General features: G+C 39.2%; 4 protein-coding genes across 8 annotated transcripts; 2 read left to right on the top strand and 2 right to left on the bottom strand.

The window, feature by feature from the left end:
* The first annotated feature begins 25,574 nt into the window (after nt 1-25,574).
* Nucleotides 25,575-94,121, top strand: SNX25 (sorting nexin 25). Of its 2 annotated transcripts, XM_062493576.1 has the most exons (18): nt 25,575-25,635; nt 34,049-34,265; nt 46,693-46,865; nt 47,720-47,906; nt 53,632-53,702; nt 63,316-63,497; nt 70,177-70,308; nt 72,078-72,369; nt 76,546-76,694; nt 78,977-79,108; nt 83,841-83,981; nt 84,535-84,648; nt 85,182-85,346; nt 88,638-88,755; nt 89,972-90,038; nt 91,185-91,366; nt 92,950-93,050; nt 93,849-94,121. In XM_062493576.1, the coding sequence occupies exons 1-18, from the start codon at nt 25,614-25,616 to the stop codon at nt 93,921-93,923; spliced, it is 2,520 nt and encodes an 839-aa protein (XP_062349560.1). In that variant the 5' UTR covers nt 25,575-25,613; the 3' UTR covers nt 93,924-94,121. The 2 variants fall into 2 exon arrangements, with proteins under 2 accessions (XP_062349560.1, XP_062349562.1); XM_062493578.1 differs by lacking the exon at nt 85,182-85,346.
* A 1,871-nt stretch (nt 94,122-95,992) lies between these two features.
* Nucleotides 95,993-110,806, bottom strand: LRP2BP (LRP2 binding protein). 2 transcript variants are annotated; one of them, XM_062493573.1, is made up of 8 exons: nt 106,477-106,848; nt 106,148-106,252; nt 104,134-104,247; nt 102,468-102,610; nt 102,285-102,390; nt 101,600-101,823; nt 97,831-97,996; nt 95,993-96,058 (listed from the first exon to the last, which is right to left on the bottom strand). In XM_062493573.1, exons 1-8 carry the CDS (start codon nt 106,846-106,848, stop codon nt 95,993-95,995), a joined length of 1,296 nt encoding a protein of 431 aa, XP_062349557.1. The 2 variants fall into 2 exon arrangements, with proteins under 2 accessions (XP_062349557.1, XP_062349558.1); XM_062493574.1 differs by lacking the exons at nt 106,148-106,252; nt 106,477-106,848 and adding an exon at nt 110,763-110,806 and having other exon boundaries at nt 104,134-104,272.
* ANKRD37 (ankyrin repeat domain 37) lies at nt 109,643-112,014 on the top strand. Its single transcript, XM_062493575.1, has 5 exons — nt 109,643-109,669; nt 109,991-110,143; nt 110,841-110,932; nt 111,393-111,622; nt 111,901-112,014. The coding sequence occupies exons 1-5, from the start codon at nt 109,643-109,645 to the stop codon at nt 111,912-111,914; spliced, it is 516 nt and encodes a 171-aa protein (XP_062349559.1). The 3' UTR covers nt 111,915-112,014.
* On the bottom strand, nt 111,621-126,797 carry UFSP2 (UFM1 specific peptidase 2). 3 transcript variants are annotated; one of them, XM_062493570.1, is made up of 12 exons: nt 126,756-126,797; nt 124,529-124,607; nt 122,594-122,774; nt 122,445-122,511; nt 121,957-122,114; nt 120,968-121,160; nt 119,766-119,912; nt 119,139-119,303; nt 117,725-117,849; nt 116,057-116,133; nt 114,245-114,369; nt 111,621-112,764 (listed from the first exon to the last, which is right to left on the bottom strand). In XM_062493570.1, the coding sequence occupies exons 1-12, from the start codon at nt 126,795-126,797 to the stop codon at nt 112,678-112,680; spliced, it is 1,446 nt and encodes a 481-aa protein (XP_062349554.1). In that variant the 3' UTR covers nt 111,621-112,677. The 3 variants fall into 3 exon arrangements, with proteins under 3 accessions (XP_062349554.1, XP_062349555.1, XP_062349556.1); XM_062493571.1 differs by having other exon boundaries at nt 121,957-122,111; XM_062493572.1 differs by lacking the exon at nt 126,756-126,797 and adding an exon at nt 126,685-126,713.
* Nucleotides 126,798-130,079: the final 3,282 nt, after the last annotated feature.

The following is a 130,079-nucleotide window of genomic DNA, read 5'->3' as shown; positions in this document are numbered from 1 at the left end:
ACAAGGCCCTAACAACTTCAGCCTTCATCTTAATGGGAAACAAATGTACCATGTCTCTCACTGACAATCATCCACAAACTAAAGATTAATTAATTCTGTCATTTACATTAAAAACAAACAAAAAATAAAAGAGATGGTATTCTTGGATCTAATTCCACTCCTGCATCAAGTGCATCTGCAATAGAGCTAGAACTTAACAGAACAATTCAACAAAGAGGAGGTAATTTTGCTGATAAAGCATGCCTAAATCAATAAATTGGCTCTGTTCAAAATTTCACACCCGTTTATATACAACACAGAGTGTAACTTGACTTCTGGGAGAAATAAAGAGTTCTGCTATGATGCCTGTTTTTAAAACACAGAGTCAACAAGTGATACTGTGAAATCCCAAAAAACCTGTCATTACAGTCAAATACTTACCATTAATTGCTAATTTTAGTGACCGCTGCATTTATTTACAAAAAAACACATTTTTTGTGGCTTTCTGCCATAAAGCCCCCTAACACAAGCATGATCAACTCCAAAGAACAGGCTGGCCATTAATTATTTGCCAGATCTTTTTTTACTGTAATATTTCTTCTCCCCATGTAATTCTCTACCTCTCACCCCATTTTTCTTGCAACTGTAATAACCACTCATTACGACTGCCAAGTGCACCTTTCTGTCTTTGTCTCTTCCTCACTGCAGCTCTTCTTAGTTTAGGAAGAACTAGTTTGTACCACTTTTTAATCCCTTCAATCTTGACCATTTAAGATCAGAAAGCAGCGGCCAAGCAGCCAAGGTGAACGTACAGTCTGACTGTCAGGGCTTTAGAGACCTACACTTTCCCATCAGAAGGTTGACACACAGAGTCTGACTCCCTAGTGAGACCACATCCACATTATCCCCAGCTGGACATGGCAAGAAAAAAGACCATGCAAGCTCCTGCACAGGTCAACCACTGCCAGCTGCTGCACTACCCAAAAAACAAGCAGCATTTTGACATCCTCCTCCCTGTCAAGAAACAGCTCAAGACCCTAATCACACTAAGCTTATTGAGTGTTTCTCCCATGCCAGCTGCAAACCTCCCTCCCATGCTAACTGCATACTACAGCACCACCTGAAATATTTCTGTAGGCAATGCCTAAAAGCAGGCCATTAGGCATGACTGCAATTGGAAGCATCTTCTAAAGAGGTAGGATGGTACCTAAGTCATGTAATGAGGATACAGACTTAGATGTGGGACTGTGTTTCAACATATCTTGCCTTTTGAAAACACTTTTGAATGTCAGAAACTAACACTTATGAAGTACATTAAGCACCCAGTGAAAGATTTCAGGTGTTTTAAACTTGGTTAAACCCTGAAGTTGTCCACTACATCTTTCACTTTTTTAAAATGCACACCATCTGCAACTTGTGCATCCAAGAGTACTGAAATAAATCATAGAAGAAAAAAAAATCAACATTCAGGTACAAGCAGTTATCAAACTTCTTTTCTTTTAAGCATTCTACTTTCATAATCAAGGAAGAAGATGATTTATATAGAGAGGACAATTGGGGCTTCTTTCCTTATCTTGCAGAATCATAAAAATTCTTAGCATGAAGACTATCATGCTCTAAGGAAAGCTGTTTTTTCCCCTATCTGATATCTAGATTCATAGCATGTAGGACACTACATTCTGAGTTTGCATCCTCTGAAGGGCCTAAATGCTTTCATGACATCCTAAGATTCTGGTATTTAATAGAAGGGGAAAACAAGAACTTTACACATCCTAGGGGCTGAATGAGAAATGTTTGATATTACTGTGTACATCCTGTACATCACCACAAAGGCCATAATACACTCAAGATGAGTCAATAGTACGTTTGCAGCAACAAGAAAGAACAGACATCACCCTAGGATGTATTAAAAAACATGTAAAGTATCAGAGGCAATATAATATTGTATTTAGCTCCGACAGGGCACCTTCTGTTTAAGGGCTTAAAGTGTTTTATGTTGAAAATGTTTTCAATAAAGACTTTTATTACCAATGCTACATGCTCTTTATGGGCACTCCAAAATCATCTGATTCTACATTCTCATTATTTCCCCTCTGGGGATCCTGCCTCCCCTAAACCCGCTGACTGTCAAATTGCCTCTTGTACAGTGAATTTGGGAGAGGCTGAAAATGCTAAAGGAACTGTACCTAGCTCCTTCTCCATCCCTTCCCAACTTTTGGCTGAAGCATAAAACAACCCAGCAAACAAACAAAAAAGACAAATTCAAAAACATCTAGAAGAGAGCAATAAAAATGTTAGGATGAGAGAAGTTCTACTTTTGGGGGTTTGTTAGTTTAAAAGAGGGGAAACATGAGAAAACATGAATCTTAAAACCTGTGTGACAAACCACACATATTCATCCCTTTTTACCTCCTCTTAAAGCTTTCATATTTTTACTAAGAATTAAGAAAAACAAAGCATGCAAAGGAAGAAATATAGCTCTTAGGAAATTACTTCCCTTAAGTGAAACCCCCAACAAATGAAACAACCAGTCTCTTTAGCAGATACTCCGATTTTCCAAGCTCAGAGCACAATACCTGCTACAGCTGATCTGCATCCTTGGTTCTCCCTGCTGGACACAATGGAAGGATTTTCCCCTGTATGTTCTAAGATACAGTTTATTAACTCCAAAACCTCTGACAGATTAGCCCTCAGAACAGCAGTTCTGTCTCAAACAGGTCGGCTCACTGGAGATGCTTCAAAGTACTCTTGAGTCTTTTAAAAAGAGTTGCAACAGAAAGCCCTGAGTCTCACAGCTATTTCAAGTAAAAATTCAGTTCAGCCAATGGGAACTAGAAAATCCTGGAACACAGACAATTGCCATCGTGGTTAGAGCAAATGAAAGCACATGACCACAAAGGGTCCCAGACAGTTGCTGGGAAAAGGCTTTCAAGTTAATGTACAAAGCAGGGAGGAGAGAGAACAAGCAACAAGCAGAAATGGGGAGTGGGGGGGTGAAGAGAAGGAGAAAAGAAAAAATATTTCCTCTTGAGCCAAAAATAAGCCATTCACCTACTGTGAAAAGCTACAATACATTATGCTGAGAAGTGTGTATCTGTAGTTCCAGGACTTCACTCATAGAAACATACTAAATATTTGTTCTTCAGGCTCATCAGCAAAGATCACCTTGTGACCTCTTGAGCAGAAAGGCTGGGTCAGAGAATACTGAGGTTAAATGATGGAGTGATGGGAGTGATGATGGCCATCAGTTCTGTCTAAACAGACCATGGCTACCCACTCATTGCTGAGAATCCCAAGAAAATGATTCGAAAATCCTCGAAACCCAGGAAAAAAATAAACAGCTTACAAATACAATAAAAAATAAAGACAACAAATCATATGTTGGCTGATAAAAGTAACAGCATCTTCCGGAGGGCCTTCCATTTCTACAAGCATAAGTGACAGCACCCACACTGAAGTCTCATGGGGCTGCTGCCATACAATTTCTCACTACCTGAAAGAGTCCCAACTCCAGCTACCTCAAAGACTAAAAGGCAGCAAGCTGCTAGGGGAAAACTGGTCAGTGGTATTGATCTTTCCCAAAAGTGACCCATAGCCACAGTCCTTTGATAATACAGAACAGGTACAAAAAGCCCAGAAAAGGACAGACTCTATTGCTATCAATGGTGAAGAGGAAAGTAAAGGTCCAGCTTTGTTTCCCCATTCCTTCTATACTGCTACATATCTTTGAAGAGCATTTCTGTCTAATATCAAGATTTAAATTTGGGGGCAACATGTATTCAACCAGGATATCCACAACTGAAGGGGGAGAATCTGGCACAGCAGTTCATTCAAGAAAAAGGAAAACAACTGCACTTATTATAGCAAAGCTTCAGCACATCTGCCATGTAAAGGCTTGAGTTACATTTGCCTGTCCTGAAAAAGATGGCAGGACCATAAAGAAATCAAGTACACCACTTCACAAACTACTGATGGAGTCCAGCAGCAGATAAATTACAGCATATTTCTGAATATCAGGCCATCTCTACCAAGTGGCAGAACACATGAACTGCGTCTCACAGTAGAAATGCCCACTGAACTACAAGTGTTTTCATGCTTCTAACATTACAAGTTTAGTTTGCTTAGTGACCTGACTAGACAAATTGGTGTGTCACCAGCATTTCCTTTAACTGCTTGCATAGATGTGCTTCAATACACATCAAATAGATCTGAGTTTCTGGAATAATTCCCTTCATAAGGCACTCCACCGCAAGATGTGCTTATTATCACAGTTCAAAATACACGCGTACAGTTTTACAGATGTAACAATTACGTTCTCCATAACCACTGACAATAAGATGCAATTCTTAAATTTTCAGTGAATATATTTCTGTATAAGAGGAACAAGCACTGCCTGGTACAGATGAGCAGGAGAAAGCATAGAAATTCAGTCACTAAATCAGTAAACGCAGAGCAGATTCAAAAAATATCACTTAGGAAGAGTCTAAATATATTTCTCTTTCCTCAGAATGTGTGTAAGGGGCAAAAAAGGTAAAAGCCTCTTGAGATAATCTTTTGCATTATATTTTTGTGACTTGTTCCTTTCTTCAGATGAGAAAATATCAAGTATAGAAAAGCAGGTAAGATGTTGAAACAGAGGGCTCTATTAAATTCAATATAGTATCAGTTTTCTGGAGTTCCAGTGTTTTTTATTACAATGAAACACTTAAAGAATAACAAATACTCATTACCGAATTGTGACTTAAAAGATCAGTTGAATTTGTTGGATGGAAAATTATTCGCCAAGGAACACAGATCATGTTTTAGACCATTACCATCACCAGTCTTGGTCTAGCATAACATCAGGAAGCAAAGAATGAAACAGCTCTGGTTGTAAAACAGCAAGGTAACAGTCTGCCTATCTCCCATGAATTTAGGGAGTACCTAGGATCCATCTCACTTTCAGATTCTTACATCTAAGCTTCAGGTGTAATATTATGCCATCTGAAAGGGCAGACTTTAAAAAGCAGATGATCCTGTCACCTATGCCACAGATGACCATATGCCACCCATCTTACAAAATTGGAATTTTATGAGTTCCTGGGTTGAGCCTTTCAAGGCACTGGTCAATTGCATTCAAAACTTCAATGGGCTTAGCAGTTCTGATGGCCCTCTGAGCCCATGTAGGTCTTACAAAGAAACACAGGGCCCTCTGAATGCCTTTCTAAACACAGGCAAACACAAAACCAGAACAAAAATCCCAGCAGGTCATAACAGCTTTAAGTTCCAAGAAAAGAAATAGAATGTCCCCAAACTATTTGCCCTTTACTCTGGTTTCTATTCCAAACCATTAAAGTATTATCTTGGTTTAGAAAACCAAAACATGTGCACTACAGAATAAAAACAAAGCTGGAAGAAGAGCTGGAAGAGCTTGAAGCATTCCAGAAGCAGAGTCAAAAGTTCTGACAACTATATTTTTAAATGCTAATTATTTCACAAATCCATCCTTAAGCTTACTTATTTTTTAGCAATGACAACTACATTTTAGCATTCAAATAACTCCACTGAAGAATTAAACTTAGTGGAACTTTTTTCTCTCTCCACTGACAATTCCAGCAATCACTTTCTATTAAAAAAAAACCAAAACAATACACTATTTTTTCAAAGAAGCAAAAAAGTATACAATGCATTCTATGCACTGTATTGAGCACCTCACTACAGACAAAAGCAGAGATACAAAAATAAATTTAGCACTGCTATTTGTATTACATTCATTCCATCCCACATGGTTGTCCTGGTGTTTTTATGAATGCTGCATGGAAATTTTAACAATACAATTTTAAAATATGTCCATGTCCAAATGCAAACACTAGATTTTTAAAATTTCTGTTACATAATAAGAATATAAAAGTGCAAGTATTTGCATACTATAATTAAACTGGTTTGCAAAAAACCGTTTGGAAAGGGAGAACTTTAGCAGGCATGAGGATTATATGACTTTAAATTAAGATGTACTATAAACCATGCTGAACTAATTTTAAAATGCTTGGAAAACTCCCCAAAAAAACCCAATGTTTGACAAAGACAACACATATTGCATTTTGTTGTAGCATCTCACTAAGTCTCTTTCAAATTAATTCAGTACTCTGCACTACTGCAGGAGCCCAGGTTTCAGAACTACCTTATTTGTGATTTCCACTCTCATCCAGAGGGGCCAAGAGATTTGGTGGTTAGTTATTTTTCCAAATTACAGCCCCACTTTGGGAGCCATTACTGCAGAACACAGCCCTGTGCTGAACAGGGGGAGTTACACGCGTGTCCAGAGGAGTGTGTGGAAACGTGACTCTTGCGATGATTAACACGCTCGAGGCAAGCTGTTTGCAATAATCATTCCAGCTGACTTATTCCCACTAATTAAGCCCAACCAAAACATCTCTCTAAACTCTACTTGGCATCACTGCAACGTGTCTCTCGAAGTCCGGTAACTTTAAGGTTAGCACACGCGACGCCGTAACTCTTTCCCAAAGCTGACCGCTACGGCGACATCGAGGGCCGGTGTCTCAGAACCGAGTCTCCCACCTCTCCTCCGATCTCCCCGAGGAGCCAAGCGGGCAGGCAAGGCATTGATGTGTGGCGGAACACAGCTCTCAGGGCGGCGTGACCGAACTGGCAGCTCAACGCCAGCCCCGCGAAGGCAGCGCGCTCGGGGGACACCTACGTGCGCGCCGCTCAGGCAGGGGCGCGAGTGGGAAGACAGTTAGTTAAAACAAAATTATTTTTTAAAATTATGTAATAGTTTCAAATAAGGCATACGTACACACGAACAAAACGTGTCTCCCACCTTGTTTAGGGAAAAAAAATACCGCAGACGGGGGAGGAACATGCCCGTCTTCCCCAACAGCCCCGCAGGCACCTCCCGTGGCGGGGAGGCACCGCAGGCCCCACCACCCGGCCGGCACCCGGGAGAAGCAGGAGCAGCGGCCGCTGCCGCGTTCCCCTTGGGCCCCCCCTTCTCCCGGCTTTGTTGTGGCAACCGCGCAGGCAGCCGAGCGGATACTCACAGGCACGGGAGGAGAGAGAGCGAGGAGAGCACCGGGGAGGCGGGAGCTGCGCAGCGTTGAGGCCGCTCCCTCGCTGCCGCCCCGCTCCTGCGCAGCCCCGGCCGGCCCCGCGCGCCGCCCGGCGGGGAGAGGCGGCGCCTCAGCGGGGCGGGAGGGGAGCCGGGCGCCGGGACCTCCCGTGGGAGGGGCCCCTCAGACACGGGCTCTCCTCAGAATCGCAGAAACAAGGAGGTTGGTTGGAAGAGACCTCTGAAATTAATCGACTCCAACCTCTGACCGAACACCACCGTATCAGAACAGACCACGGCACTAAGTGCCACGTTCAGCCTTTCCTCAAACACCTCCAGGGACCGTGGCTCCACCGCCTCCCTGAGCAGCCTGTTCCAATATCTGATCACCTTTTCTGTGAAGAAATTCCGCCTAAATCCAGCATAAACGTACCCCGGTGCTGCTTAAGGCCGTGTCCTTTAATCCTGTCACTGGTTGCCTGGGAGAAGAGGCTGATCCCCACCTTCTACAGACTCCTTTCAGGTAGTTGTAGAGAGTGATAAAGTCTCCCCTGAGCCTTCTGTTCTTCAGGCCAAACAGCCCCTGCTCCCTCTGCTCTTCCTCTTACGATCTGTGCCCCAGACCTTTCACCAGCTTCATTTCCCTTCCTTGAACTTGCTCCAGTGTTTCAATGGCCTGAATTGAGAGGTCCAGAACGGGACATAATTCTCAGGTAGTGGCCTTACCAGTGCCAAATACAGGGGAACAATCACTTTCCTAGTCCTGCTGGCCAGCTATTTCTGATATAGACATCTGTCCCCTCATGCCCTTCTTTGTTCTGTGGGAATGGGGCAGAGAGCTGGGACTCTTACTAAGGTCATGAGGCCCCAAGACGAGGTGATCATGCCCTAAGCTGGGGTGATGGTCCCCAGATTGCAGGGATGTTGCTCCAGGCAGAGGTGATGGAGCTGTGTGCTCAGGTAATTGCGCTTCAAGCTGAGGCAATGGGGTTCTGGATTGAGACAATGGTATGCTCGGTGGAAGCAATGGGCCCCAAGGTGGTAGTGCTCCTAACTTAAATCATGGCCTCCAGGGTGAGATGCAGTGGGGCCCCAAGCTGAAGAAATAGTGCCCCTAGTTGAGGTGATTGCCCCTAGATTTTGATCATGGGGTTCCAGGGTGAGGGTACAGAATCACAGGCTGAGGCTATGGTGCCCCAGGTTAAAGCAATGAGGCTCCATGCTGAGGTGATAGTTTTCCATGTTGGGGTAACAGCGCCCCGTATCAAGTTGATGGTGCTCCAGACTGTGGTGTTGGTGCCTCAGACTGGGATGATGCTATTACTGGTTGGTGTGCTGGCAGCCCATAAGGACTGGAGGGTGACCCAGGCTGAGGGGACTGTGAACCACCTTAAGGTGATGGTGCCCCATATTAAAGCAACAGGACCAGAGGTAGATGTGATGGGCCCCTACATTATAGTGACATGGTTACAGCACTGGGTGATGTATCCTGAGGAAATGGGAAGTTCCTGACTACAGATATGCAAAATACAATACCACTGTCTTAAAATGTAGCATCCAATTTCCATTTATTTTGCTCCAGGATTCCTATGATTGCTTCTAACAGTGTTAGTTATCCAGGTTTACCTGGTTTATCACTAGGTTAACAAGTTCACAGGAACTTCTGGGTTTTATGCTCTGAACCTTAGAAATTTGTATAAACTCCTAGTATGACTCTTAACTGCAATGCAGCACCACAGCAGTTAAAGAAAGCATGTAATTAATTCAAAGTTTTAAGTATGCTAAAAATATAAACTATGTATGCACTATACAGACATTTTTTTGGCCTAAAATGTACTCTTTTTTTTATTGTTTTTATTGAGAAGTGGCAACTTGTTTTAATCCTTTTAAAGCCATGGGATCTGAGCTGGAAAGACTGACAAAACAGAAACGAAATGTGAAAAAGCCTACAGGAAAATTAATCATTTTAATCTTACCTAAACATTTGAAGGTGCAAATTCATTGAAGAGTAAAGTTTGCATTATTGTGAACGTGCAAGTTGAACAATTGTCACTAAAAGCAGCTGCAAAATTATTCAAATCAGTGGGTTTTTTCAACAGGGTGTTACAAAGATAAATGATACTTCTAGCTCAAAGGAAAATAGCGAAGATGCTGAATCCTTCCCCAAATCAGACATAATTTATAATTTAAAACAAGTAATTGTCTTAACTCTGTAGGAAAGATATTTGCTGTAATGCTTGGGTAAGTCAGAATTTGAATCTCTTTTCTCATAAACTAGTTCCATGACTGAGTAAATAGTTACAGAAAGAGCCTATATTAATCACCAGATCAGAAAATTGACCTCATTGAAGTCCTTTTGTTTTGTACAGAAAAGTAATTTTTAAAGTACAAAAGGGGAAGTTCAAATAACACGGAGGTAAACTTGAAAATTGCTATTAACTTCAGTGGAGATAGGATGTCATCTAAAATATTAGGAATTGTACCTTAAGTTGAAAAGTCATAAAAACTTACTAAGAGCTAAAAGAAAAATAATCAGATCTTCTTCTTGCTCTATGGATACACATTTGAGTTGATTTAGACAGATCTAATTCAGGGTGTGATGTGGAAATCCCAGCTAAAATAGGTGGGATTACTCAATCAGACAAGAAGTGGTTTTGTGTATAAGTACTGCATGACTAAATTGTTATTGAAGGAAGGTTTGGTTTTTCTATCTTCCTCTCCACTTCAGAGAATTAATACCGTAAGAAAATACTCCCTGTTTATACAGGACTAACAACATTACATTCTCTGCTTCAGGTTAATTTAAAAATTCAATTCCCTTAAGTAGTTTTGACAGAAGCCCAGGCAGTTTCCTGAATGCATTTGCAGTAGAAGGTCTCTGTCTGGTGTCTTGTGTAGATCTTAATAAAGATCCCAGAGTAGATCTTGAACTCAGTCCAAAGTCCTGTATATTCTGAAACCTTTGATGAGTAAAGTGTGTGCTGGGAGATGGATATTTGCTTTCTATTTTCTACCTGATGAGAACAAAATAACTTTATAAGAAATCTTCTGGCATGTTGGGCCTTATCCAAAAGCTTTCAAGACTCTGCAAGAATCTCTGCTGGTTTTAATGGTCATATGTATTGAAAAAACCCTGATCCCAAAGCCCTTCAATGAATCATCAGGATGTTTTACCACATAGTAATTCACATGGGAAAGGACTGCCATTGCAATAGTATTTTCACTATTACGATAAGATGATTTTTACCTTTAATTACATTAGATATGTTACTTATATAATCAATTTTGGATACTCTGTGAATGGTCTGAACTAGCATTTAAGAGGATTTTGTGCAATTTAATGTCCACTAAATGCAACAAACTGTAATAGAATTATATATTTTATCTCACTGAGGACTAAGTTACTGTAAAGACTTTGGATTGGATTAAGGATCATGTCTCCTTTGATAAGTGACCAACAGGGTATCTAAAATCACTTCATAAGCACTTTTTGTGATTTTGAGAGGAAATACATTGTTATGCAAACATGTAATACCTCAGGCAGTTGCATATGGACACCATATCACCAAACACTGTGAGTTAGGTTAGAAACAACTTAGAAAATATTGTGATGGAATAAAATACTTGTTGTAGCTCAGAATCCTGACTAGCTCCATGTTGTTCTGTGCTTGTTTCCATTACAGTTCTCCACTGTGAGCTGACAAGCAATTCCCTATTACAAGTGCTGTTCCAGGGCTCTAACAGACCTTTGGACACCTGCACTATTCATGCTCAGTGTCCTGGCTTGCTTAGCATTGCAGAAGCTCAGGGAGGTGTGGTGTTTGGTTTTATGGCTCTCTTGCACCCTAGAAGTTATAAGGAAATGGAAGTATTCACAGGATCAGAGCATCCGTATTCGTTTCTCTTCTTCATCTGGCTAGTACAGCTCATTTGACAGAAGTAACTTCTTTACAGAGCATGAATAAATAAATCGCTACTCCCACCTCTGCAACAATAACTGTGTTTAAGAAGTAAAATTCAGGGTTTTTTTTTCCTTTTTCTTTTTTTACACCTCAACTGACAGAGCACTGGTGATCTTACCAGCTGCTTATCAGTACACTTCTACCTCTAAACACTTCTATAGAGTTTACAGGTATCTGTTCCTAAAATGAAGCCCATGAGTAAATGCTTGTAAATCTGCTTTTGCATAGTGTGGCTTCTGTAAGGAAAACATTGCTGTTTATTCCTACTCTTGTTGCAAAATGTGGAATATGTAAAAAATCTCTTGAGAAAGGATGCTTTTCTATTTGATCTTTGTATACTTTCAAGACTAATCAAGAAGAAGGGAGATGTAATCCTTGAAACAGGTAGCGGATAAAAAACAAGCTCTAAGTGATGTCCACATGTTAGAAAAACAAATTACCTGTTGGTGGAATTGCATTGTTAATGTTTAGGGCTTGACATGCTTCAGGGACCTCAGACCTAGGGGGAGGTTAACAAAGCTTGGGGAAAAGGATGTACCACTGACAGTGGACACAAAGAACGAAGAATTTATGGGACACTGACATTTGGCAGAACTCCCAAAATAAGGAACAAACCAATAAACCCAACTAGGTAATTGTGCTGAAATCAGTTCCAACTCGATAAAAGGTAGTTCCAGCAGAGGGAGATTGCAACCACTGACTCAAGGACCACCAACACAAGAAATCCGCCAAATCAAAAGAAGGCTTAGCATGCAGACTGTTTTGCATGGGAAACGAGAGAATCATTAACCAATAGAGGGTAAAATACTAATTAAAAAGAGAACTAAGGAACTTGTAGACAATAAACACTATTTTGTTTGCTAAAATGTATACATAGTAAAAAGTTTTCATATTCGGTATGCTTGATTTGTGGAATACCACTGAGCACTCAGGCTTGCACAACTCTGACATAAGTAGTCAATGTCTCTCTTGAGTATGTAATTATTGGCTTGTTGCACACTGGGTAATGAAGCTGAGTTTTGCAGACTACACTCTGAAAAGGTCAAGGCCTCGCGGTTTAGCTGTGCTCGGCAGCTGCTATGAACTCACGAATTTGGTGGAGCTGCAGTTGTGTTGCACCTATGGCAAGATGAAAATGTGTCCCAAGCACAGCTGAAATATGGCAAGCCTTGTGCCCTTCCAGGAATTTGTTCTCAGATCTACCACAAACAGATATAAGGTACACACCAGAAGGAGTGTAGTGACAGGAGGGCTGGCAGACTTCTGTTGGGGTGGTGAGGCCGTGCTTTATCAGAATTACTATTGTACCATTTTCATCACTGTTCTATCAACTTTTTATTTCTGAAGTCCAGTTATTTATGGCTTCCTTTGGACCGGAGGGGAGCAGGCAGATGGGTGCATACCGCCCACACTCAGGAGGGTGTCCGGATCTCTGAGATGCCCATCTACGCCAAGACTTTTGTCATAAGCTCTGGCTAGGGCCTCAACGACCCGGTCTGATCATGCCTAGCCACCGCCCCCCGTGCTACAGCCCCTCGGCGGAGAGGCGTTCCGTAGCTTTCCGCTAACCCGAGCTCCGCACTGCAGCCGGCGGGGATTCTCCTCGCTTCGTCCCAGCGTACCCGTTTCCTGGTCTGTGCGTGGGGACGCCTTCAACCCCGCCACGGCAGAGCCCCCCGGCACATAACGCGGTACAAGCCCGCCCGGCCGGGCCGGGCCGGGCCCTACCGCGGGGCGGTGCGGCGCGGCGGGCGCACATGCCCCGGGCCCGCCCGCCCGGCAGGCACAGGCACCGCCCCCGCCTCCGCGCCCTCCCCGGCCGGACACCGAGCGGCGCGGCGGGGCCTCCCCGGCTGCTGCCACGGCGCTCGGCTCCCGCCGCCCAGCGCGGGGCAGCGCTGCCGCCACAAAGCGGCCCGGCCGCCGCGCACCCTCCTGCCGCTGGGCATGAGCTCCGGCTCCCCCGGCGGCCGCAGCGGTGCCAGTGGCGGCGGCGGGCGGCGGAGGAGGAGGCGGCGGCGGCGGAGGAGGAGAGGGGGGGCCCCGGGAGCGGCGACCTTCGCAGGGGGCTGCCGCGGCGGGAGATGCGCTTGCTCCCAGCGGCGCCAGGAGCAGCATGTTCCCCGGTGCCGACAGCGCTAGCAGCACGGCCGGGCAGCCCGAGCCGGCGGGGGCCTCCGCCCCCGGCCCGCTGGGCTCTCACGGCCCCGGCGGCGAGGCGCGCCGCCGCAGCGCCCCGGCGGCCGCCGCTGTGGTCGGCGGCGGCGAGGAGGAGGCGGCGGAAGACGAGGAGGACGAGGATCCCGGCTCATCCCGCTTCGTGCTGGCTGCGGGACTGGGGCTTCTGGCCGTGTCCGTCGTCCACCTGGGGCAAGAACGGGCCGAGGCAGGGGGCGGCGGGCCGCCGTGCCTGGCGCTGCTGCTGCTCCGCCTCGCCCTCTACGCGGGCTGCGCCGCCGTTGCCGCCGCGCTGGGCACCCTGATCGTCCTGATGTGCCGCGGCCGCCGCCGCCTGCCGCCGCCGGAGTTCGCGGCCGTCGCTCCGGTCCGGCCGGTCGCGGGGGTGAGTAGCGGGAGGGGAGGGGAGCGGAGCGGGCGGTGGCCGCGGCGCGCCCTCCCTGCGGGCGGCGGGGCGGAGGTGGCGCGGCCCTCGCTCAGCCGTGGAACGCCGCGCCACCCGAACTCGGTGTCCTGCCGTCTTACCGCGGCCGCGGGAGCCTGCCCGCACTCTGCCGCTCGACGGAGCTTTAAATGACAGAAGTTGTGTTGGGGGGTAGCAGGCGCACCGGAAAAATCAACGCTTTGCTTCGAGAGAGACTTCAGAGTTGCGGGAGTTCTCGCACGGTTGTTCGCTGCGTTCGCGTTCGCTCCACGGTGGCTGTATCTCAAATCCTTTTCTGCGCCTTCCGTTGAAATGTCACTGGTGAAGAAGAGAGACTTGGTTGAAGAGGCAGCTTAGTGTTGCTTTAATGCGTTCTCTGAAGTTGGACAGTTTCAGATAGTGTTGCCGTAGTGCCATTTTGTACTCCAGCTGTTGTTGCAGAGCTCTGTGCAAAAGGGGAACAATTTCGTTTTCTGTACATATTCCAAAATGTACTAGTTCACGAGCTCTTTGTAGCTCACAGCTTAGTGTTTTTCGGGTTCTTCTGAACGGGACTGATAGCATGAGGCATTTGGAAACTTTCCTCCCATTCACAGCCCTATTCCCCATCATCCAGTGATTGGCAGCTGATCCTAGATGAGCCGGAATAACTACTGCTGAGAATAGAGAATCTGCCCACCTTCCTGCTTTGCTATGGGTCACAGGGATGTGGTGTTTAATATTACAGCTGGCGACTCCAGCCATGTGCCCTTGGCCCCTCACGGTAAGTTGTAGGTGTGTTAGCACGTGAACTGCTGCAGCAATAAATGGACTGTACTGTGTAAGTGCTATTTCCCCTCAGTAGTGTCAGGATACCTGAGAGAATGCTGAAAAGGGAATTTGTGTCACCTGAGTGTGCAGCCTAGCTGTTCTGGTAACCCAGTTTGTTGCATTTAGTACACATACGCTTCTTGGTGGCAGTAAGTAACGCTGTCACGTGTTTCTGGGGCTGCAGTCGATGCAGCTGAGTTTGCAGAGTGCAGAGGGTGCTGGCAGGGCAGAGAACCTGTCACAAATCACTTCCTGATACAGTTGTCTTTCTGTCTTTTCAATCAAATTGCTAAGAACCTGTAGTAATGGTTTATTCCTAGAGAGAGAAGAAGCTTGTGTTTGGGAGCAACATGCTTTTCCTGGTCTGCACTTCATGGAGGCTAGCAGAGTATTGTTGTCAGTAGGGATCTTTTGGCCAGGGGTTGTTGAATTCGGTGAATAATACAACTTGCAAAGGTGCATTCAGGATCTATGCGTGGCTCTGTGTGATATTTGTTTTGTCTTATTGGTAGAATTTTTTTGAATATCCTCTTTGCTTTGAACACTCAACATCATACTCAGGTTTCTGAAGGAAGTGAATAAATAGTATGTTATGAGCGTTAAGGTGGGAAGTAAGAAGATGTAATGCACGAAGTGATAAGCAGAAGGTGGGTACAGCTAGGGAGTGTTCCGCTGTTTTTTGTCATAGGAGTGCTAGGTAACAAATGTATGTTAGGTGCATAAGCACCTTCTAGTAAAGGACTATATGCTTTTGATTTTAGTCATACAACTATATTACTCCAAACAGAAAAAATATGTAAATGGATCAATTGATCATCAAAACAACAACTGTTGCTTTCAGATTTACAAGAATAAATGTTCCAGTGTTTATGTGATAGCTCCATAATAGCTTTATGCCATAGCTCCAGAGTGGCATTTAGGTACTTGTATATTTATCTGAACATCCGGGTGCGTTAACTTACTTTTATGTAGTACCAGAAAGATATATATAAAATTAGCAATCAAAATCTCCCTGCTGCTGCAACGAGGAGCAACTTTCAGATTTGTGAAGCAGCTGAGCCACAAAAATCAATTTAATTTGGGAAGCCAAAATTTGAAGGAAAAAAAAATTGCTTTCTTTGTCTCCTTTGTGAAAAATGTAAGCCTACTGACCAGCAGTGAAACTAGAACTGTCCAGAGACAATTAATCACTTCTGTTACTGTACATCTGTGCTTTCTTGTTGTGGTGTGTTACTGTGCATTTCTCTTGAAGATGTTCTCCTGTTGTGTCCATCCACTGGATTTGTATATATAAGTAGTGCACCCCTGCTGTTGTATTGTGTGGTCTAATTTGTAGTGTTCACATTTATGGTAGCTCTATGGGATGTCTTTGTTGTTTCAGCAGGGAATTGAAATTTAGTATTTCAAATTCACTGGTAAGGAAGCAATACTTGCTAAAACCCCTTTCCCAGGATTGTTTTGTAACCCTCTCCCTGACTCCATTAGAATTTTTCTTTCCTCCCTCTTTGCACTGTTCCCAAGAGTTTACTTACATGAAAGGGATGTCCAAAAAAGGAATGAGGTATTTTACCCTTTCTATTTAGAAGATGTAATTCCAGGCATCTTAATTGGGTTTCTCATGCTTTCAATTTATAGTTTTGTTGATTTATTTCTGGTACAAAATGGCTTCAGGACTGCAAAGCTTTTTGAATAATTCTTCTGAACATGATTTTGTCTATTTGACTTTCTAAATGGGGCTCCAGCAACATTTAAGTGAAGAAAATGGAATTGTCTAGATAGGCTCAGTGTATAGAAGTGTAGGCCATTCACTAAAGTTTCCTGCTTTGGTCTTTTCATTCTGTGTCCTTTTGCATTTTGCAGTTTTTTTTATCATTCAGATGTTACTCTTGTGTTTTTCTTAGAACTTTATGATACTTTTGTCTTTTCTGGGAGCCAGTAGTAGGATGAGAGTAAAGCTGTAATTTTTTCAGCCTTGTTTTTTCTTTTCTTTAAGAATAAGGAACTGCTACCTGTTCGCCTGATAATTAGGAAAAAACTTAAGGTAGAAACCTTATTATGACTGGCATCTATCTCTTCATGTGCTTTATGTACGCAATTTAGACAATTCACTTTTCATTCTGTGTGGTTTTTCACATTGGGCTTAACATATGAGGTAACAGTAGGTATTCAGGAATAAGTATTTACTGTAGTGGTAGTCAGATTCAGCTCTTGGAAAGTTAGTGGGAGTACTCTTGACCAACTTCAAAGGAAGTTGGATGGAGTCCCTCATGCTGTGGTGAATAAAGGGAGTTTTTTGTATGTTCTCAATTCAGCAACCACTTAGTATGTGAGAGTTCAGTGCTGTTGATTTTCATGGACCTGTTCATGCAAGTGAGGAATATGAGTGAGGAAGTGCAGTGTTGCAGGTTTGGGTTTCAGAAGAGCAAGGTGCATATCTTTTTTTTTTCATTTTGCTTGAACTTACAGCTAGAGAAACCATCTTCTCAAACGTAAAGATGTCCCCTTTTTGTGTAACTCCTTTGGGAGTTGAAAGATGAAGACTTCCTCCTGAAGTCAGGTATCTCAGTAAGAACAATCGAAATCTGCTGGGAACTGCAAAGCAAGCTGTGTGATTTATATCCCCATGATAAATTGTGCTTTCAATGTTGTTCTTCTGTAGGTGACAGCTCTTATCACAAAAGCTGTGTGGGCAGTCTCCTGACTTCCACATGAAGATCTGTGTTTCATTGGAAGAGAGGTGTACAAGCAACTCATAATGCCTTGCATTACTTATTAGTTTAAGTACTTGCAGGTGCTGATAATATTGGTGAATAGTTTCTTTTGATACTGAAGTAATAGGAGTTGAATAAGTCCTTGAAATTGTACATTACTGTCAGGTATTTTCCCACACTTTGCAGGAGCTGTTTTAGGACAAGATTATTTGTGATGGAGGAGAACTGCAAAATGCAAGACAGCAAAAGAGCCTGATGACCCAGTTGTACTTCATTGAGAATGTCTGTTTTAAAGGGGATTTTCACTTCTCACGTATCAGTGGACTTGCTCATAGCAAAGAGCACCCTGGGTTAGGACACGTGTAATCCTTTAAAATTTGAGTTAGCTCTCGAAACTCCTTTACATTGTGTGGTTGTAGAGGGAGATGGCTTTGACTCATGTGAAGAGCCATGTTAAGCAAGTTAGTGGGAAGGGGAAGGAAAACACTTTTTCCCACGTTTGTGAGTTGTTTTTTCTGCCAAAAAACCCTGGCAGAGATGGGGTTTTCTTTTCAGCATAATGTTTTGACTCTGATTCAAAGCAAAAACTCTGAGTGATAGAGAATTGGGTTATCAACTTCATTTAAATAATGCAAAAAACAATTATTAGTTTATTAGATTTAAGTGCTGCATTTTAAATTCAGATTAAGTGAATGATACTCTGTAGAGAGAAGGATCTACCTACTCTGTCTGCAGCACAACAGAAGGATAATAATGTGCTTTTTTCACAAATGAAAAGGGTACACGGATTCTAGTGTCCCATTTTATTTTCCTGCAATTAACAGTTGTCAATTCTTTTTAGTATTTCTTTAAAACTGATCTCCTGACATATTTGGTCACTGTTGTTTACTACAGTTTGATAGCTCTCAATTTTAAGTGTTAGTTTGCTCTTGCTTTATGGCCTGAAATCCAGATCACACTGCATGTGATCATGTTTTATGTTCCTAAAGGCTTGTTCCATCCTTGGATGTAGATTTCTGTGAATTTGCCATTAGTGGAGAGGGCATGGGTAAAGTTTTTTTCATTGTATCAAGTCGTTGTTGAAATGTCCCGATCCTGGAACATAGTGCTGCTTTTTATCCAAGCTGTAGGAGGAGGCATAGTGAAATGGAAGTGGTCCCAGTGTTTCAAATGGGATGGCAGCTTAACCGAGGTTGGTTGTCTGTCACGGTATCCAAGTGCTCTGCCCTTTGTGAAGAACATAAGGGAAGCAGAGAGAAAAGACACAGAGTTTCATTTTACTTCACTGTTGTACTTTTGCCGTGAAATGAAGCTTGTGAAGGTAAGCTTGTAGGAGCCCCAGCAGCTGTGGGAAGTGGAAGGTTTGCCATCTGTGGGCATGAATTTCAAGTGGGATACAGAAGAGTTCTTGAGGTAATAAGTAGTTTGGAGGAACTGTGAAGGAGAGGATAAGTTTCCTAACTCCTTCCAATTTTTATCTTTATGCCTTAGTAAGACTTTAAAAGTATTCATGTGTTTTTCTAAACATAAAGCCAAGCATGTTCTATAGTTTGTCCCATCCTCTGGCTGCACACGGGATATTTAGAGCTCTAATGTTGCAGGATTTTTTAAAAGAAATAGCAGTCTCTAGTTGTGGCACTTGTGTCACGCTTTAGACTATCTTGGGAAGGCAAGCAGATATTCTGTTCTACTGCCAGTCTTTTAATTGATGGGTTGTTTTTGGATTGAAGGGAGAAGATATGTTTAGTGCAATTTTAATGCACTAAGAGCTCAGAGTCTCATAAGTTTCTTCTTCATTCTGTCTCATTTATAGGCAGGTCAACCATGAGCCTTTGATGATCTGGTTGAGTTTACTGCTAGGAAAGTCCTGGAATTAAAATAATGAAAGTATATTTTATCAGTTTCTTTCAATTCCATGAATATTTAAAAATGTTAAGGGAATGTTGCATGAATTGCAAGTATTCTGTTATAGTTCAGCAGAGGCCTGTGGTTTGGACATTTCTGGTACAGTTTATTTTTAGGGATCTGTGGAACACCTGTTATAATTTGGGATTTATAAACTTTTTCAAAATTGGAGCTTTGTTAGGATTGCATATGTTGATTACATGCAGGTATAACTTTGAAGTGATAACTTTATTATTACAGGAGACTGACCTCAGGAAATTTTTTTTTCAGACTGTCTCTCACTTCTTTGTCCCTTAACTCCTTAGCAATGAGCAGACTTAGTTTTCCACACAGTTCTCATCATGTATATTTAGAGATTTCTTGTCTAGTCATGCAGTCCTTCCTGATTCTTTTCATTGGATCCTGTGTTGTTGTCAGCTCTGCATTTTATTGTGCTTGACATTTAGTTTTCTCAGCTTTGTGTTAGATTGACATCTCATATTTTGTTGTGAATTGGGCTGTTTTTACCTCTGTAGGGACCACTTCTCACACAAACAGTGTTTTATGATTGAAGACATAGCTAGGGAGTTCATTTCTCCTGAAAACCAAGCTCTGCTAAGTCACTTAAGATGGGTGCTGGGCTCATAGAGATCTTACTCTCCAAGTCTCTTGCAGGGAAATCCTAAAGGTGGCTATAAAACCTCCATAGTAAGGTCAAGAGTGAAGACATCCTACATTCAAGGTATGCTTTGACATTGAAAACAGCATAGACATGTATCAGAAACATTCTGAAAATAAAATCACATAAAGTTCTCTTGTTTTGCCATGTCTCGATTTCTTGCAAAGGAGAGCAGCAGAATTTACCCAAGGAGAGTTACATAGAATACTGTATCCTTTCCCAAGCTGTTGCTTCAAGTGGTTCAAAAGATAAAGAAATTATGTAGTCATGAGGGGAACAGATTTGTGTTGTCTCTGGGAGGTTTTTTTTTTTTTTTTGTGACCAGTCATTCTATACCATTTTTTCCCCTATTAAATATGCACAGTGAAACAGAACAAGTTAATGGTAATAAAATGAATGATGATGGTTCATTTGGCATGTTTTATATTACTCTTGAAAAGACAGAACTCCCTATAACGTGTGTATGGTGAAAAGTCATGTGCAGGGAGGGAGTAGCAACAGACCTCACAGGAGTTTGTCTCTGGTTCCTAAGTTGACACCCTGCAGCTCAAGCATGATTTTGTGCTGTTTTTTTCTGGCTTGCCAGCAATTTAGTTTTCATGCCATATGGCTCCTTTGGCCTTGAAGTATAGACTGTAGATTCTTCTTGTCTCTTTTTACAGAGGAGGAGAGTGGAAATGTTCAGTAAACTGGGGCTGTGCCTGTACCTTGAGAATTCATTTAAGATTTTGTTTTGATGGCAATATTAAAAATTCCAGCACAGGATAATGCTGTCTTTCTTGCTGAGCAGCCATTTGAATGCAAACTTACCAATTACTTATTGGCTTTACTGATGAGAATGAAAGTAATACCTGAGAAATGTTTCATTTTCTTACTCTTGTCTGCCTGGTGTTCTATGAAATCTCAAGTGAAGAAAGTTCTTCCCTGATTATAAAGTTTTTACACTGCTACACTTTTACCAGTTTTAAACATGGTGCAATTAAGATGGAAGATCACCATATGATAAACAGAGTTTACACATTCCAGGAGCTACTGTATTAGTAGAAATAATGGGATGATATAATAAAATAATTATTGAGATAATGATGCTTAAGATAATAGGATTAAAATGCTTTAAGTATGTTGACTTTTAAATTGGCAATTATGGTATCCCTTAATGCTGAATGTCACACACACATACTTGCCTTGTAATCTTAGAGGACTGTAAGTATAAATTTAAAAATATTAACTCACGTGAATAAAAAATTATTTTTGCATCATTAGTTGAAATAATGTTTGGATAAGAACATCTATATGAAGTAATATGTGGATAAGAGCACATCTATCCACATCTGTTAAATATTAATTTATGGAGAGTTCAGTGAGATATTGTTTGAGGCAGTGACTCTTTATTATCAAGGTCCAGTCTGATGTTAAAATATGTTTTATAAAGATAAGAGGAAAGTTAATAGGGTGACAGTGGGAGGAACAAGTAACTATGAGTAATTGGTTGATTCGTGTATGCTGAATTAGATTCAGTCTTTGCCTTTTAGCTCAGTGATTAAATTGTCTCATCCACAATGCCCATTTATATTGTGGCATCTGTCATGATCTCTGTTCTAGTTTTGTTATAATTGAATTAATATAATAGGAGTAACTGTAAATTTTTCTCTGCTTCTGGCCTTAATTCCATGGCAGAGCAAGGCTGCATGTGGTGTGCCTGTAGCAAGGGCCTGGCTTTCTGCTGCCGTATTTAAAAAAATGCATTTGATGCCAAGCGTTGCAAGTGAATTTCTTGATAGTGGTAGCTACTCCCATGTTCTCTGTACTTTGTTATTTGTTGAGTGTTCTTGCTGAAATACTTTCTTAATTTTTATTGTTTAATATTTATTGCTGTCTTCAGAGCTAGCTTAAAATTACTTATACAGTTTAAACCAATAAATGACATTTACTTAATTTTTTTATCTGTAGGAGACTGAACCTAAGAAAAAAATTCAGGTTCAATGTCAGGTTTTTTAAAATTTTTCTTGGCCCATTCAGACTGTTGCTTTCTTCATCTTAAGTAGTTTTCAAAAGTACCAAACAATGAGTGTTGATCAGAAGTCTACAGGAAATGCACACATCCTTTTTTCCCTGCCTGTAAGCAAAGTTAAAACTGAGGAAAACTTGAACTGTTCCAGGAAACAGCCCTCCCTGTTTGTTAGCAACCTCATTCTCAGCATGTACTTTCAAAATGTGCTCCACCCCTACCCATTCAAGTCCTTTTGTTAAGTTTTATCTATGTCATTATTTACCAATAAAATCTACAGACTGGAACCCAATTGTCTTGACACCAATTAAAAAAAATATTATTGAGGGCTGTGATAGTGCAAGTCAGGACTTAGAGGAACATGCCAGGTTTTAATCAGCATAAAAGAGCATCTAAACTAGAACTTTGACTGTGTTAGATCCCTTTACAAATGTCTTTGGCTCAGCCAGGGTTATGCCAACTATTTCACGAAACCTAGCACCATTTTTCTTTCAGCGAATGACATGATGAAAATTGTGAAAACATTCAAATCTAGATTTTCTAGAGGAACCTGTTTTCTACATATGCCGTCCATCTGACTTGAGTCAGGGGTGGGAAGAAAGTCTTTCAGTGAAATATGCTGTATTTTTCATTCTCTTAGCTGTTAGAGTTGAGCTCAGACTGTGAATTTTCTGAAATCCTTCTGTTACTGTTGTTTTTAAGGTGTTGGTTGCCATGTGTCATCTAACTTAGGGGTGCCTGCTTTTTTAACTAATTCATCATTATTATTTTCACAGAAACAGTACTTCTTGAGAGCAAACCTAAACTAGCAAGACTTAAGTCTTGATTCTGCTAAGTGCAAGTTGATAACATGGGAAGAAAAAAGAAGTTTGATCAGCTGTTTTAGACAAGGCACCTTGAGATCTGATATGCTATCAATCATGAAATTAACAGCTCTCTGATGGGTCATCAAGAATGATGAATAGTTCAGGAATATCTGGAGGGCATCTAGTTGGAAGTCTTGCTCAGAGTGAGGAAGATTGAGAGGTGGAGGCTCCACAGCCTGTCAGCACCCCTATTATGATACTTGAGCAGCCTCATGATTAAAATAGTTTTGCCTTGTGATGGGAGTTTCCTGTGTTGCAATGTTTCCCAATGTCCTGTGCATCTGCAAGACTCTGGCTCCCTTTTCTCTATATCCTGCCATTCAGTGGTTGGAGACAGCTGTAAGGTCTCCCTGAAGTTTTTTTTTTTTTTTCCTTAAACCTGAACTAACCCAACGAGTATCATTGGTTAATGGTTGAACTCAATGATCTTAGAGGTATTTTCCAGCCTAGACAATTCTATGATCATTCCTATACACTTATACGCTATAAATATTTCTGTTTATTCAAATGTTAGATTATCATCTGTTCTTGAAAATTTGTTTTTTAATGAAGTTGAAACCTTGTTCTAAACCAAGGTGATTTCTTTTGCTCTTTGTTTTTCTCTTCCATGGTTCATAGTTGTATGCAATATCTGTATGCATATGGAAGAGTTCTCAGAATGTCCAGTACACTGTGCATCTTCCTTTGCCCTTCAGTAATGACATTCATGCAGCAGAATCACTATTGCTAGTGATGGTATTAATTTTTACCTTTTACATTATTTCTTATCACGTCTTGAACAACTATTTTTTTTTTTTTATGAATAGATGGTGCCTTTTAGAAGTTAAGTGTACCAGCTGTAGAGGATACTGTCAGTGGAATGTGTTCTTGCAAGATGAAATGTGAGTTGGTATCTGGTGCTCAAGAGGCAGCGTTTTGCTGAGGCAGCAGTAATCTGCCTTGTTCTTAAAATGGGTGTTCAAGTTTGAAGCGTAAAATTATCAGTTCCTGCTTTTTGGAATTGCATGGATTGGATCATAATGTGGTGACATGGAGTAAGCTACCTGCCTTCCTGCAACTATACATCTCCTCTGAACGTTGCTAATATTGCTTGCTTTCTTTTTATTTTATTTATTATTTTTTTAACTTGTTTAAACTAATTTTGAAAGGACTAATTCGGTGAGCACTGCATTGGAGCACCTACTGATGCTTTAGGCCGTAAAGAAAGCTTCCTGCAGTGTATGTGATGCAACTGTTGATGCCAAAGTTAGCTTGAGGTCACTGACCTCCATGCAGGTAGAACTCAGTTCAGCAGAAGGATTAGCCTTGTAGGATACCCAAGCTGGCGGGAATGTTAAGGAAAATGGAGTGTGTTGAGCGTGGAGCTTGAGTGAGGTTTGTGGGCTCATTTTTAGGAGCTCTTTCTTCACTGAAAGACCCAAGTGAGTTTGTTTAATTGGGATTTCTGAATCCCTTTCTCTAAAATACTTGGTGTTTAATGTCTCTGTGAGTCCTCTCTTTTTAATTTTTTAAATCATGCAGTTTCCTGCTGCAAGTAAAGCAGAAAAGTCCTGACTGGCATTAACACAGCTTTGTGTTGAGGAAGTGTGATAACACTAGCAGCCAGAAATGATGCATTGGAGCCTTACAAATAATGTTAAGTGTTCTTACAAAGAGAAAAATACTTTCTTCTGCTGTTTAGCTGGGTATGGCTGAAGCTTTTACCAGTGTTCAGGTCAAAAAGGGGCTTGGAAATCTATAGTGGTTCATTAAATACTCTGTTCTTATACCTCATTAACTATAGTCTTGATAGTGAGGGTGCACTGCAAATGGAGGCAAATGTGCTGAAGTCTTGCTGCTCCTGCCTTGGTAGTGTTGTGAAGGAGGGAAGAAATCAGCTGAAAGACCACAATCAGGGTCTCAGAATAGTGACTGGAAATAGTCTAAGGAGTGTTGCTGCATTCATCCAAAAGGTGGAACAAATCTGCTGTGGGCAGGGGGCACTCAAGGCCTGGGAACACTTTGCTGTGTTAGGTGTGAGCGAGCCTGAAAAGCTTTATTATGCTGTTAAAAGTAGTGCATAGATTCCTTTATCTAGGTCCTATTAGTGGAACTTTGTTAGAGTCTACATGCATGTATCTAAAGTAGATCAAAAACATTAGACCAAAAGACAGAGTATCAGCCTGAAAATTAGCTGAAATAATGATATATTACCTTTAAGAACATTAAACAGTGTTTTTACTTTGTACTGCTTTCCTGTTCTCTGTGTGGTGAATATTGGAGGAATGGGGATGTTTCTGAAGTGCTTTCTCCTTACAAAGGAGGGTGAACTCCAACCTGATTGACAGTGGGAACAATTTCTATTTCTGTTTTGAATTATAATCCTTTCTATATAAATACATCATAAGTCACTGCTCTTTGTCTATACCCTGAAAAATATTTCTCCATATGCCCACCTGTTTGGACACTATGAGAGTGAATACTCCAATAAAGACAAATATTTGTATTGGACAGCAGCTTAAAATGCAGAGGGCCAGAAGTATCTTTGAAGAAACAAGCCCAAAAGAATGTGAACTGAAATTACTGTAGGAGACCCAAAGGCTTCTCTTTTGTTTTAAAAGTAGTTTACAAGGCTAAATTAAGTCCATTGTCACAGTAGGCTACAAAAATATTTTATTTGCTGTGAAAATATTGAATAAAAGAGTTCCAGTTGTTTTGTTACATGCATGTCCTTTTCTTAGTGCACTGTCTTGCAGATGAATACAGCTCCTTTCTACCAAAAAAACTTCTCCGAAGATAATTTTGCAAGTTGTACAATGTACAAGTGTTAATACATGCTTAATGAGCAATGTATAATAACCTCATAGGCAATTGACACTGCTCTGTTTTAACCATATGAGGTGACAATATTTTTATAAAGGCTAAATGGTACAGTACTATTTCTTTGAATTCCAGTTTTATTTCTTCTGTAAATTTTGGTTTATTTCTTCCCCTTATGACATATATTCTGTTTGAATTTCAGAGTATTTGGTCTGGAAGCTCTCATGATTCAATCCAATCAAGGAGAGTGATTATTTCTCACAATATGGATAAAGCGCTGAAAGAAGGTGAGTCTCAGGTGCATTAGAGTCTAAATATCTCTTGTCCTTTTAGCAAACTGTTAACTACACAATATTCCAAGACTTTAAAATACGACCCTGGTTTTTTTCCATTATATAAAATACAATAGCAAGGTCTTAATCTTCTCAAGAAATCCACTGCAGTAAGTGAAGTGATGTTGTTTTTGCTATTCAGCTGATGCCTTGTGTCCTGGTTTGAAAGACAGGTGTTTGCTAAGGAAAGCAGAAGCTTCCCTTTGGACTGAAAAATGTGATCCTTCCGATTATTATGATTTTGAAATGAAGGGAGCTCTCAGGCAAAGATATGGGGGTAGGAATAACAGTTCTTTACTAGTATATCTAACAAGACAAACAGGACAACAACAGCTATGAAATTACCCACAAACAGGACAGTAACTCAGTCCCAGTGTTTTTTGGCTGCAGGCACCTTTTCCTTGAGCTGCAGTTCCCGGTGCTGGGGGCGGGTGGGTCCCGCAGAGCTGCAGGAGGGCTGGGGGTGATGGCAGAGCTGTCCCAGGGGGAGAGAGAGAGATGGAGAGAGAGCCCTCTGCTCACGGTGTGGGTCCCAGTGCTCAGCAGAGTGCTGGATGGTGGCAGGTTACAGTGAGAAGGCAGCAGGGCAGGGTCTGACAGCAGTGAGGATGGCTCCCAGCGCTGGGATGGCAGGGATGGGTCAGAGGCGGCGATCGTCCTTCTCATCCGAACTCCACGGGGAAAATGGGCCGAGCCAGAGCCTTCTGCTTCCTCTTCTGGATGTTTGAATCTCGCGGGGTTTCCCTCTTCTCTCTCCTCCCCCTTGTCACCAGGGCCCAGTCAACAGGTATCTTAGCATGACAATGGGGAAAATTCCACAGAGGGAAAAGGGAAAGAACCAATCCCCAACACCTTGTCATTGTAGTGTCTGTTTTTTTACAGAAGTACATTGAAATACAGTCCTTAATACTTATGCACAAAGCAACGGGGTAACGCTTAAAATATTCTTACTGGGTTTTCCTGAATTGAGAAATCCTGCGTACTCTTGCATACAGTCTTCCCATTTAGTACAATTCTTGCCATTCAAACTGAATCCAAATCAACATTTGTATTTCTGGCCAATACAGTCTATCAGCCTTTTGTAAATATTTTACCTAATTTTGAATAGTCTTTTCCTTTAAGATTTCTTTGCAGTACATTTTCCTATCTTTTTCATAAATGGAGAGTATCTTTGAAAAATATAATTATTTTAAATGGATTGGTTGTCTAATGACAACTTGATATGTATTATGTTTTTTAAGTTATTTTTATGAATAGCTATTAGTAGGATATGTAGCAAAATTATAAAATTAGTACGCTACCAGCCTATGTCATCGAGTTGGATGCATGAGGCCATCCTTACTCAGGAAGGCTGAAAGAAAGCTACTAATACTTAGGTGATTCATTTTTCAGAGTTAAGTACGTTATGCTGTGACAGCTCATGCCTTTCTGCTATTTTTTTTCAGAGTAGCTTTTACCCTCCATTCTCATGCTGAATGTTGGAGAGCAAACTTGTCAGATTTTGTTTTATTTCTTCCAGGCCTAAGTGATGAAGCCAACTTCTCTGTTTTGCAGCTTGACAAAGATGAAACTGTACTTCTTTGCTCTAACTATACGAAGTGTTTTGGGTTTGAAAGGTGCCTGAGTAATTTTAAGTTTGGGTTACTGAATGCAATCAGTTTGAAATACTGAATGCAATCCCAAAAGCAATAGTTTATTTTTTATTAGCAGAAAATGATCAGTTTCTATGAAAACAGACAGGACTTCTTACCTGTGATATTTCTGAAATTTGTAGTTGTCTTGGTATGAATGGTGGTATGTTTGTTGTTGTTGTTCCCCCCCCCAAGTTTGGTGTTAAATAAAACTATTACTGGTGGTATAAAAAATACCATCTGTATTTGTGTTTCTAATCTTGCACTGATTAGGATTAAAGTATTTATAAATCCCAGGAATTTTTGACAACTTTTTGCTGTCTAGACGTAATGTGCTACTCAACAAAATGCTTTAGAAAGCCTTATTCATTTAGCTGTGAGACATTCAGTTGTAATGAGGTTTTAATCTTGGGGACCAGTTTGGACTCTGAGTGCCTCTTGAGGTTTTGGGGAGTGTGATTTTATTTTTTTTTTAACAGCTTTTATTCTCTTTACATTACTTTGGAGATGCATTGATAATGTCATCTGATTTCAGAAATGCTGTTGCTGGGTATGAAGAGACAGCCCTTTGATTAATTCTGATTTCTTTAGCTGTTTTTCATCATTGTGTAATTAAGTTTGCAAGGGCTTTACTGTTAGTTGCTAGCTACCTTGCAGCCCTCCAGAACTGCCTGTTGTCTGTTAGTCATGCCATGCTTTTGCTGGTGTTATAGTCGGTCTGTGTGGACTTTGCTCTCTGAGTTTAGTGTGGTTCACCTGAGGTTCTGTCGCTTCAAGCTGCCACTTGCTTTACTGCATTTTTCCTGATATTCCCATCATAGTATGTTAATGTAGTTGGAAAGCTAGATAGTGGTTGTATCCTTAGGTTAAATGAAGGAATCATCCATGTTTCTGTTTCAACCATCAGTCTTATTTCAATAACTATTAGATGTTTAGATAGTTTTCCTGTGATGGTCACTGGCTGATAATAGTTGTTTGTGCTTCTTGTCTTGCTGCAGCCCATGTAATAAAATTGTTGGGAATCATTCTTTCACAATGTGCCTCACACTAAACACCACCAAGAAGGAACCTCTGTATGTGTTGCTTTACAGCTCCACCCTGAATGTCTTTGTTATTTTCCATTAAGAGCAGAGTAGTGCAACAGGTTGGTGCTTTGGAGCGCTGCTTCATTATTAATTATAGGATACTAGTCTTAGCTGTAGATACAAGGTGGGGGAAAGCTGTGGATTAGTCCTGCCACAGTGTGTTGTGTTTCATGAAATGTAAGTGTTCAAAATGAGAACAAGTGTAAGGTTGCAAAGAGATTTTCCTTGTTGAATGTGGCAGAAGTAAAAGGCCTTTAGTTGTCAACCCTGTCTCCTTTTCAGCTGGTAGTACTTGAGTAACTTAACACTGAAATATGTTTTTCCAGTACTTTTCATGCTTTCTCTTGAGAGATTGATTTGATTTTTGTTTGGCCTTCATTTATCTTACAGAAAGAGAAGATAAACCACTTCTACAGGTACCCTTTAATGCTACCTGTTGCTTGTCTGAATTCCATTCACACAGTAGTGTGGTAAGATGAGAGAGGCTGTGCCCAGTCACACTTGTGCTGCTTTGCACATCGTGTACTGCTTGGGGGGAGGCTGCAGCTGTCAGGAAATGGATCTGCTGTGGGGGTAGCTGACCTCCCAGCAACTGAATTTCATTTTCCATTTTTATTGCTCCAAATCCTGTGGTCTTTTTGTTGTTTTTCGCAGTGAGTCTTTGTCTCTACACTTTTAGTAGTGCCAAGAAGAATGGTCTTCATATCACTTGGCTGCTTTACTGGGTCATTTATGAGTAAGTAAAACAGTACAGACCCATAGCTCAAATCCTGGCAGAGCTCTAGTGGTGAAATTGTTCTGCTAAGAAAATTCACCTGTTTCTTAGATCTTAAAATATTTCCTGCCAGCAAGCCATTTCTTCTTTCGGAGTGCGTTATCTTCCTTCAGCCCTGCCTTGAGGGGATCTCTTAGAAAATATTTTGGGTATTTAATTAGGTTCTTTCTATGGGTTAGATCTGTGTTGATCCATTAGGATCTAACTGTGTTAGGGATATAAGGTTGTACTTCCCTTTACAGGAAGATTGAGAAAAACTCTGTCTCATTTCTCAACTTAAAATGTGCATGTTGACATTTAGAAAAAGAATTGGTAGTAACTCCTGCTGCTCTCTATTTGAAAAGCTGCATTTCCTAGATATTTTTAACACATTTTTTTCTCTGTTGTTTATATATTTTCACGGGGCTTTTTTTCTGCATTAAAAAAGACAAAAATGTCAGGAAAATTTTAATAAAAATCAACCAAAGATTGGGGAATTGGAAGACTGTCAGGGATTGCTTTTGCACAGGGCTGATCCATCCATGCACAATGATAGCATCTAGCCTGCTAAACCTGGCAGTTTCATAGGATTTGAATATAAAAATAAACCAAGAAATGCTAGTGATTTTCCAAACACAAACTTTAGAAGAGCACTGTAAATCTGTAAACCACTATTGCTAGTTCACAGTTGCTGAAATGTTGGCATTTACACATCATTTTGTCTAAATTAGACTTTTACAGCATGGTCTAAGTAAAGATGTAGTGGCCATCAGAAACTTCAGTAAGGCTAATATTAAGCATAAAACCTCATCCCCTTAACTTGTATAGCTAAAACATAATGAAATCTAAAATACAGTAAGTGACTAATGGCCTTTATCTCTTTCAGTTTAAATGTTAATGTTTTGGAAATTATAAACTGAATATTCAGAGCATTTATTAGTAATTTTATTAGTAATTGTAAACCCACCTTTAATGTAGGGGTTTTAATTTTTTTTTTCAGGTTTTTGTTGTAATTGTTTTATGTTGTTTGGGTTTTTTTGGTCTGAATTGGCTTTTGGCAGGGAGAAAAGGTAGTGGCTGTAAGAAGTAAATAAGCATTTAGCATTTACTTCTCCAGAACAATACTTTTGACAGGTACTTAGCCATGGCATGGTATGTCATTTTTTAAATTAATTTTTTTATTGAAAGTATTTTTCTAAAAGTATAGCTTATTGTAATCCTATCATGCATGTTGGATCTAGTGCTGTAGTAGCACAGAATTCTGGTAATGATTCTTGGTTTTTTGATGGTGGTTTCCTCCTGCAGGATCCTAACACAATTCACATTACTCTTGTTTTTCTCGTTTACAGCTTGCAATGCTTGTAGCTCTAGAATAACTCAAGGCAGTGTTGTAGCTATACCTGTTCTTCATTTGTTCATACAGTCACAGGGGAGTTTTGGATTTGACTATAAATTAATGTAGTGCTTGTGGCTTCCCCAGGGTTTTCAGGAAAGGACAGTTACTTCATGTTGAAACTTGGAAGTCTGTCTGCATTTGTATAGAATATTTATGCTTTGTTTTTTAATATATTTTATGTTATGTTTTTTAAAAAGAGTACGCATTTAATCCTTGTTCTTCAGATTGTTTTTATTTTTAATGAAGTTGGATAAGGAATCTTAGCAGTATAAAAGCTGTGTTGTGTGAAGCTCTGAAAATTGCAGATTAGAAGCCAGTCTGACCTGCAGACCCTGGTGGTGCCACTGAGCCTCTGGATGAATGAATGTGGAAAAAGGGATAGCAGTTACTGTAGGACATGTGTAGGATTGAAGGAAGGGTGTCCTCACTGAACCTCCACATAAGCTTCTGGCTCTCTACTCCCAAAACTCTGCTAGTTTATAATGTTTAAAAAGAGTAGTTGAACAAGTTCAACTTCAGTTTCACATGGGAATGACATTTAATCACATTCTAGTAGCTTGGGATTTGGATCTTCTGAACTAATTTAGAAAACCCAGTATAAATTTCTATAGTTTTGCCCCACACTCGTTGTGGTCATTGCATTTGATCAGATGAAATCTGTTTTATGTTTGAACTGAAGGAGTTAGTGGTAATATGGTTCTGTCCTGAATGTGTTCTGCTGCTTTTTTTATTCCTTCCTTGTCTTCTGACTGTTGTTTTCAATGTTTTAGGGAAAATGTAGTATAAAAGTAATGAGAATAGATGCATGAGCAGATTTCTCCTCTGAAGGGAGCAAGCTGCTCTCTATAAAATTGTTACACTTGTTTTCTGTATTTCTTTAGCGTGCTGAAAATGCACCAGCTGAATCAATGGACATGAAACTCAAGCAGCTGGTGCACACCGTGGCCTGGATGACACAAGACAGTGCCTTACCCAGTCTTAAACTGGCTGCTGTTAGTGTCTGTGGCTGGTGTCCTTTTAAAACTTTATTTGTTTGAAAGCTGTCTCACTGCTCACTTGGACATACATCCTGGGCTCTAAAAAACCCTGAATATTATAGAGAACAGCAGTGTTGTGATGCAGGAAGGGCAACAAGGTTCAGAAGTGGCAAGGAAACCACAGAAGATATGCAAAAGTAAGAGCTGTAAAACATACGTGCAGGAAAATGGGGTTTAAAGTAGTGTAATCCTTTTAAGGTATTGAAAGTATGTAACTGGCAGAGTTAAATTATTTTGTAATTGCATGGTTGATTTTTTGGCGATGATTGATGATCTTTTGTCTCTAGCTTGATATTGCCAATAGTTTTTGTGGTTCTTTCACATTGAATGTGACAGAATCCATGAGTAGGTAAAAGGAATCAAAAAGAATGTATTATGTAGTGTGCTGAAAACTGAGCTCATTTTGGAGCAGAGTTGCTTAAAAATAGTTGTAAATTAACAATTGTTAGGAATAAATTTTCACTGAAATACAATATATCCTTAAGGGATCGGGATGCACATTCTGCTCTTGTCCTCTTGCTTTGTAGAGTTCTGTTGAATAGACTTCTGTAGGAGCCACCACTCCATACCATGGCTTGTCTTCTTGGGCAAAAGATGCTGAAGAAATAGCTACTTTGCACCCTTGCAAAAGATAGAGAGGGTGTCTGTAAGAAAATCTAAAAGTCACTACCTGCTAGTGATGCTGATTAAAAAAATACCACAATGCAGTGCAAGTGTGCAAGTGCACTTGAGAAGTTACTGGTCTCTTATGGATTAGATTAAAAGGAAGAATCTGTGCAGCGTTTCAGACCTTGCAACAGAAGAGAGTAACTAAGCTGTAAGAAAAAGGTGGCTGCAGAAGGACATGGGGACAGCTGTGGAAAAGTAGATTACTGAAATGCTTATAGTTGGAAGACTTGAGATAAATAATAAATCTTCAGACTTTAAAATGCTGTTACCTGTGTTCTGTGGCGTCTTGATTATTGCTCTGCTTGCTTATCAGAAGACTGCTACTTTTTATAACTGTTTTTATCACTCTGTAGTATTTGTAGGTGAGAGTTTTCAGTGAAATATTTAATCTGTTTTAGAAAAGTATTTTTGAAGTTCTTCTCTTACTGTATGGCTCTGAATACTTTTTTCTCTCCTGGATTAGGAAAAAAATGTCTTCAAGCCTATTATGTATTTGTTTACAGAACTGTGGAATTTTTTTCTGAATTATTAATTTAAAATCCTTGAAATTACTTTTTTGTCAAAAGGCTTTTAACTGTGTATTTCAGCATACTCATTGAAATGACTCAGTTTCCTTGTTTATAAACTTGAGGAAGCTAGTTTCTGAAGCATCTGACTAGAAATGTTCATCAATTTCAGCCATTTCTCTGGAAATCTTTTTGTCAAGGTTATGTTGGTTGAGGTTTGGTAGTTTTGCCTGAAAAGGGCAGGTGAAAATATTTAAGTTTTTGTCCTGTTAATATGCTATTAAGTACAGTGTTGCCAGTGCCAGGGAGATTTTCATAATTGACCAAACAACTTCTATCAAAGTCGAAGGTGAGAAATTGTGGCGTCTTATGATTACTTTGCATCATGGGCTTACACTGGAAGATGAGATGGACTTTTGATATGAAAGTTTGAAACCAGCTTGTTTAGTGAAGAAGGTGGTCAAATTACCAGGCACGTGACTTTATTTCCCCCTTTTTATTATCCCCCTGGTGGATGCAAATTGACTCTTACAACCCCAGCTTGTTGCAATGGCTAAATAGTTCATGTGTTCTCCCTGAACACCACCTTCTCCCTCTTAGACCTCCAGGCACATTTGCTGGAATGAAACATCAGTAAAACTCGTGACCCACAAATGTCAAAGAGCAAAGTCAGAATGGTAGAAGACAGCGTTGCTGTGGGATTTGCAATTGCAGTAGTATTGGTTGTTGCCTGTCAGTATGATTTGGAATCCTTCATCAGTTTGGAAGTTCATGTGGTCTCACTAATCCACTTGTTCTCTCCTAGCTCTTCTGTACAGCCTGTAATATACTTTCTGTGGTGGTGTTCTGTGTTGTATATTACTTTGGAAATCCAGAAAATCTTGCCACCTTCCATATTTAGCCATGACTTTGGAGTGGAGGCCATTCAGTTCCAATGTAGAGAAAGCTAGCTTCAGACTGCAACATTTTTGGTGCAGTCAGATTATATGGTAGTTCATATAACCAAAGCCACTGCTGAGAGACAGGTATTAGTCTGGGGTTTGTGTGTAGCTGGTAACCTGATTGTCTGAGCAAATCCACTTAAAGGCTTTGCTTTGCAAAGTGACCTGCAGTAACCTGTCAGGTGCAGGTTGCTGTAACCTTGCCAACCTGACTTTCTTTGGCAAGAGTAGATGGTGAAGCATATTACCTATACAGTTTTTGAGAAGGGTGGAGGATTACATTTTCCTGTCTTGGTGTGCCTTGTCCTTTTTCAGTTTTTGCAGTTTATTGTTTTGTTTCTCCTTTCAGTGTTTGACTACAGCTATAGAGATTACATCCTGTCCTGGTATGGGCAACTCAGCAGAGATGAGGGGCAGCTGTACCAGCTACTCTCTGAAGACTTTTGGGAGATTGCCAAGCAGCTGCGACAGAGGCTGAGTCACATTGATGTAGTTAAAGTTGTCTGCAACGATGTAGTGAAAGCTTTGCTCTCACACTTCTGTGACCTTAAAGGAGCCAATGCCAGGTAAAAACAAAATTGCATTTTGTTGGAATTTTCTGCTTCTCTCTTTACTTACAGATGTGCTAAATCAAAGTGATGAAGGCTCTGTATAATGTTTTTTTAGGAAACTGATAAAATAGTTCAAACTTATTACCAGTTTTAGAGATTAAGCACGCTTCAGTAGATCTGTAAGGAAACACTTGGACTCCTTTTTCTAAGAGTTTGAATTCACTACTCTTTCCAGTGTAATCCATGAATCCTTTGTTCACAGTAGGAGGTGGGCTGTGTGAGCACTTCCTGCGAACAGTGAACATGCAAGGGAAAGAAGGGCCACTGTCAGTGCAATCAACAGACAAGATGATAGTTATTTGCACCTTTCCCAGAATAGCACCAGCAGTAATTCCATTCAGTTTTCCATTTCTTCTAGCCCTGGGAGGCAAAGCCTTGTGATTTCTGTAGGTGTCCTGCCTGCAGTACAAGATTTTTCTAGTGGAAAAATTGCTGGCTGTATTTCCTTTCTCTGCTTAAGTTATCTTGCTAGTTTTGTGGATTTTCGCTTTGTCCACCTGAAAAAATCAGCTTTCCCCTGGACACTACAGTTTCACCCAAATTATATTGCAAATGGGGTTTCTTAGCCTATGCAGTTCCCAGATCTGAATGCACAATCTGTCTAATTGTGCATGGAATTTGGTCTTTTTTTTTTTTTGTATCTGCACTTACCTGCATTTTGGTTATTCTAATTGGAATACGCTTTGGTCATTCAGATTTAGACTGTACATGTTATTCTCTGAAGTTGTTTTTACCTACTGTTAGATCTGTGTATTTTTGGCACCCCTTCAGACAAAAAAGAACAATTGTGTTCTGTCAGTGATCAATCTGTTACCATTGACACTTCTGTATTAGAAGACATGGTTAATGTTCTTAGCTAATTTTTTTACGGAAGTTAATGCATGGAAAAAGAAAAGACACTAAAGAATGCTTGCATTCAAGAAAGCAAGAAATTAAGGTGCACATATTTTGCAGTAGATCTTGTGGTGGGTCCTAGGTGCTACTTTCTTCTATCTCTGCAATGAGGTGGAAATCTCTTGGTCAGATAAAAGTTCTAAATGTGCTCCTTGATTTTCAAGTATCATGCTTGCATTTGTTTCTTTATCAGAATAAAGTGCTTGCTTTTGGGAAGAATTTGATTTGAACAGTTAAAAGAATGAGGAAGTGGTTTTTTTATTTTATTTTTATTAGATTTTATTTTTTTAAAATCTGAATGCTTTTCTGTTTGAAGCTGGGGATGTAGGACCTAGAATTGCAGAATTATTAAGTATTAATGCTGACTGTTGGTGAGGTTTCTTTTCTGCTGAGAATTATGACCGCTTCATCTGGTCTTTGTTGGATTGTTTTTTCTACTGTGTAGAACTAAAATAAATTATTTTGGTTGTTTTCTGGTTAACTTCTTCACTTGGCAGTAGTAAATGCACTTTAACCCTGGATAAGACAGGCTGCATTAATATGGGAATGAAAGAAGTCCTATCAAGAATTAGTGTGATAGCAGGTTAGAAACCCAACATCTCTAACTGAATGCTTTACAGAGGCTGGAACTGTTTTTTGCAGACTGAAAGGCTGTGAATACACAAGGAGAAAGGTCTGGATTTAATGTACTTGACAGATCAGCAACATGATGCAAGTTGTAAAGCACTAGAATATCCTCATGCTGGTCATCCAAACTTGCTCAAAAAGTCCAGGGAGCTGTATGGAATTGCACAGGACTCACCATTTCTTAGCAGGTGGAGAGAGAGCTTAAATGCTATGTACAGGCTATTGCAAAGTAAGCAAAATAGTGACATTGTGCTTATATGCTACAGATGGAATTTGTATTGCTGAGTGACATGAGCGTGCAGATAATGACCCTGAAAGCACAGCAAATATTTTGATAGTGTTTTGTATTTAAGACAATTTGTAGTTTTAACAAGAAATGGAGTCTTTTACAAATTGCCTGCTGCTATGGAGTTTACTGAGCTACGAGTTTTACCTGCTGACATTTTAAGCTATAGACTGAGAACTAAAAAGTAATGTCACTTCTAGCTTTGAAGCCTTTAATTATTTTCTATACTGTTGTCCTGGTTTTCAACTGGGATAGAGTTATTTTTCTTCCTAGTAGCTGATATGGTGCTGTACTATGGATTTAGGTTGAGAATAACGTTGATAACACTGATGTTCTAGTTGTTACTAAGCAGTGTTATGTGGAGTCAAGGACTTTAGCTTCTCATAGTGCCCTGCCATTCAGTAGCCTGAGGGGGTGGGCAACACAAGAAGCTGGGTGGTAACATAGCCAGGACAGCAGACCCCTGCTGGCTAAAGGGATATTCCATATCATATGGTGTCATATTCAGTATATAAATTAGGCAAAAAGCTGTCTGGAGATGCTGGCTGGGCATCAGCCAGCAGATGTTGAGCATTTGCGTTGCGCATAACTTATTTTATATATTCTAATTATATTATTATTAGTATTAGTATTTTCTCTACCTTTTCTATTCTATTACACTCTTTGTCTCAAGTCATAGAGTGGCTTGAGTTCCAAGAGACCTTAAAGGTCATTAGTTCCAAATCCCTGCTGTGGGAAGGGTCATCTTTCATTAGACCAGATTGTTCAATACCCCGTTCATCTTGGCCTCAAATGGTTCCAGGGATGGGTCATCCACAGTTTGTCTGGGAAACACATTCCAGTGCCTTACTACTCACACTGGGAAGAATTTTTTCCTAATATCTGTTCTAAACCTACTCTTAGATTGAAGCCATTGCCCCTTGTCCTGTCACTACAGGCTCTTGTAAACGGTCTCTCTTCACCTTTCTTTTCAGCTCCCTTCAGCTACCTGAAGGCTGCAATTAGGTCACCCCAAAGTCAGGAATTTTACCTTTTTTTCTTATTCTCTCCCTCATCCCACTGTGGGAGGGTGAGGGAGTGAATGAAAATCTGTGTTGTGTTCAGCTGTCTACTGGGTTGAATCACAGCTGAACTGCCACAGTTCAAACACAAAAAATTCTTCTTCCTAAGGTAGGGAACGCAGATCTTCTCAATCTGCTTTTCTTTCTGTTAATGTTTTAAAGATGGTAATAAATGTAAATTGACCTTCACATTTCCCTCTGTATCTCATAATGAATCCAGTTAGTTTTGGATGGTAAATATAGTGGAACAGAGGCTGTAATTAGAGAGAGGTATCTTTTCTGTTGTGATACCTACTGGAGTCCTCCATCATTTCCACCACTGAGTTTTTACTGCAGCATGATGACAAAGGGCATTTTGTCTATTGCGTGGCAGCTTATGAAGTTTGAAATACCTCTTATGCTGTCTCTGGAGGGAGTGCCACCTGAGCCACTTTGTCTTGGTTTTCCTATATGATAACAGATAATCCACTAATGTAGCAGAAAGGAATAATCCATGACCAGGAGGACAGTTGTCTTGGTTTTTCAAAGTGAAGTTCATGTATTTTGTGACTAGGTGCATGTTGGACACACAGATTTCTTTACTTTTTTGCTTTCACTGACTAACTTCAGTCTGTGGTTAATCAGGATGTCTGAGGGGATGAAAATAGGCTGAGATGCTTCAGAATGAGGAAGGGTGCTATGGTCCTTTGTTTTGCTCCTGCTTTCCCTCTGGCTTATTTTAACCATTTCAAAAATCCACTTCATAATTAACAGCTCAAGGTAAGTAACTAGCAGAGGCCAGAAATGAAGAAAAGTGCTGGGAGACCTTGTCTTCCTTCAAAGCATGGGTCAAGGCCAGATTGGGATGGGACTGTGAGGAACCTGGTCTAGTGGAATGTGTCCCTGCCCATGGCATGGGGTTGGAACTAGATAATCTTTAAGCCTTCTCCCAGCCCAAACCTATCTTTGATTCTTTGATAAGAGGGGAGGCCACTTTCATGGTGACTGGTTGGTGACAGGGCATTGGCAGAAAGGAACCTTGTAGTGATAGGTCTTTTTCCCATATCTTTATTTTATCCCCTGGCGTTCTTTAACAACAGCTGTCTTTCCTGTGCATGGCACACACATCAGCTGAGCAAAATAAGGGTAGAGACCCTCTAGCCATGGGCAGAACTGTCTGGAGTGACACAGAACAATACAAACTGTAGGCAAGACAGCTCCCAAATTTTTCATCTTACATGTGTAATTGGGGTGTACTTTGAGGTTTAGTTGGGGTTCAAAGGAAACTTTCACTTTTCAGTGAGAAAATTTGTGGCATTTTGTATAATTTAGATAGGAAACCATTTAATTTCTAGTATTAACTTGGTGTATATAAATGGAATATGATGATTTCCTCTGTCCAGCATTAGCTAGTTTATGAATTTGAGATATGGAGGAAAAGTCAGACCTGAATTTATTTTTAGAAGCCACTGCTCTTTCCCCATATGTGCAGGATCAGGAGTGCATTTGTAACAGGATTAGCCAAGTGCATCCTGCAGGGGTAAAGAGGTTAATATCCAGCCATTTATGTTTCATAGCACCTTTTATTCCTTCATTCCTTCATATCTTATTAAAGAGTCTTTCTTTGGTTACTTGAACTAGAATATAAGCAAGCTGAATACTGGCAATACCATTCTATGTGATCAAGGATGGACTGTGAGCTGAGTAAGGTCATGTATATGATGGAAATGGTCATGTTGGTACGTGGGTGCAGTGTTTTCTCTGGTGGCAGTGTACTTTTGGGGGGCTGGAATTATCTGATCCCAGGAATGCAGTTTACCTCTGGTAGCATGATATGTTTGTTGAAAGCTGGAAGCAGATATTCTTCTGGATGAAATGCTCAGTCAGTACTGGAAGGACTTAAGCAAGATGCAGACAAGTAGTGTCTTTCTGTGAAGCTGTCCACATGAAAGGAAAAGGGAGTTCCCTTGCCCTTTCTTTGGGCTAAGAATAAGTGCTCTAAATATTTACAGAATTATTAACATTTTTATAAACAAAACACTATTTTTTTGCTGAGTGCAGCTTAGGCAAAAAAAGATTTGCCTGCATTAGACAAGTAGGTATCATGGTTTAACCTCAGCCAGCAATGTCCCCACACAAACCACTCGCTCATTGCCCCACCAGTGTGCTCAGAGAGATCTGGAAAAGTAAGTGCAGGAGCTTGTGTGTTAAAAGTGAGAAAACCTGTCAGTTGAGATAAAGAAAATTTAATGGGTAAAGGAAAAGCTGCACACAGAGCAAACCAAGTAATTCGTTCACCACTTCCCATGGGCAGACAGGTGTTCAGCCATCTCCAGGAGGGCAGGGCCCTATCACATGTAAGAGTGGCTTGGGAAGACAAACACCATCACTCCAAACATCCCTCCCTTCCTTCTCCTTCCTCCAACTTTACATACTGAGCATGATGCCACATGGCCTGGAACATCCCTTTAGTTAGCTGAAATCACCTGTCCTGGCTGTCTCTTTCCAATTCTTTGTGCATCCCCAGCAGGGGTGGTTCAAGAAGCAGAAAAGGACCTTGATGCTGTCCAAGTGCTGCTCAACAATAACAAAACCATCTCTATATTACCTGTTTTCAGCACAAGTCCAAAACATTGCCCCGTACCAGCCATTGGGAAGAATATAACCCCAGAAAAAAACAGCAGAGTAGGCATGTGGGATTGGAAGATAGTTAATCCTGACAACCAGTGCTTTTTTTGAACAAACCCCAGCAAAAGAGGTCAACTGACAGCAGTTTTATTTTTATTATTAGCAGTGTTTTAATTTTTAATTTAATTTTTTTTTTCTTATACCTTTTGGTTTTGAGTGTTTTCTGTCTTTAACCTACAACTGGTGCATCTTTGACCCCAGAGACAGAGGAAGAATTGGTTTCTGCAAACCAGAATGAGTATGTGGTACTGCAGGCTGCTTCTGGCCAGTTGTCTGCTACACAGCATCTGTTGGGATATGCTGGAATGTTTTTATGTGTGTTTGTGCCCAAACTTGCAGTGTAAATTATGACTGAGCAAAATGAATGCCTGGGGTCTGCAGGCAGCTACCAGTGCTGACTCAGAGCCTATAGTTAAGAGCTCAATGCTCTAGGAAAGTGTGGTTGTAGGGAAATCACTGCTCGAGTGATCAGTATGGTACATTGTTTGGGGATTAAAGTTTGTATCATACATGTTTTGATAATGTTCTTTTTTGTTTTCTGTGTATTACTGACAGGGCATGGAGAGAAAATAACATAATTTTCTTGACCCAGATGAATACCTTGGCATGTATAGGGTATATAACTTAATTATTTTTGTGATTATGGTGTGTATTGTGAAAAGATAGTAAAAATTGAAGGTGATGCCACCACAAACTGATCAAGAAAAGACTAATACAAATGGAGCTTTCATACCTGAGTTTTAACTTGGTTAATTCTATAAATACATCTGAGTTGTCTGGATAGCAATTAAACACCTCCCACAGGTCTTGTTTTTCTTTTATAGTTCCATTTTCAAGAAACCAGAAATACTAAGAGCTGGTTATCATAGTTAGCCTCTGGAAAGGTGCATTCAAAGGGATTAGTATGAAGCTATAGAGATTTGTTGCAATGGGGACAGCTATATATGAAAGTGCTGAGAGCAAATTAGTAATGAAAAACAAAGGCCTGAACATGTTATTAAATTCAGTTGACCAGGTCTAAAGCTGAGCATTTGTTTTCAAGCTTCAGTGTGGGAAGTTTGGGTTTCCTGTTAATGGTTGAGTATAACCTTGACACCATACTAAGTCTTAGACATCCTGGTGCTGATGTGGTCATACCACAGTTTGTAAGCCATCCATAAGTTCTTTGCCTCTGTAACTAATATGACATGTCAAATGCTTTTTCTTGAAAGAGGTAACTGTGGTATGTATAAATGACAGGTTTTATGCACCATAAACATTAGTTGAAATGATTTATAAAACTTACTGATTTATCTTGAGAAAATAGCAGCTGTGGAAATTTTGTGTCTGGCTTTGTCCACTGTTTCTATTTTTGTTGTGCTTTCTGAGGTTTGTGGTTTGGTCTTCCATTGGTTTGTTTGGTTTTATTTTTTTTAGTAGATACTTTTTTCTATGATACTCGTTATACTGGCTTGTAAAGATCTAAACTTTTGTTTCTTTTATGTCTTAGAAAACACAAATAGATCAAGCAGATTTTATTGTGCTGCATTGTCAAGAAACTTACAGCTCTGAGGGTGATATAGGTGAAGAGATGCAGCCTGCTTGTGGTTCTGGTAGTTCTCAGAGTTGGTTTAATGAAAATGCATGCTGGATGTTGAATATACTGATGCCACTTATTTAGATTTGCAGTCTAAATAGATGTGCACTTCAGCTCAGAATTGTACTGATTGAGACTTAAATAGAGCTCTGCAAGGCTGTCTCTTTAAAGACTAAATAAGGAAATATCAAAGTTGAAGGTATCTATCCATCTATCTATCTATCCCTTAAGCAATTTCCTGTAGAGGAATTGTTAATTTTTTACATACTTTTTTTTTTTTTTTGGTCGTTGTTGGTTGACTGCTTTTTGGAGTCATGGGGGGTTTTAGGTTTATTTTTTTACAGGGGAGGATATGTGCGTGTCAGTTTTACTTACTGCCTAATTTCAAAGCAAACTGACTTATGTTCATCAAAGATGCTTTGTTTTAGTTGCTTACATCCAACCACAGTCTTAATACTGCAAGTATTAATACTCCTGAGTCTTTATATTAGTTATTAATATATAAAAATATACCTAATTATAACATAATTACAATATTATAATATATTATAATTAGAACTACAATGATATAATTATTATATATATTAATATATATTAATTAATTTATTAATTTTATTAATACCAAGTCTTAATACTCCTGAGTCTTTATGATACAGATGGTTGCCAGATGGTCCATGTCAAAAATATGGATACCTGGAGTAGATTCTCAGGAAACAAAGATTTCCACGAGGTTGCTGTGTTGGGAAACCAGGAAGCCCAAGTTATAGTCCAGTATTATGAAATGGCCATAGGTCCTGCATTCCTGAGAAACAAAGTATTGTTGTTAGAAAGGTGTTGATATTGGCTCAGAGTTGCTTACTTATAGTATGGGAAGGAAATGATGATATTTCTATAACCCTGGTAATGTTTTAACTGCTTCTCTTCAAGAATACTGCAGCAAATCTGGTCTTTTGCTTTCCTTTATAAAGTGCTGGATGAACTGTAGGCTTGCAGCAGTAAGGGGTAAAGTCTTAACATTGATGATACTCAGTGGGATACATAGGCAGCTAATGCACAAAGTGGCCTCTGAGCAGAGGGTAGTTACAGTAGGTGTCAGTTTGTTCCCAAAGAAAAGTACAGCTTGCAACAGACCTGGCACAAAGGAATTCACTTTGGCAGATCCTATCTATGGATCTATATTTGTACTCTGCTGCTTAATCTTCCAGTACTTTGAGGGGCAGCTGAAAGAAATCAGTTTCCTTTCTGACACTTTATAAAAGTATTGGATAGTATTAAAAATTCAGAGAAGGCTTTTCATAAAATTACAGGAAAGGAATTTGGGCAAGGTTAAGGCTGGCTTTGTAGCTCGCTGGGGAGAGAAGAGGGATATGATCTGTAAGAATACTGCATGGAGCATATGTTCTATCATAGACCATATGTTTTAAATCACTGAAGTCACCTGCATCTTGACAGACTACTATTGTCACTATTACTTCAGTCTTAATTGTTCAAGAAGACACAAATGAGTTAAGTTGCCACTTGCTGTTATTCGAATATTGTCTAAAGGAGATTAATTGAGCCTAGTTTGCAGAGCTTGTTTCATGCCTGTTTTGGAACTATTTGCTAGAGTGCCACATTTATATTAGTTCACTGCACACAGTTGTGCTCAGAATTTATGGCTAATTGACTGGGCTTTTAAAGCTCTCTAAAAATATCTGCACACAGTTTTAGTTCAGTTTTCTGTGATTACTGAGGGACTGTTTGTTTGGAAAATCCAGCCGCACGGTGCTAACAATACATGTTCAGAATTAGATAGGTAAAGAACTGATGTCTATGTGACTACTTCAGTTATTTAATAGTGCTTAATATCTTTATGGACACTGGGAAGATGCGGCAGCACTCTGCTTTGGGTACATGTATGTGGATTGCACTTAAATTTCTGCTTTTCCTGTTGCTCTCTGCAAAATGAACAGTGCCGCATTCTCACAGAATTGAAGATCTAGGTTTTATATCAAGCCTGAAGAATATGCCTGATTAGGACATCTTAGCTCTGCTCCAAGGTAGTAAACAGATATGGTTTGGTAGCTGAGCAGTGGTGTTAATACTTTTGTAATTGCTCACTGCTCTTTTTTAATGTGTATCAGTAAAGGGGAAGCCTGGGTTAAAAGGGCTGCTATTTACTGGCCAGATATTTTGCTGATACACAATAAATAATAATAAAAAATTAAGTAAAAAAAGAGCCCTGCAAGCACATCAGTAGTAATATTGAGACAAGCAGAATTGTAATGCTTCCTGCATATATGCAAAGGAGGATATAAACCAGTATGTTTTGTCTTCTGTTTTATCACTGTCATATTGATTTATTCTGTAGCTGTTAAGCTTCCCCCCAAGCTTCCTCTCCTGCTTTCAGTCTTCCCTTTATTTCTCTTGCCCAACAGTGATGAATACTGCAGGATTTGTTGACAGAACTGTTTGGCACTGACAGGCAAGGCTTGTTTAGAGTTGAATTTCCTGAAGACTTTGTTTTTCTCCATTATTTTTGTAAATATCTTCCCTTTTGCTTTTTAGATCACATGTAGATATAGTTTGTCTAGCAAAACCTGTTCTAGAGAGTCATATCTTCTTAGGTAATGAAGATAACTACAGGAAAAAAAGATTTTCTTGGACGGCCTGTGAACTGGAGAGTAGGCAACTCTGCTCCCCCCTTGCATTCCTGTAGGCAGGAACACATTAGACAAATTAGAAGGGTAAGAACCAAATATTTACCTATGTGCTTGTTTATTCTGTTTCATTTTCCATTTGTGTTCTCCTGACTGTGTGTCAGAAAAGTCCTGGCATAGGTCCAGCTTGGCAAAGCTATATGTGTTGGCACTTGACTGAGAATAAATTCCTACAACAGGGAGACAGACTTCTCTTGCATGGGTGATAATATAGATATAGTTAGTGCTCCAGTGTATTTGCAGTCCCAGAGAGACTGGCATTCCTCAGGAGACTGGTAGTTATTGAAGACAAAGAAGGCTAATCTCAGTTCAGTGAAATTTTCTGTACATTGTGGGTCTGTTTTGTGCTTTTCACATGCTATGAAAGTATATCTTGATCTAATCACTTTGCCAAATGTCCCAGAAATAAGGTGTCCAAAAAAGATGGGGTTTGTTCACAGCCCAAAAGCAGTCATCATTTGTTTTTAGTTCTAACTCTGTATCATGGCTGTTAATACACAGGAATAATTTCTAGTGATAATTCCTGTACTTGGCACTGGTGAGGTTGTATCTTGGATCCTGGGTTTAGCTTTGGGCCCTTCACTGAAAGAAAGGCATGGAGGTGCCTGGAGCATGTCCAGAGGAGGGTAACAAAGCTGGGCAAGGGTCTGGAGGATGAGCCTTATGAGGAGTGGCCAAGGGAGGTGGGGGTGTTTAGTCTGGGGACGAGGAGGCTCAGGGGAAACCTTATTGGTCTCTGCAACTGCCTGAAAGTAGGCTGTAGCCAGGTGGGGATATGTGTCCTTTCCCAGGTAACAAGCAACAGGATAAGAGGAAATGGCCTCAAGCTGTGCCAAGGGAGGCTTACATTATTAGGAAATATTTCTTCACTGAAAGGATGGGCAAGCATTGGAACAGGCTGTCCAGGGAAGTGGTGAAATTACTGTTCTGAGAAGTGTTAAAAATACATGTAGATGTGTCTTTTAAGGGCTTGGTTTAGTGGTGGACTTGATCTAAAAGGGCCTTTTCAACCTTAATCATTCTATGTTCACTGTGAGTCATCCTGTTTGCCAGCATTTTGCATACAATTCTGGCTGTGTTTCTAAGTGGATAACTTTGGGTGCACCAACCTGTCTAGAAGACTTTACTTCCACAATAAGAGGTGGCTGTATGTAAATGACCCAGAACTTTCTGTGAGTAAGCTGCTTAGGACATGTCTGGGTTTGGATAAATAATGAACGCTTTTAAGGGAGAACATGACAGGGAATGTTTGATGTTGTGTTGAAGAGGCTTCAGGACATGTCTGGAGTATGCAAGAGTAGTAGAAATGCACTGAGGAAAATAGCTATGTATTCAGCTGCCCCTGAGGAAAGATCCTACCAGAACAAGATAAACAGCTTTCTGAGCTCAGTCAGCATCACCTGGACTGGTTGATGATGAAGATTGCACATCATCTTCATAAACCACTACTCCTCAGAAAAGAGTATTTGTATCCAAGATATTCCAAGGGACTTACTTTGAAATTTGTCTTACCTAGAACAATTGAAACAACTTTCATGATCTGTGTTTGTAAACAAAACATTTGATTTGTGATTGAGTTATAGGCATTAGTCAAATCAAATCCAAATGTCATCTTCACATTGTTTTTTCTGAAAATTAATTGTAAATCTCATTTTAGTCTCCTTAAGACAAATTATTGTATTAGTAGAACAAAATCAGAGTTATTGTTACTATTCCAATATATTTTCATCCTCCTGAACTGACTAGCAAAAGTTAGTCGTTTTACAATATCACCTGTCACTATTGGCCCTATAGTGATGTCTAACTGAAAACATTTGGTTTGACTGTATACAATTCTTGGTTGTTTTTCAGAGGCAGTGGGCTTAGGGTAGCTCTGTAAGTAACAGTCAGCTGACTAGGATAGCAGCTTAGCCAGGATGGCAGCCTCCAGCTCTGGGAAGAAAGCAGATGTTATGGAAAATAGGAGGAGGTATTCATATGAGACATGACAGATAGAAGCCTTTGTAGCACCTTAGAGCCTTCTACTGATGACCAGTCTTGGCTGCCTTTGTAAATGACAGTGGTGCCTCTCAGAAGACACTGTGTCTGTCTGTCTGGAGCCACTGGTTTGGTCACCTTGTTGTTAAACTGGATTGGAGCACATCAGGCATGTGGCCATAAATGAACTGTTAGGGTACCTTGTCTCTGCTTCTGCAGCTGTTTTTGTATAAAGAAAAGGTACAGCTGTGACCTGCACTAAGGAGTTCAGTCAAACATGTTCTGAGAAGTCCAGAAAACCATTGGCACCTGCAAGAAGATAAACTAGATACGATTGGGCACAGAATCCAGGTGAGGGAGATTTGCTCCCTGTTTCTTTCAGAGCTGTCATCCAAAAACTTCTTTGTGAGGAGTCTGCAAACAACACAGTGTGCATCATGGGCTTACTCACCCAGCAGCATGTGCTGTGTGTGTTGAGCACAGCACCCACCCTGTGCTCATACTGCAGCCTTTTATCAGTTAGCAACTGGTGATCATAGATGACTTTTGATACAAGTGGTGTGTAAGTTCTCTTTTTTTATTTTTATCCCTCTAGGCAGGAAGATCCACCAAGACCTTTTTTGTTGCACTCCTGCTTAAAGAGTGCTGAAGAAGAAGTAAGATTTCTGCAAAAATGTTCTCACGTTTTGGTGTATTGTCTCCTACCCTCGAAGGATGTCCAGTCTGTCAGCTTGCGCATAGTCCTTGCAGAAATACTTGCAACAAAAGGTAGATCAAAGATAAGAGATGATTAAGCGTTTGTACATGTACAATATTAGCAATTACAACATTTATGATGTATAAGTCTTTGTTCTGCTTTTTCATTCTGAAATTTAATTTACGTGACAGCCAGTAAGATACTATATTCACAAAATCAAGCATAAACTTATGTAACTCTCATGATTTGATGCCGGGCTGTTTATCACATTTCAGGATAAAATACAGTTTGTCCTTTCTCATTCCCTGTTTTTTTCACAGAGGAATACTTAACACAACTTTCTGCTATTTATTTATAGTGACTATATGAATAATTCTGGCCTTTCATATTTCATTCGGATGAATAAACACATCCTTAAATCTGTGGATCCTATAACTAAATCATTATATGCAATATATTTTTTTACACTTGGATTTATCCAGTGTGTTTTTTAAATTGAGGGATTTCTATTTTGCTTTTATCAGCTACACTTTATAAATAAAGTACGCATTTTTAATGTCACTATCCAATTCAGAAATTATGGAGTCCCAAGTATATTACACAGTTCAATTTACTTCGATTTATACTGGCTATAATGTCATAGCCTTCAGAGCACACAGCATAAGGAACGAAAACACTTGGAATTTTCCAAATAGAGCTCAGCTTTGTCAATGTACATCAATTTCTGTAACAGAGCAACCAGTTTTATCAAGAGAGTATGTGCAATCTCAAATGTACTATGTTGTCCAGAAGACTGGTTTTGGATTTTTTTGATGTTTTATAAACTTGGATATTTATTTTTGCCTTTTATCTGCAGTTTTCATTTGCACGACAGCAGTTATTCTTCAACATAAGGATTTTGTTTTAAAATATTTTTCCTCTCCAGTACTGAAACCAGTGGTGGAACTGCTGAGTGATCCAGATTACATTAACCGAATGCTACTCAGCCAGCTGGAGTACAGAGAACAGATGAATGAGCATCAGAAGAAAGACTACACATATGCTCCTTCTTATGAGGAGTTCATCAAGCTCATTAACAGCAGCTCTGATGTTGAGTTCCTGAAACAACTGAGGTATTTAATGTTTCACTGTAGCTCATTCAAAACTAAACATGCTTCTTTTCCAGGCCATTACTAGCATTTGAATGAATTGTGATTTTTGTTTTTAAATTTAATTTTACATTTCTTTTTGTTCAGTGAAGCAGAGATAGTAAGGATGATAAGCTACAACATTTGTTAGAACTCTAATGTAATCAGCATTTTAGCTCAGTGGCAGAAAACACAAAAAATCTGCTTAGTAGTATACTGGAGATGATTGTACTCTTGGAGGGGATAAATGCTTGAAATATATGAAAGGCTTACTGAACTCTTCTTTGCAACTTGCCTCTGTGGAGTTAGATGAAATAGGTTGAATTTCTATTAGTGCAGATGGTTTTCTCCTCATTACCTTCATGAATTATGACTGGCCATGGTGGTCTGGTGACTGTGAACTATAGTGACCTTAGGGATACTGAGCATTCAGAACAGCTTGCTGTGATTCTGTGGCATGGAAAGAAGGGGTTTGAGTTCCAGCACACTTGGGCACTGGATGAGAGGTTTTCCTGGACTATTGCAGGGAGGTGTTTCCCAATTGTATCCTTCTTGACTGTGAACTCTTTGGAGTTTGTTAAAGAAAGAAAAAATATCACTGAGCTCCTACATATCATGAGTTTGTTTGATGTTCCTGTTTTCTAATGCAAATAGCACCTGCTCACTTTCATACTAGTTCCACTCCTTGTCTCATCTCTTTCTCCTTATATCACTTCTCTTAATATATTACCTGCATCTCAAGCCTGCTTGCCCAAGACCCATTCTTGCCTTATCTTTACAGCTGTTTCTCCTCTGATTTATGTGAAAGGATAAGAAACAACTGAATGGGAAGCAGGGAGCAGAGATACTGTTGTTGTAGAACCTCCTTAGATGTCCTTGAGTTGGTTCTGTTGAATAGAGCAAAGCTTTGGAGGACCCCTGAAACCATTTCTGGAGTGTTTGTCCTAAGCTCTTACCACCAGTCAGAACTGGTAATTTTTCCTCTTCTCAACTCCCCTCTGTTGCTGCTGCAGGCCAGCTTTTTCACTTCTCTGAAGCAGCATCTGAAATACACGTGCATATTGATTACATTTGGTGAATTCTGTGTCATCTCTTGTGACCCTGAATTTCTGTTAGGCTTGGCCTTATCAGACTTAAGAGGTGGCTTACTGGGATGGAGTATGCAGGCTGCGTAAATAACATCATACTTTCTCTTGTTCTTTTTGATTCTGAAACCACTTGCATTGCTGGAATAGGAAAATACATTTAGGTAATGGTGAAATGATTCTGTTGCTTGGCTACTTATTGTTCATCTGCTGTAAAATTTGCTCTTTACTCTGGGACAGCGTGCCTTTCCTGAGAGCAGAAATTAGTCTCTATTAGACTCTGCCTAAAACCTAATTGACATATTTATTAGCATAATCATGCTAATGGATCTGTTTGTTTCAGAAGAAACCCAACTCTTATGTTGTTGTTGTTGTTCAAGCACATTAATGCTCAGTGTGTTCTCTTTTTAGCTGATAGGTCACTTTAAATTGCATTCTTTAATACCAGAGAGCAGATCTGCTTTATGAAATAATGTGGTTTTGGCTGCACCTAGGTTTGTCCTTTCTAGTTCATGAAGTCCAATTGCCATCATCTTGAAATGTGTTCCTCTACACACTACAAAATGTTGATCAGTGTGAGCTGATCAGTGTTTTACTGGAAAATGTCTGAGAAAATGTATCTTATTGTTAAAAAGAAATAGTAATTGATTTTGGAGTCAGTGTTCTTCCTTACTCTGTTTGTACAGAGCCAGTCTTTGAGATAGTGGTTACAGAACATTTCCTGTGGAAGAAGGCATTCCAATTTTTTGTGCTCCAGCACTGTGGGAGCACCTAGAGAGAGATGGACCAACCTGCAGCCATCTCAAATTTGTGCAGTCTATTTGGCAAAGCTTTCATGATTAACCAGTGAAAGCTTGCAGATTTGCATTAAGAAAACTAAACAGTAGTCCTTATCTGGATTGAAAAAAACAAAGAAATGGGTGGTACTTAGCTGTAATTCACAAGAGTGAACCACAGGGGAAATCTATAAAGAAAGAGTTAAATAGGAAGAAACAAATAAGCTGTTGTGTGCTTATTCCTGAGAAGCACAGTAAGAGTCTGTTGGAGTAATGGGAGTGGGGAAAATGCTTCCAATTCTCTTACAACAAATAAATTGCTAGCATGTTTTACTTAAACAGAGTTTCCCAGTTAGATGCTATCCTGAGTAATTATGCTCACCAAGAATTCCTTTTCTTGGTTTTATTTAGAAATAATTTTTCAGTGTTCTAAGCCAGTACATGGCATTCGTGAAATCTAAGCCTCCTCTTGTTACTGGTAATGTTGCCACATAACATCTTGGTAAAGAATACATAAAAGCTGTACCAATTCTTGGTCTATGCTTAACTTTGAGGGAAATTTAACCAAAGGCACTACAGTTGCTGAGAACTCGTGATTTTGTAGTAAACATTCCTGTCATGCTTATCTTTGCGGATTGATTATTATCTATTCAATAAAATAAAGATAAAATACCTTGCTAAGTTCAAGAGACCATGAGACACTGATAAACATTTCCTCAGACTCTTGACTGAGCACAGTCAAGAGGGCATGGAGTCCTGGCTGCAACTTGATGTATGCACGTGACAGTACAGGAGGGAGGGCTGATAGGGCATCCTTCCAGACTGATTCCATTAACAGAAATTTGCTAGAAATTTGCGTGTGATTATAGCCAGATATTCATGGTGGGGAAGGTAGGGAAGACCTCTGGCTGGTTCAGTGGAAACCTGGGGGGTGAAAGGTGTGTGTTGCTCTCATCCAGGAAGTCAGAAAAGAGAGGGAGGCTATGTAGGTCTTCTTGTAAGCAAGTGTAAAGCTCTCTGCTGTGCAAATAGCTCTCCCTGAAAGGATAATAATGGTACTAGGATTTTCTAAATCTTATTGCTCTCCTACCTTTGAAGCACTACCTTAAGAAGAAATATTGATTTTCTGCATTGCTTTTATGGATTTTATTTTTGGAATGTATCTAAGTGATGCAGTAACTACTTAATATTAACTTCAGAGAACTTCAGGACTCATAGTTTATTTGTATCTGTAGTGAACCTCTAACATTTAGTCATTTAATCTCTTGGAACATAACTATTGTTTCTGTGGAAATACCTTTACATTTTTGTAGGGAAACTGGGGACCTGTTATTTTAATAAAAAGAATTTTTCTGACTTCTGGGGAGCTGTTTCAGGGTGGGTTTTTTTAAAATTTGTATTCCTATCATACTTTTACAAGCTGAAAAGTTGAATTTGTTGGGATGAATGCAGTGAGAAAAGCCAGCAAAGCTTTCACAGAAAGGACCATTGTATGGTTATACATAAGTGTCCTTCAAACTCACTCTTTCTTTAATGTTTCATTTCTTTGATGCTTCTTGTGAAGGTTGTCAGACTTTTATTCTTGTTTTACCAAGTTTTCGCAGAGTGTTGTCTCTGTCTTTCAAGAAGAAAAAGTTAAACAGTGAAATTTTGCCTTCATTTCCCCTCAGACTGAAGTTAGCATGGATTAATTGGAATTCTGCTATAAATAAGGAAGAAAAGATGAATTTTCGCATCAGATGTGAAACATTTACTTTGTCAGAAGAAGACTAAAGACTAGAGATAAGACATGCTGAGTTAAAAACATAGTTGAGAGCAAATGGTGATAAGGAAATAAGCTGGTGGATAGTTTTTATTCTGCTCTCAGGATCAGCACTGTATTTATTCTGATATGTATTATTATAGCAGCAAAAAGTCACAAAATTCATGGTAAGAAAGACTATTACTACTGGCTCTATATTATCTTTTGCCTAAGAAATGAAAGAAGTGCATGAATATAACAGGGAACAGGGAAGAAGGAAGTAATGTGCATTTAAGACCATGAAGGGTCCAGTTTATCAAGTACACTCACTTCTTTGAAGTTAAATTAATACATGACATTTAAAATGTCCTTGATGTTTACTCACCAACACCACAGAATATCTAGCAGCTGGGACATTTGGAACAGAGTTACAGGAAAAAAGGGTCATGGTCTGGCAGTGTAGCTAGGGGGTGTTTCTGTGGTGCAGTGTTGTATGGCAGTCCCACTGAACAATTGCAGCAAGAGCCTGGTGCTTGGGAGGAGCAGAATAAATAGTATCTTTGAGCATGTAACTCCAAGCATCTCCCATACTTAAAAGTAATAAAAGAACAGGAAAAAAAGAGGTGCTGTGTTAAATATTGGTAATGAAAGCATGTGAAACTGTGGATGTGAGCAAATGGGAGTAAATCTGTAAGGAAAAAAGTTGCAAGATAAGTGGGAACTACCTTCTGTGTGCAGTTGGCACATGTACCTTGATTGATAAATGCATGATTTCACAGTTAGCCTACAACACCTGGGTGAGGTGAATGAGTGTCATTTCAATGCATTTACATAATCACATAATCAATGCATCAAAAGTCCAAGTGAGCTGCTCTGAATAATTTGGGAAGTCTTTGAGTGGGACTTCCTACACACCACGCCGCCACCCTTACTATGGGGCTGTTGTTCCTCTGATGGACTGGGCAAGAGCTGTGGTGGTGGGTGGAAACAATCAAAATACAGTAATGGCAAAGGGAAGTAGTGTTATGAAAATTACAGGCTTTCAAACAGGTTTTTGCATTTCAATTTGATAATTGAAGAATTTGCTGCAAAAAAAAAAAGTCTGAAAATGTTGTCGTGAGTGTCTGCTGTGTGTATTAAACTGTGTGAATGAAGAGTCAGACAATCAAAATCCTTTAAGAGTTATAGGAGGCAAGATAAATGGGGGGGAATTGAGTGATGTTGGTGAAAAAAGTTTGCGTGAAAGAAGGGAAATATGTTTTAAGAGTCATATGTTGTTTCTTAAATGGAGAATAAACAGTCACAGAAATAGCAGCCTTTCTGTGAGGCTTCAGCTTTCATCTGAGAGTTAACTTGATAGATAGCAAATTTACTGGAATACTTGCTTTCTTACCAGTATTAATAGCTACCAAAATAAGTGCCTTGAAAGGAATTTGAGTGTTATGACCAGAGCTTTGACATTTATGAAAGACTTAACTGACAGTTATTTTCTTTGCTGAGTGCATAGTATTTGTTAGTTACATAATGAGTTTTGCTTGAAATCCAGTTTTCTAGCTGCATTAACTTCTGCTATTGTGTAGTATAGTTTTAGGTCATAAGCATGTTTTAATTATTCCTGGAGTATAGTACTTTGATGTTTTACATATTTTAGTGTAATTGTTTCTTGTACGCATTTATATATGCTATATGTATGTATTGAGTGGATTAGCTGGAAGAACCTTACAGACAGCTGTTTTCTTTTAAACTGAACTACCATCCTGGTTTCCTACAGAAAACTTATATTTCATGTTTAGAATATGACTTTATATTGTGTTTACTGAATATTACCTGTTTGTGCAGTGCCATCAATTGAGAGAAGAGGGCAGTGTTACTGTTAGTTGAATGTTTCCTTTTTGTTTCAAGATAATGTTTTCCCTGCTCAGTGTGCACACTGCTCCTTAGGTTGCAGGTATACTGCACAATTAATCTGTTTCCAGGTGAGGAGAAAGTAGAAGTATTTTGATTTTTATTAATTCTTAAGTATACTGACATTGTAAAAAAATAATACCATGTTTTTTTTTCTTCTCCTCCCTCTCTTCACCCTTATTCCCTACTGTTTTTAAAATTAGGTATCAAATTGTAGTGGAAATAGTTCAGGCAACCACAATCAGCAATATTCCCCAAGTGAAGAGACAAAAAGGTAAGATTACATTTTTAAGTCACATCTGTTGTTTTCATTTTGTAAAGCTGTTTGAACTCCCACCATACGTATGCAATCAGTGTGTGGGGATTTTTTAGACAGATTTTAGGAATGTTATGCCTTTAGTATTTTGGTTCTGTTTCATATATCTGAATCTTCCAGAAGCTCACATGGTATGATTATCTCCCCACCCTATCTTCATCTAAGCTGATGGATCATGAGAAATGTATCATATCTATGGTGCATTTGTTTTCAGAACTTGCTGCAACTGGGATTTCTGACATTACAAATTCATATGCTGAGAATCACATTTCCCCTCTTTTTCATACAATCAGTTCTTCAAAATCTGTCTGTTCTCTTTCTGAAACCGAGAAGGAATGATACAGCATAATTTGTCAGTCTGACTTTATTTTGACTCTTTAATGTGTTATGTTTTTGAGTTGCAATAAAGAGTGCTCTTAAATCTTTCTGCAATGACTTGGCAATTGCTGCCTTTTTAAAAGCAGTGCACATTACAGTTGTCCTTACATTTATTACATATACTGCTTTTTATGGTTCTCAAAATATGTAGAAACTGAGGTATCTTCAGGAGGCGATCTTAATGGCAAAATTAAGGTAGTTGGTTAGGCCATTATACTTTAGTTGTATCAATGCATAATAAAAAGTCAACAAATAGTAAAATTAATTTCTTTATAAATAAATTTAAAAGATGTTAGGTTCTCATGTAATCTCTATATCTCTCTAGGTTAAAAAACATAAAATCCTTTTCTAGTTCCTTGTACCAGAAAGGAAGACTTTAAAAAGTAATGAAAAATGCAGAAACAGAAAATGAACACGATGTGGGGGTGGGGAAATTTTTGGCAATCTGAAGAGCTTGAGGTCTGTGCTCAAGTTTTGGAAAGTATAAGGCTGTCAACACCAATAATGCTTTTTTTTTATACTCTAAAATAGAGCTAAATGTCCATTCCAGCAGGGTATCTTGCCTGTATGAAACCAAGATAAAAGGAAAGTAGGCACTCGTTTTTATTCAAGTGTACATTATACAAATAGATACTAATATTTTTCAAATAAAAGCAAATTGAATGGAAAGCCATTTTCATAAAGTACTAAAATGAGAACAGGGAATTTAACTCTGAGAACACTATGAAAAATCAAATCTTGCTAAGCCTGTATTTCCATTTGTGCTACCAGTGGTCTTTTTGAGACAAAAATTGATTTGGGGAATATTTTTTATACAGTTTAGGTTCCTACATTTATTAATTATTATTTTTAATTATTTTAATTATTAATTTTAATTTTTAATATTTATATAACTATATTTTATTAATATTTAATATTTTAATATGCAATTTTAATATTTTAAAAATATTATTTATTTATTAATTAAGTATCCTCTATTTTGCTTCAGTTTATCTGCTTAAATATCTACTGCTCTAAGTCCTAAACAGGTGTGGTTTTTTTAAGCTGCAATTGTCTGGTACTGCAGAACAGATACAAAAATATTATAGAGCTGGTGGTATGTGGTAAAGTTGATTCCGCATTTTTATGGGCTCTTGATTTCTACCTGTGCTAAAGAATCCCTAAACAAAACTAACAGAAATTTCACTAGCTGGTGCACTGAAGTTTTGTATTATGATGTGGACTTTTAGTTTTGTTGTACTCCTATGGTCGTAACCTTGTATATCATTTAAGAGTTGATTACCACTGCTGTCTCTGTTAACCATTGGGACTAGTGGGGCTAACCTTTGGTTTATTAAATAGCCAGTGGTTATTTATGCACATTGTCTGAGGAAGGTGATGTATTTTTGCTTGACACATGTGAAACCGTATGCCAGCAGAGGCACGCAAATACAATCTTTTTATAGTTCACACAAATTTAGGGTAGATTTTTAATTTTAGTTATTCCATTCAGATTTTCATCTACCAAAAATTTTCAGGCTCTGTGTATGTACAATAAACTCTTAAGAGGGCTGTCAAAACTGTAGAGGGGTAAAATCTGGTTCTGAAGACTGTTTTGTGATTTATTTTTTCTAAAGGAGATGGAGGCATTTTACCTATTGTGATAATGAATCTAATTGTTCTTGAATTTTAAAAATAAATTAATTAGGGGAAAGTTAGAGGAAAAACTGTGGTACCCTCCTCAAAACAAACAAAAGCCAACAAAAAACTCAGCATAAAGATTGTTAAAGTCTTGCAGAACAGACTACCATGTTACTTAGCATCACAGTTTGATGTTTCCTTTTCTGGATGCTACAGTGTAATGCTACCCCTGGATTTAATGGTGAGGAACTAAATGTAAGCTTTATGGAAAATGAAAGTGTGTCTGCACAGTCTCATTCTGTAGCTCCTAGGGGCTATGGTTACCTGACCTTTCTACTATTTTATTTGTTGATACCCAAGTATGCATTTAATGTTGGTGCCCAGTAAGGTAGGAGAGGAAGGCTTGTTGCTCAGTAAGGACAGGGTTCTTTACAGTTTTTAACTAGTGCTGGTGCCACCTATTGGCAAAATATTTAGCTGTTAGGACGCTCTAATAAAATCAGAAAGTACTTCAAAGTGTTTCTAAACATCATTGTATTAAATCCTCTGTTGTTAAAACATGGCACGTTATAGGGTTTTTTCTTTCACTTAAATCTTCTGGCATATGATCATAAGAGAGCAAATGAAGACATACAAAAGCATCTGATTCATGTTAAGCAGTAAGTTTTGCATTTGACTCCCTGACAAGGAGACATTGTAGTCAAAGGTCTAAAATGTTGAGACACAAAGCAATGTGAGAGGTTTGCAGTATGATGCCGGTTGCGAGGGGATGATCAAATTTCTTTGGTCAGGAGAATTGCTTTTGGCCTTTGCTGAAGTTGATTAAGAAACATAACACAGCATTATTGTTTCCAGAGGCACAGCTAGTTTATTTTGGAGCAGTACAGGCCACTGTAAATAGAAGCTGTTACCTTGCATACTGACACTGCACTACTTCCCTCATTTACACTGGCACAAAAGCACAGAATCTGGTGTGTAGATGTATCTGCCTTGCTTCACTTCTCCAAAAGTGTCTTCATGTGTATCTTCTTCCAAAATGGTCATGATCACTCAAGCAGTGGCTGTAGGAGGCAGCCTGGTTTTGGTGGTAGTTTTGTTGTTGTTGGTTTTTTTTTTTTGTTGTTGTTGTTTAATTTTTGTTTGGTTTTTCTTCCTGTTGGTATTTTCAGATGGTACCCTTCCATACAGTCACATGCGCTGTGGTTAAAAGATTCACATCCTCCTAAACCTTTAGCTGTAAACAACTCTCCTCATCTTACTTTTATACAGGTTCATTCTAAATACTGAACCAATTAAAATTTAAGCTAGAATTTAAGTATTTTAGTTGTTGGTTTTTTTTTTTTTTTGTTTTTTTTTTTTTTTGCACCTAGCTTACCTGCTAAAGATTTTGAAGGACTCTAAATGCTTATCTGAAAATGTTTACTGCATTTGATATATTAAAGCAGTTTGTAAGAGGACAAATATCTGGATTGGGCATTATAGCATGAATGACAGATGATATGCAAGTTTCTAGAAGCAAGAGTAAATCTTAATTTTTGTAAAGAAAAGGTTTCAAAAACACCAACTGGGAAATAGCAACAAAAGTAAGTTGTTATCATAACTTGATATCTGCTGTAACGTGCATGGGAAGCTGCTTAAATACACTGATTCTAATTTGAACAGACACATTTTTGTTTCTTCTTATACTGATACTGCATTACAGGATCCTACCAGAATGTTAGCAAGGTTCTCTTTTACTAGCTGTTTTTTTAAACAAACCCAAAATATGCATGCACCTTGTCTTAGGGCAACACAGAGCAAATCTCTCAAGAGATATTTTTTTTTTTACAGGATTTTTTGTAAAGGGATTTGTTTGATTTGCCTTTTAATTTTCTATGCCCTCTACCTTACACATGACTTCACAGCCTGACTGGAAACCACCCTTGGATGACTGGATGGGGTTGTTTTTCAGACACCAGAGTGTAATTGACCCCAGGGCATCCCTGTTGAGAAAACTGCTCGTTTTCAAGCAGGGGTTGTGAGACGGATCGAATAAGCAGCCATTTCTGTGTGGAGAGATGTGCTGCGTTGCAGCAGCAGATTTCTCCTGCTGAGCCTTCCCACTGTCTAGATATTTGCTTTTATAAGCAAAGCTGAAAAGTGGCACAGAAACAGAACTGTCTGTGGGGCAGGCCTCAGGTGCCATGGTTCTGAAAGAGGCTTGAATGTTCAGCTGCAAAAAGGGCCTTTGACAAAAAAAAAAACCTGGGGCTGTGGGCTAGCTTAGTTATGTGGGTTGTGACGTGTGGGTTTTGCTAAGATGGTAATTTAAAGTGAAGTATAATGGATACTTGTGTGTTCCAGCAGGTTACAGAAGCCATGTAACTTAATTATGTCAAAACTGTATTATGATTCCTCCCCAGCCTTCATCCTCCACACAGGAATAAACATTCATATGCAATTATTTTTGCACAGTTTTCTGGCAAGGCTTAAAGAGCTGACATTATGCCTGCACGTCATGCTCAAGCAGTAAGTGTGGAGGGAATCCATTTATTTATACATTTGTTTTTATTTGTGATTTTCAAATCAGCTTTGTAGAGGAAACTTTTCTTTGTGCTCCTGAGACCCTTTGTGTCTGCTGGTGATGGTAATGCATCTTGTTCTCCTATGGTTTGGAGAGATGCTGATCAGTGGAAGAGGGAGGGAAGAGGCTGACTGATCAGCTGTGACCGAAGGGGGATGCAAGCACCTGCAGACAGAGGCTACCTGTGGTGGATGTTATTTTACTGTGTAGTGCATACTGACTCCCAGGCTCAGTTACTCAGGTAACTAAGTTACCTTACTGCCACTTGACTTTTTATTTTTCTCAGCTGTGGCTATGAGTAGGAGGCTGTGTTGTACTATGCATTGCTAATGATCAGCACCTAACTTGTCCATGGTCTCCCTGTAAGTCCCTTTTCCCACATCTGTTTGTAGCAGTGTTTTGGATTTAACACTGTTTTTACTTAATCTCTTGTCAGACTACAGGAGAGCTGGTTTTCCCTTTCCTTGGACCTTGGGCAGTAGAAGGGGAGTGTGTGCAGTTCTTAAAGGTTCTCATGCTCTCATAGAATTTAATAAATGCTTTTCCAGGCCTGCATAATCTTTAAAACTTGTAATTCAAGGTTTCTAAAATTTGGAGGAGGTCTGTAAAGACTTGTAAGTCATATGTAAAGTTCTAGTTACTACTTACACAAAAATGCTAAATCAGTGTTCACTACTTCAATACTAAGCATGGCATTTATGATGCCCTGTATGTGCTTAACCTCCTGGGTCTTGGAAAAAATCTTGCAAAAAAGTTTGTGATGGGCAGCATGTGTGTTGCTCCTTTGGTGACAGTTTGGGCTGGTCAGTGCTGTTGTACAGACAGCCAGGTGTCATGGATCTGTAGTTACTGAAGCTACAGAGGAACAAGAACTTGTATTTGCTGTTTTATTCATGCTTTTGCCATATATAACTGCAGGTAAAATGAGAAATCTCTGCTTTCTGCTGGTACTGAAAAGTGAGGGAAACAGATCATGCAGGTATAAAATACAATTTAAGTTTCTGCTTTAAGCAAATTTAAATTGTTTTTGTGTATCTTTCAGTGTGTTTAAGGGTAATAATGTGACATTTTTTGGCATGACAATTTGGAAGGCCCCATATTCTGACTTAAAAATGGATGATGTGAATATGTGCTTCAGTTAAATGTATTTAATAGATAAAAGCCTGCTCAAGTAGCAGAGCCACCATGGGGGGAAAGACAAAGGAGAGCAAATTAGGTGTGAGAAATTACTTTTCAGAAATTGTTTTGGTGGGCTCTAAGATAAGCTTCTGGGGTAGTAATTCTAGCTTAGCTCATATCAGGATAGTTATGAGTGATTTAGAAGATGTGGAAGCTTTATCAGAAATTACTGCAGATGTGCAAAAATGCATAGAATAAAATTTGCACAGGTAGCATAGCTTTGATTACTTGGTAAGTTTTAGCTCATTTGAACCATTTTTTAATGTTGTTTGGTGCAAATTGAATTATCTGCAACCGTGGATTGATGAGCAGAGTTTGAAATTCTGCTTTTGGTACTAATTGCTTTTAGTTGCCTTTGGGAGAGGTGCACAGTACCCTTTTGGGATTTGAAGTTCCTCCATGGCAGTGCTTGTCCTGTCAAAATTTCCCCAGATAAGGAGAATTATTTTGGAGGAAGTTAGTAAAAGAGACTTTGCTCCTTTGGAGATGGAGGCTCTGCTTGATTGCTGCTGGTAAACATGTATGCAGCTTGTGGGGAGAAAATCCCAAAGTAGCATATTTCTTGTGTTGCTGATGAGGAATGACTTCTGTTTTTAATAATATTTCTTTAGAAAAATACCCAAACTGCAAAGTTGTTACAAGTTAAAGAAAAATACTGTTCAAATGATGCTTTTTCCCCTCTTGCATTGTGGTGAAACGGTGCCTTAGTAGCATAAATCTACTTCTGTTCCATTTATTGAAGCTTGTTGGAGGGTGTGAGAATACATGCAGGCCTTTCCTTTTGTGCCTTTCTGATTTTGTTGGGTTTATGCAGTGATACCTGAATGTAATGAGCATCATCTTTCCTGATACTCAGAAATGGGAAAAATTACTCTGAATTCTGTCTCAGTATTTTGGTGATTGTGGAATCAGACAAGAATAGATTAAAAAGAGATGTCTTTATAAATTGAAATATCATTTTGATAGTGCTTAATAAGACAAAAGCAGAACAGTTTAGATCTGAAAATCTCGAAAATTGCAAAAGCAGATTAGGGTTTGGAGAAAACCAATGATCCAGCTAACCTTCGCAATTTGAGCTGAAAATGCTCCTCCTGATTTCTGCTGTCTTTATCTTTCATAATTTGGAAGAGGGGAGTGATGCTGTGTTAGTGTTAGTCCACACTTCCATGCTGACTTTCCTGCACAGTAGCACGTTAGCCACATTCTGTGCTGCTCTGCTTTTCATCAGCCTCTTGTTTATTTGTGAAGGACGTCAATGCCAGGCTTTCATGGTGACTAGTCCTGTTTGTCCATGGAGCAGAAACAGGCTGACAGCGTAATCTTTGTAATAACTGCCCTGAGTGATGCTTGGGTGGAGTGGCTCCTTTCGGGTATGAAGAGCTGAGGTAAATGTTTTTGAAGGATCTCTGTTAAGATGGGAAATGATCACTGGAAATGGTAGGCTCATTAATCTCTCCTGGAGGCTTGCTGCAGTTACAGGATGATAAGATTTCAAGTAAAGTAAACATGTGTGCTTTGAAAAAGACTTCTAGAATGCCTTGTTTCCATTGAGAAGGGTACTTTTCTTTTAAGAAGGCTGAATGATCATTGCATTGTTCTGTTTGTGGGTTTTCACAAGTGTGGGATTTCAAGTATGCATTTTGAGCCCAAAGCATTTAAACTATTGAAAGAATTGATAACTTCTGAAAAATCATCTTAGAGTCAGGTGCAGCAGGGAAAAGGTTGGGGTTCAATCTTGACTTTAAACTTCTGTTCCTGTATTTGTAATAGCTGTAAATGTTTTGATTTGGAGGAGAGCATTGTTTTGTCCTTAAGGTATTTTCCTTTTCTCTCATTAATACTGGTACCTCTGTTTAGGGAATTGAAACACTAAATTAAATGCTCTGTTAACTTCCCTGTGGAGATAACATGCCAGGAAAACAGATGGCTTTTTTTTTTTTTTTCTTGGGAGTAAAATAATTTTATCATTTGCTTCAGTGAGTATCATTTCTTTAGTTCACTATTATGTGGCAGTTCAGATGCAAATGATACTCATCCTTTAAAATACTAAGAGCATTTGTATCAGGAGGCATCCCTACCAATATAAATCAAGTGAGATTAAAAGTATGGGCAAAGATAATGGCCGAATATCTGGGTTCAGCTATGTGTAGAACTTCAGGGAGTTTCATATACCTTGAGTTGTCCTTCAGTATGTGAAAGACAAAACTTAGAGTTGCATGCAATACTTACATGTGGCTTTGAGGGGGAAATAGAAGGGTAAAAACAGCTGTAAAAGGAGAAGATGCCATAACGTATTAGAAACTTGTTAAAAACAGGGATTTCAAATAATTTGAGAGATTTCCTTTTTGCTGTATGTGCATTCACAAACTTAACCATGTAGTTGTTTCTTAACAGCAGCAGTGAAAATCGAATGCCGTTTTTATCAACATGATTTTGCTATTTAATATTTTGAAAACGTAGTAGAATAGATCTTTACTGTTTGTCCCTCAGCAATCAGATAATCCAGAGCCACGTAAAAGCCAAGTACTTTGCTGCTGAGTAGTGGCTGCAGCCCAAAGAAGCATGAGCAAGAGGAAAATAAAATCAGTGTATAAATGTGAGTCAGTTGCATCCTGCAGATATTAAACATTATTTCCACACAGTAGGGTTTTATATCTGCTTTATCTGCTGCTTCTTTTTTTAGACCCTGGTAATTAGCTGAAGAGGATGGAATGTAGACTACACCAACATTGCACTGGCTGTTACTAAGTCTTATTCAGCTGACGGTCATCTTCACATTACTTTTTAAGAGTACTGTGCAGTCTTGGCAGGGCATTATAAGATTTTTTTTTTGTTTTTCTTAGTCATCTGACCATTTTGAGTGAACTTTGGTCAGTTGTCTGGAGGGGATATGCTGTTCACATCAGGCACAAGAAGTTTGGTTTGCAATTGAGATGTGTGGGAATGTGTCATGCTGGGCTGAGGTGAAGAGAACCCAGTCCCTTGTGACTCCAGGCAATCAGTGCTGTGTTCAGTAAGGTAAATAGGCCATCAGCTCCATGTGTTATCATGTGCCATGGCTGTTAGTAATTTCCTTAATGCCATCTGATAAATGTACATCCTCTAGAAATCTTTGGCTGTGTCTTTCAACAAACTATAAAAAGAGAGCTAGAGGGGTCAGGTTTTGCTATCCTTTGAACAAGGCTTTTTTTTTTTCCTCAACTTTTTTGTGCAAACCCTTGTGTTATCATTGTAGAATGTTTCAAAATCATCATTCTGTTTCAAGTACAAACTTGCTAGTATCTGTACTGATGAGCATAGTTGTTTCATGAATGACAGATGCTTTGATCAGACAGATCACAGAAGCAGTGATACAATATTTTCATGTCCTAAACTACTGTCTCTGATTTGCTTTTCACAGAAGCAGTGGTAACATTGATGTTTTCCTGTTGCAAAATACTGTGTTTGATTTGCCTTTCATAGAGGCAGTGATATTTTCCTGTTGTAAAATATTGTCTCTGATTTGCCTTTCACAAAGGCAGTGGCACAATGATGCTTTCCTGTTGTAAAATATTGTCTCTGATTTGCCTTTCACAAAGGCAGTGGCACAATGATGCTTTCCTGTTGTAAAATATTGTCTCTGATTTGCCTTTCACAAAGGCAGTGGCACAATGATGCTTTCCTGTTGTAAAATATTGTCTCTGATTTGCCTTTCACAAAGGCAGTGGCACAATGATGCTTTCCTGTTGTAAAATATTGTCTCTGATTTGCCTTTCACAAAGGCAGTGGCACAATGATGCTTTCCTGTTGTAAAATACTGTCTCTGATTTGCTTTATTGTTAGATTCAAAAGGAAAAGAAACTGCAGCAATGAAAGCTGACCTACTAAGGGCTCGCAATGTGAAGAGGTATATTAATCAGCTGACAGTGGCAAAGAAGCAATGTGAGAAGAGAATAAGGCTCCTGGGAGGGCCTGCTTATGATCAGCAGGAAGATGGCATTTCTGATGAAGGCGATGGCCCTCCAAGTCAGAAGGTATAAATTGCATTGTCTGAAGGCCTTTCTAAATGTGTTACCACTGGATCGTGTTACCTCACTGTGGTCAATCCCTCCCTTCCCCAAGAGTCAAGTATAAATTAATTGGTGCATGGTTTCATGGTTTTTTTACCTTGGGAAAAGATTACTGAAGCACTTGGAAAGACCCATTGATTGCTCAGCTTGGAATATTGCACAGGGTGAAAACTTCATTAAGGGTTGTATGGCTTGTAAGCACGTGTGATTTTTCAGACATACCACCTGTAGGGAGTTAATAAGGACATGATAGCAGCTTTTGTGAAAGTAGCAACTTGCTTTCAAGTAAAAGACTGCCGGTGTATGTTTTTGGCCCTCATTATATTTAATTTAGGAAATAAGTGTGGATTTTGAAAATACTGAATTATTCAAAAGTAAACACTTGTGAAAGACAATTGACAAAACTCAGGGCAATTGTGCAGAAAAACTCTGATAAAGCTGCTGTGACTGAATGCTGGTTTTCAATACCACTGTAGCCTGGAATTAGAAGTAATTATTGTTGTGTTGGCCAGCATCTACAAAAATAAAATGACTACTTAGCCTTGCAAATCTTTAAAAAATTTAGTGACTTCTTTTGTAATCTACTCTATTCCCTTTGGGCAAAGCACAGTAGCTGATGTATTCAAATGTGAAAAGATAGATTTTACGTTTTTCATGTAGGTATGAGATAGCTTATCTCTTCATGTAGGGATCTTTAATTTTCATTTATCCTTATAATAATTGTAACCTAGTATCGTGTTAGAAAAAGTAGAATAATGTAGAAATAATTCCTTCTTGTATTTTGTTTTTCTTGAGTAAGATCTGAAACACAATGGTTCCCTACTCCCCACTAGTCCTTCAAACATGATTTCAGATGGTGTATCATAGATTGTGCCAAGAAGGTCCTGTTGTTCTCTTTCCTGAAGCTGGGTGTAGCAAGCGGTGTCAAGGAGAAAAAGAGAGACGGGAGCATGTGGCACCACAGCATGAGCCAGTGATGCCACTTTTGATGCCTGCTGAGACATTATGAACTTTTCTGGATAGATACAAGGGGACATAAGATTGTCCAAGAATGGAGTCTGTAGTGAAGATGCACTGTGTAGGGGCATGGATTGGTCAGGAATAGAAATAAAATATAATATTATAATTGAAATAAAATTAATTCTTGAAGCTGATGTTGCATATTTCATAAACCAATGTTTTTTTTTTTTTAGTGAGAGCTGCTGACCTGGGGTTATATCCTGCAAATATGCCAATGAGCAGCTCAATATTAAGTTAATGGTACTTTTAATAGCAATAATGACTTTTTGCACAGGCATTTGTTGTGGTGATGGTGTAAACAGTGGCATCTGAGGCAGTTTTGCTTCTGAGCTCTTGATGTTACTGTGATGAAGCCCTAGAACTCCTCTAAAGTCATGTCAGTGTGAAAAATAGGAAAACTGTTTCTCCCTTCTCTTGTCCCTGATTCTGCATTGCCAGGAAAGAAGCTGTGGGAGGCTGTTTGAGAGATGGAGGCCATGCTGTCCCCTTTTGAGCACAGAAAAACGCCCAAGGCTTGGCTGAGGAAGCAGTCTTTCTTCACTGTTGCTTCTTTCCATCCTCTTCTGGCACTGTGGTAGCTGCAGTCTGGGTTCTCATTTTAAGGCAGTTGGTGTTATTTTGGATGTTGGCCCGTCCTATTTGGGCAGTGTTGACTGGATGCTCAGGCTCTTTTCAAAGCAAAAGAGAAAGGCATTGTTTGGGATTTAGTAGATGAGACACATTAGTAGGTTGCAGCTGGTGGCCCTTAGACTCCTTGGAGTATAGTTGTGACAGCTTTTCTGTTAAGGTAGCATCTAAACTGCAGAGCTAGCTTTTGTAGAAGAAACTGCATTTTTGCCTTCCTTTCTTCAACTTCCATGAAATGGGTCAGAAATGGGCATTTACTAATGGTGTTTTGAATAAATATTTTATCTGAGTGTAGTGAGAAGCTTGAATACATTATTAACTTTGGGAAATTTTTGGTAGTAGTTGAACAAGGAGTTGACTAGTGAATTAAACTTGTATTTTGATTTCACTTATCCATCATATAGAAAGCTTTTTCTTGACTGCAGTAGTAGGGAAGTAATGGCATTGCAGGTAAAAAGTCTTATGTATGTTCTAATTATGGGCTTATATATGGAGATGGATTATTTGGAGCTGTCAGTGTTCTGTTTGATTAGGCAGTCTTGTGATGCATTTGATTTTGTACCTGTTTCACTCACCTAATTTTCCTAAATCCAGGTTCACTAGGGAAATCCTAAATATGTGAATTATAATCAAATACTTATAAACAAACAGACAAACTACAGTTGCTCTCTGAATCTGAATTCTGTCGTTATCTCTGGTCCTTATTTAAACTCTGCCCAAGTTGTTAGGTTTGTTTTTGGAGAAAATGCAGTCTGAGTAAGTGTAATATATAAAGCATCTCTTTATAGTCAGTGCTGTTTTAGTCCTTTTCCTTAGAAACTGTGCCTGCACAGTGCTGCAGTAATTAGTTGAATTCTTGTCTGTGAATTCATTCACTATGAATATTCAGTGAATGATTTTTTTCCTTTGTTGTGCTGGGCACAACTACCACACCATCTTGTCTGTGAGATTTGACATAGTCACAGCATCTTCTTAGTGGAGCTGTTTTGTGGATTGTGGTTTCTAGGAGGGGGTCTGCGGATCTGACCCTTAACTAGCTGTGAAATAGCAAGAAAACCATCCGAGTGTATTTTGAAGTGGAACAAGCTCATGTTCATAATCCATCTAATAAGGACCAAGATGAAACTCCTGCAGAAGATCTTACTTCCACTGCATCTGTGGATAGATGTTGATTTGACTGGTGACTTACCAGATTTTCACAGTGGTTTCTGAGCTTCAGACTGTAAGATTATGTAATGTCAGAATACATTATGGTACAGAATCTGGGAATATTAAGAAACAAGCTACACTGTTGTCACCCTATTACTAGGAGATGGGTTTTCTTATGACAGAAGTATGTTTGTGAACATGTGAGTCTCAAGGAAGAGACTTTTACATTACTGTATGTACAGCAAAATACTCAGGTACCCTATGTGGTCAGTATATACTTCCCAATACTTAAATAATTATTGCATTTTGTTCACATTACTGTGACAGAGACAGTCTTCTGATGACTTGCCTCTTTTTAAAGCATAACAAGATAAATGCATGCTTTAATTTTAGTCAATATATGGAAAACTTTAGTTAAGGTTTTTTTTTAAATGTATCTTGGAAAAAGATATTTATCAGTATTGATTTTTACATTCCACTTATTCCCAGCTTCTACAAATTAAAAAAAAAAAAAAAATCCAAAGCAGCAACTGGAAGTTTGGCGGGTCTGATTGTATGCTGTTTTCCCAGCAGAAAACTTCCTCTCATGACATAAATGCTGTTCATCCCAACCATCTACAGTGCTATTACCAGCTTTATTTGGAATATTCATTATAGGTCAATGTGGTTGTAGTGAATGGGAATCTGGTGTGTTGCAGAGAAATACTGTACAGTGCATCTAATCTGTGCCTGGTGCCTATGCAGACCTAAATTACCTAGTTGTTCTATGTTCCTGTCCAGAGAGAGGCTGTGACTATCTTTAGGGATTTAACAAGACCAAGTCTGTCCTCTGTAGGGTCAGGGGCAAGTCTCTTCTGTGGGCACATGCTAGGGATGCTGGTTGAAGCACCCCACTTAAGAAAATAAATAGAAAAATCTAACTCTTTCCTAGTCGTAGGCAGAGCCTGTGACTAGCTGTGATATAAGTTACATTCCTGTTGAAGCAGGGAATTGATATGGCAACACTAAAGCTTCTGGTTTTTCCAAACCCGGAAGCTGCTCTTGAGTTAACGGGATTTGAAGGGTTGCTCTGGAGGCTCATAATTCTAAGATTATATCTGCTAACTGGATATTAGATTTGAGGGTGTACACATGCCCTAATGCCTGTGTATGTGCCAACATAGCTTAGTGTTTTGTGCTCTAATCCATGGTGATACTGAATCATAAAATGATCTTTTGCTGAGGATTACAAATTACTGCAGAACTACTTCTTTAAATCATAAAAAGAAGGAAGATCGACAGAATAGTTCAATGCCAAAAAGGACTGTTGTGGTTTCACCCCAGACACCAGCCAAGCCCCACACAGCCAGTTGCTCAGTCCCCTACCAGCAGGACTGGGGAGAGGATCAGAAGGGTAAAAGCCAGAAAAGTCATGGGTTGAGATAAAGACAGTTTAATCAGGGAAGCAAAAGCCATACACACAAAGATAAAGCTAAACAGGGAGTGAATTCACTGCATCCCATGGGCAGGCAGGTGTTCAGCCATCCCCAGGAGAGCAGGGCCCCATCACACCCAACAGTGACTTGAGAGGACAAAGCCATCACTCCAAACGTCCCCTGCTTTACATACTGAGCATGATGCTGTACGGTCTGGAATATCCCTTTGGTCAGCTGGGGTCACCTGTCCTGGCTGTGTCTCCTCCCAGTCTCCCATACAACCCCAGTCTGCTCTCCAGTGGCAGTACCAAAAGCAGAAAAGGCCTTGGCATCTTGCAAAAACAAAAGCATCTCTATGTTACCAGGCTTGTGTTTAGCATAAATCTAAAACATAGCCCCTGCCAGCCTCTTACAAAAGTTAACTCTACCACGGAGAAAACCAGCACACATGCATTTTATGATTTTTCACCTCAAAACTTAAACCATCTTTTGTCTATCATTTGTTGGCATTGCAGCTGAAGTATGTTTTTAGTATAGCACTGGTAACATATTTAATAAAAAAATTCCAGGATAGTCCAGATTTAAAGGAAAAAAATGAAGAAAATGTTTAGGAGGTCTCATTTCTGCAAGAGAATAAGCTTTTCTGCCTGTTAATTTATTTGTTTTAGTTTGCAAGGTGTCTGTTAGGAGATTTTATTGAACACTGTTGCTAGGCACCAGTGCTTTGATTACTATGGGGCACTGCTGCAATGGGCCCTTTGTTAGGTGGGAGAGATGGCTGCACTTGCTTTGCTCCCTGCAGCAGCACTTAGCCCCAGTTACTTCTGAGAGGGGTTTGTTTGTTACCCTCCTTGCTGGCAGCTGGAGTGGGTGTATCTTGGATAATAGGAACGTAAAGAGCAAGGTGACCTCTTGTACAAGAAGTGACAGCATGTGCACACAGTTGTGATTTACTAACTCTGCTATTATGTACAGAGCTGACAGTCCCTGAGATGGGGAGAACATCTGTTCAAGTGGCTGGAAGACTCTCTTACACTTGTTTTTCATATCATTGTCCTTGGTAACGTGATTGAATGGAAAATACGATGATGCACAGTAATGAGGCTAAATCACAGGCTGGCCTATAAATTGCCATGTCTGTGTTGATATTTTTGACATCCTGATCCCCATTTCTGTATTAAGCTTAGCTTGAAAAAGGTACTCTATGCTTTTCAGTGAGGTTTACGGAGTGAGCTTTGAAAGGCAGATGTTCATATATCTAAATAGTTTTAAAGCTAAGAGCAAAGTCATATCCAGAAGATATTGGTATGGTAAAGGATAAAGAGAAGAATGGCGCATGACGGTCACAGGGCAACTTTAAAGATGTAAATGAGTATTTCAAAGCAGACAAATATAATTTACTTAAACACTGCCCAAAATTTGAGGGAGCTGTTTCAGACAAAGCATAGAAAACTGCAGTAGTTAAAGAACCGTGTTTAGCTTGGTTTGTGAAGGCACTGATTTTGTGCCAGTAATTGTGTATGTGTCCATGTAGGTGGTTTCCTCACATGTAGCTTGAGACAAGGAAACTAATTTTTCTACATGTAATTTGGTTGTAGAGTTTCACAGGTACTAGGTTTAGAAAAAAACATGTGGTCTTCCCAGAGAGGGAGGTATTCTGATGCTGACTAGAATTGTATTATTATTCTTAATTTGTTTTCAGGTGTTTGTCTCAAAGAAAAGGCCTGGATTCACAAAAACAGTAGAGGATAAGGAAGTATTAATGACTTTTTAATGCAACTTCATAATGGCTGCAGCATCTGCATGGGTACAGGAAGTCTGTGTTTAATTTCCTTTACTGCTTGATGTACACCCTCCTCATTTAGGAAAAGTTCTGACCATCATATCACAGAACATACTCATTCCTGACTGCATTTCTGATAGATGTTTTTCAATAACAGAAGGAACTGGCCACTAAAATGCCCTAGCAGCCAAGGTATTCCATCTTTCTCTGTGTCTCTGGGAATAACTGAGATGCATCTCAAAGCTCTGTGGGCTGTGATGTAGAAACTGCTAGTGTTTGAAACAAGTAAAGAACAGATAATTTAGCTTTCAGCTTGGCTCCTCTGCTTTGCAGGAACATTGGAAGTTAAATTTTTGACAGTAGCATTTCATGAGTTACATGAAATGCCATCTTAGTCCTTTGAAATGTATCCTGATCGGAAAGTGGAGGTATTTACTATCTGATAGAAGCACAGATGAATTTATCTTCTAAGTACTTAAAGCACCTTTTTTTTTTTTTTTAAATGAAGCAAAAGTATTACTGTAGGAGGTCTGTGTAGTTGAATCTAGGACACATTTGTGGGATGCATAGTGAAATTATTTTCCTTGTAAGGAAAGGACTTAGAATTAGGCATTTTTCCAGTTTTTATTCTTAGTTTTCCCTTCTTCAGATTCTTCAGTTTGAAGAAATTTTGGCCAACCCTTCATACCGAGAGCACTTCCGGATCTACATGGAGAGGATGGACAAGATGGCTTTGATCAGCCTTTGGGAGTCTGTGGAGAATCTGAAGAATGCTAACAAGGTGGAAGGAATTGCAAGCCTAGATGGCTTCGTACACTGATGACGCTGTTTGTTGTGATCTTGATGTTAGAAAATGCCTTTATGTTTTTAAAATGCCAGTAGCATAGGATGGGTTCTAAGGAATTTGTTGGTTTTTTTAACTGCTTCATGTCAGTATTTGAGGATAACATTGCAATTAAAATTTGTGGGCTGTTTTGATGGTCATTTATTGTTGGTTAGTGTAACAACATCTATTAAAATGAATACTTTATATGCAAAAGGAATACAATTATTTCCCTCCTCCACCAGAGAAAAAACATGCAGTAAAACATGCAGGCTTTAGTTGTATCAGTTCATGTGAAACCTAGAAGCACTTTCCAGTTGGATAGTCTGTACATATGCTTCTCATTTTGCCAATTACAGGTAGCCCATTCAATCCAAGACAATGAAATTGTGTGAATATATGTTCTAAAAATCTTTTTGGAGGAGAGGTGTTGCTTTGAAAGACCTTTCCCTAATTTGTAGCAGCTAAGTTTTTTTCCGGGAATGCCACACTACTGACAGAGAGAAGAGACAATGTTACATTGTAATTTTGGCTAATATACCTTAGGAATTAGAACTGTGAAACAAAGATTGGGAATATCACTTAAAATTGCAACAAGTACGCTGAAGCAATGGTGCAGAGGAGAAATTTGTACAGGGCAGATTTGCTGTTTGTGACCAAGGTAGTGGATTTTTGGGGGAAGCAATTACAACTTCAGGATTCACATTAGCATGAAATACAGATTTCATTATTGATTGCCAGTTAGTTTTTGTTCACTGTAATTTTATTGCTCTTATTCCAGTCAGTTGGAAAATATAAAGCATCCTATAATCAGAGAGAGAAGCTGTAGAGTATGAGTAGTGAACCATTAATACAACCTGAAGAAATGACTGCCAATCAACTCAAGCTAGAGAGTTGATTAAAACAGTTTGTCAGGCACTCTGAAGAGAGTTCAGTAAATCAGTTTTGACTTACAAACTGCTCATGATTTGAGAAGGTACTATAAATCATTTTGACCTCTCAGCTGTGATTTTTCTCTTCCTGTTCAAAACAAGATGTATGTACATATGGATATATCTGCCACTACAGAGGCATCTTACAAAAAGGTAGTGTCCTGTAGTCATGTGGCTGTGGTATTGTCAGATGAGACAGGTAAGAACATTGTGCCATACTGAGGGAGTGGATAAACCCTTTTTAATTAAGTCCAGTTTAGGGAGATGGTAAAAATACCCAGCCTCCTGTACTAGTAAATCTCTCTTCAGTTGTGCCTTTTTCCTCATTTCCTTTTTTTTTTCTTCCTTTTTCCCCACAAATTAATTATAATCATGTACAAAGTGAATTCATTCTATTCAGCAGAAGACATGAGAGCTGATACAGCTGAGCATTACCATCTGAATTTAAAATGGTGACCACACTGTTGCTCTAGCACTTTTCTTCCTTTTAATGCCAGCTTTTGGAACATAGATGTAAAAGGGTGGGTGTGGAAGCTCTGGCAGTTTTAGGGCACAGCTGTTTCTTCTCTTAACAAATATTCATACTTAACTTGCAAAATGGATTGCTTAGCAGAGGTGCACAGGCAGGCAGCATGCTTGATCTCAGTAAGAGGTTCACAGATGTCTTCTCATACATTTGGATAGGAAATTAGCTTGATAATCCTTCAAATTGTGCACCTGGGTCCTGAGTCATCTTGATATTTTCAATATATTTTAATTATTCTTTTCTATCTCCCCCTCTCTCTTGCTTCCTAGGCTGAAATACCTCAACTGGTGAGTGAAATTTACCAGAATTTTTTTGTGGAAAGCAGAGAAATACCTGTGGAAAAATCCCTTTATAAGGAAATACAGCAAAGTCTTGTGGGAAATAAAGGCATTGAAGTATTCTACAGAATACAGGCAGATGTTTATGAAACTCTAAAGGACAGATACTACCCCTCATTCATTGTCAGTGATTTATATGAGAGATCAGTCAAGAAGGAAGAAGAAAGAAGTTCTGCTCAGCTAACTCCTGAGGACAAAGATGAAGTGGTGAGTCACACACACAGTTTCTTTCACTGCTATTTATAGTGATCTGAGAGACTGTCCTGAGAAAGGCATGCAGCATCTTTTATCCTTGAGCTTTGGACTACTCTTCTTTATTTTCCTAATTTATTTATAAATACCATCATTCTTGTAGTTTCATCTGGTAAAACTTGTTTGTTTACATGTGCTTTGAAATAAAATGGTACAAAATGACAGACTACTTAAATTTTAACTTAGTTGAAGTTGATATTTCAGATTCTGAAGCTTTCTGTATTTCATGTCTTTCGTTATGCTCCTTAAAAACAGAGAATGCAAAACATACTTTGTATAAGCTCAGCTGCTCTGCTTCTGAGTGAAAAAGTTCTCACTGAAACTTCAGTAGGTTTCTGCCCAGACATTGTCCCTGTATCCCGTTCATTTCCTAGGTACTAAATAGGTATTAAAAGTTGCACAAAAGAGAAGAAAAAGCAGAGTAAAATATAATCTTAGTGGTTTTTTATTGATTGATTGAATAAATTAATAGGCCATGTTGGAAGATAAATCTAGTACATGAACTGTAGGTAATAAAACGGAGCATTGAAAATGTCATAAGCAATAAGCCAATGGCAACTCTTCTTGGGGCAGGTTTTTTTCCCTGGCTTGTCTAAATCTGTCATGTCAGGGGAACTTCTGTTGTGTTTATACAAGAGCATTTTGACAAGAGCATGTCTCAGACTATTGAGTGCCTCTTTCAGTCAGGCTGCTGCTTCAGATCAGCGTGGATGTCTTCATTGCTTGTGAACTTGCTTAGAACTCAGTGAAATGTAACAGTTTGTCTAAAACCAAATCTAAGTAAGCAAATAAGCAGAACCCAGAAGTGCTGATCTACATTATGCTATTTTGAAATAATTTTTCCAGAACCTAAGGTTTTTGTATTTATTGCTTAAATGATTTCAATTTCTGTAGGTGAGTTGTTCTAGTCTTTGTAGTTTGCATAGCAGCAAATCTGCAGAGATGAATAGTTATAAGCAAATTACTTGCAATATGTGTTTTAGAGCTTGATGAGCCTTTTCAGTGTTTGTTTTTCTCTGTATTCTTTTCCTTGATAAAATATTCAAGATGTGTTTTCTAGCTTTCTCACTGCTAACTCAGCTCTGTGTTGACAGTAGTATGTACTTCAAAGACCTTGTGTCTTTGTGCTTGCAGTCATTGAGACTTTGCACAATGGCTCTTAACAGTTTTGTCCAGAGCATCCTGAAGCATTAAATGTTGTGCTTTCTAATTTCTTCGTATGCTTTATTCAAATCTAACACAGATAATGATTTCTCTAAGAAAACTGACACAACCCTTTAGGGCTAGCTGTACTCTGTCTGATAATACCTACTGTAGCTGCCAAAAAGTTGGATTTTTGACATCAGCATCATCTGTCCTTCCTCTGAGTCCTTGGATATGTATGGGCCAGATAGGAAGTCTGTGTCAGCTGTGAAACCTTAAAGATTAATATAATGCCAAGTCTGCTTATAACAAAGTAGTTTGTTTTGGGTTTTATTTTTCGCTTTTAACAACAAATAAAGTATGAAGTTGTATATCCTGCTTGAGTATGTCTTAAATAGAGCAGTTCTAATGGTGCTGTGTCATGCTTCAGGGTCTTTGAGATGAAAACAAATTATAAGAGCCTTTCTGGAGGTTCCCATGTTCTTTCAAATTCTGGTGAAAATGCAGTACTGGCTAAGAAGTGTGTGGGGTTTTTCCTCCCCATATATCTGAAATGGCAACTTAGAAATTTGATGTTTCTGGAGGGGTACCTATTGTTAGCAAATACAGATTAGTTTTGGTTTAGTTTGAGTTTTGGGTCTCTGTCCTTCCTTACTTCTTGGTCACTGTGGGCATCACCTGTGTTAATTTTCTGTAAATTTTACTGCTATAGCTGAATAGATAAAAAGCCATTTAGTGCGCTCATGGAGACAAGGACAAAAGGTTGTGTCCTGATTAAATGTGAGAAAATCAAGTCACAAAATGGGAATCTGGAAAGGGCCAGACTGTTGATTCTGCTGCAAATGGAATTACTTTTTTGTTCTTCCCTGTCTGTTACCACTTTCTATTTCTGGGACAAAACTCCACAAACCACCACAAACCTCCAAGTATTTCTACTTGGACAAACATCACAGGTGGAAGTACAGAAGCAGGCAGTGCTTGCATCCAGCACTTTGAGGAGAGGATCTGGTGATGGCATTGGTGCTGCATGTGTCAGATCACTAAAATTAGACTGACATCTGTGTTCTGTGTCACTCACAGAAATGGAAGTCATTATCAGTTTACCAGTCAGGGGAAGACAGTGCAACCTATTATGATGTCAGCTTTGAGTGAACTGGTTGTTTATTTGTTAAATTTGGTATTTTGAATACAAGTTACTTGATCTTGTAATTCAGCAGTGGTTTTTGTTTTAAGTGTCTGAAAAGTTAATGACAGAGAAATCATGTAGCCTACCTCTGGGAGCACAGCCTCACTGATTTGTAATTAATTGTAATTCTTTGATTGCTAGCACTGAACTTCATGTGAAAAGTCTTTTAATTCTTCTGTGTTGAAAATAACATTTTTGATTCTTTCTTTAAATCCATGCTCCACAACAAGTGTAAGGTTTGGGCTTTTTTTATGGTTCTTTACATTAGCATTTTAAATTACACTCATTATTGTTAATTACTATTATTTGTTATTGTAGTGCCAGAACACAACGTTCTGAGCTGAGGTCTGTACGCCTGCTTGGACGCAAGTTTGTGACCCTAGGAGTTTATAGTCCATGCAGAATAGACAGAAGAAAGGACAGGGCATAGAGCTAATGGTTTTTTACTCAGCCACATAGCAGGCAAATGCAGAGCTGGAGAAGGCCATGGATTTCTTAGCCTAGAACTCCTGACTTGTGCATTATGTTTGAGGGTTATGCTAGAGGAGATCAGTTATTGTTGGTACTAGTCTATCTTTTCAGACTATTTAAAATAAGATATAAGATACTATGGAATTTCCAATAGGATTGTCTTCTCTAAAACTCACAGAATTTATAAGAGTATGAGAATTCGTTCTGTTAGTCTTTTCTTTGTGATATAAAGATGCAGTTTACTTAGTTGGAATATCATTAAATAACCTGAAACCCCTGATCATGAGAATAGACTCAGCTTCCCACAGATAAATTTAGATATACAAACAGACCTCAAAGATCTTTGAACATGGCAGCAGTAAAAGCTGAGTGCTGTTTGCTAGATCTCAAGGTCTTCATGTCTATTTGGGGAAGTACAGTAAGAAGGGGGAAGCTGAGCTATATGTCAGAAGATGTTAAGGAGAATGTCACTGAAAGGTGTGAAGTTTTCTATTTTTTTGCATGCCTGTACTACATGAGATGGAAAAAGCTCCTGGTTTATCTGAATGAATATATGTAAGTGATTTATGAATTTAGGGTAAGGCATATGTGCTTTAAACACATTTTTTATTAACACTTCTAAAAACAGCAGCAAAATCTGTGTAGAAAGCTAAAGGACTTGGTTTAGATTGTTCTGCAGGATGACAAATATATTTTGCGAAGGTTTGTGGGAGGCAGATTTTGTTTGTTAGAAATATGGGGTTGGGTTTGTTTTTTTTTTTTTTTTTTTTTTGTTCCCCGCTACCCCATCCTCATTATCTTTGAGCTCAGTGCTAAGTATTTGCTTTTCTCTCTGGCTCTGAATATTGATCATGACTACTAAGCTGTTTTTGCTTTTAAAACAAACTTTATGTCTCATTTACACTAAAGCCTTAACTTGAAGGTCGTTTTTACACAGTTGCCATGAGTTGTCAGAGAACTGTTGTGGAAATGGTAATGAGGCTTTGTCTGTTGGGGCTCTTGGTTTTGGTTTGTTTTTTTTTATAACAGGCTAACAGTTCATGTTAGATCTGATGGTTGGAATATGTTATACCTACATTTTCATCTATATCAAGAATTATTTTTATACGTAAAAAACTTACAGAGCTAACCCACCTCCTGCCCCATCCCTGGCTGTGTTCAAGGCCAGGCTGGATTGAGCTCTGACCAATCTGGTCTAGTTAGTGTCCATGTCAATGGCAGTGAGATAGGAACTGTGTGATCCTTAAGGTCCCTTCCAGCTGAAACCATTCTATCATTCTGTGAATAGCTGTCTCTTTTCTCATATTAATGTAGTGATTACACCCATCCTCTATTCCTAGAGCCAAGGTTGTGAAGAAACTACTGAAGAATGCAGCACAAGAATTAATGAACAGGCCAGTTATGCTGTAAATAAACTTCGCCAGCTAAATGACAAGCTTGAGTATAAGAAACAGGCTCTAAATTCCATTTGTAATTCCCCAAAACCCGACAAAAAGGTATGTACCTGTAAGGTCTTCGGTTCTTATTTGACTTTTGTTTTGGTACATTTGTGTAATGTCCTTTTGTCACATTTTGGATGGGTCAGATGGTTATTTCAGTCAACTTGCTAAATAGAAGGTGGAATCGGAACTTAGTTTTAATTGGTTCTTTTTTCCCATATGTAAAAGCTGTTGTAACCAAAACTGTGAACGCGACATATATTGCTTTGTTGGTAATGGAATAGCGACCACTGTCCCGTGTTCTTGCTGCTTTGACGGTGGCAAGAAGTGTTTCTTCCTTGTGGCCCTGCCGTGCCCCGTGTGTGGTGCCGGCCGCGCTGCCCGGGGGGGATGCGCTGCTCAGCTCCTGTGCCCTCTGCTGGCTCAGGGGCTCAGCACAACCCCCTCGAGCTAAGGGATAAAAAAACCCCCAAACCTTTAGGAGAGACTGATTCATTTACTGGGAGCTGGAAGACAGCACACTGTCATCAAAGGAAAAATTCTGAGGGATGTGAGACTTTAAATCACTGGACTAGGGCAAACAAAAAAAATCCTTTTCTCTTTGCAAAGTGAAACAGGTAAGCAATCTGAGAATATACTCAGGAGAAGCAAGTGACTTGCACATGACTTGGGCCAACTTAATTGTGTTGATATTACGGCCTGTTGTGCCTACCTTGTCAGGTGAAATGGGATTTGGTTGCAGGTGGTGCATGGTGGGTAAGGTGAACAGGTAGCCAAGGTGTTTTCCTAAAATCCTGCTGCTAGGGATGACAAAAATGTTGTACTTGGATATTAGTCATTGCTCAGAACCTGGCTTCTTTATACATTTTTCCTCCACTCAGGGTGAGTGCTAAGATGCTTGGCTGAATAGGAGGTGACACCCCACTCATTCTCTGCTGCCCCAGCTCAGGGCATAGCTACCTCCAGGAGAAAGATGTGGGCACTAGAGTTTGAGGTCACTCTGGGTAGCTTCATTCCCTCTGTCCCTTCCACATCTTTCTTCTGCCAGAGGCTATTACAGACAACTGAAAATGTTTGCAGCTGTTCTGGGGTGTTCCCCTTTAAACTTAAGCCCTTCTATGATTCTGTATAACTAAACCTTTATATAGTGTTCCATTCCCATGAATGTTCTATGTTCCCTTTGCATTCTTGAAACTGTAATAGCTATATTCTTTTTATGCTTGGGCTCTTGGGAAGGTGGGGATTGTACCCCTACTGAAGTAGTGGGTTTTTCCTTGTGTGTTTTTGTTTCTAGAATATTCTTTGTCTTGGAAAATAGATATATCTCTGAAACAGAATACTAAAATGGATCCAGTATTGCTGTAAAGTCTCAGTGTAGGGTTTGTAAATGTAACAGCTGTTTACTTATGTTAAAATCTTACCAGTTGTTCTGTATTTATTGTATGTTCCTGGATACTGCTGGAGTCAATGTAAGGTGATTTAGAGAAGCCTCAGCATTAATAACAAAGTAAAATACAAAATTATTCTGAAGGTGAGGTATTTGCTAGAAAATTGTTATATAGCTGTCGCATAGATAATATTTTACATCTGACATGAGGCAGAAGTTCTGAACAAGACAGAATTCCTGTTGCTCTGTAGAATGTACCACTTTTGGTGTAAATGATAGAACTGGTAAATTTGGCTAAGTGGTATATCATATTTAAAAATGAAAAAGTGTCATCTGCTTCCACCATGTTTCTAATGTCACATCTTATGTGTGTTTCCACCTTCCCTTGTCATTCTGGCAGGATGTTTGGCTACTTTTTGTGCTTTCCACATTGAAATCCACATTTTCAAATCCTTGCCTTCTCAAAACTAAAATTAAATAAGTGATAATTTTCTGACTGATTTCTAACATAGGTAAATTCCTAGAAATGAAATCTATTCCCAGTCACATGATGTGTACCTGAAAATCATAAAGATGCCTTCAGTGAGGTATTTCTGGCATTATTGGCAATTTCAAATTCTTATAAAACATACTGTGTGTAATACATAATCCTATCTCAAGTGTCTTTTAAGCTGGTGGTGTGATAATAGTTGTATTTCTAACTTTGTTTTTATTTTAGTGTGAGGGTTGACCTTTAAGATTGCTGTGTACTCAAGAAGTTTGAGGCATCCTCGATTTGTTCACTTTATTTTGTTAGTGTTTTTGTTTTGTTTTGTTTTTAAATCCACATGAATTGTTCTCCCTCTGCTTTTGTTCCTTTTCTTCTTTGGGAACAGTGTCCCTAAAGACATAAAGCTTGTGTGCTGCACAAGCTTTTTCCTACCAATTGTAATGAATAAACTTTTCTCTGAAGATTGTTTCTAAGCTGAAGGATGAAATTACTCTGATGGAGAGAGAGCACAGTGACCTTCAGCTGCACATTGCAAGAACAGACTGGTGGTGTGAGAATCTTGGCATGTGGAAAGCCTTCATTGTCTCAGGAGAGGTAGGGGATTTTTTTTTCTGGCTTTTTATCTTCTGAATATATTTAAACTTGCATGAAAAGCAGAAGAAAAATGTGTAGATACTTTCCTTATGCCTGTTTATACTTAAAATTTACTTGTGGGGGAAAGGACCCTAACCTCTTTGGAATGCTTCTGTTTCCCCAGTGACTACTGTGATGCATACACACAGTTTCTATTCCTCAGATACTGTTGTAATGGAGTTATAAAAATTACCTGCATGTACATAAACAAGTTTTGGCAGTGGGTAAAGTAATTTGCTATCTTAGGGGCACCACTTTTCATGAGAACTGTCTCTTCCTATATTACCATGCTATTGCACTTGGGTGCAGCTGAGTCTCTGCTATGTCTCAAAGATGCAATGTTTATACTTTTTGGGTTTTGTATTATTTTATTTAATGGCTGTGCAGTTTCAAGGGGCTTGAATGCCTGGAAAGAAAGTGCTTTATGTCTCTAAGTTGAAGAAGTTGTTATTTTTTTTACTTTTGTTTTGGTCTTGTTCTGCTGTTCCATTTGGGCATAGGCAGATAATTGTAGAATGAATGTAAAAAATTTTAATGAAAACAAAGTATTACCATCTTCTGGCTCTCTATTAACACTTACCATGAGAGGAAGTCAGTGAATGCCTATTATGTAGTAAGTGTAGGCTGGCATACATAAGTAATCTTCTTGACAGTATCACTATGAAGAACTAAAGATTAGTTGGGTCTCTACTGGCTTGCCTTTGTATGCCATTAAGAAAATGGTCCTAAAATGAATATAAAGAGTTTTTTTGAGGTTATAACTCTTTGTTGGAGGAAAAAAGTGCGTGCTGTAGAGTTTATTTGGTTGTGTCTTAAGCTCTTGCAAGCCAGTGATAGGTCTGTCAACAGTTAAAGTCATTGTAAAAGAACGAATAAATCCAACAGGTCAAAAAAATGTCAAACACCGGTTTTAAAACCAAATTCTCCCTGTGGAAACATTTGGATTTGCTTTTGTTTTAATGCTGTTTGCGGGTGACACTACTGAGTACTGAAAAATTCTTAAGTTGTCTTCTTAAGAGTTATTTGTAGCTTTTGAAGTCTGGTCTTAAAATCTGATAAACTCTGGGTGCAGAAAAACTGCAGAATGGCAGCTTTACATGTATACATATTCATATACTTATACATATACATATGTATATGTAAACCATATGCAACTGTCCAGCATCTCATTACCAGAGAAGAAGGTGGTTTGACTAAATTGGAGGGAGGTTGGAACAGGCTTCTAATTGATTGCTGCCTTAAGTATAATTTATGAGTAGTACTGGATTAGATAATTAAATATAGGCTTGCATTACTTGTGCTGTTTGCAGCTCCATGCTTCAAAAGGGTAGGCTGGAGAAAACATGGGTGTTGTAGGTATCTGTGTTAATGAATTGCTTGAGAATATTCTAACTGCAGTTGATGATTTCAGGTGATAGTCTTTCTATCTGCAAAATATATTGTTGCAAGTCTCAGAATATAGCTCAGTGATTTTAGAGAGAGAACCTTGACCCTATTGTTTAGCAGAAAACCTTTGTAAAAGTAAATTTTTCTATACATTTTGAGCTGAAAGTGTAATAGCCGATCATTGACCTTTTAAACTGATCTACTAAATCAGTTAACAGAGAAAGCACAAAAAAATAATCACTTAAGTCTTGGAGAAAAACATGTCCAAACCCTTATTTGTAATCTCTTAGCTTGAATCTTTCAGTCTTTATAGTTTTGAGTCATTTAAATATACTGTGTGTGTGGCCTATATATATTTTAAAAATCAGTGTAAATAATATAATCTCTAGGTGTCTTTTGGTAGCTCATATTTCTGATAAAACTTACTTTGGAGACTCTGTTTTGGCTGACTGGTAGATGCTGAAAAATACAGTACCTGCAGAATGAGGGGACCTATGATAACTTGTGTAATTTTGTGAGTCTCTTCCCCATTACAGGTGTATAACTTAGAGCTAAATAACCTAACTTGATCTGCTTACTTTAATGCTTTTGACCTTGTATCAGTTAATATTGTAACAGACATTCTGTCTCCCTTGTCCAACAAAAGACTATTTCAGAGCATTAACATCTTTTTAAAAATTTGCTGCTTTCATAATAAATTGATCTGAATAAGGTGAAAAAATTCATTATTTTTGTTGTTACCATACTACACACCTGGACAAAAGGTGTCTGAAAAGCTGCTCAGTGGATAAGAACTTGGGGCTGCTGGTTTGCAGCTGTCTGAACATGAGCCAGGAGTGTGCCCAGGTGGTCAAGGGGGCCAAATGCATCCTGGCCTGTATCAGAAATAGTGTGGCCAGCAGGAACAGGGAAGTGATTTTCCCCCTGTACTCAACATTGTACAGGCAGCACCTGAAAATGGGGCTAGAAAAGGGTTAGGGAGGTTGGGGGAAAGCTGGACTATTTTTTGGGTAAGAGTATTAGAAGTGCAGTTTCACGGTGTGGCATGCAAGGTTTGTGTTCAGCAGGAACTCTGGGCTTCAGTTCTGACCTTGGAGCACCTTTTGGCTGGAAACAGTAGATATGCTGGTGGCTTGTCAGATGTGCAGCTCATCCTGAATGGGCAGCAGGTCTGTCGGGGTAAATGCAGCCCTTGACTACATAGGAGAGGAGTTTCCCACTCAAGATGAGGAAGTGTTACAGTTGCTTTGCAGGTGCTAGGCTGTGTCCCTTGAGAAGACTGGATTTAAATGAGGGACTTCACCCATTAGAAGTGGTTCTGAAAGCACTTTCATTTGCTTAACTTAGCAAAGGGAGAATCAGAGGAACAGGGTTCTCTATTTTGAATTCATTCATGATAGCAGTTGTGTGAGATGGTGTCTGCTAACAGCAAAGGACCACATCTTCTGGTTTAGAAGACCTCCTAACATTCAATTTTTCTGTTTTCCAGTTACTTAATTTAGAAAAACAAATTCACAAGTACCTAAGTTGATAAAAAACTTTGCATTCCTAAGAGGATCCTGAACATCGTCAGTATTTTTATGAGGGTATTTGGGGGTACTTGAAGAAAAGATTTAATGTGTCTAGATCTAGTAATTGGAATTTAGATGTTTCTGCACATGGACCCTAACTTGAAGCAGGAGTACTAAGTCCTCCCGTTTTGAGAATGCACTTTCAGAGGGATTACTCTCTCTACAGTTCAGATGACCCTACACAAGCAAATCCCTGCTCTGGGAACAAATTTGGCATGGAAAAATCACAGGCATGACTCAAATCAGCAGCTTCAGCACTGATCTCCCAGTACTGAAAAATGACAGCCAGGAGGTGTTTGTGAGTCACCTACAAACACAGATCCAGTCTAGCTCAGGGTAGACAGGGCAGGGACTGTCCCAGATGATCCCAGTAGTTCTGCACCACGTCTCTCTGACCTGCATCTTGGAAGGCTGTTCAAGCATCTATTTCTGCAGTAGTCTGGCAGGAGATAGGCACTTCTCCAAATAGCAGCACAGAGAACCAGGCACATTTGCAGGCATTCAGGCTGGTGCTTTGTATTCTGTCTGAGTGCTGCTGCAGGTTTTTGACAGAGATTTGTGAAATCTGGGCATCAGACTTGGCTTCCCAGTAGTCCTTGTGCAGCTTTATGATGAATGAATCAGGAATATTATCAATGTACAGCTCTGAATAGCTTAAAAATATGAAGGTACATTTCAGCCACATGGCTTTTACAGTGGTGATGTCGTTGGTTGTCAAAATTATTTATCAGTAGCATTGTGTTGTCAGATCTCTACAGGCTTCTCAGAAAAGGTGTCATAATTAGATTAGCTAAATAGTCTTTTTAAAAAAGCTTTAAAGTTATAACTTCACTCAAAAAGACTGAGAGTGGTATTTCATAATTACTTATTTGCATGTATATAAAGACAAGCATTCTAGAATGAAATGTTTTATGTATTTCCCTTATTTGTCTTTTATAATCAATTCGGGTGTCTCCTCAAAATAAATAAACAGAAATTTGCTACCAATAGGACATAAGGATGAAATTCTTATGTCAATTCTTTTATCAAATTAAGAAATAGTGTGGTTACACTGCTGCCATTGTCTCAAGAAAAATTGTTTAATTTTGCTGTAGTTCTCCCATTTGCACAATGTTGTTAGTTGCTTCTTCCTCTGGCTGAGGATTATCATTGGATTCATTAGTATTTTTGTCAAGTTGTGAGTCCCTCAGAAATAGTGCACGGATACCACAAACTGTGCAAGGAGAACAGCTCAAGTGAGCAGAGAAATCACTCCCTAACAGCACCAGCTGTTGCAGGATGCAGCTGCAGAGCTGCTGTGCCTGGTGTGTGGGTGAGCCTCAGCAGAAGCACTGGGAAGGGAGGGTGGAAATAAAGGGAGAGCACTGAGGTAAATGCAGATAGGAGAGATGGAGTATTGATGAGCAATCACGAAGCTACATGGTAGGTACCTAAAAAATTGAAATAATACGCTCAGCTGTTTGAAGAAGACATGTCAGGGGGCTTGACTGCTGGTGGACAGCATTGCAAAACTGTATGTAAGGTATAATGGTGAGGTGGAGGACTGATTCAGGACTGGCACAGCATTTTGGGTGAAGGTTAGTTCATTAAGGGAATTGCTCCATATGTAGCTTGCAGATCTCAAGAGAAGCGTGGGACCGATGACTTGAGTTTGCAGTCCAGTCATCTGGCAGCTCAAATGTTCCACTGTTTACTTTCAAAAGAGATTACCTTATCTGTTTTTCTTCCCCCACAAGGTTTTAGAAGAGAATGGAGAACAAGTGCCCTGTTACTCTGTCATGGTGAGTTTACAAGAAGTTGGTGGAGCTGAAACTAAGAACTGGACTGTTCCCAGGAAGCTCAATGAGTTTCAGAACCTACACCGCAAACTCAGTGAGGTACGAATCCTGGCTACCAGAGGGGCAAGATACAAACTGCCAAAATTTGTCAGGATTTAATGCTGCTGATTTGAATGCCAGCTTTTTGGGTTTTAGCCCTTTAGAGCAAGATTTCTATCTGCATATTTCTGGTTTCTGACAGATGCTTATAAAACTTGTTTATAATTGATTTTTCCCCTTAATAATGTCTTACCTGACTAACCCCATTTCAAAATGGTATATGCTCTGCACTGTCATACAAGGGCCTGCTCCAAGAATGAGGTTATGTCTGGCTTCTAGATAAGTATTAGAAATGACAGCTTTTGGGGAGAGAGAAGGTTGGGGTTTTTTTTCACAGCTCTTTAGCCTTTCTGTCTGATAAGGAATAGATAATGTTGCTGTAAAGGGGAAAGGGTTTAGATGTGTCAGCCTTGCAGTGGGAAAAGGAAGATAATTTCTTGAGAGGGGTTTGGAAGAGAGATGAGAGTAAAAAGGAGTCTCTTCATTCCTATTCTGAGCCACCTGTCTTTTTCTTTGCATACATCTTAATTGGGCTCTCCTTTCTCCTACACAGTGTTTTCCATCATTAAAGAAAGTTCAGTTGCCTTCTCTCAGCAAACTGCCCTTCAAATCCATAGACCAGAAATTCATGGAGAAATCCAAGAACCAGCTTAATAACTTTCTGCAGGTAAGAAAATAAAGACAAAACCAACAGATATCTGAAAAGGAGAATTGAGAAGCTGGTGACTCTCTATTGCCTAGAGTGTAGAACAAATAGGTCAAATGTAATCTTTGACACTGTAAATGTCAAAGTTATCCAGAATGCCTGAAGTTGAGATGAGTTTGACTGATAGTAACCATTCCTCTAGTAGTAAGTTAATGTAAACTTTGATTAATTAAGGAATCATAAATAATGAATCCTTTAATTGCCACTAAATTCAGCTTTAATTCAGCTAAAACTCTTCACAACAAGTTCCTTAAAAATGAGAAATCATTACAAAACAAAGTTGTAAGATTAAAAGCTTTATTCTTATTAGTTCCAGTACTTTAGAAATATCTTCTTAAAGTATCTTTGTGAGATAGGGATTTTTTTTCTCACACGTCCTCTGAGCTGTGACTTAATAAGTTTTATTGGATGCCTCAACACCTCTTATTCCTTAACAAGAAATATTTAATTGACATGTTGTTGTGTTGTGATGTGTCATTATTTTTATTTCATAGAAATTACTCTCTGATGAAAGACTCTGCCAGAGTGAAGCACTTTATGCCTTCTTGAGCCCCTCCCCAGAGCACCTCAAAGTTATTGATGTGCAAGGAAAGAAGTCATCATTCTCACTTTCCTCATTTCTAGAACGACTTCCTGGTGATTTGTTTTCTCATCAGGAGGTAAGTGTAGAAAATTAATCTTCCCAAACTTAATTACTGATCCTAAATAAGCAGGGAGAGTCATTAGTGTTTGAATGGCAGGCAATATTTCCAAAGGTCATTTGTAATTTACTGTAAGTGAACACAGGATCAGAAGAGCTGCCTATGAATTTAAAATATGTTTATTAATAAAATAGGTTTTCTGCCTTTTGGTACATGCATATTGGCAAATGTGGAAGCCATTGCAAATAAACAAATTGCAATTCATGTGGGATTGTTTATTTTTTATAGCAGAATTTCCCACTTTTTGAGTTCTGGACATGCATATTTCAGAGGGGTTTTTGCAGGTAAAAATAATTATCACTTGGAAATGTTCTCTTGGCAAGAACAACTGTGTATCCTTAATTTCAGGACAGCTTCTGAAGCAGAGCTAGTTTCAACAAAAAACTGTTGGCAAATAGTACAGGCTTGCCGAGGGCATTTGCAAATGCAGGCAGGAGCCTATGTGGGCAAACCAGTTGGAGAATTTTTTATTAAGCCATAAAAACCCATTGTTTATCAAAATGCAATGAATAATAAATTAGTGGCTAAAATAGCTCATTGACTAAATTGACCATAATTCTGTGGCACTCTATTCTGTGTTGTTTGTGTTCAGATAATGCAACATTCAGGGAGCTGTTTCTATTCCCCGTTGTAGTTACATGTTCTACAGAATTCATATGAAACAGTTAATTTCTTACATGCTGTAGTTATCTGGAGTGGATGGGTCTTATGCAGGATAATTTGAATTTGGGGTGCATGTACAGTTCTAGCCTTTTAATTGGGAGAAAGGTGGTCTTGCATCTCAGAAATAAGAAAATCCTAATATATCTTTCAAAATTATACTGTGTTTTCATCTAGATGCTAAATGCATGTGCCTCATTTCAGAGTGATAAATATAAAGCAAGTTTGAGAAACTAGTTTTCCACTTTGATAGAAGTACTGGAATTCTAAAATCTGAAGTGCTTTCACTAAAATGACTGTTAGGTCAAAGTAGCATAAAAGCATTGAAGTGTGAAGCTATTGGTATTTTGCTATTTAATTGAAAAACATCCTCAAGATAAAACTAGATACTGCGTTTTGGGAGTGTGTAGGAGGAAATAGTTAGGAAATAGAGGAGAAGGAAAGAATTTTTAATACGCGTATGTGAGAGAACAAATAAAGCAGAAATTATACAACTGTTACTGAAAAACCAAAGGAAATAGAGCAAAAAAAGCCCACAGAGTGTGACAACAGAGGAGTTGGAAAGTAACTTTTTACTGAGTTTAAATTCCATACTATTACTTGTGGCTCTAGGAGCTTAGTTTTGGCTAGAATGTGTTATGGCACGTGCTGTGCAAATGCAGACAAAGACCGTCCTGCTTCACATTTCTCTTCCCTCTCTTCTTCTTTCTTTCCTTAAGCTTACACATAAGAGAAGACAACAGAACACAGATGGTGGGAACTGTTAGACTGTGTGAATGAGTGTCAAACAACTGTCCTAAAGTGAAAATAATAAAAAAATGGAGGGAGACAGCTTGTGAGGTAGTCTGGGATTAGCTCTGCTGTTTCCTGGACTCCCATGTCTTTTAGTAAGGACTTTGGATCAGCTCAGTCTTGTCCCATTGATAGCATCTTGGATACTGTCCTAAAGCAGTTAAACTGCTTTCATTTACTCATTTAGTACAAGGTCATAAATGCAATCAGTTGTGTTAAACCACAAGTAAAGCTGGTGTAATTGTACATTTTGTAACTGAGAATTCCTGGTTTAGTTTGTATTTTGGACTTCGTAGTAGAGAATTCTCTCATTCAGCTCTCTTTGCCTTTATATCTCATCTCACATTTTTCAAATATATGTCAGAGCAATAATATTACTTCTTGAGTGTTGTTTTCAGCATTAGATACTGCATCAATTTCTTTATATATACAACCCCTTGGACAGGGTTAGCTTTAGAAAGTGTTTCTTAGCTCTCTGGACCAAAAACCAAATCAGAGCAAAAATGCAGTTGATACCATTTAGAAAGATGGGCTTTTAGACTTAGAAATTTACTGGACAGAGAATGCACTGTAGTGTAAGAATTTACAGTTCTTGTTGCGTTTTCTAAATGAAATGACAGGAGATTCATTGAATAGCAGAAAAATAAACCAACATTAGATGATCAAATGATGAGGACGAAAGGAAGAGATGATTGATATCTCTGAAAACCCGGCTGAAGAAGAAAATTTGCTTATCCTTCTGACCATTACTGATCCAAAGACTGGGGCATTGCACCAACCTCAGCGGAGGTTGGGTCTGCCTCTCATTAGCTTTGCTCAAAGCATAGGTGGGTAGAAGATCCAGGAAAGCAAACAGATGTGTTGGCTGCCATGAGTAATGATAGGTGGTGTTGTCCTGATCCTGAAGCAGTCTTCATGACAGTGAGAAACAACCTGCTGTCTGCCCTTCAGTCTTGAATAGATGGTACTGCCAGAACTGAGGTAGTTCAACCCAGTCATCTTCTGGGAGTCAATTTGAATAACTCTTCTCTGTCTGGTGCCCTGAGCTTGGGTATCCCCAGGCTCAGGTCACTAAGTATCACAATATTGTGTTTCTTCCTGGGACTTTTTTTTTCATTAGTGGTGCTTGTCTTGGCAGTGGCCAGTTCCCTTTCCACTGCTAGGTTTGGTTCCCAGCTTACTTCAAGGATAACTTGTTAGTGCCTGATCCCACTGACTGGCTTCAGCTGTGAAGGCACCATCTGTTCTCCTGGGGAACCAGCTACCTGCTTCTCCATGTGCAATAACCAGACTTCCCCCTCTTCTTCCCAGCTGTTTGCCTTGCAAACAGCTCCAGCTGGCTAGCTCCCCTCCTGAATGTTTTTTTATGTGTTATATCAGAGAAGGCTTTGCAATCTCCTGCTTACAGCTCTCATCTGTTTCCTAGCAGTACAAGACTCCCACATCACCTGCTTTTCTTTTACCCAGTTGTTGTTGATGGACTAGTATAGGCAATAGATTCTGAAAATCTGGGCAGCATTGAGGTGCTTACTGGGGCAAGGCTGTAAGCAGAAGATTCTGATGACAATTCCAGCAGTGCAGCGTCTTCATCACTTTAGTCCAATGGGAAGTTCTCAAACTCCCTAGTGAGGTTCCTGTTTGCCCGATTCTGCCAGCAGCAGTTTTTGGCTCTAACGCTGTTTTTTTGAGAGGACTGGCTGTGCTCCTTCCTCAGAGTATGGCAGTAACTAAATCCATTCTGGATTTAAGAAGGCTGGGGAGCTGCAGTACAGACCCATGTTGTCCCTCTCTTCCTAGGAGGAAACGGAAGAGGACAGTGACCTGTCTGACTACGGAGAGGAGGTGGATGGGAAGAAGGAGTCTCTTGCTGAACCGTGTTTCATGCTGATTGGAGAGATTTTTGAACTGCGAGGAAGTAAGATGTAAACCTGCTCAGTTGCTAATGGAATGTCTTGGCTCTGTAGGGCACTTTGTAGTTCAGGTTTTTGTGCTGTTCCAGTAAATAGAAACATTCTTGCAATCTGTAGCGCCAGTTTGGAACCAAGCTATTCTTCAGTAGTTTGTAACTTTGGAGCTTTCATTCAAAAGTGAAATTACAGTATGAAATGACATTAAAAATGTAACTGGTAGAGGAGAGCATTTGCACTTAATATTTTTTAAATTTTCATGAAAAAGTTAGGAAAAAAAAGAAAAAAGGACAGTAGTATGCTTTTTGTAAACAGGTTGTTCGCCGTTAGATTGTAGGAATTTTTGAGGAAGGAAAGATGGCTTTATTATAGAACATGTCTCTGACAAAGAAATATAATTTTAATATCTATTTTAAGTGAATTATACATGCATTTTAGTTCTGCAATTTATATGATGAAAATCTAGAATGATTAAAATTTTCATCTATATTATGAAAATGCTAGAATTATGGTATATTTGAATACTAGATTTCTCCCCCCACCTGCCCCTTTACTTAACTGAATGATGGTAATAAAGAAAACTGTTTTTGTTTCTATTTGAATGTGCATGTTCTATAAAATTATTTGCAGGATAACTACTGCAAAATATGGCACCCACCTTCCAAAAATGGCAGATGTATCTTCCAAACATAGACTTTATTGTGATGGTGAACAGTATGAAAGAAAGATTAACCCGTAATTACTTGGAAATACTCACTTTTGTTTCCTTTATTTGTAATGGAAAGCTGATTCTTGATTTGAGTGAAAATGTTTTGAGAATTTTAGTTGTGCTGCTGTGTTTACTTTATACTGATAGGTATGAAAAGGGTGGGAAGTTTGAGGACATTTGACTTTTTGCAGTAGAAAAAGGATTTTTGAGTAGTTGTATTGCTCAAACTTGAAATATTCTTACATATAAAAATTTACAGTATAACGTAGAATGTGTGTTATATGTATGCTTATATAATCTGCAAGACTTAAAAACCATACAGCAAACAATACAAGAACATAATCAAGAAAAATCAAACCCCTGTATACTTAATGGAATCTTAGGGTTATAACAATGTATTTACTATATGGGTAGGTTGTTTGGGTTTGGTTTGGTGGGAGATAGGGGGAAGGTTTTGCACATGATCATGGGTTCTGTGTAATGTCATTATTTTTTATAATTTTTCATTTTTTTAGTGTTCAAGTGGGTCAGAAAGACATTAATTGCACTAGTACAAGTCACTTTTGGAAGAACTATCAACAAGTAAGTAGCTGTTGTTTTAACAGAACCTTCATCATCATTCTATGAAAAAAAGGATGATAGCAGAACTGTTAAAAAATAATCTGGGCATCCTATTAGATATTATAATCTGCATTTGTTTTCCACAGCTCAATTTACAACTATGTTATGTTTATTAGAGAAAACACAGATGTGTGAATTATCTTGACACTGCCAGGTGAGGCCTGCCTGAGGCTATGAGCGTGCCTGTCTGTAAACACCTTCATGTGCAAAGCTGTATCCCTAGTCAGAAACAAATTTTAGAAGCATTCTACTAGCATAGTAGGCTGTTCCTCGTCCAGTCAGTGACTAAATCTGCACATGCCAGCGTGGCTTTTAAAGCCTTGTATGTATACATTGCATAGCAGTAAATTGGACTGGTCTCAGATAGTGTCCACTCACTGAGTTTTAAATTGATTGGTTCATTTGTTCATATCCTGCTGACAATTGGAAAATGCCTGAACGAGGACAGAGAGGGAGAGAATGGGTGACCATAGCTGGCATGCAAAGCTCCTATTTAGCTTTTTACATGTAGGTTGACTTTATATTTATTGATTTTAAGGCATTTGACTGTATGGCAGCAGTACCAAACTGGAGCCTGCTCTCTACCTTAAGGCTCCTTGTGCTGAAGGCTACAGTGAGTGGTGCAGCCACAGGAGGAGGCTGCTATCTCTGTAATCCCTTCAGTGAAGTGCTTTGGTATCTGTGAAGGAACTTACTGTGCTTCTATCAAAACTGTCTATTTTTTTCCTAGCAGGCAACTAGTTTGGAGTTTGCTACAATTGGTTAACTAATTTTCCTGACTTTTTCTGGTGGAGCCTTTGTAGTGCCCATCCTTGAAATGTAGTTTTGATACGTACTTCAGTGTAGTACTTGTAATTTGTATGTTTGTGGATTACACTGAAAAGCAGCCTTCTCCAGATCGAAGTCAGGTAACTGGAGTGACCTAGATCCTAGAACACCCAGAGCTGAATATGACCTGCTGTGATTCCAATGAAATCAACTCAGGTATATTGGCAAAATTACATGAAAAAGAATATTTATTCCACTACTTTGAGGAGTAAAAAGAATAAATTTGGAAAAAACATGAAAAACTCACTCTGATGGGCTCCCTTCTACACTTTTTTACAGGCAAATTCGTGACACTGTACACTGGATGTTCAGTGAACCCATGCTTGTTTACTACATTGGTGTGTTTCGAGATGCTTTTTGGCCAAATGGAAAGTTAGCTCCACCACCAAGAGCCAAGAGTGATGAACAAAAGCAGGAGACAAAACAGAGAGCACAGCAAAAACTACTTGAAAACATTCCAGGTGAGATAACTTTGATTCTGCTTAATCACAGCTTTAGTAACTAGTAAGGAAACTGATTAATCAAATTATTTTCTTGTAGAGTTCTAAAGTATGGCTATTTGCATAAATAAGGATGATTTTGGTCTTAGTCTTTGCCTCTCCTACCTGTCTGGCAAAAGGCATGGATCCAGCTATTATTGGTGAATGCAAAATCAAAATAGGTGTATTTCCGTGCATAACATTCAAGTAACCTCAGTCAGTTCTGTGTCTGCTGGTTCTCTGTGGGCAAATACATGGCTCTGCTACTTGGAATTAATTGCCAAATAGGGAGAATAGCACCACCCCAATTTCTTCCTCTTACATTTTGAAGTTGGAGACAGAGGGATCCACTCAGCTGTCAGTGTTGCGTTGTCTATTTCTGATTAGAGGTGTCAGGGTACTGAATGTGAAAGTGACCTGCAGCCTGGGCAGAATATCCCAGATGGAGTGGTTTGGTTTTTTTTTTGGGTTTTTTTTTTTTTTAGTACTATGCCTACCCTTATCTCCCAAGCCTGGGCAGCTGCCTTTTCAGCAAACATGTTTTTGGGGCACCATTCTGAGATGCTGCATTCTGTCCCACTCACAGGACAGGAAATCCAGTTACATATTCCTGACTCCTCAGGGATCATGTAAACCCAAAGGCCCCTAACTGCAAAGAATCAAAATCATTGCCTTTAGCACTTGGAAATGCACTTAAACATAGCTTGAATGCTTTTTCTCTGCTCCATCTGAAGAGAATAAGCTATTTTATGGCTTTGCTTAGTTACCTCATGTACCCCCGTGCATTAGGTAGCTTAATCAACTTTTACTGCGAAAAAGGAGTAGGTATGCATGCAAAACATTTGTCATTTCATGTGTAAACAACCCTCCATTTACTGCCTGTGTTACATACTCATCTACTTAATTTAAACAGCCTTCCATAGCTGGTTTGTATTACCATTTGATTTTCTGTTTGTTTCTGAGCTTGGAGCCATATGTCAGGACATAGCTGAATGCTCCTTAGATTAATGATGGAGCACTGAATCACTATTCTCTAATTTAATCCAAAGTGTAAATAATTGACTTTAACTGCCTTCTTGTGGGAAATATTGTGTGAAGATTGAGAGGCAATTCAAGTGCTAGATTTGTTTTAAATGTTGTAGAAATTGCATCTTTGTGGCTGAAGGTGTATTTAAGTGAATGGTTTAATGATGTGTGAGATGAGACTTAACGAGGTGAACTGCTTGAAAAGGCATTTGTATCATATTAGAACACTTAAAATGTTCTGAGATGCACACACTATTATCTGTTGGGTAACTTGAGATTAAGGGTATCTTTTCAAGATGTGTTTTAAAAAGGTTGGTGAGTAGGGACTGTGTGTATCTTGTAGCCAAGGGCCAATGAGGTGCAGTGGCTTTGCTTCCCCTCCTTTATGGGTCTTTCTGGTTGATCTAGATGATCTTGAAGGTCTCTTCCAACCTTGATGATTGTGATTTTGGGTAGTAGAATGATGATTCTGTGATTCTGGCTGGAGGTTTTGCCTAGAATGAGTGAAACAATATAAACTGAAGTAATGTTTGTTGCAGATACTCTGCAGAATCTTGTTGGACAACAAAATGCCCGTCATGGTGTAGTGAAAGTGTTCAATGCATTGCAAGAGAGGAAGGCTAATAAGCATCTACTTTATGTGAGTAACCAGAAAAGTAGCTTTTAAACTTTATAATCCAAGTTAGTTACCAAGCTCTACTCACTTAATATTAAAGCCTAGGGGATGTGTTTTTGCAGAGATTCATGTACTGTTAAGGTAAGTCAGATGCTCTAGGTTTGATCACTTGACTAAGTTTGAATAACGAAAGACTGTTTAACAGCAGCATTATTTTTGTCTAAAAGAGATCCTCTACCACATCCAATGTACCTGACTTCGTAAGGTACAAACTAATTTCTTCATACATACACATATAAAATACATATATATAAAATATACACACCTTGGAAAATTCTAAAAAAGGAGAGCTGTAGGACAGGCTCATAGTTTGGACTTGACAGCCCTCCAAAAGTTCCACTCCTCAAGTGTTGGGACTAGTTGGAATACACAGCTGGATGTAAGTATTACACCTTCACAGTCAGTCTCTTCTGGCACATTCCAGACAGCAGCCTGTCACACAGTGCTGCCCCTGCAGTGGAGAGAAGGTGCAGGCCCTGGCACTTGCTTACGACGCTATGGAGTCTTTGATAGAACAGCATCAGTTCATAGTGGGTGGGAAATCCCCATCTGAATGGAGCTGCCCTTAACACTTGACATTTCCCATGTTATCTGTAGGGCATGTGCTAACTTCTGGATGAAAGAAAAGTAGCTGCATGAATGATGAATGTCATCGAACATATGTGCTTCTGTTATTTGTGATTATTCTGCCTTTCTGTCATTTTTATATAATCTCTCATTTGGTTGGCACCTGCATCATTCTAAATCTTTTCTGTTTTTCAGATTTTGCTGGAACTGCTGCTAACTGAACTGTGTCCTGAGCTGAGAGCTCATTTAGAGCAGCTTAATGCCACTTAGATTTGAATCTGCACAATTGGACCACTAGAGAAATGTCTATGTTCAAGAATAGACATGAAACTTATTTTCCTCTTTTCCATAGAGGGCTGAGGACTATTATTATTTTTAGCATTTTTCTTTCCTCTTGAGTTTTTTGTGAAGTAAACAGACTTGAAAAGATCTGATGCTGTCGTAGGGTAGACAAAAAAAAATGCTGTATAGCTGCCAATTTTTATTTAAATTGTTCTATTTGATTACTCTGTTTCAAACAGATTGAAAAATAAATGTTCATAAAGGCTGAAAGAAAGCAGAAGTTATTTTAAACATTTATGGGAAGAAATTTTGCTTATAGTGGTAAAATAATGAATGTTGTACAGTTCTAATCTCCTCACAGAGGATCTGAGCATTCCTTTTTTTTCTTGTGTATTGAAAAAGCCTTGTCGTGCAATACTACATGTAAAGCTATTGTGAAAATTTTATCAGTTTTGGTTTTACCAAAGATTTCCTGTAGTTTGAAGCATTTGTAAGCAATAAATATCACAACTGGATTACAGCACTTCGTAATGAGGCTGTACTGACAATGGATCAATGAGTTTGACAGCACTAGTTTCATAAGAAATATCTACATTGCTTTGAAGTCTGTGTCAAAATTATGTATTGTAACTGGTATGTCCTAACAGAATGCCTGTGCTAAATGTTAGTTCAGAGATTAGTGCTTATGAATTGCTTCTATGAATGACCAAGTAGACATTTAATTAAACCACTCTGAAAACCTCCCTGATATTATTCAGGGCTGTTTTATTCAAATGCCCCAATTTCAAATAACCTTCAAATCTTTCGCTTATTTTATACAAGGGAAGAAAACTGTCTTCAGTGGTTGGCTTTTTTTTTTTAATTTATGTAAAAACATGTAAATATGATGTTAATGCACATCTAAATAATTAAACATCATCAAAAATCCCTAGCTGACACTCATTACTGTCTTTTCAACTCAGTACAGTTGTGCTCTTTGAAAAACTACTTGCAGTTATGACTGGCTGTATTGTAAGGTACATACAGTCTGTATGATCTATCTAAATCAACATTTTTAGTAACATCTAGCCTCCTGTTCCAACAGTTTTGGAAAAGTTTTCAAGTCATGGCACAGCCCTAAGAAGCAAAGCAAATTCTGTACTTACAAAGCTTCATAAGTAAACAGGCATTTAGAAATGTGCATGCTTATCATAGCAATTAGTAAGTTTTTCTAGTGGTTAATCAAAGTATCTTTTGGTAAAAGGTCCAGATTGACATTGCTCAGACGTACACACTGCTAGCCAGATTTCCAACTATTTCTAATACAGAGGCAGTGTGAATGCAGAGTGAAGGACTGAGGATAACAGGCCTTGTCCTGAGGATTCACATCGAATATTTCCACAGAAATGTTTGGGGCTTTCCCCCCACGGTTCTGTAAGTAGCATTTATTGGTTTTAGAAGCTGGTATGGTTTGAATTGTAAAGCTTGGTGTTCTACTGGTCAGTTTCCAACTTTGAGTCTCTGCAATCCAAAAGTAAAATGTATCTTTTTAAAATTTACTCTTTTAATTAACTCATAAGTAAATCTAGATGCTTTAGAAAGTATGTGGAAGAAAATAAAAGCAACACTAACAAATTGAGCTTTAAAAATGCCCATGGCCTGTGAGTGGGCTGTATGTGAAAATGAGACAAGTTTGGGTTCAAGCTTTTCAGAATATTAAAATTTAACAATTACACATGCAAAAAGGAAACAACCATCTTTATTTGGTTTTGTTATGATTCATGTGCTGTTAGCAATATGACATGAAGAAAATACACCTCTCCCAGTGAATTGTCCTTAATAAACCTTAAAACCTTCAACACAATTTAAAAAAAAATCTGTCTTGGCTTCATCTGAGTTAAAGAGAATGTGAGCTTTTGACTTTATTTTAGATAAAATTAATCAGTTAATTGCTTTAAATAATAATTTCTAGAAAGCTGAAAAGCAAGCAGTAAATGATGAAGTCTATAATTGCTGGAGATTAATGATGGTTTATTGTAGGAAATATATTTATATACCAGTCGCAGTTAAAAGAAACACTAAATTCTCCCAAGATTAGCTGCCACTTCAAGGTGAGAAGAAACAGCAGGATCCAGATGGCATGCCTATAAAAAGAAAAAAATACCAGAGTTCTGGTTTATAGCTACAATAAAATTGTACATTATCAATATGATATTAGTAAGTCAAAAAAACTAAGTCAACTATTGAAGCATTAACATATTTGGATTTGAATCCTTTTTCTGATGCCACATAATAAAAAAGTATTTAAATTAGCATACTGGAGTATACTGTTAGTCTTGGGTTTTTTGAATTCTGTCTGTTGGCATGGCATATGCATCACCACAGTCGGAAAAATAAATTGCTTACAGAATGGATGAGTTTCACTCACATCCATCCTGTATTTCAGGACCCTTATGGATGCCTATATTCTCTTTCTTATCTCTTACATAACTAACTTGGTGTAAGAATGCTAGGCCAAAACCAGAGCTGAGCAGTCAATTAAAACAAACATGACTAAGTAAGTGTAATTGTACCCTTAACATGAGACTTTTCCAAGTTAAAAAAAAACAAAAACCTGGACACCCCCACAACTCTTTTGAAGTTACTGTTTCAGGGAGCTTCCTTATTTATGTTGCTTCTCTAAATCAATAGCAAAAGAGACACATGACATCAGTCATAGGAACTATTTCCTTATAGCAAGTCATTAGTGAGGTTCCTAGATCAGTCTCAGGTGTACAGCAAGTGAATAATGAGTGAAAGTCATAGTCTTCTTCCAGCTGGGGCAGTTTTACTACACTTTAGAAGACAGTGGGAAGTGCTACACTCCTACAAAGCCATGTAGCAATTTAATCCTGATGGACCTCTTCAATGCCTTATCTAGGAACAGTGGCTACAATGGTCATAATACCTTAGCTTATGTTCCTTTCCTGATCTCCTCCTCATCCTATCCTCTGTAACATTTTTCACATTGGGAGAACAAAATATTTAAGATGTCTGTATTCAGATCACCTGCTCTGCTAAGCCTTTTTCCATCAGTGACTTCCCTGAGGAAAGAGCCATAAAAATTGTTTGATAATTTATCATTTACATAACTCAATTCATTTAGATTGCACCAAGATGGACACCAAAGTATTCTACTTGCAGAAACAAATGGTCACTACATGCACAGAAACCATAGAGTCTCTGAAGCACAGATGCCAACTTGAAACTTTGCCTTCAGCTGGTAGAATTACCTTGCCTTGATGCCTTTAGGCATCACTGGTATTACTCAACAGATTAATCTTCTAGAGGCCATTATTGGTATTGTTCCTCAAGCTTATTTCTCATCAATCTTACTCAAAATTTAGAACTTTCAAAAAAATGTAACTGGTTATTTTTTTCCCTTGTGTATATTGAACAGAAAAACAGTAGATCCTCAGCTATCATGGAGAAGGTAAATATAAAAATAAGCATAAGAACCAGTTATGGCCAGTTTAAGTATTGTTAATAAAGGTTGTGATTGTTACAGAATCTAAAGTATATGGAAATTCTGATTTTTCAGTTGTGAGAGAATGACAAAGCAAATTAATTTGAGATAAAGTTACTCAAATTGTTTAGCTAATTTGCCTTGCAAGTTACTAAGGTCTTTGCTGTGGTGATTGCCATGGATTGTTGTTGGTTATACTGCTTGCTTAAGCAAGTGGGCAGATAGCATCCTTTCAAGGCTATTTTTAGTAGCTTTCAGTACACTTCTGTCACTCCACATTTTCTTGCAAATATTTTTTTTAACATAGTGTTGGAGTCCTTAATGAAACAGTAAGTTTAGACTAGACTCAGATTCAAGGTAGCACTCCATTTCAGGAGATATAAACTAGTCTGTAAGACTTCCTCAACTTACTTTAGAATAGTACTTCTCAGCAGCACGCTGGTTTTTCTTTACGCCTCGGCCAAGCTGGAGGCATCTAGCCAAGTAGAAAGCAGCAATAGCAGCCCCCTGGGCTACATATGTTGGATGACAATCAGTTATCTTGGCTAGCATGTTGATGTCATCATTTTCTGTAGCCCTGTTGTGGAATTTAGAGCATGATGTTAGATAATGCTATTTCAAGCAATAATTAAAGTTGACCATATATGACAATGCCTCCTTTCCGTTTACATTGTTATCCAAAATAAGCTGAAATTTACATGTATTCAGCATCTTATAGGATTCTTCTATTTTGTATTTTATTTTAAGTTAGCCTTACTTGAATATTGTCATATTAAACAGCAAAAAAGTATACAACTTTTGAAGTCACTTTCAGTATAGTTATACTAATTATAAAAGGCAACATATTTTATGCTGATTGTTCCCATTAAATTATTTTATGGAAATTTTATGTGGAAAGAAAGCAAAGCTCGTATTTCATGTAGTATTTCATGTAGCTCTTACTTCATCTTATTTTCACTACATGAGCAATCTCATGTAGTGGAAAATGTCCCTGCCCACAGCACGGGGACTGGAACTAAATGATCTTTAAAGAGCCAGCCCAAACCGTTCTGTGTTTCCATGATTCTAACATTTCCAGTCCTTACAAGGATATTGGCAAATCATACTAATCAGAAAATTCTGGACATATTGGGAGCCCCTGGTTATAAAACTGTGTCAGGAAAACCACTTACTGCTGTCTCAGCTCAGTTATTTTCTTTCTTCTGCATGCTTGCTTGTCACTGTAGTTTCAGCATGTTTTTATTAAGAACCATTTTAAGAATCAGAGGGACAGAATGATTCTATAGTTACCTAGTTATCCTAGTTATCTAGTTATAGTTATCCAAGCTATAGTTATCTAGTATAATCGCTATAATATCAGAAAATGCTACACCTAAGTGGGCAGTGATTCTTTTCTCTTGTGTTGAAACAGACACCCCCAAGCCCCATATCCTTTCCAGGTACTAAACAGTAATTATATGCTTCTTTACACATCATTTTAGCTGTGTCAGAGTCACAGACTTGACAGAAGAAGGAAAAGTGCAAGTAATTTAAATTTCTAGGTACTTCCTATAAATCAGTGTTTATGAAACATTGTTTTCAACGACCCTCTTGCACTTCAGTGCCTGCTAGATCACTTGGATGTGTTGAGAATGATGTTCTTCCACCTAATTTGGTCCCATTAACAAGTGCAGTAACGCAACTGTTCTTATTTAGCAAGAACTTTCAAATAAAACAACAGTAACATATTATCTCTTGTTATTCCTGATACATAGCATTTTTTCCTTCCTTTTCAAAAGATAATCTACAGAATGCTGATGCAAGTAATAATATCCAGTCAAGTCAGGCAAAAATTCTATTTCAGCACAGCTGACTTCAAGACCATACCAAAGCAATTGGTAAGTACAACTGTATGGGATACCTAAATTATTTGAAGTATCAGTAGGTAATGTAGACATTAGGCAAGCTTATACTGTACATGCTCACATAATGTTTTATGTTTGTATAAAATGTAACAAATGTAGTTGCTGTGAACATAGAAGGAAAAAAATTAGCAGAAAAGGTATTGGTGCTTGATACTACCAGCTGAACTGCTGAGATTTTTGCCTCAAGGCTTCAGTTCTAATTAAGTTGAACTGTCTCAAGTATGGCTGCAGTATTTTATTTCAGAAATGGTCACCTCTGACAGTACTGTGGTATTTCATTGCAATTTTCTGCAATCACAATTGCAGCTGATGAAGTCTGGACAAGCTACCATGCAGCATTGACTGGAGGGGATTCGTTCCAAGTGAGACAGGCTAGAGCAGACTGAACAGCTATCGCTCTATTGACAGTGGAAAAGAAAGAAAAGCAGAAGTTCAGAGAGAAACAGTTTGCTCTACTCTTTCTCAGCATGGCATAGAGCAAACAGCATCCATAGCTGAACTACTGAATTAGCAGAGCTTCTGCTATGCAGTGGCATATAGTGCATGAAGTGCAGCACCTGTGAGATGGTAAACTGTGACATGTTTACTGCTGTGCAGCAGCAGCCATGTACACATATCCCAAAAAGCACGAATGTTATTGTGTGCCATTTGTGCAAACAGTTGATCTATCTGCATCTTATTTCCAGCAAATCAGTAATCTGATTGACAGATTGAACTTTCAGCAGTACACTGGTAAACTCTGGATGTTTGTCACAGAAATGTGCTGTTTATCAGCCATAGAACATTGTGCCAACAGTGCTCTTGTCCTAATTGACTAGTTTAAGATACAGAAGTGGACCTGAAGTGGTTGCACTTGTGCCATATTGCAACAACTGGGGAACAAGCCAGGCCAACCAGAGCAGCAAGTAATGTTCCTTAGCTGCTTCCCAGGAAGAGGACCAGAAGACAACCACCCCAAGTGTGTGTGCACAGTGCACACAGCCTGGGACCAAACAGGAGGAGCTGGAGCTCTGCACCCACTCAAAGTCACGCAGTCACAGGAATAACTGAAGCATGGTGGAACAACTCATATGACAGGGAGGCTTGTGATGAATGGATTGGCTGTTTTGTAATGATAGAAAAACAGGAGGAGTCATGCTCTGAGTTAAAAAGAACCCTGAATGTGGAGAAGTTAACTATGGCAATTCTGGAAGCCTTACTTGAATGCCTCTAGGCCAAGATCAGACAATACTTGGGTCACTTAAGTAAGCTTTGGGTAACAGACTCTGGATCTTGAACTACCCAGGCATTAGACGCAAGAAGAATACAGCAACTCCCAGGACATCCATGAAGTTCCAGGAACAGAGCAGTGGAGTACTGCTGCCTCAACCAAATGTTAGATGTGCCAATCAGGAATGAGAACTGCTTGATTTGCTACTTGCAGACAAAGTAAAACTGCTTTGTAGGACCTCAGTGAGTGATAGCCCTGGGTACAGTGATCACAATATTGAGGATCTGGGATCCTGCTGAGCACTCTGAGGATTAGTACTAACACAAAGATTTTAGATTTCAGAATAGTAAACTTCAGCTCACAGATCAGTTGGGAGGGTTTCCATAGGAAACGTCCATGGAGAACAAAGGAGCTAGTGAGTGCTGGGAATTTTTCATGAATGCTCTCCTGGAAGCACAACAAACTGTTTGTTCATCCCCTTTAAAGGTAAGGAAAGTAGGTGGAGCAAGAGAACCCCTTGGCTTAACTCTTAAGCCTGAGCCTGCTCAAAACCAAGGGAGAAGCATACCAAAGATGGAAAAGCAGGTAAAGGGAAGTGGTGGATTCACTGGCCTTGTACACTTATATGTTTCAGCTGGGCAGGGTGCTGGGCCATTGTGTCTGGACTGTGCTTTTGCCAAGAAAGGTTGCACCAGATGGTCACTAAGATCCCTACCAACCTGGGGCTTCTTTGACACTATGACTGTAAGGATTAAAGGGAACTGTGAAGGCAGAAGCCTAGAGGAAATAGTGGACAAGGAAGGCAGGATTGCATGTGGGCATCTGCTTTGGATTCTAGTTCAAGGCTGTTTTGCTATATAGGATTAGAAGGAAAAGTTCAATGATACTGAGTAATTGAGAACCTCACAGTATTAATTTCATCATTGGCTATTCTGTTGTTAAAGGTGTTTTGCAATTCATTATCTCAAATATTTCTTGAGTTCAAAAGACAAGATCATCTTATTAATGATTTAAATCTGTTTTATGTGGTCTTGCATGAAGTATCCTAACAAAAAACAAAAGTTACCTTTTGGCTAGTGCAGCAGCTTTTGAGTAAAATTTTCTAGTGTAGTAATATTCCACAAGATGGCCTTGAGCATACATGTTTCCAAGTTCTGCTGCTTTTCTCAAACACTCCAAAGCAGCTTTATTGTTTTGGTATGTACCTTGTCCATAGAGATACATAATGCCAAGTACTCCCTGTGATTCCAGACTTCCATTGTCACATGCTTCTGAATGCCAGAAAAAGGCCTAAACAAGAGGCACAAAGTTGGAGTATATAACCACTTAGCTGATTTTCTTGTATACTGTTTCCATAAAAGCTTTTACACCAACCATCCTGTAAGAAGTGCTTAAACACAGAAGAAAGAAGAATGCTTCTAAGGCTTTTAAACCTGCTTCATTTACTGTTAGAACTGTCAATCAGTGTTACCTGCTTGAATTATGAAGGTTACCAAAGCTGGCAAAACTTTAATCCATTCTATCATTCTTTCTGATACTCTCACTAAAAAAAAATTAAAATCTTAGCTAGCAGTGTCAGGAGAGACAAAATGAGGAATTCTGGCCATCTGCTCACACAGGCTTAAATGGATGATAATGTCTAACTACTCAAAATACAACTTTCAGAGTGAAATATACCACTATACTATTTCTCTAAAATAAAAAACTATTCATGACTAATTTCTATTTCAAAAGGTACAAGAGGGCTTTACCTTATCCAGATCTTTTAGAATTGGCATAGAATAAAGCATTCCTAAAGTACTCTGGGCCTTTATACTTGCTTTTGGATTTCCATTGTCTGCCGCAGTAAGCCACAACCTAAGAAAATGGGGACAACAAAGTTTAAGAAACACACAATCTTATAATTTTTCAGGAAAATCACAGACTGCCCTTACCTTTCAGCCTCTTCAGTTGAATGTTTAATACCACATCCTTCATAATAAGCCCTGCCAAGATTGTACGCTGCTGCAAACTTCAAGTGTTTTGCTTCTGGGGAATCAGAGTTGCGTATTTTATTCATGTATTCCACTCCCCTTTCCTAAAATTGAGCCATTTAAGTTATTATGTTCAGACTGTGAAGAGGATGAAATATATAACCTGAGAACTAACTTCTGCAAGACAGGTAATGTTTTCCCTTTGGAAGAAAGGCTGAGGCATACTGGCAAGACAGCTTGGCCAACAGTACCATACCAAAGCAGAACTCATCTTTGGTTACTAGACAGCCTCTAAATTTTTGACCTCAGCATATTTTTAGTGTGAAACGTTTCCTCATAAATGTGCATCTGATAATAAAATTACTCACTCCACTGACATGTTTCCCAAAAATATTATTGTGCTTATGTAAATAAATGTCCTACACTTGTAACATTTTCAATTTCAGAATTCTGAGAACATTTTAGTATTGCATAATGTATCTGAAATCATAAAACAGCCTTAACAAGAAGGCAAAGTGATACACAGTGCACTTTCAAGTCCCTGAATTTAAAATACCTTAGACTCATAAAAGACAAGAACTGATAATGTTAAATAAGCAGATGGAGAACATTGTATATGAGCAACTGGACTTCAGAAGTACTTTAGAAATAAGATTTTACAGTTAGGATTTAGCATGGACACCCTGTTTAAATACACTAGAAATGGTCCTTTATAAAAGATTTTGCTTTTATTCAACTTTCATATTGTAATACACAAGAGAGAAACTTGGTTAAAATGTTTATTTGCAAGTAAACAAATGTGGTAATTATGCAGGCATACAGAAAAAAATAATCCACCTCTAAACCCCAATCAGAATACTTTCAGTTCTGCTGACAATGCTGTAAGCACCAGACAGGAGTCCCATTTGTTAATATACTCTTTGGTTCATTTTTCTTGGACCTTATGTCTTATAATCTACCCTTTTATTCCTAATATTTGTATTCTTTTCTCATGCCACTTTTTAAGATCATCTTCACCAACAAATTAACTTTCCTTACTGTAGCAAATCATTCCTTTGTCTTCGTTTTTTTTTTTTTTTTCATGCAATTCTTCAGTTTGGATTCTTCAAAATCTTGCAAATGTAGTTTTTCATGTGTCTAATTTAAAAATATTACTGTCAACCATTGGCAGAAGCACAATCATCTATGGCATTTGTGCCAAAAGAATAGAAAGCACATTTAAAAAATCTTTGTGCCAGAGACTTTATGCTTTGAAATATAATTGATTTCCATTTTGAAACACTTTATTTTCATCTACAGAAATTGCTTATTAAAAAGCAAAAAGTTAAAGCAACTTTTTAATATAGCTTCCACACGAAGGCCTACCAAGCCTGTGAAAGTTAATTGTAAAAAAGAAATTACTGTAATTTTTTTAATTCCTATTTTATTATAACCATTTTTGAGAACTTCCTCAACCCAGAGCCCTTGCTCTTTAATGATGCTCTGTAAACATCTGCACTTTATGAAACTAACTGTAAATGAAAAGGCTGTTCATTTTAAAGTAAATAATCATGCTTCCAAAGAAGCTCCTAGTAATTATCAGCTAATATTAGAAGAAAAATAAAAATTGTGCAGCTAAATTACTCACAGGGTCTTTTTTAGTGCCAAGTCCATCATAATACATTACACCAAGCTGATACATTGCTTGAAAATCTGTATCCTTGATTTTTTCAAATTGCTTTAATGCCTCTTCATACAACCCCTGGGAAAGAGAAAACAAACAATAACTCTATGATGTATACACCCTTACAATTTTTCCACTTGGAATATTTCTCTCATGAAGAAAGAACAAAAAATTGCCACCATAGAACTGGCAGAAAACAGAGTAAGTTAATAATGACAAGAGAGCTGGGTAACCAAAAGCCATTCTGACAAACTTTCTCCCCTCCCACAAACTGCCATCTTTTTAGTTTGAGGAGAGAAAGTCTAATTGAGAGTCCCTGCCCCATGTATCTGACATCCTTTAACTTAGGTCAGGTGTTGTTACAACTCGAGGGTTTAACAATCTGCTTTTACATCTCTGCTAAAGGTCGGTCTCACACAGACTGATAAAACAGATGGCTGGAGACTTGAATGGACCCAGATGTCTGCCACACATTTCTTATGGAGGTATCACCTGCAACAACAGTGACACTTTCACTCCTAAGAATGAATCTCAGAGAGTACTTGGTTCTGCGTTAAGTCTGAGAAGAAACCAAAATTTAAAATACGGTTAAACAACTGTAATAAACAGTTAACTGAGCCTGGTGTCCTAACTGAAATATTTTTACACCTAAACACCAAGTTAAAACAGTAGCAAAATTAAAATGTTCTTCTCTTTATTTTTACTTCAAATTTTATGTGTGTTAAAAAAAAAAAGACTGCAAAATCTTAGAACTGAGCTGACAACACTTCAACAGTCAGTCAGATGTCCCCACAATGACCAATTATCCCCTATTAATATTGTCCAAGCTGTTATCTTAAACTACTAATGGTCTTGGGAGCTTATCCATTATGAACTGTGGGGGCTTTGTATTTTTAAAGAATTCCAGGGAAAAAAACCAAACCAACCAGTTTCCTTTTACAACTAGCTATCACATGTATCAGAAAAAGAAGTACAGGAGGCACATTTAATCTCACAATTCTTGAGAATTTAGTGCAATATGAAGGAGACAGAGGGCTGTGATTAGGAAATTGTTAAATTGTTTTTTTTATTCTCTAGTATCTGGAAGTACAGTGCTACGAGCATTTTTAGTGCATTTTTAGGCACTACAGACATACATTAAAAAATCCAAAAATTAAAACTTGCTTCAAGAATAAATTTAAGGATGTGCAGCAATATCTTTCATGGACATCCAAGCCAGCTTGTCAAGAAACAGACAGGAGTCTGTGCATTCAGCTCCGTGGAGTAAAGTCTCAGGTAATTTATTAAAGAAAACATTAAGGACAGGGCCTAGAAAGCAGAAAGCCTGAGTGAGCTAATTCTGTTCCTGCTGCAAACCATGAGACTGATTTACAGTGTACCACAGCTGCACTGTAAACAGTACTGAATCCGTGCATGTCACATTGGAAAACACCTGGCTGGGTGTTTGCACTACATTCTTTTCTATCTTCCTGAACTAAGTTGTAATTTTCAAAGGAAGATGAGGTTTAAGTTCACCTGCCAGCCAGTCTTATTCTGTGCCCTGAGAATTTACTTTCAGAGACATGGATGACCAATTTTAGCCGAAGTAGGCAGGGACAGAGATCTTGAATATAATACATTTTAACAAGTTCCAGTTACTAGGTGGGCAACGAAGTTCAAAAGCTGTGTCTTGGTGAGGGCTCACTCTAACCGAAAACAAAGTATGCTGTATTTGGGCAGTCAGCTGCCCAAAAACCCAACCTGGCTTGGAGGTTAGCTGCTCCTTAGGAGACCTTGTGAGGGAACTGGAAGACCTCACTAGAGGCTTGGGGAAAGTGTAGGAAAAGCTTATTTAGGGGGAACACCTAGTGATTTTAATGAGATAAAAACAGGCATAGGGCACCTCTTGTAGGTTTTTTTTAAGGCATCTTTTTCTTTTTTTCTATAAAGGTGTTGAAAATTGCTTTATAATATTTTCTTAAAAGAGGGAAAGCACAACCTGTTGATAGTATCGCTGTCCAACCAGAAAAGGTGCTGGAGGATCTCCACCCATCCTCGCCAGCGACTCCTTCGGTTTTGCCAACAGGGTATCACGGGAGAGGCTCTCTGCTTAAAAACAGACACGCGTTCTGGTTTGTCCCCTAGGGGACAGAACCTGCGTAAATACAGTAAAGGTCTGAAGCCGGCCCGGTCCCCTTTCTAACAAGCTCTTCGAAAGACAGGTGAAAGAGAAGGTTCTGTTATAAAACAGAAAGGTTGAGTGAAGACAGCCCGAAGGAAACGTTCAGTGAAGGCAGCTGCCCCCCGCGTGCAAGAGCTCGGAGGCGCAGCTAAGGAAAGCCGGGAGCTGCCGGCCGGAGCCGGGCCGGGCGGAGCGGTACCTGTGGCAGGCTCCTGCGGCAGCGGCTGGCAGCACAGCGCCAGCCAGCACCGCCGGCCCAGCTCCCCCGGCAGCCCCGCGCCCGAAGGCGGCTCGGGCACGGCCTCCCGGGCTCCGCGAACCCGGGGCCGCCCACGAGGGAGCGCGGCCGCGGCCCCCGCTGGGGCCGAGCTCCTGGGGCTGCCGGCCCTGGATCCACCTCCGCTGCTGTGCCCGGGCCCGCCGCAGCCCTGCCCGACACGGCGCCGCTCCGTAGCCGGGCCTGGGGTCCCACGGCGTTTGGCGAGGCGGGAGGAACCCTGGGCGTGCGACGACGCCATTTTCCGTTTGGGCTTTGCTCCGCCTCCGGCCGTCGCCCGGGGCCGGACAGGACGGGCTGGGCACCCCGCATCTTCCCTGCTGCCGCCGCTCCCGCCGGAAATCAAAAGCGGAAGCCCAAAATGTTCTGTAGGACACGACTATAGGCAAAAGGAGCAGAAGCTCCGAATGGAATTCAGAGAAAAAGGCACAGCGCCATGACACTTCAGTCTAGCAGGCGGGACTTCAACGCTTCCAAGTGAATCGGGAACTGTTGCAATGTAGTTTGTTTTGCCCATATAGATATTTAAAAACGTCAAAGGATAATTGAGGGAAAATGCTGTTCGAGGTTTCTCCTGAAATGTGAAGCATTGCTTCTGCTTCTGTTGATTGCTTCTGGCTGTCTGTCTTACAACAAAAAGGGAATAATACCAAAATGCAATGAAGTGCGTTCAAAATAATCATTAGCTGTGTTGCCGGCTTTTTCTTTTTTCCAGATGATCATCATCCTTCCATTTTTGGCAATGCGAACTGTTTCTATAGCAACAGGGACAGAGGCAACAATCAGAACGAGAGAGTGATGCCTGCAGATCTGTGTGGTTAAAACTGTGGGCTCAACCTGATGTTTCCAGCAGTCCCAAGTGACTTTTAAGTACCAAGAATCTTCTATAATTAATTCCAATTCATTTGGTGTAGATGATACAACCAAGGAAATCTACAGGAAAATAAACATATTTTTAAGCATCAATGAATGACTTCACAAGCAGAGTGAAGAACAGTCTGTGAAAGCAGCAGTACCCTTCAGCAAAGACAATTGACAGTGGGCTGCATGGCTGCTTTTGATGCAGAAGGATGTAAGGTTCACCAGCACACCTCAGTTTATCTGGCTGCTTACACATTTATTAGAACCATTTTTGTAATCTGATTTCGTTGATACCTATGCAAGATGTGTGATCTGAGATACAAAGCACAAGGAATTTTTGCTGAGTTATGTTCCAGAACAGCTGTAGCCAGAAGCTTTGTCCTTAACTGGCACTTGGGGCTGCCCCATACAAAACAGATGAGAACTGTCGCTTCTGTGTTTATGCCAGTACAAGTACCAGACATTCAAAAGCAGAGCTTTGCAGGCACTAATAAGGTGTGCAAAATGTGACCTGAAGCTCAAGAACTAATTACTAGCAGGAATTTGAAGAGAGTTTTGGCTGGCCGGATGCAGATGTGTGTGTAGGTGCCTAGGCTGGAAAGATGAGATTCCTCAGGTGCAGCTTGAAACCTCTGAATTGCTGAGGTCATGTAGGGAGGGAAGATCTTTAAACCAAAAACAAAAACACAATCTCTTGGGTAATGCAAAAGTATTGAATAGTAAGCTAATTCTGGATCTATGTGTTTTCAAAAGAGTCTTTAAAGTTGCATAAACAATGACTGTGGATTTATGGCATCTGTGCAGAGGTATTTCATCCTTAACAAAGCATAGTTAGAAGTGTAGGAATTTTGTTTGTTAACTAATCTGCTTGGCTAGCCATTCAGGGAAAAACCCAATACAACATTTTGTAATTACACAAGTGTACTTCTTTCCATATAAAAGAGAAGTGAAAACTTTCACTTACTAAAGTAATTCTGCTGAATTTTCACAGCCTATCTACCTGGATTTCTGTGCCTTTTAAAGATTGTACTGTATATGCTCATATTCCACTAAAATAATTTATATTAGCTTTCCCAAAGGAGAAGCAGAAGGTAATTTCATCATGTTTGTGAATTCATTTCAGAACTATGCACGCCCTAAGGGAACACTGTAAGGCTTCTTTTTCCCTATCTGTTTATTAAAACCATGCCATTATTATTTGTTTTTTAAATCCGTGACTTTCAATTATTTAAGTGATGGTAGTTATTATGAGGAACTTCCATAACAAACATGTAGGTATTTGACAGAGAAGGTAATACCATAATGCTAAGGGAACAGAATTGTGCACCTTGGACACTCACCCTCTGTAGGACACTTCGAGCTCATGCAGGTGACAATCAAAGTTATTTTAACAAATGTGTTTTGAGCAGAGATGTAACAGGTGGCTGTGCCCAGACCCACCGTTGCCAATTCTAGTTCTGCTCCAGCTGGTGATGAAGTTGCTGTAGTGTCTGTGCTGAAGGGGAGAGAGAGCTGGGTTTCACAGCGTGGCTCGCCTGGCCAGTCCGCCTGGCCTGGTGGCAGAGCTTGGGTAGGAAAATGGTAAGGATTTTTTACTGACTTGAGCTTTTTTTTTTTTTTTTTTGGGGGGGGGGGGAATCTAAATTAATTAATAATTGGTTCCTCTCCTAGATCCAAGTCTGCCTTATTCTAGCCTTACCAAACCAGCATTAAGGTCCGCTGGCAGAACCGCTGCGGAGGCTGCGCCTGGCAACAGCACAACCAAGCGAACACCGGGCCGCGCTCAGGGCTCGGTGGCTCCCGGCTGACGGCGGCAGCGGGGCTTCCAGCGACGCCCGCTCCCGGCCGGTGCAGCAGCCGGTGCCAGGCTGCCCGGGGCTCCGGAGGGCGCTGCCGCGGCCCCCGAGCGTGTGCGGGACGTGCCGGCCGGCCCCGCTCCACATGGCCGGCCCCGCTCCACATGGCCGGCCCCGCCGCCGCCAGCCCCGGCCCCGGCCCCGCGCGGCCTCCGGGGCGGCCAATGGGCGGCGGCCGCCGCTGCCTACGTGCGGCGCGCGGCCGGCGGGGCGGGGCGGGGCGCGGGCCCGGGGCTGGCGGCCGGCCGGGGAGCGGGCACGGACCGAGCCGCGCCTCGGCACCCAGCCCCACGGCCCCTCGGGCAGCAAAGGGCAGCGATGCTGATGCTGGACTGCAATTCAGAGGTGACGCTTGGGAGGGTCTGTCTGTGGTTTTGTCTTACCGGGAGCACAGCTGCGGAAGTGAATGAGGTGTAGTTTGCCTGGAGCTGCTGGTGTTAATAATGTTGGGGCACCGCCGCTGTCGATCCGTATTTCTGGTTAAGAGATTAAAAGCCATCATTCCTTGCACTGCTCTTAAGAAATAATTTAAAAGGCAGTCTCAAGGAACATGAAAGTCCGTGATTTGCAAGGAGGATGTTCTTTGCTGTGATGCAGCGTTCTGAGAGCTGCCGTGGCTTACACTGGCAGTAACATTTCTTTTTTTCTTTTGATATCTCGTTTCAGTCTGGTAGTTTCAGCAACCTATTTGAGACAGGAACCGGTGTGAACGCACCTGCAGATGCCTCAGGTCAGTCTCCAGCTCACTTGGCTGCTTGTGGTGGTGAAGCTTTCTTCCTACTTTGGCAACTGCAGACAGGAGCAAATTTGAACCAGCAGGTAAAAACCACGTATGTTTTATTGCTTCCACTTCTAATTGGCATGTCACTAAATCCATTTAATATTATTTACACACTTTTTATCTAACAGAGCTTTTTTTATACTCCGTTGTATTCCATGAGATATCTGGAGTTGCTTATTCTAGAGTAACTTCTAGCATGAACCAGAAATCTTACTTATATTGCATTAGCAACTTCACTTGCGAAGTATAATTTAATTTTCACGCTTACAGTGCTGCATGCAGATGTCCAAACAACTTAATTCTTTTACAAAACTGAGCATTTATTGGTCCTCCAAATGTTTGTCCCTACTTCCAGTAAATGTAAAGATTATTACTCGAGTTGCTTAGTTTAATTCCTTATACGTCTGAGCTGGTAGCAAGCTCTTGGTCACAGCAATCCCTGAATGGTGCTAAGAGATGCTGTTAATCCGTGTAGAGAGTATTCTGTGTAAGTCACCTTTTAGAAGGCAAAGGTTAAACAATGACTATTGCAGGAGACAGCACTTGACTTTGTGGTGATGAATACATTAGACATTTAATGGTAGTTACCAAGTACACTTTACTAGCTATATTCCTTTAATCTCTTTCTCAGCTCACAACAGACTGGTATACATAAACAGTCATTTTGGAGAACAAGACAGTTTTATCCTACTCCTCTTCTTGCAAATGACTGTTAAATATAAACTGTGTTTTTAGGATTGCCTTGGAGAAGCCCCGATACATAAAGCAGCAAAAGTTGGGAGTTTGGAATGTCTTGCTCTCCTTGTTGCTGGTGATGCTAAAATTGAGTAAGTTGAGCGACATTTAGTAACTTCAGTAAGAGTGTCAAAGGATGTGCATTTTACAGAGTACATTTAACTTGCTAAGGCTGCAAATACAGCATGACTATAGCCACAGGAGTATTAAAAACTGACAAAAAACCAAAGGAGCAGAGACCACATGTTCACATGCTGTTTAGCTATATACCTCTGTGATGACTGCTGAGAGAATATTCCCGATCATAATCTCACCCTCTTCTTGCCTTTCTGATATGCTAAGCCAGTAATAGTTTGATGACAAGTTCATTTAAAAATAATTATTCCTTTTTGTATTTAATACCAGCCCCCTGTATAAGCCCTGTGCTATCCTTGACAAACCTTCTTGATATTTATTCTCAGTACTTGTTTTTATGTACCTGCATAAATTACCACTTAACCAGTGCTTGCTCATTATTCCAGTTAACTGGTTATTGTTAATTCGGTATTTCAGTTTGTGCAACAACAGTGGACAGACAGCAGCAGACCTTGCACTGGATTATGGCTTTCTGGAATGTGCCAAGTTCCTCAGGACAATTGAGCACACTCAGACAATGAAACTGAGAGGACAGTCTGAATACCTGCTAAGTGACAGACAGGGCTTGTGGAAAGAGGATCCAACTGCAAGGAAACAAGAAAGTGAAACCAGCAGATCCATGAACAGAAAGAGGAGAATATCAGATGGTGTGTAATAGTATTGGTTTAATACAATTCAGGATATTTTTAGAAATGTTTTTAGCATCCAAATAAAACCAATGTGTGTTGGAACAGAGCAGTTAGATTTAGAAGCCTCCTAGTAAGAATGAACTTGCATAGGTACTTAAGGTTAGGGCCTTCATGGAAATGGACAGTACATGTGGAATACCACTTAAGATGCTACTTTAACACATAAAAATCACAGGTACTCTTACTGATGTACTGTTGAAGTAGCTCCAGACTTATTTTGTTTGTTTCTATGACAGATCTTGTATCCTAGCTGCTAGAAGAAACAGCTTGTAATCCCAATATGAAATAAGGGGAATCTGAAGTCTGAAGAACCATGACTGGATGATACACTGAGCAGCCAGATGTGTGTGCTGGGACATTGTCTCCTTCTGAGAAGGAGGAAAGCTTGTTTATTGTTACTTCTTACAGAAGAATGCTGTGAGTTTTTTTTTTCCCCCCCCCGGAATACTTGTATTCATTCAACTATAAATAAATGAGCATGGGAAAATTAATTAAATTAATTCTCTTGGGTTTTTTTTCTGTGTAAATATGAGAGCTTAATTAATAAAATTCAGTAAATATAGCCATTCTTTTCCCATTCCTAAAATGCATAATCAAGAATACCAGCAACAAACAAGGCCTTTGAACAGATTCATAATGGACAAGACAGCTGACTAACAAACTTGAAAGGCAAAGGACAGTTTATCTTTTTGTCATGAAAGAATTCCGTAAAAGAAAAGGATTTGGCATTTAATCTATAAAGGTTCTAGCAGAAGATAAATACTACATAAACCTACAGTTCTGCTATGGAAAAGTACAGAGTATTCGTTGCCTAATGCATTTGTAAGGAATACAGTTCAAAGCAGGTAACTTATTTCTAGAGGTTCCATATAAAAAATAGTTTCTTAATTTAATTCAACTTAATTTCTATTTCAATAGGGTTTTGATTGATTTAAAGCATTATTTTGATAAATAACAGGACAGTTTTATCTAGATCAGCTATCCGTCTCAGCGTGTTCAGCACAAGAGTGAATTTAAATAGCTTTTGGTCGTTGAGGTAGGCACAGATTATAATAGGCGTCCTTGTTCCAAAACTCTGGGCCCTTCCATCCACACCAGCCCTGTCCAAGGAAAAATAAGACAGCTTTTAAATCTACTTTAAATACTGTTTTTCCTATCTACTACTATTGAGTCTATTCTTATTTTACTAATCATACTAATCTAAGATGTATGAACTATTTTCAAATGTCTATAGAATGCAATGACATTTTTCTGAAAGGTCTCTACAGTTCTAATGCCTGGAAACATATTCATGGAAAACACATTACAAAGACTCTCTCCTTCTTTTTCTCTCCCCAGCTCAGTTATTAGGAAATATCATCACATCCCCACTACCTTCTGCTGCTCCCGAGAGAATAATGTTATTCTGAAACGCCATCATTCTCATGTTTTCCCTTTCTTATCCTGGATCCTTGCCTTCTCTGGTAATAGCTGATATTTCAGCCCCAAACAGAGCTCCTGGTACCAGAAGTTGTGCTGTTCAACCTGATTCAGCAGAATGAAAGTGTCTTAACAAAAGCTTTTAAGTTTGCAGAGTACCACATAATTATTGGAGGTGTTTGTGAAGAAAAGAGCTACACACAGTCCACCATAGCTCCTCCCTAGATACTTCTAATGAGGAAAGTGGTTACTGCATTTATTCCTCCTGGATCACTGAACCATTCTTAACAGCCTTGGTCCTACATGTTCTTTGGAAATTGTTTCTTCCTGTGTTCAAGTTTTGATCATTACAGGCCAGCAAAATGTTCCTTAAACAGCTCTTTTTTTGGTTTGTTGTTGTCCTTTTGTGTTTTTTTGGTTGGTTGGTTGGGTTTTTTTGTTGGGCCTACACAAGGGTATCAAAGATTAGAAATAAAAGTTACTGTTTGCAACTTAATATGAAAAACAGAAAAGACATCGATTACCTAGCACTTGCAGGATGACTTAGCCACTTCACGAGTTTACGTTTCTGACACTATATTTACTGGTTTGTAATGTGCTGCATTATCCTTTTTAGTGGCTTTAAACGTGGAAATGGCATTACACACCCTTGAGAGCTTTGGAGTTTTTCCACATTTTCAAAACAATTCAGTACCTACCCTCTGAACATAGTTCAAGGCCTGATCTGAGAATGGTTAGTGTTCGATTTTTAAAATAACTTATAAAATTTAAAATAAATTATCTTCTCTGCTTCATTTAGACCATCTTGCAGCCTGAACAGAATATTCTGTTTTATTCAAAATACAAAACACATTTATCTTATATACTCCCGAGTAAAAGGGGAGATGGGTGAAGTCATATAAAATAAAGATTGTTGCTTTATAGTGTAGTAACTTGATGTAGTTGCTGATCTGATACATCTCCAAAGACACTAAGTTTCAGAAACTGAAAATACTTAGCATATTGTAGTATGCAGGTTAACTGGGGTCAGTGCTTCTTCCATAAGGAACGGAGCAGCCATAGAATGGCTAGTTTGTATTTGGCTAATTATTTGTTTCATGCCAAAATGGATATACATGGATATACATAAATGTGTGAATATACATCTGCATCAAGCCTCACCTTTTCCAAAATAACATGCAGATCTTCTCCTCCAGTGTAATGTGGATCTAGAATCAAGTATTTTATGTGCCCTGTAGTCTCATTCCAAGCCACTCCTAATATTGTGTGAGCCAAAACACCTCCACCTAAAATAGGAGAAACACAGACTGCTGAATTATTTTTCATTGGGATTGACTTAATGTGCAAGGGTTAAATAAAAGTACATTAACACCCTCTATTAACAGATTAGCTTGTATCAAGGTGATTCCGATAGTCCGACATAAGATCCTTTACATTATTCAACAATGTATCGTTACAAAAATAAGTAGTGAATGTATTTTCCAAATTTCTTCCAAGTCAGAAAGGCAGGTTAAATCCTCAACACTTCCACCAGATGAAGTCAAGAATATTTCAAACATCCCTTTTGCACTTTTTCTTTAAAGAAACCTAACCATAGGAAAGAAATCTGCAAAATTCCTTGGTGGTAAAATGACTAAAATTAGAAGAGAAATCAGAATTCCTGGATGAGGTTTATCATTGATATAACTACTAAGTTACATCAATGAGTATCAGGGGCAGAATAGTAAATTCTGATTTCCCTTTCCCCAGCCTGCAAACAGAAAAAGGGGATATTTTGATGAGATGGGTACAGTTCAACTCTTGCATGTTTCAGGTAGCATGCAATACTTTGCATCCCCACAATATTGTAGTAATAACTCCACACAGCACATAGGGATTGCAAAATCTCTGGAAGAATACAAGCAAAACAATCCTCAAACCAACCCTCAAAAAGCCCATCTCCAACCCTCCAATGACAACAGAAATGAAACCAACCTACAAGAGAGCATTAAAGGGAAGGGTAAGTTACAGAATAAAAGATTTTTCAATATAGGATTCTACATTCTTGAAATTCAGACAAAAACGCTGCTGAAAGGCGAAGGATATTTAATAGAATCATAGAATCATTTGGGTTGCAAGGGACTTGAAGTATCACCTAGTTCCAACGTCCCTGCCATGGGCAGGTCACCTCCCACTAGACCAGGTGCTCAAAGCTCCATCTAACCTGGCTTTGAGACTTGGGCCATCCCCTGGGCTTGCGGCATCCACAGCTTCTCTGGGCAGCCTGTTCTGGTGTCTCACCACCCTCAGAGGGGAACATTTCTTCCTAATACCTAATCTAAACCATAACCATACCAAAGTCTGGACTTCTGGCATCTCTATTTTGAGAAAGTTACACTGTATTATGGAATGACAAATAAAGACTGCAAAATTGCTTAAATTAATGTTATTAAAGTTGAAAATAATAATATCAATATCACTAATGTCCTAAAACACAGCATGAAAAAAATACTTCAATTATGTCACAGTATTTTTACAAATGGCACTTCTTATCATACCAATATTTCAGATTATTAAAACTGGTCTTAAAGCAAATTTGGATAACACCCTTCTCATCCAAACCAGAGAAACAGTACTCTTCTCTGAGGGGAAGTTTTGGGGAACTCTGTGAACTGTGAACTCTGTGAACTCTGCTCCTGTAGAGAATGAAGTCAGCTCAAGTTCTGACTTAACAGCAATTTATAAAAACACCCTTTAAACTGACTTTTGTTACCAAGTTTAATACTTAGCTTGAAAGAATTACTGAATAGAAAGATACCAACCAGACTAAACTGAATCATTTTCGAGGATACCTTGGGAAAACTGTAATTTTTAATTCATCTACAGTTTTGATTAACTCTTGTACAGTAAATTAAATGGGTTCTAATTGAAATGAAATTCAGCACAGGGAGGCCATGCACTTCCATCAGCATTCTTCAACACTCAAGCACTTACCAATCATAACTGGAGTTCCCTCAGTCTTGAAATGATTAGCAAGCTCTCTTCCCTGCAATGCTAGTTCAGAACCCTGGCTAGGTAAGAAAAACAGTAACAGATTTGTCATTCTCACTAGGCTTACTTCTCTAATTATCCATTATGCTCGTTTACTGCATAGATAATTGATTAGAAAGTCACTCGGATTATTTCTGTGTTAACTTCCTGAAAAACATTTTCTATCACAAAGTCTATTTGCTAGGCAAGGAAATTAATACAGAAATTTTTAATATCTTGTCTTTATATTTCTTTATATAGTGGCTAATATTTTAAAAACACACCGCAAGTCTGTGTGCCTACTTCCCAAACAGAAAGAATGGATTAAATGCAGACAGAATATAAATCTGGGAAATTGTGCATTTATTATAACTGGTGTTGCTGGTGCAGCTGTGAAGTCTTATTTCCATAAAGAATTAGAGGGGCTAGCTGGAAATAAACCCAAGACAAAAATGCTACCACTGCCAGTGACCAGCTGAAAAATCTGAATGATTGCTTCTTCTTCCTAGCATGGTAGTGATGTCGGTTTTTACCAACACTGAGAAGAACTGGTGCTCCCTTGTAGCAGCACTATAAGCAATCCTACCAGTTCTGAATTCCAGTTCAGAAAAGAGTGTATTCTATATTCACATATGCAGGAATAAAAATCTTCCTACTGGCTGGGCCTGTCATAGCTGTTATAAATAATAGGTGGACCATCTGCAAGTACAAGCTCTGGAACAAAAAAGTGATTAAATATTGAAGACCTGAACTATTTTCTTAACATTAAGGATGCCCATCACCATTCTCTTTTAGAATACCTACAGCGTGAATTTACTCTAAATAAACAAGAACACATAAGAAGTATTTCGATTTATATTTTCATACACATATTTAGTGTATGTTCTTAATTTCATGACTGTATTTATTAAACGTCCAGGGTTTTGTTAAGTCTGCCTAGTGCTGGCTTAGTGCTGCCTAAATGGTAAAAAAATATAGTAATTTTTCTTCTGATAAATGCTAAAGACTATTCTTTTTGTCCCAAATATCTTTGTGGGATCCTTCACTGTATGAGAGCATCAGATTATCAGAATGAAAACAAATTCCTTGCTTTGTCACACAAATGCAAAAAGGGGAACATTATTTTCCAGACTTCTCAACAATTTGCCTCAGTCCTAAACTCACAAGTTAGGTCTGTGGCCACAGTAATAATTTATTTGTCAGTGTACATTCTCTGTGGACATCATCAGACTGTGTGTCTGCATCAAAAACTGGGGTGCAAAGGAATAGGCTGAATTCCTTATCAGTTTGCATATCATGAAGCAATTTGTAGATTAAGCACACCCAATGGGAGCCCTATTTCTTGTGGAAGCATTAGACCATAGCTTTATAAAAGTGGGCAATTTGCATATTATTTAGCTATTTATAAAAACTGGAACCCCAAGCTCCCAAGAACTTTAACACCACCCTCATCTGTAAGCACTTAACACAACTAAAGGTAGGAACAGAGAGTTAATGAGCAATGAATCCTTAAAAGATTTATTACCTCTTTAATTATACCTCTTCTCCCATGTACTGTAATCATGATTTGCACTTTAAGGCATTCAGCCTTTTAAGCAATTACCAAGCTACTAAACAGGTTGTGATTCTTACCTGACAAACAGTATTTTGGATGTTATTCCAAAAAGCTGATTCAAAACAAGCTGTACCTCAATCGAACCAATCCATTGCCGTGACCCAGCAAATGCCGCAGGCTTGTCTCCAGCATCAACCAGTGCCTTCACAACATCATGAGGAAGAAACCAAAATATCAACAACATATAGTATGGAATTCCACCACTTTTTGTGAACAAAGTTGCTTTATATATATGGGCATCTGTTTTGAACCTAGCTGGTCAAAAGCAGACCAATGAATGTTGAATTCATTCACTGTGGTTCTGTTTTGGACATGTCCCTTTGAGCAGTGATGCAGAACTGTGTCCATGAGCAGAGACTACAACTCCAGGTCCACAGGCAGACTTCAGGCTGGGAGGGCTACCACTGAACTCTTTAATAATGGACTGCATCATTTGGACACTGTAGAGGCCACTTCACAGACTGAAAGGCTTGGACTTCTATTCAAAGCATTCAGGAAAGGATCCATAAAAGAGTGCTCTGAGGAAGAGGCTACTGATCCATGTCAAAGGTTATGGTTTATTTTAAACTGTTCTTCATTCTGAGGCTTATGTTACATTCAGCACTTAAGAGGGGCCTTTTCTGCTCAGGACACAAAGCTCAAAGGTTTTCTGCAGGCTACTGCCCTCTTTCAGATGCCTAAAAATACTACAGGAGTGCACAGATTACAATAGCATTTAGGTGTGGATTGAGAAATATTCAGGAGATGTGGTTTTACCTTTATGTTCACATCACTGCTATATACGATAAATGTTTTTTCATGGGATGAACTGAACTTTACTAAAACTGTTCAGTAAATTAATGCAACATGAAGAATTATATTTAGAAGACTGAAGGTATCTGCAGTATTTCTTGATATACATACCCAAGTATGGGTATTAGCTACAAGCCTACAGATTTACTTCAGTGCTGTTAACAGAAATGAACATATTCTAGTATGCATTTAAATTAAAAATAGAAAAAGAGGTGAAGGGAAGTTCAAAAATCAGGAAAAATGAATTACTGTCAAAAGAAAAATTGCAGAAGTTGTCAGTAAATTCCTGTGTAGCATCTGGGAACTAATCCAGCTGTCACTGAATATATATGACAGCCAGTTTTAAAACTGATTTTAGCATGACACATTGGGTTCTTTGTTCTTTTCATTTGACAAAAATACTGAAAATGTCATATCACAGCTTCTAATAGAACATTAATCCAAGGAAACATTTAAAACACTATTTTAATTTATCTTATTTGTACAGATAATGTCACCCAACACAAATAAACAATTCAGAACCACCAGCCAAATTTAAGGATATCTTCTAAAATACATGAATTTGATATTTAAAAAAATAATCTACACAAACCTTTCTGGACAAACATGAATAAAATAATCTCCTTAAATGTTCTGTACCTGTTGAATTTCCTTGTGTGTTGGTATAGGTCTATCCATGTAGCCTTGGTGCTTGAACCAAGAGCAGATTGTCTGCAAAGACCGATAGGCACAGCCCCAGCCACTGTCATCGATGCGGTCCTGCATGTAGTGGTGGTAACTGTATACACCTTGTACCAAATAAACCTGCACAGGAGGGGAGAACACAGAGGCATCTCATCACACTTGCATCAGTTTTCAGAGAAGTCATGTGACCTGACACTTGCACTGTAAAGTTTTCAGTTGGGAACTGCCAATCTTTGGAAGATTCAACGGGTTGTAATTCACAATGATTACTCCACCTGGCTTTGATTCCTAAACTTCTCTGTTCCTAGTTTTAGTTTTTTTTCCTGGTTCTGAGAAACTTTTTTGAATACATACTAAAAATATTGGACATTTATTTTCCCACAAAAATCCAATTTCTTTGGGACAAATACAGCAAATTAAGGCAATGCCATTTTGTGCAGAGGAACCCTTTTGCTTAAAAGGTCAAGCCAATTATTTCACTTTCTCATCTGCACATCATTGACTATCTAAAGTACTTCTTTCAATAAAAAAAATCTCAAAATAAAAAGGTACTTTCTACAAAATGTTTCAATTTAAACTTACCATACCAGACTCTGTGCCAGGTGAACTAAGATGTAAATGTGGATTTCTGAGATATCCATCTTTATATGGTTCATCTGGAAAATGATAAGCATTTGCTCTCTTGAAATATGGTCTGTCACAAGGCAGATTGTATAACCCATGCAATTCCTACATGCAAGTTCAAATAAAAATAAGAAACACAATTCAAATCTTGGTTTAAAAGAAAGACCACATTGTAAGCAACAATAAAGATATAATTTTAACAGCACAGTTTAGAAAATTATTAAAACAGGCTTACTTAAACATTCAGCAGCTACGTTAACTACTAGACCTCACCTTTCCAGGGAAGCTCATGCAGGCTTACCTCCCATCTAAAGGGCCCCACTACTTTATGCAGTCCTGTTACATAACATGAGTAACAGGTTTGTTATGAAAGCATGATAAAATACACCATCACAGAAAAGGATTACAGTTTTATCTACACAGTAATGTAGGTACACACCAAATTATAATCTTAACTGATATTGGAGCATACAAATAACACGTACTGAGACAAAGTAAAGATATTGGGTTTATGGTTCAAGCAGATTCAGTCTATTTTAAAATCTCTTAAGCTCTGTTTGCCACACAGCAGATATATTGTCTTATTTCACAAAGCTTAAGAGTGAAAGGCATGATGAGATCATCTAGGATAATGTGTGTAACACAGGTAATACATTTTAGGCAGATGACCCAGCACTGAACCCAGCTACAGGAGCTGCAGTAACACTTCCCATCAGTAAGAATGAAGAGCATTCAGAGAGCAGGAAACACAGGCAGTGCCACCAGTGCCTGAGGCCTCTGCGAACACAAGGCTAGACTGGGTTTTACACACCCAGTAATGCTTCACACAGAAAAAGTCCCCACAGCTTCAACACCTCTAAGCTGCAGAATATTATCTCTCTGCTCTCAGTACATACTAAGAATACAAAATTTTATGTACTTTTAAAGTTTCTCTTGTTCCCTTACAAAAATGAGATCTGCTACATTTGATAAAATAACTTCTAATCAATCAAGTTTCCACATTTGAGTATACTGCTTTGGTTATAATAAAAATAAGTCTAAAAACCAGCAGTATCTGCTAGTATTTATTCTACACTGACTAAATGGAAAGCCTTGCCACTGTTTAAATTACAGCAATTAAAAATAAAAGATCAGGTTCTGTTATGGTTTGTTGGCTTTACCTTTCTGTAACTTTCCAGCTGATCATCTGAAATACCCGTAGGATATGAGACTGTTATGAGGTGATTTTTTCCTGGTAACATGAAATGAAATTGTTCTGGTACAACAATTGATGTGCCTTTCACGTATTTCATGATACATCTTTCCATATCAGTTAATTGCCCATGAATTGCTTTCACTAGGAGATTTTGTACCCTGCAAAGTAGAAAGGAGAGTATTTCAAAAGGAGAGCAGTGATTGTGAATAATTTTTTTCTCACAGCTGTGAGTTATACAATACCTAAATGCATGTCTGACCTGGTCAGATGACTGCACTACTTCAATGCTTCTGCTCCCACAGAGGCAGAGCCCAGCTGTGCCTTACTCAAAGTTTGTCTGCACACAGAAATAAGTCCCTAGTGATTCAGTCCCCCAAATGCGGCTGCCCCGCTCTCATATCAGAAACACAATGAGTATGAGCATTTGCCAAAGTAAAAATTAAATATATGAATATTTTTTTTTTCTTTTTTCTTTTTTTTTTCTTTCCATTTCATCTACTCCATTTAGTGTCATGCAGAGGAAAATCCTATGGAAAAAATGCAAGGAAAAAAATACATAGGCAAACTCAAATGTTTTCCACCTGTACCTACCCAGCTGCAGCCCCAAATGTAGGGCTGAGATTACAAAGACTCATCAAATACACCTCTCACTTTTATACACCTCATATACAAAAATTTCTAGAACATTTTCCTGACTTTCTCAATTCATTACTAAGCAATAGTTATGAGTATCAAATCTGTCAGACACTGACAAAATGTATTTTTTATAGATCATGTCTCAAGATTATTGAAGTTAACAGCTCTCCATTTAAGTTTTTATTTTTACAGTTAAAATTACATCACAAAAATACTATATACTTTTCATTAAAGTGATTAATACTATCATTTTACTTCATTATTTCAAGAAAAAGCAGAAATGAAGCTGAAAAAGTGCAAGTTCATGGTAATACTTACTTTCCCCATGGTTCTTCTGGAGAAACAGATACAACAACATCAACTGGTAATGTCATATTTATGTAGTGGTGTTCTTTCTTTTCCCTTTCAATGACTGGAGCCAAAGCAGCTAATGAAGATGTCATTTCCAACATGAGGTCTACATTAATTATCGGCTGCTGCAGAGAGTAAAGACACCAATATTACATCTCCAACTACACATGAAACAAGAAGGCAAAAGTAAGATTGCAGGTATTTGGTATCAAACTCAGTAATGAAATACCTGGGTTAAATAAAAGCAGGTAATGTTAAAGACAAACTTCTATGTGGTGATCTACCATAGGTGGATTTCTGCATTCATGTTGAGTCTCAATGACTTTAAAAGCATTCTTTAAAGTCATGTCAATGCCTATTTGTGTACAGAGAGGCCTAGGGAGGGCAAGTCTAAAAATGTTTAAATTATAATTTAAAATATAATTACAATTTATTCTTATATTTTAGAAACATACCGTATCCTGTAACTTCTTATCCTTTCTTTTGCCAAGCTTTTGTTTGGTCTCATCATCTTGATCAAATCTGAATTATCAACAGAAAGAGAAATTTCTATAATGTGGAATTAATCTGTTAACCATCCCCCCCAGTTTTTAAATATACTTACTGTATAAATCGTCTTATCTCCTTACATGCAGACTCATCAGTCAGCTCTGGAACTGTGGTCATACCATTGTTAGGCCACACATAGACTGAACTGTGGCAAATTCTGAATACAAGAACCTCTGAGGACAGTTTATTTTCAAGATCACTGAAAACATATCCTAATGCCTTTTTTGTTGACGCCTCTGAAACACAATAAGGATATAATTAGACTAGAAAATTCCCTCACCATTTTTTAAAGCTGCTGGGCATACATTTAATAGAATTGTTTTGACTTGGAATAAAAATGTAAGTGTTATGATCGGAAAAACAACTGGGTAAACAAAACTGAGGTGAGATTTCACTTAGCAGGTCTGTCTCAAACATTCACGCACATCTCCCTGAGAAAAAGTGTACTGTTTCTCTCAGATGCTGTCAAACTTACAGAAGAATAATCTACTCCACTGTCACATCTAGTAAGACTTAACCAAGCCTACAGCTGCCAACAAACTTCTAGGTACAGACAAACTTTTATGTATACTTAGGCTTTTGAAAAAATCCTGAAAACATTCAATCTGAGTCATTCACACGTTTCTGACCTCATATCATTGTTCAGAAATACAAACCAAAACCAGACTAAATCTAGAAAAGCAGTGTCTACATTTCAGCTGAGGACCAAATTTTGGCCAACATAAACCTGTACACCACAGTCTGGTCTGCCTGAAACTTTATTACTGGTATGTACAGTTGTCTTTCAGAACTTGTAAGATGTTTTACCCACACCTTACAACCTGAACCAGTAATTGATATGACACTATTGGATATGACAGAGTAACTTTGGCACATTAGCCACATTTTTCTCCTTACTGTGAAGGTTAAAAAACATTACTTTGAATACTGTAAGTTAAAAAAGCCTAACAAGCTATCAAAGACTATGCTGTATCTCTCTGATGCATTAACTTAAATTTGGTCACTATTAGATAACTTTTGTACTAGAAATCTGTAAAAACTACATTAGAAAAGTCAAAGGAAAATTGCTCCAGAAGAAAAAGCTCACTGCCCTTCAAAAGAAGTGTGCCATATTTACCCACTAACAGGTGTGAATACCATGCACTTGGACAATTCAAACACCACTCAGCTTCACTGTGGTTACAGTTAACTACACCACAGACAAAGTCAAATAAACAACCCTTCTCTGAGGATGCAACTCACAAAATTCTGCTTTGGATTAGGTCAATCTATTCAATTTCTGCTCCACATCATGAACTCAAATAAGTTCCTTATCAAGGTTCACTAGATGGAATCCAGTGTTTCTGCTTGAGACATGTGCTTTTAAAATAGAGAATGACCGAGACTTGAGCTAAAAACAGCCCCCTTCTCCATCCTGCCCTATGACAGCTCAATGGCCACTGAGAGCCCTGAGCAGGCCTTCTGAGGAGAATGTCACTTTACTGTAACAATGGGGGACTACAGGAGCCCTTTAATGCCCTACGGACTAGTCCCTTGCTATCACATGGAATTACAGTAGCCAATCCTCCCTCAATTCAGTACAGTGATTTGTTAGCTTGTTCCCCTTCTCTATTTCTCCTGGAAAGATTGGACCACAGTCTCAAAATTGTGTATTAATACAGTCCCATTATAACATAATTCACTGCCTTATTCTCTGTTTGCTTAGAACTTCAGGGTCAACTTTGGCTTCAAACTGAAAAGCGATCCAAATAACTTATCCCTAAGTAAGAAGTATATGCAAGTGTCAATGTAAATTTTATTTCAAATTAAAACAAAAAACATAGGATGGAAAAGGAATGTCAGAAAATGTATGGAGATAAAGAATAATCTTTACAGGTTTATGAAGAAGCACTTAACAGCTGGTAAAATGCCAAGAAAATAAATATAATAAATAGTTTCTTAATAAAAGTTCATATAAGTATTAAGAAATCTATTAGTCTTATAGACACACCATCAGTAGTTGCAAGCTGAAATGCAAGATCCAAGCCTCCTCTTATTCTGAAGAGTATATCCATAGCTTCTAGAATTACCTAAGGAGAAAAAAAGAAGCAACGAAAATGAGCAGCCATTTCAACATGCCCTCTTACAAGCCACAACGACTGATGTTATAGCACAGTGTGCAAGCACACCAACAATTACTGCAGCTGCTCAGGTTTACAGAAGGCCAGTGAATAAACAGGGAAGTGAGTGGTGCAGCAGTGCACAGTCGCTGCAACCAGCACCTCAATTATACCTTGGAACAGATTTCCTACCTTGACAAAAAAGCCATAATTCTATACTTCTACTATACAGAAATACTTTATGTAAAATGTCATTGTTTCTTATTGTTTTAATCCAAATGTCACGTTTCCCATAATAAACATTCACATTTATATATAAAATATACATATAATATATATTCTTCCAGCTCAAGTGAAGCAAGGACAGCACCGAGCAGAAAAGTAATTATGCATTCATTTGTTAGGAAATCACAGTTTCAGGGAAAGGAGAAAAAGCAAAGGGTGGCGGGGAGGTGAGTGTGACATACACAACCTCTAGAACCTGGGCTGAGTTTCACATTTGACAGGAGAGCTGCTTATGCCACCACAGAGACCAGCCAGCTGTGTCTTCCCCCTTCCAATGTCCCTTGCTCTGTGTCCTCATAACTGCTTGCTGCAGATATTTTAACATGATCTTCACCAGAGAGCTCATGCAGATGGAAAAACACCCTTCTATTTAGAGAGGACTTTTTCAGATAGATCAATCCCCAATCAAGTTCAATGCACCAGACAAAAGCAGCTCTGACAGCACAGTGAGAACAAAACGTGACAGATGAGTGTGGGAATTGCTCCGTGTAACAGTCCACAGAAAGAATGCTTAACAGCTTTAACTGCTCAAAAAAACCACCAAACACCTGTAAAAATAATTATACTAAGATCCTTTGGAAAGACTTATTCCACAACTGTTTGCTTACAAAGTATGAGACACACATACAACACCATTGCTACTCATTGAATAAAAAGCCCAAAACATAGGACTAATTTTCTTTTCTTTAAAAGCATTCTAAAGAGCAATATGCAAAACACGCATGACTGTTAAAATATAATAATCCACTACAGTTTATCTGCTGGTGAAGGATTTTCATGTTTCAGTGATTCTGGAGTGCCAAGAAACAGTTTGGTTCCTGAAGCATAATCTTGAAGTATTTTAGATAACACAGTTATACATTAATAGGGTCTTGGAGTGTGGGACCCACAAAAGTGCCAGCCAGAATGTGAAAAAAAATTGCCTAGGATGATACAAAAGATTTCTTAATTTGAATTATTACTATGCAAGAATAATGTTCATGAATAAGAAGAAGAGCTCTGCAAAAGGAGCCACATTTGATAGTGGTTCATCATGGACATAACAGAATCACAGTATGGCTGAAGGTGGAAAGGGCCATAGTAGATCACAGAATCTTCTGAGTTAGAAGGGAACCACAGGGACAATGAGTACAACACTTAAATGAATGGTCCACAATGGAGATCAAACCCACAACCTCAGTGTTAGGGTGATGTGGTCCAACCTCCCTGCTCAAGCAGGGTCATCCTAGAACACACTGCACAGGATTACATCCAGAGAGTTCCTGAGAATGTCCACTGAGGGAAACTCCACAGCCTCTCTGGACAATCTCTTCCAGTGCTGTCACTGCACAGTAAAGAAGCACTTTTTCGTGTTCAGGTGAGACTTCCTGGTTTTGGTTCTGGCATCAGGTTCTGCCCGTTGCCTCTTGTCCTGTTGCTTGGCACCACCGAGAAGAGCCTCGCACCGTCACGATGACCTCTTCCAACAAATCCCTGACTAAAGCCAGGCAAGCCGAGACCCCAAGGGCGATGAAGAATGGCTGGGCGTACAGGAAGGCGTCACTACGGGAGGCGCCACTGCCCCCCGTGTGACACAACCTGGGCCCTGCAGAAAGGGGACCGAGGGGCCTCCGCGTCTCCCCCCGAGGTGCCCCTGGGGCTGGAGGCCCAAACGCGACGCCCGAGCACCCGCCGGCTCCGCCGCTAGCGGCCCGAGCGGGGGCGCTTCCCTCCCCGCTGAAGAAGGACACCCACTCACCCACCCACCTACCTACGTACCTACCTAGTCTTCCACCCATCCGTGCATTCCCCGGGGATGCGGACGGGGGGCGGGCAGGGAAGGGGCGGACTCACCACGTCCGTCAGCGCCGCCGCGGGAGCCAGGCCCGGCCGCATCCTGGCGGCGCACGCGCGCTGCCCGGGCCGGGCGGGGGAGCGGCCTGTGGTGCCGGCGGGCCCGGCCCCGAACCTGGTCCCGAACCCCGCCCCGAGCCCGGCCCCGAGCCCAAGTGCTTCCCGTTCGGACGGGCAGCGGGGCCCGCGGTGCCGCGGGTTCTCCCCGGCGTCACCCGCCTTCCCCTCCCTGCGCTGTGGTGCTGCCGTGTGCCGAGGGGCGTACGTGGGGCTGAGCGTTGTCTCCTTGGGCAGCCGTGGCTGCGCTCGGCCCAGCGTGTCTGGGATCAGCGCCCTGCTGCCAAACGCCGGTGTTACTGCCTTTTCTACAAATCCTTAGGGAGGCGTTCCGGAATGCCGGCGGCCCGGCTGCTGTCTCGCGTTACTGTTCTTTCCAAGCCAGGCTCGTCCACATCAGCCCTCGCACTTCCTCAGGCACATCGACATGCTGAGGTCCAAAAGTCGTCCCCATTAATCCCTTGATAAATGCTCTGTGCGTTAAGATGTAGAATATAACTCCAGGTCTGTTTATTTCCAATAAATTATTTCTGTCCTCCTCACAAATAATGCTAACTAGCTTCAAACAGTGAACTATTAAACCGGTTTCCAGGGGTCAGTTTTCTGTCATCTCGGGTTGTTTCTTTCTTGTCACCTCCCCTTTGGTTCCTTACCCGATGTCAAGATCTCCAAACGGTCGAAGAACAGCACTCAGGTTGCCTGAAAAAGTGATGGTGCGTTTCACACAGTCTGAACCTACCCATGTTGCGAAACCCCTCCCCCAAAAACAACCAAAAAATTGCGAGCTTTTTAAAACTTAGGCATACGGTCTGTTCCATGTGCTAAGCACAAGTAAAATACGGCTCACCCTTCCATCATACAGAGTGTTCCAGGATATTGCTTTTTATAATAAAATGTATAAAACCTATTTAATTAGATGTGTTTCCAGTGCTGTGCTGCTGCAGCTTTTCTATTCTGCATCCACATGCCAGACAGGGCTAATGTGTGATATTCATCTTTCAGAGCTTTCTGCTGGAAATTGTGGTGGTTTCACCCCAGACACCAGCCAAGCCCCACACAGCCAGTTGCTCAGTCCCCCACCAGCAGGACTGGGGAGAGGATCAGAAGGGTAAAAGCCAGAAAAGTCATGGGTTGAGATAAAGACAGTTTAATCAGGGAAGCAAAAGCCATACACACAAAGATAAAGCTAAACAGGGAGTGAATTCACTGCATCCCATGGGCAGGCAGGTGTTCAGCCATCCCCAGGAGAGCAGGGCCCCATCACACCCAACAGTGACTTGAGAGGACAAAGCCATCACTCCAAACGTCCCCTGCTTTACATACTGAGCATGATGCTGTACGGTCTGGAATATCCCTTTGGTCAGCTGGGGTCACCTGTCCTGGCTGTGTCTCCTCCCAGTCTCCCATACACCCCCAGTCTGCTCTCCAGTGGCAGTACCAAAAGCAGAAAAGGCCTTGGCTCTGTAGATACTATTCATCTACTGGTATTGGGTGTTTTTTTGAGACATCTGGCAGTATCCCACACAATTTCTACCACTCGGGATTTGACCTTCATTTTTTATTTGGTGATCTTAAGCAAGAATGCAATCATGACCAAACAGCTGCAGTTGAAAGCACAGTAATACTTTTACATTGTCAGAAGAATGGGACCACATTATCCTAGATGCTATATTAAACCCCCATTGTTCATTATCTTGTGTAAGCTCACACATTTAAGAAAACTTACAGATTTGCTTGCACTGGTTTTATTTATCCTGTATATTTTCACCATATGTAATGAAAAATAGCAGCCAGAGTGCATTTTTGGTCTAGGGTAGGAAAAAGATTCAAATAAATAATTAAGTTGCCTGCAGTTGAGACAACTTCAGAGTCAAAGCTAAGCATTCTGTGCAGAAAATGAAAATGGTGGGATAGTTTCCACTGGGAATAAAAAAATGGAAAAAAAAAAAAGGATGCATTAAAACAGATGGTAGTAAACATCTGTGAAGGGCTCAGAGGGCATGGGAAATAAAGCCTGGAGCTTGTATGAGGAATATGTAAGAACACATTTCATTAGTTGATTAGTGTCATTATTTCTTAAAATCTAAATGGATAATACTCTATTCCACAGAGCATTTCATCTTGATACAGTTTTTTTTAAGATGCTAAATTTATGCCATTCCCTTTAGACTAAACTTTAATTTCACTTTTAAATGGGTTTGTGATGCGTAAATATCTATTCAGTGACTCCAGATAACTAATACAGCAACACCCTTTAATCTGTCACTTTCCAGCTCTTCAATTTGGAGCTCTGTCATCAGTCATTCAGTACTGTGCTCTGCTAACCACTATTTTCCTTTTATTATGTTCTTTACTCTTGGCTTACTTGATTGACATTGAGGAAGATGATGAGAGCAAGGAAAACGTAACTATTCCTGAAGAGAAAGCAAAAATGCTTACACACTTATTAATGTGCTGGGTGGTTTGCCTCATAGATGAAGCACCTGAGATCTTTCAGAAGGGAAATCTGTTCAGAAAAGTTAGCTGCTAGAAAGTCAGGCTTGTCAGGCTGACAGTACTGGTGATCCCATGGCTCCCATGGGGAGCTCCAAGGCTCCCTATCTTTCACACTATAAATGCTTTTCCTGAACATTTAGATTACAGGTACTCCCTAAGCCACTGCACAATTTCTCTCTCTGCTATATAAATTATTATGAGGAAAATTGCTTTATTTTTGATTAAACTGCTTATAGCTGCACTTGTTAGGAAAGCAGCCTCAGCAGACTGGGGTTTAGCTGTACTTGGAGATTGCAAAGAACTAATCAGATCGCTCAGTATTTTTTAACTACAACTTGCCATTCTTGCAATATTGGTGGACATAATGATTTAGGAAAAGCCAATACTGTATTCTATGTGTTAGAAAGCTTACTGACAATAATGCCCAAGCTCTGCAGTCTGTGACAGTCCCTACACCAGTACCAGTTTACCACTATAAACTGCAAGTGACATAGGAACTTCCTTATTTTTTGCCACAACGCAGCTCATTTTAGTGCTACGTTTTTTAACTTTTTCTGCCACATTTTTAAGATCATTTCCTCAAAATCAGCACTTACAAAAGAACATTTAAAACTAAGAATTCCTCAAAATAGTGACTAAAATTTTCCTCGACATTTCTGTTAGACATTTAAGGAATATTTGAGGAGTATATATATATACACATATATATGTATATATAAATGTGATGCAGTCTGCTATTCAATATTATTAGCTGTTTCTGCATGAAAAATA

Source organism: Cinclus cinclus, chromosome 5 (genome assembly GCF_963662255.1).
Source record: "Cinclus cinclus chromosome 5, bCinCin1.1, whole genome shotgun sequence".
Classification (NCBI taxonomy): Eukaryota; Metazoa; Chordata; class Aves; order Passeriformes; family Cinclidae; genus Cinclus; species Cinclus cinclus.
The sequence above is the reverse complement of the archived record's forward strand: the minus strand, read 5'-3'. Positions and strand labels throughout refer to the sequence as shown.

Coding starts and splice junctions, on each gene's coding strand:
- UFSP2 (XM_062493570.1), bottom strand. CDS start 126,797: ATGCGGCCGGGCCTGGCTCCCGCGGCGGCGCTGACGGACGTG. Junction 122,512..122,593: donor GAGATAAGACGATTTATACA/GTAAGTATATTT, acceptor TTGATAATTCAG/ATTTGATCAAGATGATGAGA. Junction 112,765..114,244: donor TGCATGTTATTTTGGAAAAG/GTGAGGCTTGAT, acceptor TTCCTTGGACAG/GGCTGGTGTGGATGGAAGGG.
- SNX25 (XM_062493576.1), top strand. CDS start 25,614: ATGGATAAAGCGCTGAAAGAAG. Junction 53,703..63,315: donor CCAAGTGAAGAGACAAAAAG/GTAAGATTACAT, acceptor TAGATTCAAAAG/GAAAAGAAACTGCAGCAATG. Junction 72,370..76,545: donor AGTGGTGAGTCACACACACA/GTTTCTTTCACT, acceptor CCTAGAGCCAAG/GTTGTGAAGAAACTACTGAA.
- ANKRD37 (XM_062493575.1), top strand. CDS start 109,643: ATGCTGATGCTGGACTGCAATTCAGAG. Junction 110,144..110,840: donor GAGCAAATTTGAACCAGCAG/GTAAAAACCACG, acceptor CTGTGTTTTTAG/GATTGCCTTGGAGAAGCCCC. Junction 110,933..111,392: donor GCTGGTGATGCTAAAATTGA/GTAAGTTGAGCG, acceptor TCGGTATTTCAG/TTTGTGCAACAACAGTGGAC.
- LRP2BP (XM_062493573.1), bottom strand. CDS start 106,848: ATGGCGTCGTCGCACGCCCAGGGTTCCTCCCGCCTCGCCAAACGCCGT. Junction 106,253..106,476: donor GCTCCCGGCTTTCCTTAGCT/GCGCCTCCGAGC, acceptor TTTTAAGCAGAG/AGCCTCTCCCGTGATACCCT. Junction 104,248..106,147: donor GACAGCGATACTATCAACAG/GTTGTGCTTTCC, acceptor TCTCTTTCCCAG/GGGTTGTATGAAGAGGCATT.